The 115,129-nt window shown below is 32.9% G+C and overlaps 7 protein-coding genes and 3 pseudogenes across 13 annotated transcripts; 6 read left to right on the plus strand and 4 right to left on the minus strand.

Moving 5' to 3' along the window:
• Window positions 1–2,483, plus strand: part of LOC123206806 — a 2,570-nt pseudogene extending 87 nt beyond the window's left edge.
• Window positions 2,484–4,049: 1,566 nt separating this feature from the next.
• LOC123206819 (UPF0235 protein C15orf40 homolog) lies at window positions 4,050–8,059 on the minus strand. 2 transcript variants are annotated; one of them, XR_006500124.1, is made up of 4 exons: window positions 7,721–8,059; window positions 7,545–7,633; window positions 6,824–7,094; window positions 4,050–4,337 (listed from the first exon to the last, which is right to left on the minus strand). XR_006500124.1 is itself a non-coding variant. In XM_044624073.1 (3 exons), exons 1-3 carry the CDS (start codon window positions 7,899–7,901, stop codon window positions 6,966–6,968), a joined length of 399 nt encoding a protein of 132 aa, XP_044480008.1. In that variant the 5' UTR covers window positions 7,902–8,059; the 3' UTR covers window positions 6,580–6,965. The 2 variants fall into 2 exon arrangements, 1 of the variants encoding a protein (XP_044480008.1); XM_044624073.1 differs by lacking the exon at window positions 4,050–4,337 and having other exon boundaries at window positions 6,580–7,094.
• A 5,427-nt stretch (window positions 8,060–13,486) lies between these two features.
• LOC123206817 (G-type lectin S-receptor-like serine/threonine-protein kinase LECRK3) lies at window positions 13,487–16,090 on the plus strand. Its single transcript, XM_044624070.1, has one exon. The coding sequence runs from the start codon at window positions 13,491–13,493 to the stop codon at window positions 15,921–15,923; it is 2,433 nt and encodes an 810-aa protein (XP_044480005.1). The 5' UTR covers window positions 13,487–13,490; the 3' UTR covers window positions 15,924–16,090.
• Window positions 16,091–18,054: 1,964 nt separating this feature from the next.
• LOC123206818 (UPF0235 protein C15orf40 homolog) lies at window positions 18,055–21,994 on the minus strand. 6 transcript variants are annotated; one of them, XR_006500121.1, is made up of 5 exons: window positions 21,719–21,994; window positions 21,545–21,633; window positions 20,824–21,094; window positions 20,301–20,507; window positions 18,522–18,805 (listed from the first exon to the last, which is right to left on the minus strand). XR_006500121.1 is itself a non-coding variant. In XM_044624071.1 (3 exons), the coding sequence occupies exons 1-3, from the start codon at window positions 21,897–21,899 to the stop codon at window positions 20,966–20,968; spliced, it is 399 nt and encodes a 132-aa protein (XP_044480006.1). In that variant the 5' UTR covers window positions 21,900–21,994; the 3' UTR covers window positions 20,580–20,965. The 6 variants fall into 6 exon arrangements, 1 of the variants encoding a protein (XP_044480006.1); XR_006500123.1 differs by lacking the exons at window positions 18,522–18,805; window positions 20,301–20,507 and adding an exon at window positions 18,055–18,343; XR_006500122.1 differs by lacking the exons at window positions 18,522–18,805; window positions 20,301–20,507 and adding an exon at window positions 18,859–19,130.
• A 12,438-nt stretch (window positions 21,995–34,432) lies between these two features.
• Window positions 34,433–36,784, plus strand: LOC123206808 (G-type lectin S-receptor-like serine/threonine-protein kinase LECRK2). Its single transcript, XM_044624063.1, has one exon. It carries the CDS (start codon window positions 34,433–34,435, stop codon window positions 36,782–36,784), a length of 2,352 nt encoding a protein of 783 aa, XP_044479998.1.
• A 5,645-nt stretch (window positions 36,785–42,429) lies between these two features.
• Window positions 42,430–45,096, plus strand: LOC123206807 (G-type lectin S-receptor-like serine/threonine-protein kinase LECRK1). The gene has a single exon (XM_044624062.1). The coding sequence runs from the start codon at window positions 42,554–42,556 to the stop codon at window positions 44,960–44,962; it is 2,409 nt and encodes an 802-aa protein (XP_044479997.1). The 5' UTR covers window positions 42,430–42,553; the 3' UTR covers window positions 44,963–45,096.
• A 16,242-nt stretch (window positions 45,097–61,338) lies between these two features.
• Window positions 61,339–62,497, minus strand: LOC123206809. The gene is made up of 2 exons (XM_044624064.1): window positions 62,351–62,497; window positions 61,339–61,917 (listed from the first exon to the last, which is right to left on the minus strand). Exons 1-2 carry the CDS (start codon window positions 62,495–62,497, stop codon window positions 61,339–61,341), a joined length of 726 nt encoding a protein of 241 aa, XP_044479999.1.
• A 9,515-nt stretch (window positions 62,498–72,012) lies between these two features.
• On the minus strand, window positions 72,013–76,061 carry LOC123206811 (annotated as a pseudogene).
• An 8,699-nt stretch (window positions 76,062–84,760) lies between these two features.
• Window positions 84,761–87,037, plus strand: LOC123206812 (G-type lectin S-receptor-like serine/threonine-protein kinase LECRK3). Its single transcript, XM_044624065.1, has one exon. The coding sequence runs from the start codon at window positions 84,761–84,763 to the stop codon at window positions 87,035–87,037; it is 2,277 nt and encodes a 758-aa protein (XP_044480000.1).
• A 24,958-nt stretch (window positions 87,038–111,995) lies between these two features.
• Window positions 111,996–113,746, plus strand: LOC123206813 (annotated as a pseudogene).
• Window positions 113,747–115,129: the final 1,383 nt, after the last annotated feature.

Here is a 115,129-nt window from a genome sequence, read left to right on the forward strand (position 1 = left end):
AATGCAGAGATTACATTTTCTTTTAATCCATTCTATCTTCTTGTTCTTCTTGTTTGAATCTTCTGTTGTTACAGCTCAACGAAGACAGTCTAATATAAGCCTGGGATCTTCTCTAGGACCTACCACAAACTCCTTATGGCCATCAAGTTCTAAACTCTACGCCTTCGGATTTTATCCGCGAGGCAATGGCTATGCGGTTGGAATTTTTCTTGCCGGAATTCCTGAGAAAACTGTCGTTTGGACAGCAAACCGCGATGATCCGCCTGTTCCCAGCAACACACCTTGCTATTGAATTCTGAAGGCAGGCTTGTCTTGCAATTAGCACAAGGCCAAGGTACTGATATTGCCAATCAGATTTCTGGGTCTGCCTCTTCTGCTTCCATGCTGGACTCTGGAAACTTTGTGCTTTACAACTCTAGTGGAGGAATAATATGGCAGAGTTTTGATCACCCAACTGATACTATTTTGCCAACTCAACGCCTCCTGGCAGGAAATGAGTTGTTTCCACGTGTTTCAGAAACAGATCCTTCCACAGGGAAATTCCGGCTTAAGATGCAAAGAGATGGGAACCTTGTTCAGTATCCAACGAATACCGATGACACAGCTCCATATGCCTATTATGCGTCCGGTACAGATGGGCGAGGTGATAATGTGACACTAAACCTTGGTGTTGATGGCCATCTTTACCTGCTTAACTCCAGTGGCGTCAATATAAAGAATATTACACAAGGGTATCCAACAGGAGGAGTACTTTATTTAATGAGAGTTGATTGGGATGGGATATTCAGATTATATTCACACAATTTGAGACCAAATGGCACATGGTCCGCCGTGTGGGAATCGTCCCAAAATAAGTGTGACCCTAAGGGTCTGTGTGGCCTTAACAGCTATTGTGTTTTGAATGATCAAAAACCTGATTGTAAATGTCTTCCAGGATTTGCCTTTGTGAACCAAGGCAATTGGACTTCCGGGGTGAAAGAGATTTCATTGCAGAAAGTTGCAGAAATGGGCACGGACCTGTCAAATTCAAGGTTGAACCATTGGAGAATACTCTCTGGGAAGATGTCTCATACTTTGATCTGTCAGAAACAACCAAGAAGACTGTCAACAAGCATGTTTGGCAGACTGCAATTGCGAAGCTGCCCTCTTCCAGAGTGATGATAGTACCTGCAGAATGCAAAGGCTTCCTTTGAGATTTGGGAGAAGATATCTGGATAGTGGATCAAAGCATTTTGCTTTCATCAAGGTAGGAATTGCGTCCTCTGATATTAACAATGTGGCTGGAGGGAAGAAATACCTCAGAACCGGTTTGATAATTACACTAAGCTGTGTATTTGGCGCTTCTATATTTGTTGTTTTGGCAACTTGTGGGATTTTCATCCACAGATATCAAGCCTGGTCATACAAAAGAATTCCTGGAAATGGTAATTTCAAGTTTTGTGAGGATATTGCACCAATATCATTTACTTTTGCAGAGATCGAAAAAATAACTGATAGTTTCAAGGAAGAGATTGGAAAAGGATCTTCAGGTATAGTTTACAAAGGGATTATGATGCATTGCAATAAGTTTGTAGCTATCAAGAAATTAGAGAAGGTCTTAGCTGAAGGGGAGAGGGAATTTCTGACTGAGATAAAGGTAATTGGGAGAACCCATCACAAGAATTTAGTTCGTTTGCTTGGTTATTCCTTTGATGGACCCAACAAAGTGTTAGTATAGAGTACATGAGCAATGGTTCTCTCGCTGATCTACTTTTCACACCTGAAAAACAGCTTAATTGGATAGAAAGAATGGGCATTGCTCTAGATATAGGACGAGGAATTCTTTATCTACATGATGAGTGTGAAACGCAAATCATCCATTGTGACATAAAACCTCACAACGTACTCATGGATGAAATAGGTGCGCGAAAATTGCTGACTTTGGATTGGCAAAGCTATTGAAACCAGACCAAACTAACACTTTCACCGGCATAAGAGGAACGAGAGGATATGTTGCGCCAGAATGGCATCGAAATCTACCTATTACAGTGAAAGCAGATGTTTATAGTTTTGGAGTGGTGTTGTTAGAGATCATATGCTGTCGAAGATGTATGGACCAAAACTTTCCAGACGATCAAGTTGTTCTCGAAGATTGGGTTTATCAATGTTTTGATGGTGGTGAGTTGAGGCAACTGGTAGGAAATGAAGAGGTTGATCTAAAACAACTGGAGAGGATGGTCAAAGTTGCACTTTGGTGCATTCTTGATGAGCCATCACTACGCCCTTCAATGAAGAAAGTTTTACTTATGCTAGAAGGAACTGTTGAGATTCCAATTCCTCCAAGTCCTACTTCTTTTCTTACTTGCATTTGAGTCCTAGTAAAGAAAATATAACCCAATGGATTTGCCAGTTTCATTTCCTTCTTTCAAATGTATTTATGTAGTTTAAAGAGTGAATATATGTTCCACTTCCACTCATACAATAATAATCATTCTTTTTGTATATCTAAAATCATAATTTAGAATAAGGTAAGTTCATTGGCAACAGAGTAGGCTCCACAATTTAATTTTACTATGTTAACAAATTTTTAACTCATGCAATTTTTGTTGCTTGAATGCTCGCACTTTTATCAACTGCCTTTAGGGGTTTATTGCTTGATTAATTCAAATTTATCTAAAAATATTTAGTTTTGGATTGTTAAACCATTTTTCTTTTAACAGAAAGTGAAAATCCTAAACAAAATATTTTTCAGAGATTGAAGCCACCCTGATAATCCACTTGAGTATAACCACGGAATGCTAGTAAGGTTTGTTGCTAGAAGGCATACAAAATCTGACTGTTCTTCACTATTTTTGACTCACAACTACTGTATTAAATAAATCAAAATTTCACAAACATAATAGAGGTTTAAACCCAGACCTTCATCTTAGAACGTTTAATACTTTATCAGTTTTGCTAACATTTGAAGTCCTGTTCTTCACTACTTATACATACCATTAGAAAAATGCAAATGTCACATTCATAAAATACTATGTTCCCACTGGTGTAAGTTAGTTTATTACTTAGTTCTCAGGATTGTAACAAAAACGAAAACACAACAAAATTGGTTGCCATCTTTCTGTTATGCTAATATAAGTTCGGGTGCTTTCTTATCGACCACAGGAAACTCCTCATGGCTGTCGTCTTTTGGTTTATATGATTTTCGATTCTATGAAAGAGTGAATGGTTTTAAGGCGGGAATTTTTATTGCCAGAATAGATAGGAAAATTGTTGTTTGGACAGCGAATTATGACAACCTCCAGTTGCCGCCGATGTTACATTGATTCTTAAATGCGCTGGTAGATTCATTCAACAATCACTAAAAGGTCAGGAGACATGCATTGTGTGAATTTCTAAACCTTTTGCAAAAGCACCGATGCTTTACTCAGGGAATTTTATTTTCTATAATTCTGATGAGGTCATATGGCAGAATTTGTACTCCCTACCAGTTCAACGTCTCCTAGAGGGATAAAGATGGTTTCAAGAGTCTTGGAAACCAATCAATCAACCGGGATGTTTTTGCTTAAGATGTAGAAATATGAAAACCTTGTACAGTACCCAAAGGATACTACAGACAGAAGAACACATGCATATTGGCTATCTTGAAGAGCCAGAACGGGTAACAATGTGTCGTTAAACCTGGATGTTGATGGCCCTTTTTACCTGCTTAAAGAGGACCCTTAGGAACCCATAAGTGTTTACCTAAAGGTCTTTGTAGCCTTAATGTGTATTCTGTTCAAATGATTAGGAGATCAGGTGTCATTGTCTTCCAGGATATGCAAGAATTAAAGAGGGCAGCTGAGTTTCAGGCTGTCAAAAGAATTTCTCAGCAAAAAGTTGCAAAAGGTAGGCTGGAAATATCAAGTACACCATTGAGACAGTAATATTTCATTGGAAGATGGTTCATATTCCAATCCAAAATCACAATCCAAGGAAGAATGTGAAGCAGCAAGTTTAAAAGATTGTTTCTGTGAAGCTGCAATATTCAAAGATAAGGAAAATGCACAAAACACAAACTTCCCATGAGATATGGACCATGACAATAGGGAAATTCAAACTATATCATAATCAAAGCAGGTAATTCAACATCTGCATTTGCCACCAAAGGAGAAGCTGCCAATAAAGGAAGCAAAAAAGAGCATCAAGCAGATATTTTAATTGCCAGTGTTTCACTGACTTCTTTTACACTCACTATTTTGACAGTTGGAACCCTCATTTACAGGAATCAAGTTTGCACATATAATAGCATTTGCACCAACAGCAAAATTCTATTATATGATGGTTGAAAGAGACGTTTCAGATAGCTGCAGACGAAGCTTCTGCAATAATGACTGAAGGATAGTTAGATAATTAATTCAAAAATTTATTAGCAGATAATAAAATTAACAGATGTTACATCAACACTTAAATTTGCTGGTCGATTCATTCAACAATCACTAGAAGGTCAGGAGACATCCATTGTGTGAATTTCTAAACCTTTTGCAAAAGCATGAATGCTTAATTCAGTAAATTTTATTTTCTATAATTCTGATAAGGTCCTATGGCAGAATTTTGTACACCCCACCAACACATTGTTACCATGTCAACATCTCTTAGCAGGGAAACAAGTGGTTTCTCGAGCCTTGGAAACTAATCAATCAACCAGGATGTTTTGGCTTAAGATGCAGAAGGATGAAATCCTTGTGCAATACCCAAAGGATACTACAGACAGAAGCACACATGCCTATTGGCTATGGCAATGTGTCGTTAAACGTGGATGTTGATGGCCATTTTTACCTGCTCAATTAAACAGATTTCAATATAAATAATACTACATCAGGAGACAATTCTACAGAAGCAACAATCTATCTGATGAAAATTAATATGGATGTGATCTTTCAACTCTATTCAAATAAATTAAAACATAACAACAATAGGTCAATTCTCTGGGCTTCCTTAAGTGTTCACCCATGGGACTCTGTAGCCTTAAAGGGTATTGTGTTCAAAACAATCAAGAAATCAGGCGTCGATGTCTTCCAGGATATGCAAGAATCAAAGAGGGCAGCTGAGCCTCAGGCTGTCAAAAGAATTTCTCAGCAGAAAGTTGCAAAAGCTAGGTTGGAACATCAAGTACACCAATGAGACAGTAATATTTCATGAGAAGATGGTTCATATTCCGATCCGAAATCACAATCCAAGGAAGAATGTGAAGAAGCAAGTTTGAAAGATTGTTTCTGTCAAGCTGCAATATTCAAAGACATGGAAAATGCACAATACACAAACTTCCCATGACACATGGGCCATGAAAACAGGGAAATTGAAACTATATCATAATCAAAGCAGATAATTCAACATCTGCATTTGCCACCAAAGGAGGGGCTGCCAATAAAGGAAGCAAAAAAGAGCTTCAAACAGATATTTTAATTGCCAGTGTTTCACTGACTGCCTTTACACTCATTATTTTGACAGTTGGAATCCTCATTTACAGGAATCCAATTTGCACATATAATAGCATTTGCACCAATGGCAAAATTCTATTAGAAGAGGACGTTGGTCCAAAATGATTTACTAACTCGGAACTATTGGAAGTGACTAACCATTTCAATGAAGAGATTTGGTAGAGGAGCATTTGGGACAATTTTGCAGGGAAAATATTTAAGAGAGTTATTTGTTCCCAGGATGTTTGTGGTGTGTGTAACTTCATTTCTTCAAGAATGCTGTGAGTAGGTTCATTTGAACTAATATTAGAGACGCTTGCTTAACGATTTGCTTCTAAAGAGAATCAAATCCGACCTCCTACCCAAAAAAATTGAAGGAAAAACTAAAAAACTAACCAAATTAGAGTCACAACTCTCCTTGTCCAAACACAAGAACAATCTAAGACTAAAAGGAATCAACTTTGTCTTCTCTCATTTTCTGAATTTTGAATATGGAAAATATGAAATGATTTTCATGAAATTCATGTTGTCATGTAACTCTTACATTAAAATAATATCTACAAGATGTTCCTGGATTGAGTGAATTCATTTAACTTCACTTGAAAAACAAAAATATCAAATAGAAAGAAAATGAGAGGCAAAGTTTGCAACATAAGCCAAGAAAGTCGGACACTTTGTCGAATTCCTCTACACATCAATACTCTAAAGTTAACATTTTCTCCAATTCTGCTCAAACTGTCTAGAAATTTCAATTTGGACACAAAGCACTCAACAAAAGTTGAGAGGAAAATCAAGAATCTTAACGATAATCTTACAAAAAATAGTAAAGACAAAAATAAATAGAGTTCAAACACAGAAATAATACAGATTTACATAGTTCGGATTGGGTTTTCTGTAGGAGAGTTAGTACGTGCTGGTGCTTCACATGCTAGTGCTTCACAGAAAGGGAAATGTTCTTAAGGCAATTTTTGTGTGGCTTTCAATGCTAAATTCTAGTTTGAATGGCTGCTATTATACAATGGTTGAGAGAGACATTTCACATAGCTGCAGACCAAGCTTCTGCAGTAATTGACTGAAGGATAATTAGATTATTAATCCAGATATTTATTAGCAGATTACTTGATAAGAAACTACAAGCCAGCAATAAATAATTGGACCATAGCTACATTCATCGTGTGGTGACTGTATTTTATCCTTGATATAAATTCAAAAGAAAATCTCAACCAAAAATAAATTGAAGAGAAGAAGATAATAGATGGGAAAGGATTCATGATAAAAACGACCTAATTAGAAAACAATACATAGTAAAATTAAACTACAGTACTCTTGCAGTAACAACTCTAACTAATACAGATAACCTTTTGCAGGTGAAGTATGACAACCAATACCTGTTCTGAAGCATCCTAATCTTCATCATGCCAATATTTCAGAGTCAACTGCTGAATGAATCATCCCGATTATCCAGCTTTTGTTGGGATGAAGAAAGGAATTCAAGCAAACAGATGCACATCTATTATTTCACCTTTTAGTTTAGGACTTTGACGCTTTGTCCAAAGCATTAAAAACATTTTGTGGAGTAACCTCTTCGACAACCACAATTTTTACCCTTGATTTAAATCCAGAACCTATAGACACTTGCCTCCTTTTCACCCCTAAACCCTGAAACAAGGAAGAGCGAAATTATGAATTCCCATTCTATTAAACATGACTTCCCATCATGCATAAAACATAAATCAGGAATAAAAAATTGAATGAAAGGGGGAAAAGGGTCAAAGACTACAACAATGTTACCAAGTAAAAACTTTTACTCCACAATTATAAAAATTAATTTACACCATGTCAAGGTGCATCCAGTAGAACTTAAATCTACTATCACCTACAGAATGTTCTTATGAATGTGCTTAGTTTAGGTTAATTCTCTTGCCCACTTGTCCTTTTTTTTTTTTTTTGGGTAACTTGTCCATTCATGCTTTCAGGATATGTAAAGGGAAATTTTTGGATTGGACCAACAAGAAGGAAAGATAAACAGCATCCACACTCTTTCTTAGCATCCCCTTTCGTTTTCAAAAAAGAAAAAGGAAAAAAATTGAAAACCCAACTAAAACTCACCGAGCTGATGTACTCGAGAAGTGCCGCGTTCGCTTCGCCGTCCTTCGCCGGCGCGTCAATTTGCACTCCCACAGCCTCATCACTCACATCTTCGAATAACAAAACAACATCAACACACAAATGAAAATTTAAAAAAATAAAGAAAAAAAATCAGATAATCAAAATTTTATACGAACCTGTAATAGAGGAGACTTTGGAGCCCGGCTTGGCGTGGATGGTGATGGCCACCGAGGTGGAAGAAACGAAGCGAAAACATGAAGGGAAATTGTCGTTTTGAGTTTTGTTAGCGGAGGCTTGCAAGGACTGAGTTGACTCGTCCAATTTCGCCTTCGCTTTGCCTTTTTTCGCTGGCGCCATATCGGTCCGTCCAGTTTGGCAACGGGGAATGTTTAGCGCGATGAGTGCTCAACGTTGAGCAATAGAGGTGGGCCGTCACGGCCCCAAAAAAATACCAGCCCATGGCCGGTGCATGCTCAGCCTTGAGACGGTTTGCCTACACTTACTTGATTACTCTCCAGCATTGATGTAGTAGTTGTTGTCTATAGTTATTTGTTTATTTATTTATTTTCTATAAATATTACCCTAATTTTATTCCATTTTTTCGTAACTGTTCAACTTTCATTTCTCAAATCAAAGTAATATAATCTCTTTTAATTCTTAATTTTTTTCATTTTATTTTAATTTTTATAATTTTTTCAATTATATTTCTTTTCTCAAAATCATTTCAACAAGGGTTATAATTCAAAAAATTCAATTATTTTTAATTATTTTAACAGTAATTATTTTTTATTATTTTAGATGAAAAATCACAATCACAATTGCGAATACCAAAAAAATGAAAAAAAAGCCAAAAGTTTGGAAGCACTTTAGTTTTAATATACAACTATAAACATGTTAACTAAAATGTTAACTATTTCATAATTTATTTTTAATATACAACTATAAACATGTTAACTATTTCACAATTACGAAAATGTTATTACTCAATATTTTAATATACAACTATAAACATGTTAACTAAAAAGCTTTTATTTTTTAGTTAACATATTTGAGAAGTTGAATATGATGTAATGAATATTTTAGAACCTTTAAAAAAATTCCTCTATTCAATTTTTTTACAATTTATTATGAATAAACAATTTGTTAGAAATTATCGGGGAAATTTTGGAGACCCCTTTATTATTGACAATAGAATGTGTTAGAAAATTTTTACCTAAAATGTGTTTAAATTATGAAATAGATAGAAGTTTGGGTTTATTTAAAGGTAAATAATATCTTTGGTCTATCATCACGAAAGATATACAATAGGTAGTTTCAAACTTTTTTTTGGTGAATTTACAAATTACATAAATATTGATTATTTGTCTGAAATTTTGAGTGAAAATGATCAATTTGGTATTATTGCATAGTGGAGAGCATATAAAAAATATTTTTCAATACCAACTTTTAGTGTTAGTGATGTGTATTAGATGATATATGATTAAGTTTATATTCAAGTATTTTTTAAAATATTATATGCAGGAAAGATTGAGAGACTGTGGATTTCAAATTGCAAAATCGGGTTGTTAAAATTATATTTAAAAATTTTAAAAATTCAGATATAGTTCAAAGTAAAAATATATTATACTTGTAAATTATAATACATATCATTTTTTTTTTTCATGTATGATTTTCTTTATTTTATTGGTTTGATTATCTTTTATCGTATTACTGAGATTTTTTTCTTCCATAAACAAGAGTTTTTAAATAAAATTTTATAAATACTATCCTCATGTAACTTAAAAAATTATGAATTTTAATAATTTTACAAAAAATAAAAAGTTTAATTATTGACGAACTGGCTCATAAAACATGCAGGTTAGCTCATCAAAAAGCTCACAAAAGCACGCTTGTCATGCTATGGGCCATGTTTTGAGCCTTTCAAAAATGCAAGATGGCCTCAAGCACGGTATGACAAGGTTTGTAATATAATGAGTTATGCTAAATTTAAATTGGTCAAACCCATCGTAAATTTTACTGAATGAGATACTAAGATCCTCAACTATTAATTAGTAGTTGGAGATTTAAATTTAAAAGGTTAACTTATTTTTCGTTTCTTTTTGAAAATTAAAGAATAAATATAATTAGTTATTAAATAATATTTTCTTTAATTTGTTGTTGGAATTTTCTAACTTAAAATAATATAACCATTAACATTTATTGAATTCGTTTGGTTCAATTTCTTTCAATAAAAATTATTACTATACTTAAGTTTTTGTAAATGGTTACTTGCCTAGTGAAGATTTTTTTTTTTTCGTAAAAAATTTTCAACTCAAATTTTATTTTAACCAAAAATCCTAAAACGTTATTTAAAATTATAAAAAATAAAATAAAAATTATCAACGAGAAGCCCAATAAAATTATAAATATTTACTATTAGTATCCTCTATTGATATAGAAGTTTTTACCAACAAAAATTAAACCAAACTTTAGTGGATTTATAAGTAAGAATACGAAAAGACAAACAAAAGAAAATAAAGAGTGAGTTATTAATGTGGTTTATCTGATAATAGTAAGCGTTGACAATCACGGTGTTATTATTACTAAAACAATAGCATAGTTATATTATTGAAACAATTAATTAATAAGAATATCTTTTTGTGTGTTCACTCTTTCTATCATTTTTTTTATTATTAATAATGTATAGCATTGAAAGTTAAAGTTATATGTAGCATTATCTTCTAAAACATGGAAGTTGATGGTTTGATAGACGTTGTCGTGATCCTGGTATTATAGGAAAGTAATTGCACTTCAGTTGTGATTATTAAAGTTAGGGAAAGTGACTCCAAGATAATATGAAACAATTATTTAATGTTCAATATATTACAATAATCATGATAGATTTGGTTCTTATTTCCTATTTATGGATTCTTGATGAGGTCACATATGGTTTAAAACATTTTCTTCAAGTTATGAGCTAAAGTAATGTTTATTTGTCAGTTGTGGATCACATTAACAGGTCCTATTGTTATTTAAACAAACGTTAATCACCCTAGTTGCAAAATGATTGACATAACACTCACACTTGTAAAAATTCCATCAACTAGGGACAACTAACAACAAGTACTTTATATAGTTCGTAGATGATTTTTCAAGAATGACTTAAGTTTATTTAATGCAAAGAAGTAATGTTTTTAATCTGTCCAAGAAGTTTAAAGCTCCTTTTGAAACTCATAGTGGTTACAAGATAAAGGCTTTTAGATCTAGTAGAGGTAAAGAGTATAATTCTTCCAAATTTGACAAAATTTTGAAGATGAAGGTGTGAAACATCAACTTAAAATTAGTTACTCTCCTTGACAAAATGGAGTTTTAGAAAGAAAAACAAAACAATCGTGGAAACGGCAAAGTGCACATTAATAGAGAAGTATTTGCCCAAAAAATTATGGGATGAAACTATCTATACAATAGTTTATCTTTTGAACAAGTTGGCTTATGGTGCAGTTAAAAGGCAAGATTCTACTAGAAGCTTGGAGTGATATAAAACAATAAAATTATACAAATACACTTTTAAATACGCCATTAGATACATAGATGATGTGTTATCATATGATTAAGTGATTTTAAATTAAGGATAGAGTAATCTCTAATCACACGATAACATATTATATGTGCACCTAATTGTATTCTAAAAAGTATATACACATAGTATTATTCGATAGAAAACCAATTGTAAAACATCTAACAATTGCTGGATCATTGAATTATGCACAAATTCCTATTAAGAACCAACACAAGTTAGAAAAAAACGTTGAAAATGGAAAATTTCTTATCTATAGCCCTCAAGCCAAAGGTATCAAGTATTAAGTCTCAAAACACAAAAGATTATGACTAGTAGGTTTGTTGAGTTTGATGAGAATGCACAATGGAATTAGGAAGAATCGCAAGGTGGAGAAGAAGTCTACTTTAGCTACTCATCTTATTGAAGTTTTTTATTCAAACAAAGCACATGAGGTGGAGTTGTATGATAATTACAAAACCCATCTTTAGAATCTCTAGTTAGAAATATCAAATCATTGCAAAATGTTTATAAGAGATGCAACTTTGTTGCCATAGAGCTCACATACTCTGATATACGATACATATCATATTGTAAGATATAATACGATACAAATAGAAAATAATACATATCATAAGGTGTATCAAATTAATATGATACAGTAAACATATCATATAATACAATATGATACAATACATAGTTTTTATACAAATTGATACACTTTTTAAGAAAAAATGAATGCATTAAGGATGTATATGAAGAAATTTAAAATATTAAAGATGTTTGTGATGTTTTTCAAAATGAGGACGTCTCAATTATAATACTTTATTAATAATTTATTATTTTAATTTTTAAAATGTATCATACAATATGATACACAATATAGTAAATTGAGTTTTTGATATATTATATGATACACAATTCGACTATTATAGTTTGAATATTTTAAAATCATTTATATATATATATATATATATATATATATATATATATATATATATATATCATTTAATAAAATTAACTAAATTATAGTTTTTTGAAACATAATATATATACATATAAAATATATATAAAATATACATATACAAAAAATAACAAAATAAATATGAAAAAATAAGTTGTATACCTAATCTAATTGTTTATTGAAAAAATTTGTTAAACATAGTTTATATATATATAGATATATTAAACATGATTTACAGTTTGATTCGATTTGAAAATTGTTTAAACCACAATTCAAATGAAAAAAACAGTTTAAAAAATTTTAACCAAATCAAACTATTTTATAAACCAAACTAAACAAAACCATAATTTTTAAGCGATTTGATTCGATTTTACGATTTAAACTAAATTATGTACACTCTTACCCACGTCATATCTCTCATTCATTTTCTTTCTATACATATATATTCTAGTTAAACTTAGTTATTTGAAGTACAAGTTTAGCTTGACAATGGCATTAAACTTCTTCAATCAAATCGGGGTGAATAATTAAGTTTAGAGTAGAATACCTAAAGGAGTGTGCGATGGTACCACAATACTAGTACACCTTAGCCTAAATCTAGCAATTATTCATCTATTGTGAGGCATCCTAAAGAAACTAGAAAATACTATTTTGCTTAATGACTTGGAGAAATAATTCATCTATTTCAATTGGAGGAATTATTGTTCTGTAGATGGATTGAGAACCAGTCCAGAACAATATAAGTAGTTTAGAGTTCTGGGCTTTTAACCAGTCCAGAACTATAATTCCTCCAATTTGAATCCCGTGTTAATAGGGTGGGGAATATCAGCTTTCCTAGAAACCGTGTGATTGACTTGGAGAAAAGTGGGAAGACTTAGAAATGTTATGGTAGTGGCAACGAGATTGCAGGAAGTCGCTTTGACAAATAGCATTTCTAGCTGCATCATTCTTCCATTTACCGTATGATCAATTTTCAAATTCAAATGAAAGAGACAGCTCTACAAAGGTTAAGACCATTGACCACTTCACAGTCTTTTGAGCATTATATTATAATTCAAATTCAATAAAATTATGTATACTCAATTTGAAATATTAATTTGATGATTATATAATATATTATAATATAATTGAGTAATTTTAAATTAAATATAAAATAATACTCAATCATATAATAACACATAGTAAGTTAATTAAGTATTCAAAACCGTACCGCTCCATTGTTATATTTGAAATTTAAAGTAATCTTTTATTTTTAGGCTGACATGATAGTTGGGAAAAATTGTGAAAAAAAAAAAAAAAAAAAACTAGAAAAGGAGAAGAAGAAGAAGAAAAGTCAGCATACCGCAAGTGCATTATTGAATGGTAATGGGTGAGTATTGAAAAGTCCAAGTCTTTTGAGCAACTTGACTTGGGGGAGACTTGATAAATTTTCTTAGATCTTAAAAATATGCAGTCAGGATCCTCTTTTGTATTTAGTTCCAAATCCATTCACTACAACCGTATTTCATTTTTTAACATTAAAATGCAGAGATTACATTTTCTTTTAATCCATTCTATCTTCTTGTTCTTCTTATTTGCATCTTCTGTTGTTACAGCTCAACAAAGACAGTCTAATATAAGCCTGGGAACTTCTCTAAGACCTACCACAAACTCCTCATGGCCATCAATTTCTAAACTCTACGCCTTCGGATTTTATCCGCGAGGCAATGGCTATGCCGTTGGAATTTTTCTTGCCGGAATTCCTGAGAAAACTGTCGTCTGGACAGCAAACCGCGATGATCCGCCGCTCCCCAGCAACACCACTTTGCTGTTGAGTACTGAAGGCAAGCTTGTCTTGCAATCAGCACAAGGCCAAGGTACCGATATTGCCAATCAGAATTTTGTGTCTGCCTCTTCTGCTTCCATGCTGGACTCTGGAAACTTTGTGCTTTACAACTCTAGTGGAGGAATAATATGGCAGAGTTTCGACTACCCAACTGATACTATTTTGCCAACTCAACGCCTCCAGGCAGGAAATGAGTTGTTTCCAAGTGTTTCAGAAACAGATCCTTCCACAGGGAAATTCCGGCTTAAGATGCAAAGAGATGGGAACCTTGTTCAGTATCCAAAGAATACCGATGACACAGCTCCATATGCCTATTATGCGTCCGGTACAGATGGGCAAGGTGATAATGTGACACTAAACCTTGGTGTTGATGGCCATCTTTACCTGCTTAACACCAGTGGCGTCAATATAAAGAATATTACAAAAGGGTATCCAACAGGAGGAGTACTTTATTTAATGAGAGTTGATTGGGATGGGATATTCAGATTATATTCACACAATTTGAGACCAAATGGTAAATGGTCTGTTCTGTGGGAATCGTCCAAAAATAAGTGTGCTCCTCCGGGTCTGTGTGGCGTTAACAGCTATTGTGTTTTAAATGATCAAAAACCTGACTGTAAATGTCTTCCAGGATTTGCCTCTGTGAACCAGAGCAATCAGACTTCCGGGTGTGAAAGAGATTTCATTGCAGAAAGTTGCAGCAATGGGCATGGACCTGTCAAATTCAAGATCCAACCATTGGAGAATACTCTGTGGGAAGATGTCTCATACTTTGATTTGTCAGAAACAACCAAAGAAGACTGTCAACAAGCATGTTTGGCAGACTGCAATTGCGAAGCTGCCCTCTTCAAGAGTGATGATAGTACGTGCAGAATGCAAAGGCTTCCTTTGAGATTTGGAAGAAGAGATTTGGGTAGTGGATCAAAAACTTTTGCTTTCATCAAGGTAGGAAATGCGTCCTCTGATAGTAACAATGTGCCCGGAGAGGAGAAGAAATACCTCGGAACCAGTTTGATAATTACATTGAGCTGTGTATTTGGCGCTTCTACATTTGTTGTTTTGGCAACTTGTGGGATTTTCATCCACAGATATCAAGCCTGGTCATACAAAAGAATTCCTGGAAATGGTAATTTCAGGTTATGTGAGGACGTTGCACCGATATCATTTACTTTTGCAGAGATCGAAAAACTAACTGATGGTTTCAAGGAAGAGATTGGAAGAGGATCTTCAGGTATAGTTTATAAAGGGACTATGATGCGTTGCAATAAGTTTGTAGCTGTCAAAAAATTAGATAAGGCATTAGCTGAAGGGGAGAGGGAATTCCTGACTGAGATAAAGGTAATTGGGAGAACCCATCACAAGAATTTAGTTTGTTTGCTTGGTTATTCCTTTGATGGACCCAACAAGGTGTTAGTATACGAGTACATGAGCAATGGTTCTCTTGCTAATCTACTCTTCACACCTGAAAAACAATTTAATTGGATAGAAAGAATCGGTATTGCTCGGGATATAGCGCGAGGAATTCTTTATCTGCATGATGAATGTCAAACGCAAATCATCCATTGTGATATAAAACCTCACAACGTACTCATGGATGAGAGTGGGTGCACGAAAATTGCTGACTTTGGATTGGCGAAGCTGTTGAAACCAGACCAAACTAACACTTTTACCAGCATCAGAGGAACAAGAGGATATGTTGCACCAGAATGGCATCAAAATTTACCTATTACAGTGAAAGCAGATGTTTATAGTTTTGGAGTAGTGTTGTTAGAGATCATATGTTGTCGAAGATGTATGGACCAAAACTTTCCAGACGATCAAGTTGTTCTCGAAGATTGGGTTTACCAATGTTTTGATGGTGGTGAGTTGAGGCAACTGGTAGGAAATGAAGAGATTGATCTAAAACAACTAGAGAGAATGGTCAAAGTTGCACTTTGGTGCATTGTTGATGAGCCATCGTTGCGCCCTTCAATGAAGAAAGTTTTACTTATGCTAGAAGGAACTGTTGACATTCCAATTCCTCCAAGTCCTACTTCTTTTCTTACTTGCATCTGAGTCTTGGTATAGAAAATATAACCCAATGGATTTGCTAGTATCATTTCCTTCTTTCAAATGTATTTATGTAGTTTAAAGAGTGAATTTATGTTCCACTTCTGCTCATACAATAATAATCTTTTTGTATAGCTAAAAATCATAATTTAGAATAAGGAAACTTCATTGCCTATAGAGTAGGGTTTACAATTTAATCTTGATATGTTAACAAATTTTGAACTCATGCGATTTTTGTTGTCTTAATGCTCGCACTTTTGTCAATTGCCCTTTAGGGGTTTATCACCTGATTAATTCAAATTTATCTAAGAATATTTAGTTTTGGAATGTTAAACCATTCTTATTTTAACATAAAGTGAAAATCCTAAACAAAATATTTTTCAAAGAGACTGAAGCCACCCTGATAATCTACTTACGTATGACCATGGAATGCCAGTAAGGTTTGTTGCTAGAAGGCACAAAAAATCTTTAACTGTTCTTCACTATCTTTTGACCTACAACTATTATACTAGGTAAATCAAAGTTTCACAAATATAGTAGAGACTCAAACCCAAGTCTTCACTTTAGAAGTTCTAATGTTCTATCAATTTTGTTAACCCTTAGGGGGCGTTTGGTTTGGGTAATGTTTGATTACTAAAATAGAAAGATTACCTTGAAGATAGATTACTTAGAAGATTACTGGGTATAAATGATTACTATGTTTGATAAAATTTTATAGGTATAAATAATTATTGTGTTTGGTTAAAGGTAATAAAAGATTACTAGTAAATTATTTTACTTAAATGCCTTTTGAATATAATTATTTTTAAATATTTTTTATATTATTTGTCATATTAATTAAAAATAAATTTATTTTTATCTTAAAAAATTAATAAATAATAATTTTTCTATAATAAACTAAAGATTACCTCAGTAATCTTTAAATACCTAAGGTAAAGGTGGTAATCAGATTACCACCTATATTACCTGCCACGTCAGCATTGGTAATAGAAGATTACTGTAATCTTTTATTACTGATAAACCAAACAAAGGAATAAAAGATAGATTACCAAGGTAATCTTACATACCCGTAACCAAACGCACCCTTAGAGTCTTATTCTTCACTACTTATACATAACACTAGGAAAATGCAAATGTCACATTCATAAAATAGTATGTTCCTACTGGTACTAAATTAGTTTATTACTCTAGTTCTCAGGATTGTAACAAAAATGAAAACACAACAAAATTTTGGTTGCCATCTTACTTTCTGTAATGCTAATTTGGGTGCATTCTTATCGCCCACAGGAAACCCCTCATGGCTGTCGGCTTTTGGTTTATACGATTTTGGATTCTATGAAAGAGGGAATGGTTTTAGGGCGGGAATCCTTATTGCCCGAATAGAAAGGAAAATTGTTATTTGGACAGCGAATTATGACAACCTCCAGTTCCCGCTGATGTTACATTGATTCTTAAGTGCGCTGGTAGATTCATTCAACAATCACTAAAAGGTCAGGAGACATGCATTGTGTGAATTTCTAAACCTTTTGCAACAGCACCGATGCTTGATTCAGGGAATTTTATTTTCTATAATTCTGATAAGGTCATATGGCAGAATTTTGTACACCCTACCAGTTCAACGTCTCCTAGTGGGGAAACAGATGGTTTGAAAACCTTGTACAGTACCCAAAGGATACTACAGACAGAAGACCACAAGCATATTGGCTATCTGAAGAGCCAGAAGGGGTAACAATGTGTCGTTAAACCTGGATGTTGATGGCCCTTTTTACCTGCTTAAAGAAGACCCTTAGGAACCCATAAGTGTTTATCTAAAGGTCTTTGTAGCCTTAATGTGTATTCTGTTCAAATGATTAGGAAATCAGGTGTCATTGTCTTCCAGGATATGCAAGAAGTAAAGAGGGCAGCTGAGTTTCAGGCTGTCAAAAGAATTTCTCAGCAAAAAAGTTGCAAAAGGTAGGCTGGAAATATCAAGTACACCATTGAAACAGTAATATTTCATTGGAAGATGGTTCATATTCCAATCTGAAATCACAATCCAAGGAAGAATGTGAAGCAGCAAGTTTGAAACATTGTTTCTGTGAAGCTGCAATATTCAAAGATAAGGAAAATGCACAAAACACAAACTTCCTATGAGATATGGACCATGACAATAGGTATATTCAAACTATATCATAATCAAAGCAGGTAATTCAACATCTGCATTTGCCACCAAAGGAGAAGCTGCCAATAAAGGAAGCAAAAAAGAGCATCAAACAGATATTTTAATTGCCAGTGTTTCACTGACTTCTTTTACACTCACTATTTTGACAGTTGGAACCCTCATTTACAGGAATCGAGTTTGCACATATAATAGCATTTGCACCAATGGCAATATTCTATTATATGATGGTTGAAAGAGACGTTTCAGATAACTGCAGACGAAGCTTCTGCAATAATGACTGAAGGATAGTTAGATAATTAATTCAAAAATTTATTAGCAGATTACTTAATAAAATTCACGGATGTTACATCGACACTTAAATTTGCTGGTCGATTCATTCAACAATCACTAGAAGGTCAGGAGACATCCATTGTGTGAATTTCTAAACCTTTTGCAAAAGCATGAATGCTTAATTCAGTAAATTTTATTTTCTATAATTCTGATAAGGTCCTATGGCAGAATTTTGTACACCCCACCAATACATTGTTACCAGGTCAACATCTCTTAGCAGGGAAACAAGTGGTTTCTAGAGTCCTGGAAACTAATCAATCAACCAGGATGTTTTGGCTTAAGATGCAGAAGGATGAAATCCTTGTGCAGTACCCAAAGGATACTACAGACAGAAGCACACATGCCTATTGGCTATGGCAATGTGTCGTTAAACGTGGATGTTGATGGCCATTTTTACCTGCTCAATTCAACAGATTTCAATATAAATAATCTCACACCAGGAGACAATTCTACAGAAGAAACGATCTATCTGATGAAAACTAATATGGATGTGATCTTTCAACTCTATTCAAATAAATTAAAACATAACAACAATAGGTCAATTGTCTGGGCTTCTATATAAGTCCCTTAATTGTTCACCTATGGGTCTCTGTAGCCTTAAAGGGTATTGTGTTCAATATTATCAAGAAATCAGGCGTCAATGTCTTCCAGGATATGCAAGAATTAAAGAGGGCAGCTGAGCCTCAGGCTGTCAAAAGAATTTCTCAGCAGAAAGTTGCAAGCTGGAATATCAAGTACACCATTGAGCCAGTAAGATTTCATGAGAACATGGTTCATATTCCGATCCGAAATCACAATCCAAGGAAGAATGTGAAGAAGCAAGTTTGAAAGATTGTTTCTGTCAAGCTGCAATATTCAAAGACAAGGAAAATGCACAAAACACAAACTTCCCATGACACATGGGCCATGACAATAGGGAAATTGAAACTATATCATAATCAAAGCAGATAATTCAACATCTGCATTTGCCACCAAAGGAGGAGCTGCCAATAAAGGAAGCAAAAAAGAGCATCAAACAGATATTTTAATTGCCAGTGTTTCACTGACTGCTTTTACACTCATTATTTTGACAGTTGGAATCCTCATTTACAGGAATCCAGTTTGCACATAGAATAGTATTCGCACCAATGGCAAAATTCTATTAGAAGAGGACGTTGGTCCAAAATGATTTACTTACTCGGAACTATTGGAAGTGACTAACCATTTCAATGAAGAGATTGGTAGAGGAGCATTTGGGACAATTTTGCAGGGAAAATATTTAAGAGAGTTATTTGTTCCCAGGATGTTTTTGGTGTGTGTAACTTCATTTCTTCAAGAATGCTATGAGTGGGTTCGTTTGAACTAATATTAAAGACGCTTGCTTAAGGGAGAATCAAATCCGACCTCCTACCCAACAAAATTGAAGGAAAACTAAAAAACTAACCAAATTAGAGTCACAACTCTCTTTGTCCAAACACAAGAACAATCTAAGACTAAAAGGAATCAACTTTGTCTGCTCTCATTTTCTGAATTTTGAATATGGAGAATATGAAATGATTTTCATGAAGTTCATGTTGTCATGTAACTCTTACATTAAAATAATATCTACAAGATGTTCCTGGGTTAAGTGAATTCACTTAACTTCATTTGAGAAACAAAAATATCAAATAGAAAGAAAATGAGAGGCAAAGTTTGCAACATAAGCCAAGAAAGTCAGACACTTTGTCGAATTCCTCTACACATCAATACTCTAAAGTTAAAATTTTCTCCAATTCTGCTCAAACTGTCTAGAAATTTCAATTTGGACACAAAGCACTCACCAAAAGTTGAGAGGAAAATCAAGAATCTTAACGATAATCTTACAAAAAATAGTAAAGACAAAAATAAATAGAGTTCAAACACAGAAATAATACAGATTTACGTAGTTGGGATCTGGTTTTCTGTAGGAGAGTTAGTACGTGCTGGTGCTTCACATGCTGGTGCTTCACAGAAAGGGAAATGTTCTTAAGGCAATTTTTGTGTAGCTTTCAACGCTAAATTCTAGTTTGAATGGCTGCTATTATACAATGGTTGAGAGAGACATTTCACATAGCTGCAGACCAAGCTTCTGCAGTAATTGACTGAAGGATAATTAGATTATTAATCCAGAAATTTATTAGCAGATTACTTGATAGGAAACTACAAGCCAGCAATAAATAATTGGACCATAGCTACATTCATCGTGTGGTGACTGTATTTTATCCTTGATATAAATTCAAAAGAAAATCTCAACCAAAAATAAATTGAAGAGAAGAAATTAATAGATAGGAAAGGATTCATGATAAAACGACCTAATTAGAAAACAATACATAGTAAAATTAAACTCTAGTAACTCTTGCAGTAACAACTCTAACTAATACAGATAACCTTTGGCAGGTAAAGTATGGCAACCACTACCTGTTCTGAAGTATCCTAATCTTCATCACGCCAATATTTCAGAGTCAACTGCTGAATGAATCATCCCGATTATCCAGCTTTTGTTGGGATGAAGAAAGGAATTCAAGCAAACAGATGCACATCTATTATTTCACCTTTTAGTTTAGGACTTTGACCCTTTGTCCAAAGCATTAAAAACATTTTGTGGAGTAACCTCTTCAACAACCACAATTTTGTCCCTTGATTTAGATCCAGAACCTATAGACACTTGCCTCCTTTTCACCCCTAAAACCTGAAACAAGGAAGAGTGAAATTATGAATTCCCATTCTATTAAACATGACTTCCCATCATGCATAAAACATAAATCAGGAATAAAAAATTGAATGAAAGGGGGAAAAGGGTAAAAGACTACAACAATGTTACCAAGTAAAAACTTTTACTCCACAATTATAAAAATTAATTTAGACCATGTCAAGGTGCATCCAGTAGAGCTTAAATCTACTATCACCTACAGAATGTTCTTATGAATGTGCTTAGTTTAGGTTAATTCTCTTCCCTACTTGTCCTTTTTTTTTTTTTTTGGGTAACTTGTCCATTCATGCTTTCAGGATATGTAAAGGGAAATTTTTGGATTGGACCAACAAGAAGGAAAGATAAACAGCATCCACACTCTTTCTGAACATCCCCTTTCGTTTTCAAAAAAGAAAAAGGAAAAAAATTGAAAACCCAACTAAAACTCACCGAGCTGATGTACTCGAGAAGTGCCGCGTTCGCTTCGCCGTCCTTCGCCGGCGCGTCAATTTGCACTCCCACAGCGTCATCACTCACATCTTCGAATAACAAAACAACATGAACACACAAATGAAAATTTAAAAAAATAAAGAAAAAATCAAATAATCAAAATTTTATACGAACCTGTAATAGAGGAGACTTTGGAGCCGGGCTTGGCGTGGATGGTGATGGCCACAGAGGTGGAAGAAACAACGCGAATACATGAAGGGAAATTGTCGTTTTGAGTTTTGTTAGCGGAGGCTTGTGAGGACAGAGTTGACTCGTCCAATTTCGCCTTCGCTTTACCTTTTTTCGCTGGCGCCATATCGGTACCTCAGTTTGGCAAACGGGAATGTTTAGCGTGATGACTGCTCAACGTTGAGCAATAGAGGTGGGCCGTCACGGCCCCAAAACAATACCAGCCCATGGCCGGTGCATGCCGGGTTTACAGGAAAAAAAAAAAAAAGAAGGTTGTAAGTTTGGAAGCACTTTAGTAAGCAGAAGAAAATATTGGTAGCAAAATGATTTAACATATATTATACAAACATTGTCATTAAAGCTTAACATGTGCGAGTTCAAGTGGTACGGGATAACTCCGTAAGCATATTACGAGCATTAAAAAAAATGATACAACACGTAAAAGGCAACAACAAATTTCATTCATAATGTAGTGATATATAAATCTACCTTTTGGTGATAAATTATTTTATATTAAATGTATGTCATATAATAAATTTAATTGTATAAGATGAAATAAAATTAACAGAAGAGATGAAATAGGAACAAAGAAAAAATAAAATTGATGTTAGAACTTCTTAGACCTCATTATGTTTAATGTTAAAATCCTATAAAAATACACATTTATTATTTGATTTATCTAAAATTATTGTATAACAAATGTTTACCTTTATTGTATTTACCTTTATTGTATAACAAAAGTTTCCCCAATACCTTTATTATTTGAACTTCTTAGACCTCATTATGTTTATTGTATAACCCTAAACCCTAGACTAAAATTATTGTATAACAATTTGTTAGAAATTATTGGGGAAACTTTGGAGGTCCCTTTATCATTGACAATAGAATATATTAGAGAATTTTTACTTGAAATCTGTTTAAATTATGAAATAAATAGAAGTTTGGGTAAATAATATCTTTGATCTATCATCTCGAAAAATATACAATAGGTAGTTTCAAACTTTTTTCTAGTGAATTTATAAATTACATAAGTATTGATTATTTATCTGGAATTTTGAGTGAAAATGATTAATTTCGTATTATTGCATGGTGGAGAGCACATAAAAAATATTTTTCGATGTTAACTTTGAGTGTTAGTGGATGTGTATTAGATGATCCAAAATCAAGTTTACATTCAAGTATTTTATAAAATATTATATGCAGAAAAGATTGAAAGGTTGTAGATTTCAAATTGCAAAATCATGTTGTTAAAATTATATTTAAAAATTTTAAAAATTCAGATATAATATAAAGTAAAAATATATGATACTTTTAAATTATAATACATGTCATTTTATTTTTCCATGTATGATTTTCTTTATTTTATTGGTTTGATTATCTTTTATCATATTACTAAGATTTTTTTCTTTCATAAACAAGAAATTTTAAATAAATTTTAATAAATATTGTCCTCATTTAACTTAAAAAATTATGAGTTTTAATAATTTTACAAAAACTTTAAAAAAATAAAAAGTTTAATTATTGGTGAACTGGCCCACAAAACATATAGGCTAGCTTGTTAAAATGCTCACAAAGGCACGCATGTCATGTTATGGGTTATGCTTTGAGCCTTTCAAAAATGCAAGACGGGCTCTAACACAGTACGATAATGTTTGTGGTATAATGAGCTATACCAAATTTCAATTGGGCAGATCCATCGTTAATTCTATTGAGCAAGATATTGAGATCCTCAAATATTATTTAGTAATTGGAGATTTAAATTTAAAAGGTTAAATTATTTTTCATTTCTTTTTGAAATTTAATAAATAAATAAAATTAGTTATTAAATAATATTTTCTTTAATTTATTGTTGAAATTTTCTAACTTAAAATAGTATAAGCATTAATGTCTATTGAATTCGTTTGGTTCAATTTCTTTTAATAAAAATTATTACTATACTTAAATTTTTGTAAATAGTTAGTTGCTAAGAGGAAATTATTTTTTTTAAGTAAAAAATTTTCAACTCAAATTTTATTTTAACCAAAAATCCTAAAATGTTATTTAAAATTATAAAAAATAAAATAAAAATTATCAAGGAGAAGCCCAATAAAATTATAAATATTTATTATCAGTATCCTCTATTAGGGATGGCAACGAGGAGGGACAGGGAGGGGATATCAATCCCCGTCCCCGTGGGAAAAAATCCCTGCGAAGGAAAATCCCCTCTCCGTCCCCGTGGGAAAAAATCCCCTCCTTATCCCCGCGAGGAAAAATCTCCTCCTTATCCCTCCCCGCTCCCACCCCCACCCCTGCAGGGAAAAATCCCCTTCCCATACCTGCAAATATAAATTTTAATTTCTTTTTGTATTTCAATAAATAAAATAAATCGTTTTTTCCCAAAAATATCACTTGCTACAAAAGCTACACAATATTCATTATTATTTTAGTTCAAATACAAAGTTTTCACAAAATCTAACAATATGCAATAATCAATCTTTTCATTAGTAGCTTTTCATGTTGATATCATCATTAATTCTTCATTTTGATACAAAGCAACATTTTAAAAACTAACCTATAATAATCAATTTTAAAAGCAAAATTAATTTAAAAGTAGCTTACATAGAAAATACTAACGAATTTGTAATTAAAAATATTAAACTAATTAATATATACTGGAAAATCAAAATTCACTTACATGCCAAACATCAAGATTGGACAATGAAACTCAAGTCCATGTCATCAATTATCAACTACAACACATGCAAAAAAATAGGTAATAAATTCTTACAATATTTTAAAAACCAATGTTTCATATTTCACTTAAAAATAAAATTAATTATTTGATTCGATTAGAGAGATTAATGAAAAATACTTACTATCTTCTGAATCATTATCATCGTAGATTATCAAACAAGACTTTTCACCTTTCAAGAAAATAAAAAAAATTAAAGACAAAATTTAATAATTATCAACTTTTTACTAAAGTTGATAAAAATTCATTTTATTATCTTTTAGGTTAGCCCATAACCAATTTTGAGAACACATTAATGCCTCCAATGTACCTGAATGAAGTCATTGCGATGTGGACTTATTACCTTACCAGCAGTGCTAAAATCAGACTTAGAAGCAATAGAAGAGACTGAAATAGCAAGAATATCTCAAGCAATCCTCTGCAAGGTTGGATATTTAGGTCCATTTAAGTTTCACCAAGTCAATATATCAAAGTCTAGACTTCTAAGTAAAAATTGCTTCTCTAAATAACATTCCAGTTCTAACTTTCTCAAGATATTACTTAACTCTTGTTCAATAAATGTATCAAAATCTGTTAGATACTCATCATCACCACAAAAACTAGATTGAGAAGAAGATGAACCAAATAAAGTTTGACTTGTACTACTTCCATGCTCCGGTTGATATTCATAAAGCAAATCATGCCAATACTATTGAATTTTGATTATTTCGTCTTCGCCATCATCTCCATATATCAAAGGAAAGAAATAATCTAACAATTTCACTTTGAATCTATGGTCTAAAATAATGGCCACCCCCATAACACCATGAATCACACTCCAATACTTGTTAAATTTCTTAATCATTTGTGCAACCATCTTCTTTATCATAACATTCTCATACATGAGTCATTTTGTCAAATGAATTTTGATTTGACAAATTTTAGGAAAATATTCATTTGCAGTTGGAAATTTAGTGTCAGAGAATAGTAGAGTGACATTGTAAAATATTTCTAATTTTCCATAAATATCTTGTGTCAAGTCCCATTCTTCCTCCATTAGTAAACATTTATATTGTGTCTCACGAAGCTTTAACCGACAAAAAACTTCTTTGTAAATCAAAGTAGTATTAAACATAAGATAAACGAGTCTTACAATCAAGAGACAACTTCTTTGTATTTTGAATGCCTAACTGATTGGTTGCTTTATCAAAATTTTGCTCCCTTTTAGGTGATGCTCTCCAAAAGGCAACACTATCTTGAGTCTTTGCAATTTCATCACTAATTACAGATAAACCATCTTAAACAATTAAATTGAGAATGTGAGCACAACAACGCATATGAAACAATGAACCATAAAGCATAAGTGATGAACGTGATAATTTATTTAAGATATCATCAATAATTACATCATTAGTGAAACAATTATCCACAGTTAATGTGGATAACTTTCTATCAATATTCTACTCATAAAAACAATCGACCAATACCTCAGAAATCACATCTTTTGTATGTGGGGTAGAAACATAAACTAGTAAACAATTCAAATAGAAAATTGTTTACTAAATACATACACACACACACACACACACACACACACACACACACACACACACACACACATATATATATATATATATATATATATATATATATATATATATATATATATATATATGTATGTATATATTAAAAAAATATATTAAAAGACATTAAACATAAAAAAAAAAATTACCTGATAAGTCTATTTTGTAACTCTCATTTGTTATCGATGAGGTGGGCTGTAATAGTCATGTACCTTTTGTTTTGGTTACTTGCAGTCTACAAATTACAAGTGATTGCAATTTTCCCTAAATTTTTGTTTAACAATTTCATTGTCTTGCCTTTTTCAACATCATAAATATTCATTATATCATTTTTAATGGTGTTTCTAGAGACCATCTTAAACAAAGGTTGAATGGTGTTACAAAATCTCCTAAACCCACATTGATCTACTATGCTTAAAGGATATTCATGTAGTATAATCATATTTGCAAGGTCTTTTCTACCTACCTCTTGATCAAATTGATAAGTGGATAATATCAATTTATTATTCTCTCTATGAGATCTCACAAGCAACTTCTGTGCTACATCCTAATATTTTCTCTTTGGACAAATTTTATGATGATCATGTAAATGTTTAATGCCATTTTTTCCCCCGCTAACCAATTGTTTGTGGCAATAGTTACACTTCGCCTTGTCTTTTCCATCAACCTTTACTTTCTTTTAATGTTGTCATATAATTGATTTACACCTTCCAGCAGGACAAGTAATAAGAGAGTCACCAAGTGCATTTTGAATAGGGCTTGAACAAGGACTATCCAACTCCTGACTTGATTTATTACTTTTATCAACAGGCAATTGCATCTGATTACTTCCTACCAAAGTTGAAGTATGATGACCACTTTTAGAAGATGTTAGTTTTTTAAAGGATTGAGAATTTTGCATGTTAACATCTTCAATGTTTTTTCTTTTATTAACCAAGAAATTTTCAGCAGACATTCCTATCAAATAGTCCAAAATTTAGAATACAAGTTAATATAAAACATAAATATTATAACTCATAATCCGAATCACAATAAACAAACTTTACTTATACTAAAACTAAGTTCAAAAAATTTGGGTCAAATACAAGCACTTAAATAGGATGCAAATACAACTAGACAAAAATATAAGAAAACTTTCAATTTATCCATGCTCAAAACTAAGTTAAAAAAATCATCCATCTGTATATCTGCGCACAATTAAAAAATCATGTAGTCCAATTGCAGTAAGAACACCTATTTTTTCATCAAAATCAATGGTCAGGTTGATACTCATATGCAAATAATTGGTTTTATATTACAACCAAATATTTCGGAAAATAAAAAATTGAGCATGGAAAAGCATATCTACCTCACGATAAGGGTAATGGACTGGTCTGTTTAATAGATTGGAGTCCAATCAGTCTAGGCTTCCAGTTGGTGGTATCAGTTGAGCAATTGCATCTCCATATGTTTCACCATTTTTTCGTACAAAACCTATTGATTCAAGTGCAAAATTCCATTAGCCAACTGGTACTATTCAGTACTCAACTACTTCTTTTTGCATTCTAATTTTGTCATTCTTACCTATTGGTGTCAAAGTTCAACTACAAGATAAAGAAGCTTTGGTTGGGAGAGGGAGTGTGTGGCTGTGGAGTGAAAAATGGAAGGAAAAAGAGATTTAGATTTAGGGTTAAAAGATAGGTGGCAATTTGTAATAAATTTAACACTTTTCATTAACTTCAATTGATTTTATCAAGTTTATAATTTATTTTTTGTTTGTAAAACCTGATGGATTGGCTGACTAAGTTTTGAAATTGAGATAAAATTAATTTGGTGCATTTAAATTTTATGATAATGAGATTCTGGGGTTTTTTTAATATATTAGATTAATAGTTCAGAAATTAATAAAAACTGATAATTGATAATTCAGAAATTAGTAAAATTAAGGTTATAGTTTTAATAAATCATAATGTAAAAGTTTCTAGATCTTAATAGTTCAGAAATTATTATGTTAATATATTAAATTTATGGGGTGGGGAGGGGATGGGGTGGGGACATATGTATCCCTATCCTCGGCCTATCCCTGATTACAGAGATTTTTTTCGTCTCCATACCTGCCCTTTTCCTCGTTTTTATCAGAGAATCACCTCCTCTTTAAAGTCGAGGAGGGTCAAAGCTCCTAAATTTAGGTCAAAATTACCATCTCTATCCTTTATTGATGTGGAAGTTTTTACTAACAAAAATTAAACCAAACTTTGGTGGATTTATATGTAAGAATACAAAAAGACAAACAAAAGAAGATAAAGAGTGAGTTATTAATGTTGTTTATCCGATAACAGTAAGAGCTTACGTTCACGGTGTGATTATCACTAAAACAATAATATAGTCATATTATTGAAACAATTAATTGATAAGAATATCTTTTTGTGTGTTTACTCTTTCTATCATTTTTTAATTATTAATAATTTATAGTAGTGAAAGTTAAAGTTACTTGTAGCATTATTTTGTAAAGTATGGAAGTTGGTGGTTTGATAAACATTGTCATGATCCTGATATGTCAAGAGAGTAATTGCATTTCAATTATGATTATTAAAGTTAGGGAAAGTGACTCCAAGATAATATGAAACAAATATTTCATGTTCGATATATTACAATAATCTTGATAAATTTGGTCCATATTTCCTATCTGTGGCTTCCTAATGAGGTCACATCTAGTTTAAAATGTCTTCTTCAAGTTATGAGCTAAAGTAATGTTTATTTGCTAGTTGTGGATCACCTTAATAGGTCCTATTGTTATTTAAACAAATGTTAATCAACCTAGCTGCAGGATGATTGACATAACACTCACACTTGTAAGAACTCCACCAACTAATTACAGTTGACAACAAGTACTTTATATAGTTCATGAATGATTTTCCAAGAATGACTTGAGATTATTTAATGCAAAGAAGTGATGTTTTTAATTTGTCTAAGAAGTTTAAAGCTCCTTTTGAAACCCACAGTGGTTGCAAGATAAAAGCTTTTAGGTCTGGTAGAGGTAAAGAGTATAATTCTTCTAAATTTCACAAAATTTTTGGAGATGGAAGCGTGGAACATCAACTTACAATTAGTTACTCTCCTTGACAAAATGGAGTTTTAGAGAGAAAAACAAAACAATCATGGAAACAACAAAGTGCACGTTGCTAGAGAAGTATTTGCCCAAAAAATTATAGGATGAAACTATTGATACAACAGTTTATCTTTTGAACAAGTTGTCTTGTGGTGTAGTTAAAAGGCAAGATTCTAACTAAAGCTTGGAGTGATATAAAATAATAAAATTATACAAACACATTTTTTAATACACAACTGAATACACAGATGATATGTTATCATGTGATTAAGTGATTTTGAATTAAAGATAGAGTAATCCCTAATCACATGATGACACATCATATGTGCACCTAATTGTATGCTAAAAAGTATATACCATAGTATTGCTTGATAGAAAATCAATTGTAAAACATCTAACAATTGTTGGATCATTAAGTTATGCACAAATTCCTACTAAAAATCAACACAAATTAGAAGAAAATATTGAAAATGGAAAGTTTCTTATCTATAACCCTCAAGCCAAAAGTATCAAGTATTAAATCTCAAAACACAAAAGATTGTAACTAGTAGGTTTGTTGAGTTTGATGAGAGTGCACAATGGAATTGGGAAGAATTAAAAGGTGGAGAAGAAGTCTACTTTAGCTACTCATCCTATTGAAGTTTTTTATTCAAACAAAACACATGAGGTGGAGTTGTATGATAATTACAAAGCCCATCTTTAGAATCTCTAGTTAGAAATATCAAATCATTGCAAAATGTTTATAAGAGATGCAACTTTGTTGCCATAGAGCTCACATACTTTGATGAAATTTCCAAATATAGAGAATGAAATGTCACTATTCAAAAGGGTATGCTTATGATTGAGATATATAAAACTTGGAAGCTATTTCAAAGACCTTAAAACAAAAAAGTTATTAGGAGGAAATTGATATATCGAATTAAGTTGAATCTAAACAAGTCAATTCAGAAACATAATGTGAGATTAGTGGTTAAAGGTCACTTTCAACTAGAATTGATAATTTAAACCTGAATTTATGGTTTCTAGCCTACCTTAATAGAAATAAGTAAGGAAATGGGGATGAGTACGGTAACAGAGATAGGGACAAAAATTGTCCCCACAATCTATGATGGGGATATAGATATCCCATCTTTGGCGTGCTTTATCCCTTTCCCACCCCGCTCTGTCCCTGTACCTATTCATACTCCTTTATATTAATATCTCTACTTACTAACACATCCATTACAATTTTAGATTATTACAAATCTGTCACTATTATATAAACCCAAAATCCCAAAATCTCATTATCTTTTTCTCTCTACCGAGACCCACATCTCATCTTTACCTCTTCAACTCTCCTTTTTTCTCATCTTTTTCTTCGTAACAATGCAATCAATTCCTCTGCAGTAAGTGTAAGACTATTATTCAAGGTACACTTGAGTGAATTAGTTCTTTTGTAATGTTTTATTATATCTATTTCATTATGACTAAGTTTGCATCAAACTCAACTAACTTCATTCAATAATTGGTCTAGAAATATTATTATTATTATTTTCATAATTTGTCATTTATTCTACAACTTGTTGCAATCTTGGTCTGTTCTAGCACCATGCAACTAAGACAAGTTTCTTGTTACTGAAGGTTGTGGTTTGTTCTATTGTAAAGTAGTTGAAGTTAATGATGCATGTTTTGTATCATATATATATATGATCACCAAATGACTTGGGAACTTAAAATGCTGCAAAAAGTCTAATGCACAAACTTTGCTTTTGAATAATATTTAAAATTGACTGTACTCAAAGTTTTTGTTCAGATGTATATGTTATAATCTTATTTGATTTAAAACAATTGACATATTACTTCTATATATGGTGACATAAACATTTTTGTAAGTAGTTTGAGCCTCTGGTTTTTCAAATTTAATTATATTTTTTGTTGTACATATTAAGGTGGTTAGTATATTCTATTTATGATATTTAAAATAGTAGATTGATTTTAGTTTTGTCTAATTGTAATATTTAATATGTTTATTTTGCGTTTGGCTTTAATGGAACTGAATTTGATTTGTGTTTGATCTCTCACGGGTTGTTTTATTCTCATAAAATAAAGATTATTTTAGTAATACATCTTGTATTACTTATATTATCTTGTTTAGTTTGTTAGTAATGAAAGATTACAAAAATCTTCTATTATCAATGATGATGTGATAAGTAATGTGGGTGATAATTTAATTAATTAATACATTCACCTTAGGTATTAAAATATTATTAAGATACTATTGATTTTATTATTATTCTTTATTAATTTTTTAAAACAAAAATAACTTTATTTTCAATTGATATGACAAGTAATATAAAAAATATTTTAAAACAACTATACTTAAGGGTATTTAAATAAAATAATATCTTAGTATTATTTTATTATCTCTAACTAAACACAATAATTATTTATACTAACTAAATTTTATTAAATATAATAATTATTTATACCTAATAATTTTCTAAGTAATATATTTTCAAGATGATCTTTCAATTTTAATAATAAAATATTATTTAAATCAAACACCCTCTTATAAGTATTGAAAAACAATAAGAAAAAGGAATTTATGCCTACTGGTATCCCCTGCCCATTGTCATCTCTATGCTCAACAATCTATTAGGATTGATTTTAATAATACTTTTGTTCTAATTGCATAATATGACATCACTAGACATTTATTTTGTTCTCTCTGGTCTAATGGTCAGCCTCACTTTTAAGATATTATCTATTTTGAACAAATAATAAATCATGATTTTTTTAAAGCTTTGTAATCCAAAACACATATATCGTACTTTGTCAATGTAGGATTTTTTCTAAAGGTGCCTGAAGTTATATTTTCACCAAAGCTTGACCAAGAACAAGGTTTGAGTTCATGAGATTTCAGCTTGAATTATTAATAAAAGCATCAAGAAGGAGTTTTGAATTATGATCCTTCCACTAATAAGGATATAATTTATATGTTTAGGAACATGTGTTGTTTTAACATTTTGATAAGAATAATTATTTTAAATTTTTATGTTTTTATCAGTGTTTTTAAAACGAGATTGGTAATTGAATTGATTATCTTACTAGTTTATAGTTTGACCAGTTTAATTGATTCAATTAGAAAATCGACCGGTTCAGTTTATTATCAAATTATAATAAATAAATTTTGTTTAAAAATTTATAAAAAATAAAATCAATCAAGATACTCACACTTATGGAGATTAGAGCATATCCTTTTTAAGGAGTAACAATTATTCATTCAATTTTAATAGAACAATTAAAATAAAAAAAGTCTCAATCTCATGATAAAAAGAAACATAATTTTATAAATTATTATCTATAGAAGATATTTTAATGAATATGAGATACTTTTTTTTAATTTTTTCTTATAAACTTTTAAAAATTTATCAAATTTAATAAAAAATAATCAAATTATTTAAAAATAATTAAAATTTAAAAAAAATCAAAATTTTAATCAACCCTAATCAAATCTGATTTTAATCAGGTTTGACCGGATCAATTAAAAAATTATATTTTTATATTAATTAAACCGAATTTAAAGACAATTTCTAATTTAATCGATTAAATTAATTGATATGATCCAGTTTCAAAATCATTAGGTTTGACTAATAGAATTTGTGTGGGAAGTAACCCAATGCCTTGTTAATCGAAACTAAATACAAAAAGGCCGCAAGGTCAGGGCCTACGTCTGCTGCTAGTATTAGAAAAATCACAAGGGCAATGCCATGTGTTGGACGTAAATATGCGTGAGTATTATTTTATTAAGGCCAACAGACGGTTTTCCGCTTAAGGTATGTTTTTTCTGTAAATTTTCTCTTGTTAACTTTAAAAAGTCTATTCATCTATTTATGAATTGTTAAAAAAATATCAGATTAATAAATTTAAAAGTAAAATCATTATTTTATTTATAATATTAAAAATAAATTTAAATTTATTTATTTTTTTACCTTTAAACCGTAACAACTAACAAAATCATCATATTTCAGTATGAAAGTAAGTGTTTAGAGATCACTGATCGTCATTGAAAAAATTAGATTTAAAGGTTTGAACACTCTAGGGGAAAAAATATAGTTTTTAAAAATTTAGGTTGAGAGAAAAGTGTTAATTTTTAAGGTTTGGGGAGAAAAATGATATGAGCAACGGACTTAGTTAAGTTTAACGATTGATAGGTGGTTAAGCGGAATTTTCAAAGTTAACGAGAAAAATTTGAAAAAAAAGTATACCTTGAGTGGAACATAGTACTTTGGCCTTTTATTAATGAAATTGTTTATTTATATTTTTGTTATATAATATAAATTAACATATAAATATTTGATAATATATAATCTGTTTATTTAAATTAAATGTTAAAAAATATATCTATAAAATATTATTTAAAAATTATTTATTTTATATAATAATATATTATATTTACGGTCGTTTATATATTCAAAAGTTTGACCGATAAAGTTTGGGTTTCAGTTCGACTTCTAATGTACAGGGAAAATAGACAGTGATAAATACGTTGATTTTAGTCAATATTGGCTGTCACTGCAATTTTTCCAAGAAGACTTGACGTTGTTTTTACAATTTGTGAGGTTGTGGTGTTTCCCCAATTCACAAGCCATGAGTCAGTCAACACATCACTTTAGATGGAATTAATTGGTTTAATTAGTTGAATTATGAATCAGTTTTAAGTTTACTTTGATTAATATTAAAAAATTATTTATTTATTGACTTAATAAAATCGGATCAAAATTAATAAATTAAATAAATAAATCAAAATTGACAAAATTGGGAATATTTTTAAAAATTTTAAAAATTATAAATAATTTTTTAATATTAATCAAAGTAAACTTAAAACTGATTCATAATTCAACTAATTAAACCAATTAATTCCATCTGAAGTGATGTGTTGACTGACTCATGGCTTGTGAGTTGGGGAAACACCACAACCTCATTATTGTGAAAATAAAGTCAAGTCTTCTTGGACTCTTGAATTGTCTATGGAAAAAACTGCAGTGACGGACAATACAGACTAATATCCAAGTTGGCTTTTGGATGGAAGATGGCATTGAATCCATCCGTTACTTGAGTCCCTGGAAATTTTAATATCCTCTTAGTTTTCGGTGTCTTTTGCACGCTTAAATTAGTTTTCGGTGTCTTTTGCACGCTTAAATTAGTGCACCTCTTTTTGTTTGGAAGATTTTAAAGTATCCATTTGTAAAGAAGCAGACTTATTACAAGGGTATTTTCTGATGGCTTCTTTACAAGCAATGTGCTTGTTATTACTCTGTCTATTTTCTCTGCACATTCAAGCTCCATCAGAAAGCTCGAATTTTATAATCCCAGAATCTGTTCTTTACCCCAATACAAACAACAGATCATGGCCTTCACCATCCCGCCTTTTTGAATTTGGTTTCTATCAAGAAGGCAATGGATTTTCAGTTGGTATTTGGCTGAACAGTCAACCCAATATCACAGTTGTCTGGACAGCTGATCGGGATGACCCGCCGGTCTCCTTGAATTCTGGTATTCAATTCACCAAGGATGGCCAACTGCTTCTTCAAACTGGCCCAGGCGAAAAGAAACTTGTGGCTGAATTGAATTCTCCAGCTGTTTCAGCTTCTATGCTAGATTCTGTTAACTTTATAATCCGCGGCAACGAATCCAATGCTATCTGGGAAAGCTTCCGCCAACCGACTGACACCATATTAGGGGGCCAAAGCATGGACTACTCCTCCCAACTGATGTCAAGTAAATCAACATTTGATCACTCCGCAGGACAGTTTCGCCTCAGAATAACCAATGGAGAACTTGTTACCTATCCTGTAAACCATACCCATGGAGCTACGGAATTTTATTGGAAAATTACAGGACTTGACTACGTGTCAGAATTATTTCTTAGTACTGGTGGTGTTTTAAAGTTACGCAATGGTAAAAAAGCTCTGAAAATATTAGCCAACAGCTCTTGTTCCGACGATAACAAAACTGTAATTTACCGTGCAACACTTGATACTGATGGGATCTTAAGGCTATACTCACATCACTTTGGCACTAGTGGAAAATCTAATGTGAAGGTGGAGTGGCTTGCGTTAAAGAATCAATGTGAGTTGAAAGGCTCCTGCGGTTTTAATAGCTACTGTTATAGCAACAGTAGTGAAGCAGACTGTAAATGTTTCCCAGGGTTTGACTTCATCAACCCGAGGAAGAGATTCCTGGGCTGCTACAAAAATTTCACCGATGAAGAAGGCTGTAGAAGGAAGAAGCCAGAACCTTTTTACAATATTGCTGATATGGAGAATACAAAGTTGGGAGGTTTGCCTTATGCCAAGTTATCGATGAACAAGGAAGATTGCAACAAGTCTTGCTTGTACGATTGTCACTGTGGAGCCGCATTATATGTTAATGGAACTTGCAGTACATTCAAACTTCCACTGATGTACGGGATAAAGAATCAGTCTGATTCAGCTACTCTCTTTGTCAAGTGGAGTTCAGGCAACACTGGCCCCAACATCCCACATGATCAAATTATCTCACCGGACGCTCTTCATGATAGAGTTGAGACTGAAAGCAAAAAAAAACTTATTTCAGTTCTTGCTGCAAGTTTGAGTTCCATCACATTCTTGTGTTTCATCATAGCAATTTCCAGTTTCTTTATGTACAAGCTCCGAGTTAAGAGATATAGAAAGCTTCGGGGAAATTCGAATTTAGATTCAACCCAAGAGTTCTCATTACAATCGTTTTCTTATAATGAACTAGATAAGGCCACAGATGGGTTTAAGGACGAGTTGATAAGAGACTGGTTTGGAGCAGTCTACAGAGGGTATATGTTTAATGGAAAGAAGAAGATTTCAGTAAAGCGGTTGGAAAATCCTATGGAAGAAGGAGAAAAGAAGTTTCGGGAAGAGATGGCTATAGTTCGCCTAACGCATCACAGAAACTTGGTTCGTTTGCTTGGATTTTGTCTGGATGGCTCCAGGAAGGCTCTTGTTTACGAAGATATGGGGAAGGGTTCTCTTGCAGATTTCATATTTAATGAAGACAAACGCCCTCACTGGACACAAAGAGTGAAAATCGCTTTAGATGTGGCGAGAGGAATCCATTATCTCCATGAAGAGTGTGAGTTCCCAATAATTCACCGTGACATTAATTCCAAAACTATTCTCGTGGATGACTCTTGGACTGCTAAGATCTCTAATTTCAGCTTAGCTAGACGTTTAATACCGAATCAAGGGGAAATGCTTGCTGGGTTCAAAGGCACCCGAGGCTACACGGCACCTGAATGGCAATCGAATGGGCCAATAACAGTGAAATCAGATGTTTATAGCTTCGGAGTCGTGCTGTTGGAGATTATATGTTGTAGAAGCAATATTAAAGTGAATGTTTCTACACCAGATGAAGTTCTTCTTTCTACTTGGGTCTATAACTGCTTTGTTTCCAGAGAGTTAAAGAAGCTTGTAGCGGAGGAAGAAGTTGACATGAAAATGCTGGAAAGGATGGTGAAGGTTGGATTGTTGTGTACTAAAGATGACCTAAATCTGCGTCCTTCTATGAAAAATGTGATATTGATGTTAGAAGGAACTATGGACATTCCAGTCCATCCCTGTCCAACTCTTCTTATTTGAAGGAACTATAGCCTTTAGGCATGTTCATTTTTTAAGTTTCTAGTTTTCTGGATTTGGTTTCGTCTACAAAATATGTGAACATGTTCAAGTTATTGAGTATTTATGGCTAGAATGCTTTGTGTTACTATAACTATACCCGTTCAATATGAGCGAGATTCACTTCTTGTGTAAGCTTTTATGTCAAGCTCTACCTCGATTTTTTATTCTTGTGCCCCTTGGACATTATTATGTGATATTGTTCACATCAGCATGTCCTCCAACGACATTTTAAGATTAACTAAGACTAGACACAATTCATCTCCTTTGACTCTCTTTTTTATATGAAGTTTCATTTTCATAGGTTAAATTGCATAAAAAATGTACCTAATCTTGATCATTTTATTGGATGTTACTTTATGATTTTGGTCAAGAAGTATTAACTGTATAACAATTACCCCTTAGTTTTTAGAGTACGAGGAGGGCTTTAGAAACTCTTTACTTTCTTATATAGATAGATAACACATATAGAGTCAAGATCTTTATGATTTATCATAGTAGTGATATTTTAGTTAGTGCTATTAATGTTTCATATGTTTTGTGTTGTGTGCATTGAATTCTTATTGGACATGTTTTGTTTGCATAGTAAGATTGTGACACATGTTTTAGGGTTGATTTGGACAACTAAGATGGCTTCTCTTTCCATCTTAGTTTGGCTATAAGCGGAGATGATACACTTAAATTTCTTTCATCTTGGAAGTTCTTGGAACTAATCGAGTTTGTGAGTTCATTTTGATTCTTTGTAATTTGTTTTTTTTCCCCTTTAATTAGAGAGTTGTTTACACCGATTATCAAAATGGTGAGTTATCTAACTTTAATACATTTATGTCATATAACTCTTTAGATTGTGTTATCGATTGATCCTTTGTCTTTCATTTTATTTATGTAGATTTAAGCAGATTGACCACCTAATATGGTGAGTTAGGCTATCTAAGCTTTCTCAAATGTCCTAAGATTCGTTGTCATAGATGATAAAGTAATTAGAATGCTGAAGTAGGCTCAGATAATGGAGCAATGGTTTTCTCACCACTTTGGGGTGTTTGGAGAAGCAAACCAAGTTTGGTGGATTCAATTAAAGAATTAAAAGGGACTGGCAGGTCCATCTCGATTTGCAGTCCACACAACTGTGATATTAGGTTCATCAACCAACCAAATTCTCACTGCAAATTCATTGCCTTGTTGATAGAAACCAAATGCAAAATTACCTGATGCCAAGTGCCAATAATTGTTACTATTGTTGGGGATGAATGTTAAGTACATTTGTCTCACTGCTCAATACGATTTTTCACTAAATTTGAGACTATCAAAATCCTCTGCTGCGGCTGAGTTTTCCAGAGACGAAGGTCTCTTTTAAGGTTTCCACAACTAACTATATTTTTCTTCTCTGTTGTTTTTCTTCCTTTTCCTTTTTCATATATACTATTTCTCTTTCTTCACACATTTTTTGCCTTTTCCCTAAAGCTGGCCACATGTCCTTTCCTGCCTTGAATTGCTATACCTCATCACAATATACCAAAGTCCTAACATTGCCCTGTCTAACGAGAGCCACCTTGACCTCAAGGTGGAAAAGAGTGAGTTGCACATTAGTTGCATAAAAAGGATAACACTTTTTCATGCCTTCTATAATTTTGGTTGCATCATTATAGATTAACTCAAATGGCAAAGGCAAAGTGGTGAGATTTATTAGATACTTTGGTGTTATGGAAGAGGTGAAGGAAGTAAGTGTGTTACAGATGAACTCAAATAGGCATATGAGTGTTGAATGATTGGGGCTTGGGTTAAGTGTAATGGGATATTGTTAGGGTTTAATAAAACGAAGTTTGAGTTTTGATAGGTAATAGAGTGCGGTTTGTAATGGAAGATGATGGTTGTGCTTGGAAGTTGGTTTGGGTTGGTAGGGTTTTTGTTTTAAAGTGTATAATGGTTTGGGCTTGAGGGGTGAGTCTTTGATCTTATGTTGGGGTGAGTGTAATTTGGGTTAGAGTGGTATTAGAAGCGCAATAAAATATGTGGGTCAGGTTGAATTAAGGGAAAAAGACTGTTTCCCACCCAAATTTTAGCCCAATTTCAAAGTCACACCCATGAGAGATAAAAAGCCCAAACTCCCACCCATAACTAAATTGTCGTCGAAATTTTTAGTTAGAAACATGGGTAAAATCGTTATTTTACCTATAAACTTTAAAACTTCAAAATTTTATCATTCCCCCCTTCAAGTTTTAAAAACTAACACTTCAACCCATCCTCCAAGTTTGAAAAGTTTAGATTTTACCCCTAGGGTTTGCTTTCACTGATCTCCCTTCTTCGGCTACAAATGACGATGAATGATGAATTTTTGTCACCCAGATTTGGAAAATAAAGTGTCATCCAGATCTGGAAGAACAAACGAAGGACGATGCTTCATCGTCGACGACATGACAAGTGACAAAGGACAATGAAGCGTCGTCCTTCGTCATTTGGGTTGTACGACAAAGAGATTTCTGTCTCTTCATCACAAAGTACCATCGTCGTCTCACAAGAAGAAGGAGGAGGTCGAAAACAACACCGGAAAATGAAGTTGAAGAGTGGGAGTGAAATTGCTATTTTGGAAAGTTACGGAGGGCAGTTGAGTTTTGAAAATTATGAAAACCCTAGGTTTGGGGGTGAAAATGTTATTTTTAAAAATTTAAAAACTTTAGGTAAAGGTGAAATATTAGTTTCTAAAACTTTGAGAGAGCGAAAAGTAATAAAGTTTATAACTTTTATTATAAACAGTAAAATAATTATTTTATCCCTCCCTTTAACAGAAGTTTGGTCATGGGTGAGAGTTTAGACTTTCATTTTCCATGGGTGTGGGTTTAAGATTGAGCTAAAAATTGGGTGGAAAATAGTCCTTTTCCCATTGAATTAATTAAGTTTGGGTTTGGAGGATGGGAGGGTTGTCATTTAGGTTGGTTTGGTAAATGGGATATTGTTAGGGTTTAATAAAACGGAGTTTGAGTTTCGATAGGTAATAAAGTGTAGTCTGTAATGGAAGATGATGGTTGTGCTTGGAAGTTGATTTGGGTTGGCAGGGTTTTTGTTTTAAAGTGTCTTGAGAGTGAGCGTTTGATCTTATGTTGGGGTATTGTGATTTGGGTTAGAGTGGTTTTAGACGTGCAATAAGATACGTGGGTCAGGTTGAATTAATTTAAGTTTGGGTTTGGAGGATGGGAGGGTTGTCATTTAGGTTGGCTCAGTAAATGGTCGGGCTGGTCTTTAGATTAACCTAATTGGGTTTGGGTCTGAGTCTTGGGTTTGGGTTATTACTATGGGTAGTTGTTTGAGTATTAGGGTTTGGATTGTTTGGTGTTAAGGTCTTTAGGCTAGGACATGTGGCGTTTGGTTTGAAGGTAAAATTGTTTGGGCTAATGTGGTTTGAAATCGGGTTTGGAGAACAACAGGTTGTGGTTTGGCTAGTGGACTTATTAAACAAAATGGAGGTTAGGCTGGCTGTTGAGTAAGAAGTGGGTTGTCTTGATATTGGGCTCAAGTTTGGGGCCTTAAGATAGGAAGGTTATGTTTAAATGGGCTGATGTGAGAAAAATGAGTTGGGTTTAAGTGGATATAAAAGATTGAGTTAAGACAAACTTGATTTGGACTGGCTCGGATTCCTTGACTGGGTAGGGTTTCATTAATATCTCTTCTATCTTCCTTCTCTTCCTCCATGGTTTCTTCTACTATTTCTGCAAACACCTGAGTTCCATCTTCTTAATTCCCTTCTTCCATCTTCTTTTTTCCATTTTCATCTCCATTCACTTTATTCGGATCCATCCCCATCTGTTTCAACTCTGTCATCACAAAGCTCAAGCCATCGGACAAAGTACTGGATTTTTATGATAAATAAAAATATGAAGAGATATTGTGTTAGCATAGTATTAGAGTTCTATTTATGATTATTAGGACAATGTAAGAATACTTGCATTTTATTACGTGATTAAAGACATAATAAAAAATTGTTTGCTTTTAATATAAGTAAAACCTTACATAATATGTAATGAATTATACTATTTTATCTCATCCTATGTTGTTTAATGTTTTAACTTAAATGTTTTGAAAATTGCCTTCTAAGATTATTTCTTTTATAAACGAAACTTATATTATTTCATATAGTTGTCGAGACAAAAGTATTGGATAGATTTCTTGAATAAAGATTCTCCTATATTTTTCAAAATAAAGATTTTCTTGAAAGGAATGTTTTATAAGAATTGTTTTAGCTGAATATTTGTAATAACATAAAAAATTTATGGATTTATAAATTAATAGATATGATTGGATCATAAAACATATAGGGATGAAAGGTTTGCAGACCTATTACGAATATGAATACAAAAAAAGATTTACAAACCTATTATAAATATGAATAAGATGAAAGGTCTATAAATTTATACATATGTGAACATGAGAAAAGGTTTATAGACCCATACTAACATGAATACGGTGAAAGGGTTCCTAGGGACTAATACGAATATAAATATGAATGAGAAAAAGTCTGCATACTTACGATGAATATAGATATACGCAGCTGGGATCTGGTTTTCTTTTGGGCAGTTAGTAAATTTTGGTACTTCATAGAAAGGGAAATGTTCTTAGGCCAACTTTTGTGTGGCTTTCAACAATACACTCTAGTTTGAATGGCTGTTATTATGCAATGGTTGAGAGAGACGTTTCAAATAGCTGCAGAACAAGCTTCTGCAATAATGACTGAAGGAAAATTAGATTCTAAATCCAGAATTTTATTAATTTTAAAATTTTTACAGGGAGCTTGTATCAGATTCTCTGAAAAAAATATGAAAAGAGATTACTTCAACAGGATGAACGTGAAATTAACTTCAATGATAGAACGAAAGGGTAAAAGACTACAACAATGTTACCAAGGAAAAGCCTTTACTCCACAATTATAAACATTAATTTAGACAATGTTAAGGTGCATCCAGTAGAACTAAAATCTACTATCACCTACAGATTTTACATCAAATGTTCTTGTGAATGTGCTTAGTTTAGGTTAACTCTCCTTTCATGTATGTATGTATGTATGTATGTATGTATATGTATATGTATATGAGCACCAAGTGACTTGGGATGAATTTGTATGTTTTTACTAATAGAATTTGTGTGGGAAGTAACCCAATGCCTTGTTAATCGAAACTAAAAGCAAAAAGGCCGCGAGTTGAGGGCCTACATCTGCTGCTAATAATCTCATAAATCATACGAGCAATGCCAACTATTGGATATAAATACGAGTGAGTATTATTTTACTAATAAATTGTGTGCCTATATTTTTGTTATATAATATAAATTAATATAGAAATATTTGATATTATCTGTTGATTTAAATTAATTATTAAAAATAAATATATAATATTATTTTAAAATTCTTTATTCATCTAAAGGTATATTATACACCCGTTTACATATTCAAAAGTTTGACCGATGAAGTTTGGGTTTTCAGTTCGAGTTCCAGTGTCCCGGGAAAATTCACAGTAATAACAAGCACATTGACTTGAGTCAATATTTTCTGTCACCGCATTTTTTCCACAGGTAATCCAAGAAGACTTGACTTTATTTTCACAATTGTGAGGCTGTGGCGTTTCCCCATTTTACAAGCCATAAGTCAGTCAACTCATCACTTCTCTCTTCATAGTTTCAATAATCAGTTTTTCTTTTTTATTTTTTTATCGTGTTTTTTCGACGATCAAGCTCAAAGTTAAATTGAGCATGGATCTATTAACTAATCAGTTGATTTCTCCCATGGCCGCTGCGACATATATTATTTCATTCTTATTCTTGATGATGATGCTTGAAGTTGAAGCCAGTCCTATTCACATTCCATCAAAAAACATAACACTAGGCTCTTCACTCTCCCCTCTCACTGAACACACTTCATGGCCCTCGCCTTCTGGCCGTTTCGCATTTGGGTTCTACAAACAAGGCGATGGCTTCTCAGTGGGAACTTGGTTAACCACTAAACCAGATATCACACTGGTTTGGACTGCACATCGAGAAGATCCCCCAGTTTCACCAAATTCTACGCTGACTTTAACCAAGGATGGTCAGCTCATTCTGAGAACCAGCGATCATCAAACCAAGGATATTCTCATCGCTAACTCCTCAGAGCCTGCTTCTTTTGCTTTAATGTTTGATTCCGGCAATTTCGTGCTCTACAATGATAGCTTTCAAAAGATCTGGTCAAGCTTCGACTTCCCCACAGATACATTACTGGGAGGCCAGAGTTTATATACTAACAATCAATTGGTTTCCAGTGTATCTGAAGCAAATAGTTCAACTGGAAGATTTCGTGTGATCTTGCAAGGAGATGGGAATCTTGTCTCATATCCCACAAGCACAACAATGGACGAATCAGAGGCATACTGGGCCAGTGGCATCTTTTACGGATTTGCAGTTCACAGCTTATATCTAAATCATACTGGTGGACTTGTCTTGATCAACAACAAATCTAAACCTATCCAGATTTTGTATCCTGATTCTTCTTTATACAACAGCTCAATCATTTACAGGGCAACTCTAGGCCATGACGGAATTTTTCGTTTGTATTCTCATAATGGTGAGTACAACACATCCCTGAAATGGAAAAAACCGGAAGAGGCCTGTCTGGTGAAGACTTTTTGTGGCTTTAACAGCTATTGTTCACTGTATGATGACGAAGCCAGATGCCGTTGTCTTCCTGGTACTGATTTTGTTGACCCTGGTGACATGAATAGCGGGTGCGAGAGATATTATGTTGAAGAAATCTGCGCAGAAATGAATTTAACTACTACAAAATTATACAACCTGACTTCAATGGAGATGATCACATGGGATGATTATCCATATCTCCAAGAAGAAATGGACTCTAAAGAAGATTGCGGGAAATCCTGTTTAGAGGACTGCAATTGTGATGCGGCGTTGTACAAAGAACCGACTTGCAGGAAACAAAAGCTTCCGTTGACAACTGCTAGGAGAGACCAAAGTGGAGATTCCTCGGCCATAGCTTTCTTCAAATTGAGCAAGAAAAATATCACAAGAGATGCACGTGGCAATAGTTTACCAGAGCCACCAGTAGTGACAAGCAAGAAGGCAATTGTGCTAATTCTGGTAATGACTTTCAGCTTCGTTACTTGTTCATGTATTCTCCTTGGAATGTCCGGAATTTTTGTTTTCAAATACCGAGTTGCGAAATACAAATGGCTGTTGGAAACTGGAAACTTTGGCTTGTCCGATGAGCTTACTATGCGATCGTTTTCCTACAACGAGCTTAAGAAGGCAACCAATGGATTTAAAGAAGAGGTGGGCAGGGGCTCTTTTGGGGCAGTATATAAAGGAGCCTTTTACAAAGGTGAAAAACTTGTTGCAGTGAAGAGGCTGGAGAAAATGATAAATGAGAGTAGTGAAAGAGAATTCCACGCAGAAATGCAGGTAATAGGTAGAATTCATCACAAGAATTTGGTTCGATTGCTTGGTTACTGTGCTGTGGATTCGAAGAGGCTTTTGGTTTATGAATACATGAGTAATGGCTCTCTAGCTGATCTCCTCTTTCACTCTGAAACATCCCCAGATTGGAACGAGAGAGTGAGAATCGCATTGGATGTTGCTAAAGGAATTCTTTATCTTCATGATGAATGTGAAGCACCCATCATTCATTGTGATATAAAGCCTCAAAACATCCTACTAGATGATTTTTGGACAGCAAAGATCTCCGATTTCGGGCTAGCAAAATTGTTAATGCCAGACCAAACAAGGACTTTCACCTTGATGAGAGGAACAAGAGGTTACATGGCACCTGAATGGTCGAAGAATACTCCAATATCAGTCAAAGCAGACATTTACAGTTACGGAGTTGTGCTCCTTGAAATTATTGCTTGCAGAAGAAACATGGACACTAAAGCATCAAACCCGGATGAAATCATTCTTATTAACTGGGTTTACAAGTGCTTCGTTAATCGAGAGTTGAATAAACTTGTTCGCGATGAAGTAGATAAGAAGATTTTCGAGAACCTGGTAAAGGTGGGGCTCTGGTGTGTTCAAGATGAACCAGCTCTGCGTCCTTCAATGAAGAGTGTAGTGATGATGTTAGAAGGGATTACTGATGTCTCTATTCCTCCTTGTCCCACTTCTTCCTTGGGGTGAAGTCTCTTATACATGCTTAATAATTTATGAATAAAAATATGTATATAAATAAATTATACAAATTTATCTCTATATACTGATATAATAGTTTATGATTAAGTGATGTAAGTATTTATATTTTCTTTTACTTCAAAGTCAACCAATCACAAATTGAAATTAAGACATTTCTCCCAAGTCTGTCATCTCAAAGACTTGCATCATGTCTTTTTTGAACTGTTGAATAAGTCCAACATTATTGCCTGTGACCAGTAGATCATCCATATATAAAGAGATCACAATAAAGTTAGCCTGATCACTTTTAATAAATAAAGTAGATTCACGAAGACTTTTAACAAAGCCTAGTTTCAATAAGTAATCATCAATCCTGTTGTACCAAGCTCTTAGGGATTGTTTTAAACCATACAAAACCTTCTTTAGTAGATAGACCTTGTCCTCATGCCCTTTCACAACAAAGCCTTTAGGTTGCTTGACATAGATTTCTTCCTTCAGAAATCCATTTAAGAATGCTGACTTGACATCGAGCTGGTAGATTTTCCATCTTTTTTATGCTACAATAGCTAGAAGTATCTTGATAGTATCTAACCTTGCAACAGGAGCAAATGTATCAAAGAAATCTACTTTAAAAATTTGAACATGTCCTTTTACTACTAACCTTGCTTCATGCTTATTGATTGAGCCATTTGCATTTAGCTTTCTTCTAAACACCCACTTGACTCCAATCACTTTTCTATGTTTAGGTCTTTCAACTAGTTCCCAAGTTTTATTTTTTTCAATCATGGAGAGCTCCTCCTGCATTGCAGCCCTCAACTTGTGATCTTTTTTCAACTTCTTAATACCCTTCTGGTTTAAGAACAACAACATCGCATTTCTGATAAATATCAGAGAGCAATCTAGTAAAAGCAACAAACTTCCTAGCTACTAACAGTAACAACTACTAAATAACAAAAAATAAAAAAGACTTGGTCAAAAATAATCTGCAGAGTTTTTAGGAATTCAACAGCTACTGATGCATTCATTTAACATTCTTAAAGTTCTACCTTGACATGAAAGTATGCAATGGCCCAAGCAAGGCACCTTTTTCTAATGGATCTCTTACCTAAACTTGTTTGTAGAGCTCAACTAGTTGATTCAACACTGTTTGATATTTACTTTCATGAAGAATCTTCAACCCTAGCAAATGGTTCAATAATAATTAGAAAAACATTTATTAGCATCATATACGAAAGTTTCAACAAAAAAAAATCCCATATATGGACACTTATAGGAGTCCATGTTTTTTGTTGGCTCTACTACAAGCGATGTGGGAAAAATCCTATGAGTGTTCCCTTGTAACAACTCTCATAAAATATATGTAAAAACTATCATGAGAAAATATATTTTTGTGGAACTTTGAAAACTATGAAAGATGCCTTACACATGTACTACAAGTATCTTAGGTTGACATGTGTGCTATGGGATTGAGGCCTACACACGTACTACGACAATCTAGGCCTACGTATGCACTATAAGATCAAGTTTTTAAAATAGGCTCTACACCTTAAAATTGGGACAAAAAAATGCATATTGTAAATTTAGTCTTATGCATAAAAGAAAGATTCAAACATTGTTGGATATGATTCAATTGATAATGAGTTTTACTAATTTGCCTACAACATTCTAAAGTTATAACCTAAAGGATGTTGCTCACTCATTAAACTATGAACTATTCAAGTTTGTGGGCAAGACTCTATATGAGCTATGGACTGGTAAAAAACCCAACATAACTTATTTGACTGTTTGAGATTGTGATACTTATGTAAAAAGGTTGACTTCAAATAACTTGGGCTCTAAATCTAATAAGTGCGTCTTTATAGGGTTTCCTAAAGAAATTAAAGGATATTATTTCCATCATACAAACGAGGACAAATTCTTTGTTGCTTGTTTTGAAATCTTCTTAGAAGATGTATTCATTCTAAGAAGGACTAGTGGTGGAAGATAGAAATGATGTTTGATTACATAGGATAACATATATGTTGGACAAAGTGAAGTGCCACATAAGGTGATTTAACATCATGAGAAGGTTATTCCACACCTAATGGAACCACCATTAGCTACATTGGAGCCATGTAAGTCTAGTCTAGTACATTACAAGCTCGAGAGATTTGGATTTCTCATAATTGAGCACAACAATGTACTAGTCATTCGTGACAATAAACCCACAACTTTCAATAATGATATATTAGATCAAAAATTCGTTAAATCACTTGAAATCATGAAATCTAAGATTAACTCTTTATACCAAACCATGTATGAACTTTGGCGGATCCACATGAAAGGGTAAAACTCATAAAACGTAAATGAGTCTTCAAGAATAAAAACGACATAGATGGTAATGTGCATACCTATAAAACACGGTTGAATGCTAAAAACTTCAAACAAAAGCATGCCCTTAATTATGATAGAACCTTTTCACCCACTATGATACTAAAGTCCATCCTAAATTCCCTTATGATTGTTGCATATGAATTATAAAGTTTAATAGATGGAGATTGATGCGTTCCATACTAGGAGTGGTACCTCCTGTAGGAATGTTGTTATCCCCTAGAGCTGACTCAGGTGCTAACAAGTTAGAAATATGAGTGATTATGTGTTCTTGTGTGAATGTAATAAGGAAAGAAAGATGTATGTAATAAATAGAATGATAATGAATAAACACTACTTTTATTTAATTATGATGTGCAGATTACGCTGCTTATTTAATTGAACCAGAAAGACCAAATTCAATACATTGGACTGTCCAGAACAGTAACCAATACCTCGAGGCCTAAGCCCCCAAACCCCAATTAATTGTATTTCTTGTCATGTTCTTCTTCACTGCCTTATTTTCCTTTTATAGCCAAATAGCCTTGCAAATATGCATTAACTATTTTTTCTGATTTATCTTGATGAGCCTTGTCTGTTTCTTTGCTTTATCTTTATCAGTTTTCTTTGCTTTATCTTGATGATGGTTATCCTATATAATTGTTATCTCAACTATTAGAGAGGAATTTCCTTTCCTACCCTTCCTATGATAGGTCTTGATAATTTGAGACCTATCAATACTTCCCCCCAGGAGTTTCACCTTGTCCTCAAGGTGAAAGGAAGGGAAAGAAGTAGCGATGGTGGCATAAGGCTCCCATGAACTTTCACCTAACAAAAGACTGTGCCAACGAATAAGGACTTCCAAAGTATTATAGGAGTCGCCACGAACTACTAACACCTCGTGGGGATAAACATTCAATTCCACGCCTTCAGTTAGACATGGTGGCAACAATTGACATGGGTTATAAACCCTAATGACCTTTTTTAGTTGAGACACATAAAAGACGGGATGAATTTTAGTGTAAGGTGGAAGGGCCAACTTGTACGCAACTGAACCAATATTTTCCAAGATCTGATAAAGCCCATAATAACATGAGCTAAGTTTCTCGATAGGTCGCAAGGCTAGAGATCGAAGGTGGTAAGGTTGTAGCTTGAGAAAAACCTAATCACCTGGTTGATATTGAACTTCACGTCAGGAGGAATCAATATATTTCTTTATGCAGTTTTGAGCCTTGGTTAAATTTTCTTTGAGTTCATCTAGAATCAGATTCCTTTCTTTCATTTGGGCTTGCACATCTTCCATAAGAGAGTTATTATCACCGAATTGAAGAAGCTTGGTTGGATTGTAACCATATAATGCTTTGAATAGTGTTATCCTTATGAAGCTATGGTAGGTGGTGTTGTACCAAAATTCTACCTAAGCGAGCCATTTCACCCATTGAGATAGCTTAGAACTGGAGAAACAATAAAGTTATGTTTTGAGGCTTTAGTTGATCACCTTAGTTTGTCTATTAGTTTACGGGTGGTAGGTAGAGCTGTATTTTAGTGAGGTACCTGTAAGACGAAAAGTTCAATCCAAAAAGTACTTAAAAATATTTTATCTCGATCAGACATAATGGTGCGAGGGTAGCTATGAAGTTGAATAATTTCACGAACAAAGAGTGCAACAACTTAACGTGTGGTGTATGGATGCTTGTAGGGTAAGAAGTGATTGTATTTTGCAAAATGATCAACTACAACCATAATGGTGTCATAACCGTTAGATTTAGGTAATCCACCAATAAAATCCATGGTGATGTCTTCCCAGACTTAAGTAGGGATAAGAAGAGGTTATAACAGTCCTACTAGTTTCAAAGCCTCATATTTATTGTGTTGACAAGTTTCGCAGGAGGTGACATAGTTTCTCACATCAGACTCTTGTCCATCCCAATATAAGATGCTAGAAACCCTTTTATAGGTTCAGAAGAAACCTGAGTGATCACCACTTGGTAAAGAGTGCATTTCTTAGAGAAATTGGGGAATATGTTGAAAGTGACATGATATGACCAGACGACCTTGTAGAATAATACTTTTTTTCTTACTTGGTAACCTGGGTGGGACATAGGGTTTCGTATAAGATCCTGTACTATTTAGTGTAGGCGTGGGTCATTGGCAATTTCCTCCATCACCTTATCTGTATAATTAGCTTGTATTGAAGAAAAGGCTGAAATCTCCCGTTGTCTTGATAAAGCGCCGACAGCTTGATTATCTCACCTCGATCTATATTGTATCTCAAAATCATATCCTAATAATTTCATCACCCATTTTTGTTGATCGTCACCTAACACACTTTGCTTCATGAGGTACTTAAGATTGCATTAGTCCATTCGAATGATAAAGTGTCTACCCAGCAGATAATGTCTCTATTTCTGGATAACAAAGACTATGTCCATTAGTTCTCTTTCATAGGCAGATTTTAACCTATTACGTGGTGAAAGTGCTCGATTGAGGAAGGCTATAGGTCTCCCTTTTTGCATAAGTACCGTGCCTACTCTAACACCTAAAGTATTTGTTTCAATAACAAAAGGTTTAGTAAAATTAGACATAGTTAATACGGGTACTATTGTCATGGCTATTTTGAGTTTGTCGAAGGAATCTTAAGCTAATTTGTCTTAAACAAAGTTGTCTATTTTGAGTAATCTAGTTAAAGGTTCGACGATCTTTCCATATCCTTTCACGAATCTTCAGTAGTACCCTGTGAGTCCCAAAAAGCCACGTAATCCCTTGACATCTTTTGGTATTAGCCAGGCTATCATGTTTTCAACCTTTAATGGATCTGCTACTACTCTTTCAGTAGAAATGATATGCCTTAGATATTCAATTTGTGCACACCCAAAAGAGCATTTCTTTTTGTCAACTATCAACTCATTGTTGACTCAATGAGTCATTATTCTCTTATTTTGATGATAACAAACTAATATGTCCCTAAACATATTGACTAATGATTTTAATTGAGTGTGAGCTTAGATTGCAAGGATTTATCTAATGCACTTGAAGGAGTTTCAAGATAGAAATGAAATAGAAGAGTCAATTGAAGAATTATTGAAGATTTGAAGAAAAACTCAAGTGTTAGGTAGATATAGGCCAAACGACTATTTCCCACCTAAGGTATGCTATAATGACAAGTTTCCACCCTTTAACTATGAAAACACCAAACATCCACCCATGGCTAGTTAGATTTAACAAAACCCTAACGGTGGTAAATTTAATCTCATTTTCCCCCTTAAAAGTTTAAAAACTAACATTTTTTCCCTAAGCTAAGTTTGAAAAGATTGCATTTTCCCCCCTAGGGTTTATTTCCAAACCCTTCCAATTTCCAAACCCTTCTCCATCGCTTTCTTCGGCGCCATCATCGGCCGTTTTCCCTTCCCAATGGTTTCTCTTCCACCGACGACCCCTTTCAACTCGACCTCAACGCATCTGATGCAGAGAGAAGCCGTCTGGAAAGAGAAATCATCTTCCCAGACGATAAAGATGAGATCGATTGATCTCATCTTCGTTGTCTGGGAAGATGATTGTCTTCCCAGATGAAGATGACTCATCTTCCCAGAGGACGATGAGTCGTCTCGTCGTCTTGTCTTCGTCTGGGAAGACGTCGTCTTCCTAAACGACGACGACGACTGGAAAGACGAAGAACTTCGTCTTCCCTGATGAAGTTTTTCGTCTTCCACAGCTTCTCTGACTTCGATTGGAAGTCCAAATGGGAGGAAAGAGATCTCTGAAAGGTGAGGATGCTTCGGGAGGGAGAGACCGTCGACAATGGAGCCGGAGACCGTGGGCAATGCTTCGGGAGGGTGAAACTACGATTTTTTAAAACTTAGGCTGGAGGGAATTTTAGTTTTTAAAGTTTAGGTGGGCAAAATATATTCTATTTTAGTTTATTTTTAATATTCTAGAGAAAATGATGATTTTACCCTTATCACCGTTAGGGTTTTGTTAAATCTAATCGGTCATAGATGGGTGTTTGATGTTTCCATAGTTAAAGGGTGAAAACTTGTCATTACAGCATACCTTAGGTGGGAAATAGTCATTTGGTCGTAGATATATTTGTAATTTAGAGTATTCATTTTGATTAGAATATTTATTTGCATGGGATAGCTCACTTGAAAACTCATTTTCATATTTTTCACATTTTGGGTTAAAATGTCATTTTTCAAACTTATTGGTTTAACCCAATTCTTTCACCAAAGTTTATTAATTCTTTTAAAATGATGAAGTTTTGTGAACTACATTTTCATATCTTAAAGTTGGTTTTGAAAGAATTTTCAAAAATGGGTTAAATTGTCACTTTTCAAAGTTTTAGGGGTCAAAACGATTTTTGAAAATTTAGGGGGTAAAATGTAATAAAATTCGGTCGACCGAATTTGACCGATCGAATCAGCTTCTGAATTATCTAGAAGCCATGAATTTTGACTTCAGAAATTTGGTCAACCGAATTAAATTCGGTCGACCGAATTTTGGTTTGAATTTTTCCAATGGCTAATTCCACGTAAGCTCCACGGAAGTGCCACGTCACATCCAGTTGACCGAATTCCATCCAATCGATCAAATTGTGCGTTTTTTGGAAAACTAAAACGGCTATCTTTGTGCACAACGGTAACTTTCCTTATTTTCCCCTATATAAACCCAATCAATTTCGTTCGAAAAGAACTTTTGCCACTAAGAACTTTCACATATTTGAGAGCAAATTAATTTTGAGCTATTTACTTGCAAATTCTTCTATTTAATCAAAACCCTTGCTCATACACTTTCTAATTTCATTTGTATTGGGTTGTAGTAAGCTTTAATTTTCATATACACTCTTGAGAGAGATCATATTTCAATTTCATACTAAAATTCGTGTTATAAAAGAGTGAGGTTCACTCTTGGAGAGATTAGAAAATTTCTTGTGAGAGAAATTGAGTTTCAACATTTGTAAAGGTTAATAGCACCTTGGAAGCTATTTTGGTTGTGAAGAAAAGCTTGGTTAAGGTTTTAGTCAACCAAGGATTAGTGGAATACTCCAAGGGAGAAAGCTTGGAGGAGTGGACGTAGGCCGGGTTGAGCCGAACCACTATACATCGCGTGTTTGATTTTCTCTTCCCTTAAACTTGTATTTTATGTTATGTTATTTTGATTGTATTGATTATTTGAAATATTTTAGTTATTTTCATACATTGGATTAAAGATAGGCAACATAATTTGATTTGAATAAATTGCTTTAATTATCAAATTTGGTAAAGATAGTTTTAAAGTTGCCTAATTCACCTCCCCTCTTAGGCCATTCTATCCTACAACTGGTATTCGAGCTTGGTTGCTCATTCTCATAAACTTAACCGTTTAGAGCAATGGCCATGAACCTAGGAAAATCTCATACCGTTAGTAAAGGGCTTGCCCCTAATAGACCGCCATTGTTTGATGACACCGGATATGCCCATTGGAAAAATCGCATTTCGATTTTCCTTCAAAGTGATTATGAATTGTGGGATGTAGTGCAAGATGGACCTTTTGTTCCTATGAAAGAAGTAGATGGAAAACAAGTGCCCAAAACTAGGGAAGAAATGACCCCTCAAGATAAGAAGAATATTGCCATTAATGCTAGAGCTATGAATGTGTTATATTGTGCATTAAATGAATATAACTTTAACAAGGTATAAGCTTATACCTCGGCTAAAGAAATTTGGGAATTATTGATGGTGTCAAATGAGGGGACTTCACAAGTCAAAGAGACTAAAATTAGCATGCTCACACACTCATACGAGTTGTTTAAGATGAATGAAAATGAAACTATTAGTGACATGTTTGATAGATTTATTACTATTGTGAATGAATTGAAAAATCTTGGTAAAGTTTATACTAACCAAGAAAATGTCAAGAAACTTCTTAGATGTTTGCCTCCCTCTTGGGATCCCAAAGTGACGGCAATCGAATAAGCAAAAGATGTTAAGACTCTACCTCTTGAAGAGCTTTTAGGTTCACTTCTCATTCATGAGCTTACTATGAAGCAACGACAAATTGAAGAAGTGGAGAAGAAGAAAAAGAGTATCGCCTTCAAATCATCCATCAAAGAGAATGAAAAGTTTCTAGAAGAGGAAGAGGAGACATCAAATGATGAAGATGAAGACATTGCACTCTTGAGTAGAAAGATTAGAAAGCTTCTAAGGAATAGAAAGCTAAGAAGAAATGAAAACTTCATAAAAAGGGATGATTCTAAAAGTGAAAGGGGAGAAAGACAAAGGAGAGAACAAATTGTGTGTTATGAATGCAAGAAGCCGGGACCATCAAATATGATTGCCCTCTCCTCAAAATTGGTAGATTGAAAAAAAAAGCAATGAAGGCTACGTGGGATGATAGCGATGAAAGTGAATCCGAAAAGGAGGATAATGAAGTGGCCAACATGTGTTTCATGGCAATTACAAATAATGAGATAACTAACTCTAACTCATCTAATACTTGTGATGATTTAGATGACATAGATGATGAGATAGATGAAAACCCCTCATATGAAGAGTTATATGATACACTTGAAGAGATGAATGAAAAACTTGCTCTTTGCATGTTTAAAAATGCAACCCTTAAAAAGAAAAATTTTAATTTGGAAAAGGAAAATGAGTCCTTAAAGAAAGAAAATGAAAATCTTAACTAAAAAATCCTTAAGCTTAAAGGAAAAGAAAATGAAGAAAATAAGTGTTCCATTTTTGAAAAAGAAAAACAAAAGTTTGAAAATGATCTTTGCATAGCTAAAAGGGAAAAAGAAATTATAGAAAATGAAATTGAAGTTTTAAAAAGGGGAGCAAAGGATTTAAGTGAAATAGTTTTAAAATTTAAAAATGGAAAAGATATTCTTGATAAAATGCTTGGTGTAGAAAGGGGAGTCTTAAACAAAAGAGGACTTGGTTATAAACCTTTTATCAAGGCAAAATACTTAAAAAATTATTTTGTTAAAGCCTCAACTTCAAGTGAATCAAATATAACTTGAAATTATTGTGGAAATAAAGGTCATATCTCATCATCTTGCCCAATTCAAAAAAAAAATCATATGGGCACTAAGAAAGTGTGGGTTCCTAAGGGAACAAAAACTAACCACCAAGGACCCAACATGATTTGGGTACCTAAGACAAATTCTTGAATCTTCCATTGTGTTTAGGAACCGAAAAATAAAAGGAAGAAAAGCAAATGGTTCCTCAATAGTGCTTGCTCAAGACACATGACCGGAGATATTTCACTTTTCTCGACAATAAGCAAGAAAGATGGAGGACATGTCACCTTTGGAGACAATGCGAAGGGTAAAATTATTGGCATTGGAGATATTGGTAACAATTCTCATATTATCATTGAAAATGTTCTTTTGGTAGATAGTCTTAAACATAATCTCCTTAGCATTAGTCAACTATGTGATAAAAGATTTAAAGTCATTTTTTAGCCAAATAGTTGCACTATAGAAAATATGAATGATGGAAAAACAAGTTGTGTAGGAAATAGAGATGGAAATGTTTACACTATAAATGTAGAAAATGCATCTCATGAAAATCTATGTTTCTCCGCATTGCATGAAAATAGTTGGTTGTGGCATAGAAGATTAGGTCATGCTAGCATGGACTTGATTTCAAAAATCTCCAAGAAGGAGCTTGTAAAAGGTCTTCCGAAAATAGATTTTATCAAAGATAAAATTTGTGATGCATGTCAATTTGGTAAACAAACAAAAAATTCTTTTAAAAGTAAAACTCATATTTCTACATCTAGATCTTTACAACTTCTTCATATTGATCTTTTTGGTCATTCAAGAACTGCAAGCCTAAGTGGAAAACATTATGCTTTTGTTATTGTTGATGATTTTTCAAGATTCACTTGGGTACTTTTTCTTGCATCAAAAGATGAAGCCCTCCATGCATTTTCAAAATTTGTCAAGAAAATACAAAAAGAAAAAGAAATGTATATTTCTTGCATTAGAAGTGATCATGGGGGAGAATTTGAAAATCATTTATTCGAAAACTTTTGTGATGAGCATGGTATTGAACATGAATTCTCTTGTCCTAGAACTCCCTAACAAAATGGTGTTGTTGAAAGAAAGAAATAGGACAATTCAAGAGATGGCTAGAACCATGTTAAATGAAAAAGCTTTACCTCAATATTTTTGGGCGGAAGTCGTAAACACCGCATGCTATGTTTTAAATCGTGTTTTAATAAGACCATCTTTAGATTTAACTCCATATGAACTTTGGAAAAACAAAAAACCAAATATTGGTTATTTTAAAGTTTTTGAATGCAAATGCTTTATTTTGAACACAAAAGAAAACTTAGGAAAATTTGATTCAAAATTGGACATTGGCATTTTTCTTGGATATTCATCATCTAGCAAAACATATAGAGTGTTTAACAAAAGGACACTAGTAGTTGAGGAATCCATGCATGTTATTTTTGATAAATCTAATCCTTTAACTAGTGTGCAAGTTGATATTGATGATGATCAAGTTAAAAATGGAGACCAAACGGAAATTCATGATTCACCAAATGATGATAAGGATGAAGCAAACCAAGAGCTAAAACATGAAGAAGATAAAGATAAAGATCTTCCTAAGGCTTGGAGGTATGCAAATGCTCATCCTAAAGAATTAATTATTGGTGAGAAAAATCAAGGTGTTAAAACTAGATCATCATTTAATCTTTGTAATAATTTAGCATTTCTTTCACAATTTGAACCAAAAACATTTCATGATGCATTAAATGATGATTTTGGATGTTAGCCATGCAAGAGGAACTAAATCAATTTGAAAGAAATAATGTTTGGGAACTAGTCCCTCGTTCGGATCATCAATCCGTTATTGGCACAAAATGGGTTTTTAGAAATAAAATGGATGAATCCGGAGTGGTTGTTAGAAATAAAGCTAGATTAGTGGCTCAAGGCTACAACCAAGAGGAGGGAATAGATTTTGAAGAAACTTTTGCACCGGTAGCTAGGATAGAATCCATTAGGATGCTTTTGGCATTTGCAAGTTCTAAAAATTTTATTTTATATCAAATGGATGTCAAAAGTGCTTTCTTAAATGGATTTATCATGGAGGAAGTTTATGTTGAACAACCTCCCGGGTTTGAAAGTCATGATTTTCCAAACCATGTTTTGAAACTTCAAAAACTCTTTATGGTTTAAAACAAGCACCTCGAGCATGGTATGAACGTTTGAGTAAATTCTTGCTTGAAAAAGACTTTTGCATTGGAAAAGTAGATACTACGTTGTTTATTAAGAGAAAAGAAAATGACATACTTTTAGTTCAAATTTATGTTGATGATATCATTTTTGGATCTACTAATGTCTCTTTGTGTGAAGAATTTTCTAACCTCATCAGCAAAGAATTTGAAATGAGCATGATGGGAGAATTCAAGTATTTTCTCGGACTTAATATCAAGCAAAGCAAAGAAGGTATCTTCATCAACCAATCTTCATACATCAAGGACTTATTAAAGAGGTTTGGCATGGAAGGACTAAAAGCTGCAAGCACACCAATGAGTTCAACTATCAAGGTCACCAAAGATGAGAGTGGGCCAAATGTTGATGTTAAAATGTATAGAGGTATGATTGGCTCTCTTTTATATTTAACTGCTAGTAAACCCGATATTATATTTAGTGTGTGCTTGTGTGCTCGATTCCAATCATGTCCTAAGGAATCTCATTTAAAAGCCCTTAAAAGAATCTTCAAATATTTACATGGAACTAGATTTTTAGGGTTGTGGTATCCTAGAGAAACGTCTTTTGACCTAGTGAGCTATTCGGATGCCGACTTTACCGGAAGCCAAGTCGATAGAAAAAGTACTAGTGGTACTTGTCATTTTCTAGGTCATGCATTAGTTTCATGGTTTTCAAGGAAACAAAACTCCGTAGCTTTATCAACCGCGGAAGCGGAATATATTGCCGCCGATAGTTGTTGTGCTCAAGCCTTGTGGATGCAACAAACCCTTAGGGATTATGGAGTTAGCCTATCTAAAACTCCAATCTTGTGTGACAACACAAGTGCTACTAGCTTATCCAAAAATCTCATTCAACACTCTCGAACCAAGCATATAGAAATTAGATATCATTTTATTCGAGATCATGTTCAAAAGGGTGATATTTGTCTTGACTTTGTATCCACCGAAAATCAACTTGCGGATATTTTTACAAAACCTCTTGGGGAAGAACGTTTTTGCAAAATTAGAGGTGAACTTGGGATCATGGAATCACCATATTAGCATTTACATTTACATATCATTGTGGTTATGGTGCTTTGGTTTAATTGAGAATGTCAATATATGTTTTATGCATCATTTCATGTTTGACCATCCTTGATAGTTTCCTTGTACCAATTATTCTTGTATTGATTTTTGATGTGTTTGATTTATTTTTTCCTCATATTTAGCATCCAATTTCATTGTACTTTATGTTATTGAGTCAAAATTGCATAGTTGGATCATTTTGGCTTGTTTATACTCAATATGGGATAACAAAGTGCATAAAATATACACCAGAATTTTACAGAATTCGGCTGATAAATTGGAAAATTCGGTCGACCGTTTGCTACAGTGATTCTACAATGTATAAGGGGAAATGTTTCTCCACCTTTTTACATCATGTTTCTTCAACTTTTTTTTATCAAATTGGTTCCCAACATTTTTTTTACACTTTCTAACCAAAATTATCTTTCAAAAACATCATAGTTCACCTAAATTTTCAACAAAATCTCTAAAGATTTTAGACCCCAAAAATTTGAATTTTTCTCCAATTCATCCAAAATTTGGTTTTTGTCTTTAAATACCTTTTTTGGTTATCCTTTTTGGATTTCAACTATACCATTGGATTTCTCTCACCATTTTTAACTTGGGTGTGTATTCAAATTTCAAATGTGTGAATGTTCATTTACATCTTTGCCCTTGTACATACATTTGAAGCCATGGTGCATTTCATCTTATTTTATTGCACTCAATATGACATTTATACTTCTTCTCTATTTTCCATTTGAAAACTTACTTTTGTGCTTCATTTTATTTAAGTTGATACTTATGTGATTAGTTTGTGTATGTTAAGCACTTGTTAGTTTATGTGATATATTCGTGTATTTTACATGAACTTACACTTTACATTGTCTAAACATTAGTACTCTTACTTGGATGATTATGATTGTTTGGATTTTTTTTTTTTATTGGTTTAGCGTTGATAATCATATCTTCTATGTATGTGTTAAGGTATTTTAGTCTTTCTTTGCCTTGTGGATATATATCTTGCTTATTTTCCTTTTTATAATGACAAAGGGGGAGAAGTAAACATGTTATATTCTATTTTTGATTACGGATACATTTGATTATGATTATGGATGTGATATTTAATGTCCATGGATTTTCCACATGCTTTGATGTTTTATCTTGTTTGAATTGTTAATGCTCTTATTTTGATGCTCATACTTATTTAGACATTATATTCATGCACTATGTCTTGATGAGAAGTTATACATGTTATATTCTATATTTTTGGGCCATTTGGGTGGTCATTTGCTTTCACATTCTTTTGTCTCCTTGATTATGTCATTTTATCCATTGCCTTATTCTTTTTGATAATGACAAAGGGGGAAAAAGGTTTGATTGGTGATTGTTACTTTCATTTCATTGATGATGTGGATATTTTAATGAAGATATATGTTGTGGATATTGTGGATATTTTGATAAGGATATTGATGTTGAACATATTATTATTTGCATATATTTAGGGAGAGGAAACTTAATTTTTTAAGGCAAATTCTTGCAAAATTTTTTAAAAATCAAGTGTTTCTTAACTTCAAGGAAATATATTCATTGATATATTTTATAAAATTCCTTGAAGTGCATATGTGTTTGTCATCATCAAAAAGGGGGAGATTGTTGACTCAATGAGTCATTATGCTCTTATTTTGATTATAACAAACTAATATGTCCCTAAACATATTGACTAATGATTTTAATTGAGTGTGAGCTTAGATTACAAAGATTTATCTAATGCACTTGAAGGAGTTTTAAGATGGAAATGAAATAGAAGAGTCAATTGAAGAATTATTGAAGATTTGAAGAAAAACTCAAGTGTTAGGTAGATATATTTGTAATTTAGAGTATTCGTTTTGATTAGAATATTTATTTGTATGGGATAGCTCACTTGAAAACTCATTTTCATATCTTTCACATTTTGGGTTAAAATGTCATTTTTCAAACTTATTGGTTTAAGCCAATTCTTTCACCAAAGTTTATTAATTCTTTTAAAATGATGAAGTTTTGTGAACTACATTTTCATATCTTAAAGTTGGTTTTGAAAGAATTTTCAAAAAAATGGGTTAAATTGTCACTTTTCAAAGTTTTAGGGGTCAAAAAATTTTTGAAACTTTAGGGGGTAAAATGTAATAAAATTTGATCGACCGAATTTAACCGACCGAATCAGCTTCCGAATTGTCCAGAAGCCATGAATTTTGGCTTCAGAAATTCGGTTGACCGAATTTTGGTTTGAATTTTTCCAACGGCTAGTGCCACGTAAGCTCCACGGAAGTGCCACGTCACATCCGGTTGACCGAATTCCATCCGGTCGACCGAATTGTGTATTTTTTAGAAAACTAAAACTGCTATCTTTGTACACAACGGTAACTTTCCTTATTTTCCCCTATATAAACCCAATCAATTTCATTCGAAAAGAACTTTTGCCACCAAGAACTTTCACATATTTGAGAGCAAATTAATTTTGAGCTATTTACTTGCAAATTCTTCTCTTTAATCAAAACCCTTGCTCATACACTTTGTAATTTCATTTGCATTGGGTTGTACTAAGCTTTAACTTTCATATACACTCTTGAGAGAGATCATATTTCAATTTCATACTAAAATTTGTGTTATAAAAGAGTGAGGTTCACTCTTAGAGAGATTAGAAAATTTCTTATGAGAGAAATTGAGTTTCAACATTTGTAAAGGTTAATAACACCTTGGAAGCTATTTTGGTTGTGAAGAAAAGCTTGGTTGAGGTTTTAGTCAACCAAGGATTAGTAGAATACTCCAAGGGAGAAAGCTTGGAGGAGTTGAGCTGAACCACTATATATCGCGTGTTTGATTTTCTCTTCCCTTAAACTTGTATTTTATGTTATGTTATTTTGATTGTATTGATTATTTGAAATATTTTAGTTATTTTCATACATTGGATTAAAGATAGGCAACATAATTTGATTTGAATAAATTGCTTTAATTATCAAATTTGGTAAAGATAGTTTTAAAGTTGTCTAATTCACCCCCCCTCTTAGGCCATTCGATCCTACACTCATGTTGTTTTAATATTTGGAAAGTTGTACGGAGGTGGGTCAAGTGAGTTTTCTTGCCAGGGTTATAGATGAGGATGTCATCAAAGAAAACCAAGATAAATCTTCGTAAATGGGGATGAAAGATGTCATTCGTCAAAGCTTGAAAGGTAACTGGTGCATTAAACAAGCCGAATGGCATAACCAGGAATTTGTAGTGCCCATTATGAGTTCTGAAAGTTGTTTTCTCAATATCATTCTCAACTACCCTAATTTGGTGATATCCAGATTTCAGATCCAATTTAGAAAAGATGGTAGCTCCCCCTAGTTCATTTAAGAATTTATTAATGGTGGGATTGGAAACTTGTCTAGAATGGTAATTTTGTTAAGGGCCTTACAGTAAACACAGAAGTGCCATCCTCTATCCTTTTTCTTGACCAACAAAACTGGACTGGAATATCGACTGGTACTTGGTCTAATGATCCCAGAATCTAATAGTTCTTGAACTATTTTTTCCATCTTGGTCTTTTGGCAATAATGATAACGGTATAGACAAATGTTTGGTGGTAGTGCTTCTTCAATCAAATTGATGGCATGGTCGCTAGTGAGTTGGAGTGGCAAACTGTTGGAAGCTTCAAATATTTGATGGAATTCTTATAAAAGGTTGAGGATGTCTTTAGGTAGGTCAATTAAAGTGTGTTTTTCTTCTCCAGTTTTAGACCATTCAAGCCAATAGCCAATTCCCTCATCTTAAACTGTTTTGAGGAGAGTTTTTAAAGAAGTTTCCAACCTGGTGAGTGTAGGGTCCCCTTGTAGTTCTAACCACTTGTTGTTTTGTCTAAACTTGAGAGTTAATAATTTCCAATTGGTTTTCACATCCTGTAGCCTAGAGAGCCATTCTATTCCTAAGATAACATCAATATTCCCAAGTTTAATAGGTAGGAAATCTTGGATGACTTCGATCCCTTGCATTTTTAGTTTTATGTTTTTGCAGATACCGGTCCCCTTCAATTGATAGCCATCCCCCACTGTAACCCCAAAATTTTTTGTAGCCATTATAGGTAGATTAATTTTTCGAGCCAATGCCTCTGAAATGAAATTATGATTGGCTTCATTGTTAATAAGAATGCATACACCATGGCCTAAAATTTCTCCAACAATTTTGAATGTTCGATAGGGGTTGATTTCGGCTACCAAAAGGGCTGCGAGTTCAATGGTTTCCTCAGAAATGTTTGTTGCCTCCTCTTCCCTTGCTACTACTTCTGCTACTGTCACTTCGCCTGAGTCTAACATTTCTCTGCCCTCTCTTGCATCACTGATGAGTAGTACCTAGAGTGTTTTTTGTCGACATCGATGATTGGGGCCAAATGGCTCACACAACGATAACACAACCCTTTCATATACTTTTCCTATTGCTCGATCTCAAAAAGTCATTGAAAAGGGAGTCACACATGTTACCGTTATTGTTTGAAACTTTGATCAGTGGTTGTCTGAACGAATTGGCGACAAAGCTACTAGGGTTTGTTAGAACCCAATTATTTGATTGGTTGAAGGGGATATGGGTCGGGGTTATCGGATTGGGTCGGGTGGCTGTGGCAGCCTGTGTTGATGGACTTCTACTATGCAAAGGCTGGGTGGAGTTGTTGGATTGGGCCATGGAAGGCTGCCGCTGGAATGGCCTTAGGTTAGGCCCGTTGGTCATCTAGTGTTGAGATGAACTAAAGACATTTGGGTTGTGCTTTACAGGTCGGTTGTGCAGCACCTGAACCAATAAGACATTTTGATCTTCAACACGTTGAGCAGCACCCATAGCTTGGCACAGATTTGCTGGTGCTATGACCCTGATCTCAGCTTGGATTTCATCCTTCAGTCCATTTACAAATACCCGTTTTAGTGCGTCGTCCGACATATCTAATAGAGATGCCAAAAGTTTTTCAAAATAATAACGGTAGTCAGCAACCGTTCCCCATTGTCGTAGAGAGAGAAGTTCCTCATATGTCGTGCCATCTTGGGTTGCACGAAATCTTTCGATCAGTGCTTCTTTAAATTCTTCCCAACTACCAAATGTTCCTCAGGCCTCCTCCTATTGAATCCATGTTAGTGTCACTCCTTCCATACATACACTATCCGCTTGAACCTTTTCTTCCTCTCTGACGCGATTGACTCTGAAATATTTTTCAGTCCTGAAAATCCAGCCTACTGGATCATCTCTTCCGAACATGGGTATTTCTATGCGCCTTGGGTAGATCTCTCCTCCCCCTATTCCTCTGTTGCTAACAGCTTCTCCTGCTTCCAGGTGGGTTACTTTTGGCTCCTTATGGGTTATTTTCTCTATGTTCCTCTTCTGCCCTTTTACTGCTTCCCAATACTTCAATGTTTTCTTGAACTTGTGAGTGGTCAGTGATTGATTTGCCTTTGAGTTCTTTTTGGCAAACCACAGCTATGATATCTTTGATTTCTGACAATTCCTTCCTCATTGAACGAACTTCTCTTAACTCCGTTTAAATCCCCTTCAATTCTTCTTTGAGTATTCCGACCTCTAATTCCAGGCCATTAAATCTTTTAGTTGTCGTTTTTCTGAATTGTTCTACCTTGGATTCCATCCTTGTGCTGACCATACCCTGACTTCTCCCTCGCTCGGATACCACTTGTGATGCATTTCTGGACTGGGAGTGGTGCCTCCTGCAGGAATGTTGCTGTCCCCTGGAGCTGACTCAAGTGCCAACAAGCTGGAAATAGGAGTGATTATGTGTTCTTGTGTGAATGTAATAAGGAAAGAAAGTTGTATGTAATAGACAAAATGATAATGAATAAACAACGCTACTTTTATTTAATTATGACGTGTAGATTACACTGCTTATTTAATTGAATCAGAAATACTGGATTCAATACATTGGACTGCCGAGAACAGTAACCAATGGCCCTAGGCCGAAGCCCCCAAACCCCAATTAATTGTGTTTCTCGTCATGCTCTCCTTCACTGCCTTCTTTTCCTTTTATAGCCAAGCAGCCTTGCAGATGTGCATTAACCTTTTTTTTCTTATTTATCTTGATGAGCCTTGTCTGGTTTCTTTGCTTTATCTTCATCAGGTTTCTTTGCTTTATCTTGATGATGTTTATCCTGGATCATTGCTATCTCAGCTACTGGAGAGGAATTTCCTTTCCTGCCCTTCCTGTGATAGGTCTTGTTAATTGGAGGCCTATCAGAGATCAAGACCGTTTTCCAAAAATAAAACCTTGTAGAGGATGTGTTTTATACACAACCCGAATGGTTTCATTCTCAATTAGTAAGTTGGTAAATGTAAGTTGCAAAAATCCATTTATAAATTTAAATAAGTTTTGAAAAACTTAAACATTCGTATTGATAGATTTGTTAGAAAGTTTGGCTTCATATCAACAAATGGTAGCAAAAGGTGCACGAGGGTAATAACCAATAGTTCGGATTTTAAAAACAATGCTAAATTATAAAAATGACTCCTCATAAACGTATGAACAAAATCTAATTAAAACACATTAGCACACCAACAAAGTTTAGTAATAGAACTGTCTGATGTAATTATCTCTCTCTCTTTCAATGAAAAGGAAAAATATTGGGCAGCCCAAGTTTCAATCCCGTGTCAGTAGAGTGAGGGATGTCAGCTTTCCTGGAAGCCGTGTAATTAGAGAAAAATAAGATGACTTAGAAATGGTATGTTAGTGGCATAGTAATTTTCAGGAAGTAGCTTTTGACAATAAGCATCTCTAGCTGCATTATTCTTCCAATTACTGCATAATCAATTTTCAAATTCAAATAAAAGAGACAGTTCTACAAAGGTTAAGAAAACTGATCACTTCACAGATTTTTGAGCATAATATTACAATTCAAATTCAAAAATCTATTTTAATAAAATTATATACATCTAATTTCAGTATCCAATTGGATACTTAAATAATACGTCTTTATGTGATGGAGTGATTTTGAATTAAAATAAAAGTTATTCATATAATAACATATATTTTAGTACCTAATTCAATATTCAAAACTGGGTGTAAATAGTATTGCTCATTTGTTATAGTTAAAATTTAGAATAATCTTTGTTTTTGAAAGCTGATATGAAAATTGGAAAAAATGTGAAAAGAACTAGAAAAGGAGAAGAAGAAGAGAAGTCAGCATGCCACTAATTGGTATAATACTGAATGGTAATGGTCCTAATGGATGACTACTTGACTTAGGAGACTTTTGATTAATTTTCATAGGTCTTAGAAATATGCATTCCAGGATCCTGTTTATTAGTTAGCCCCAAATCGATTCACTACAATCAAAATTCATTTTTTTAACTTTAGAATGCAGAGATTTCAATTTCTTTCAATCCATTCTATCTTCTTGTTCTTCTTATTTGCATCTTCTTTTGTTACAGTTCAACAAAGACAGTCTAATATAAGCCTGGGATCTTCTCTAAGACCAACCACAAACTCCTCATGGCTGTCAAGTTCTAAACTCTATGCCTTTGGATTTTACCCGCGAGGCAATGGCTATGCTGTTTGGAATTTTCCTTGCCAGAATTCCTGAGAGAACTGTAGTGTGGACACTGTACCGCGATGATCCACCAGTCACCAGCAACGCTACCTTGCTGTTGAATACTGAAGGCGGGCTTGTCTTGCAACAGCACAAGGCCAAGGAATTGATATTGCCATCGGGCTAGACTTAGGACTTTAATATTAGACCTATGGACTGACCCGGCCCGGTCAGATACTGTTTAAAAATAATTTTTTTAAAAAAGATTTTTGCTAGCAGAAGCGAGGCTTCTGCCTTGTCTATCCTTCTGCGTTACAGCAGAAGGCTTTCTACCTTCTGTCGCAAGGTAGAAGCCTTATTAGGTGGAGGGAAACAAAAGCCTTGGCCTTCATTTTTTTTTTTAAAGTTTTTTAATTAATTAATTTTTTTCTTATATAAACCTATTCAATTTTTCTTCATTTTCACTTTCATTTACAAATCTCTTAATCTCAATTATTTCATTATATTTTGAATCTCATTTTCTCTCATCAATTATCTTTCAGAAAATATCTGAATTCATAAATAATAATTATTTGTGTTTATAATTTTATTTTTATTTTAATTTTATCATTACAAAATATTATAAATGAATCAAGTATCAAATGAATTCAATCCATTTGAATATTATCATAGTATATATTTATTTATGTTTTATAATTTGAAAAATAATTTGTGTTTAAAAATTTTAAATAATTTTTTTTAAATATTTAAAGCCGGCCCCTCTCGGCCCATTTAAGGCCCATTTTTATATGGGTAGGGTCTTGGGCCTTTATATATTAATGGTCCGGTCCGACCCATCGACACCTTTACATTAAGTTATGTTTTTGGTGCTTCTATACTTGTTTTTGGAACTTGCGCGATTTTCATTCACGAATACCAAGCCTAGTCAAACAGAATAATTCCTGGAAATGGTAATTTCAGGTTTTGTGAGAACATTGCTCTAGTATCTTTTACTTTTGCAGAGATCGAGAAACTACCCAATGATTTCAAGGAAGAGATTGACAGAGGATCTTCAAGTACAGTTTATAAAGGGATTATGATGCATTGTAATAAGTTTGTAGCTGTCAAGAAATTAGAGAAGGTGTTAGCAGAAGAGGAGAGGGAATTTCTGACTGAGATAAAGGTAATTAGGAGAACCTATCACAAGAATTTAGTTCATTTGTTTGGTTATTCCTTTGATGGACCCAACAAGGTGTTAGTATCCAAGTACATGAGCAATGGTTCTCCTGCTGATCTACTCTTGACACTTGAAAAACAGCTTAATTGGATAGAAAGAATGGACATTGCTCAGGATATAGTTCGAGGAATTTTTTATTTGCATGATGAGTGCCAAACGCAAATCATCTATTGTGACATAAAACGTCACAACGTACTCATGGAAAAGAATAGATGCGCGAAAATTGTTGACTTTGGATTGGCGAAGTTGTTGAAGTCGGATCAAACTAACACTTTTATCAGCATAAGAGGAACAAGAGGATATATTGCCCCAGAATGCCATCGAAATCTAGCCGTGACAGTAAAACAGATGTTTATAGTTTTGGAGTGGGGTTGTTAGAGATCATATATTGTCGAAAATGTAAGGACCAAAACTTTCTAGACAATCAAATTGTTCTCCAAGATTAGGTTTACCAGTGTTTTGATGCTGGTGAGTTGAAGCAATTGGTAAGAAATGAAGAGGTTGATCTAAAACAACTGAAGAGGATGATCAAAGTTGCACTCTAGTGTATTCTTGATGAGCCATCACTACGCCCTTCAATGAAGAAAGTTTTACTCAAGCTAGAAGGAACGGTTGAGATTCCAATTCCTCCAAGCTCTACCTCTTTTCTTACTTCTATATGAGTCCTGAAAAAGAGAATGAAGCTTAACCAATTTTCCATTTTCTTTTATTTATTTCAAATGTATTTATGTAATTTAAAGAGTGGATTTATGTTCTACTTCCTCTAATTTAATAATAACCATTCTTTTGTGAATCTAAAAATCATAATTTAGAATAAGGTAACTCTTGTTGCAGATAGAGTAGCTAACATTAGTTTAGCCAAATAATAATAATAATAATAATGAGTAGCTAATATTAATCTTGAATGTAATCCTTCAACTTGTGGGATTATTTATGCCAACGAGAAACTCCTAACTCTACTGACCAATCCCACAATCACGACACTTAATGAATCAAGTTTAATTTTAATATACCGTCAGTAAGTTTCAAACTCATGCTTTCTTTATTGTTTGGATATCCTGACTTTTGTCAACTACCCTTAAGGGCTACAATAAAACTACATACACATACTTCTGAATATATAAATTATGTGTTATCATATGATTTGAGTATTTTAAATTAAGAATAAAATAACATCTAATCATATTATATTTCATCATTTGTAAGTCTATTTTGTGTATTCAAAATATGTACACCTAACATCGATAAGGGGTTATCACTTGATTAATTCAAATTTATGTAGGTACATTTAGTTCTGGATTGTTAAACCTTTTTTCTTTTAGCACAAAGTGAAAAATCCTGAAAGCTCCACTCCATTTTTATAGTGCTTTGAAGAACAAAATATTTTCCAAATAGACAAAAGCCACCCCGATAATCTACTTAAATATACCGTGGAATGCCAATAAGGTTTATTGCAAGAAGGCACAAAAATCTTTGACTGTTCTTCACAACTTACGCCTAGCACTCGGAAAATGCGAATGCCACATTCGTAGAATACTATGTTCCCACTAAATACTAAATTAGTTTATTACTCCAGTTCTCGGGATTGTAACAAAAACGAGAACACTACAAAAATGGTTGCCATCTCATTTTCTGTCATGTTAATACAAGTCTGGGTGCTTTGTAATCGCCTGCAGGAAACTCTTCATGGCTGTCGTCTTCTAGTTTTTATGGTTTTGGATTCTAAAACGAGGGAATGGTTTTACAGTGGGAATCTTTATTGCCAGAATAGATGGGAAAATTGTTGTTTGGACAGCGAATCATGACAACCCTCCAGTTCCCGCTGATGTTACATTGATTCTTAAATGTGCTGGTAGATTCATTCAACAATCACTATAAGGTCAGAAGACATCCATTGTGTGAATTTCCAAACCTTTTGTACACCCAACCAATAAACTGTTCCCAGTTCAACATCTCCTAGCAGGGAAACAGATGGTTTCAAGAGTCTCAGAAACCAATCAATCACTGGGACGTTTTTGCTTAAGATGCAGAAGGATGAAAACCTTGTGCAGTGCCCAAAGGATACTGCAGACAGAAAACACATGCTTACTGGGTATCCTGTAGAGCAAGATGGGATGACAATGTGTCATGAAACCTGGATGTTGATGGCCATTTTTACCTGCTCAATTCAACAGGTTTCAATATAAAAAATCTTACAGAAGAAACGATCTATCTGATGAAAATTGATCTTTCAACTCTATTCATATAAATTAAAAACATAACAGCAACAGTTGAATTGTCTGGGCTTCTACAGAAGACCCCTAGGGAACTTTGGCCTTGAGTGTTTGCCTAAAGGTCTTTGTAGCCTTAATGGGTATTTGTTCAAATGATCAAGAAATCAGGCGTCATTGTTTTCCAGGATATGCAAGAATTAAAGAGGGCAGCTAAGCTTCAGGCTGTCAAAAGAATTTCTCAGCAGAAAGTTGCAAAAGCAAGGCTGGAAATATCAAGTACAGCATTGAGACTCTAATATTTCGTGGGAAGATGGTTCATATTCTAATCTGAGATCGCAATCCAAGGAAGAATGCGAACAAGCAAGTTTGAAAGATTGTTTCTGTGAAGCTGCAATATTCAAAGATTGGAAAATGCACAAGACATAAACTTCCCATGAGATATGGGCCACGACATCAGGGAAATTCAAACTTCATTATAATCAAAGCAGGTAATTCAACATCTGCATTTGCCACCTGTTGGAGACTAAAAGTTTCATATTTAATAAATAGAACATAAAAAAGTAGTGTATAGATATTACAGATTGGACTTTATTATAAACTAATTGGTTTTGTGTAATATGAGTTTCAATTTTTATACTTATAAACCTAATATATATTCTGTTATGGTATCAGAGCACAAGCCAATATTCTGTTATGGTTCCATTATAGTATCAGAACACGAGCCAAACGGCAAACCTAACAGTCTAAAGTATTCTTAGATACAAATGATAACGCATCTAACAAAAAACCGACTGAGCCCAATGGTGGGTCTAATAACCTATGATACGGCCAATCTAATAACCTATGGTAATTGCACTTGAGCGGGGGTGTCAGTCTAATAACTTATGGTACGACGGGTCTTATAACCTATGAGAGTTGCACTTGAGTAGAGGTGTGGGTTTAATAGCCTATGGTACAATAGGTCTAATAACCTATGGTAATAAATATAACCTAAGAGAGTGATATATAAGTGTTGGATATTGGACTTTAACATAAGCCAATTGGTTTTGTGTAATATAAGTTTCAATCTTCACACTTGTAAGCCCAATATATATTCTCTTACTGTTTCAAAGGAGGAGTCACCAATAAAGGAAGCCAAAAAGAGCATCAACAGCTATTTTAATTGCTAGTGTTTCAATGACTACTTTTACACTCACTATTTTCACAGTTGGAGTCCTTGTTTACAGGAATCGAGTTTGCACATATATTAGCAGTTGCACCAACACTGGTACAAAATGATTTACTAACTGGGAACTATTGGAAGTGACTAACAATTTCAATGAGGAGATTGGTAGAGGAGCATTTGAGACAATTTTGCGGGGAAAACATCTCTGGATCGGTAGGTTGTAGCTGTTAAAGAGATTAGACAGTGTCTCAACAGATGGAGTCAGACTGAGATGAAAGTGATTGGAAGACCAGATCACCAGAACTTAGTTCAACTATATGACTACCACCACGAGGGTCTAACATGCTCTCAGTATACATGTACATGAGAAATGGTTCACTTGCTGATCTGCTATTCACACCTGAAAAGTAACATTTTTGGGATAAGCAGATGGATATTGCCTGCAACATAGCCAAAAGTCTCATCTATCTTTATGAAGATAGTGAAACACAGAATTATCCATCGTGATATAAAGCCTTAGAACATACTCATGGATGAGTATAACTGCACAAAAATATCAGACTTTGGATTGGCATAACTTTTGAAGCATGACCAGACTAGATCATTGCCAAGAATTAAAGGGACAAGAGGGTTTGTTGCCCCAGAATAGCAGAGGAAGCCACCTGTGACAGCCAAAGTAGATGTTTAAAACTTCGGAATTGTATTATTAAATATAATATGTTGTCAATGGAGTGAGTAAGGCTGGATTCGAGCCGAGCCGAGCTCGGCTCGGTTCATATAGGGCTGGCTCGAGTTCAGCTCGAGCTCGGCTAAGGCCGGCTCGTTTCAGGCTCGTGTTCGGCTCGGCTCGGCTCGGCTCGGCTCGTTTTTCATTATCAAAACAACGTCGTTTTTAATATATATTAATCAAAACGGCGTCGTTTTGTATAAAAAATTTTAAAAAAAATTCTACCGAGCCAACTCGAACTCAAGCCGAGGATCCAGCCCTAGGAGTGAGGAGTGGACCCTTTCTGAGGAGGAAGGTATTCTTGAAGAATGGGCTTACCATTGTTTTCAGACTAGCGAGCTGGAAATAGTTTTAGGTGATGAAGATGTTGACAAGTTACAATTGGAGAGACGATTAAAGTAGGAATTTCGTGTATCCAGTATGAGCCATCACTTTGACTTCAATGAAGAAGATTCTACTGATATTAGAAGACATGGTAGATATCCCACCACCTCCTAATCCAAACTTCTTCTCTTAGTGACTTTAAAATGTGTGTGCTTCTAATAATTGAAAATTGTGGTGAATAGTTGGGTTTGCCCTATCTTATTCCTGGGATGTTTGTGGTGTGTGTAACTTCCTTTCTTCAAGAATGCTGTGAGTGGGTTCGCGTAAACTAATATTAAAGATGCTTGCTTAAGGTTTTGCTTCTAAAGAGAATCTAACCCAACCTCCCATCCAACAAAGCTGAAGGAAAAACTGAAAAACTAACCAAATCAGAGTCACAACTCTATTTGTCCAAATACAAGAACAATCTAAGACTAAAAGGAATCAACCCTGTCTTCTTTCATTTTCTGAATTTTGAATATGAAGCATATGAAATGATGTTCATGAAATTCATGCTGTCATGTAACTCTTGCATTAAAATAATATTTACAAGATGTTCCTGGATTAAGTGAATTCATTTAACTTCATTTGAGAAACAGAAATATTGGATAGAAAGAAAAAATGAGGCAAAGTTATCAACCTAGGCTAAGAAATTTCTCCAATTCTGCTCAGACTGTCTAGGAATTTCAATTCGGACACAATGCACTCAAGTCGAGAGGAAGATTAAGAATCTTTACAAAATTCTTACGAAAAATAGTAAAAACAAAAATAGATAGAGATCAAACAGAGAAATAATACAGATTTACACAGTTGGGATCTGGTTTTCCTTAGGGGAGTTAGTAAATTCTAGTGCTTCACAGAAAGGGAAATGTTCTTAGACCAACTTTTGAGTGGCTTTCAACGATAAACTCTAGTTTGAATGGCTGCTATTATTTCAGATAGCTGCAGACCAGGCTTCGGCAATAATGACCGAAGGAAAATTAGATTCTTAATCCAGAATTTTATTAATTTTAAAAATTTTACAGGAAGCTTGAACCAGATTCTCTTAAAAATTATATATATATATGAGAAGAGATTACTCCAACAGGATGAACGTGAGATTAACTTCAATGATAGAACAAAAATGCTTATTCATGACTTCACCTAAGTTTCATCCATGATAGTTTTAAAATAAGTAAAAAAGTTGTGGTTCAAATGTGAAACTATTAGCAGATTACTTGATAAGAAACTACAAGCCAACCATAAATAAATTCAACAGAAAATTTCAACTAAAAATAAATTGAAGAGAAAAACAATAGATGGGAATCCATGATAATAACAATCTAATTACAGAATAATACATTGTAAAATTAAACTCTAGTAACTCTTGAAGTAACAACTCTAACTAATACAGATAACCTTTTGCAGGTAAAATATGATAACCAATACCTGTTCTGAAGCATCGTAATCATCGTCACACCAATATTTTTGAGTCAACTGCTGAATGAATCATCCCAATTATCCAGCTTTTGTTGGAATGATAAAAGGAATTGAAGCAAACAGATGCACATCTATCATTTCACCTCTTAAATTAGGACTTTGACGCTTTGTCCAAAGCGTTAAAAACATTTTCTGGAGTAACCTCCTCCACAATCACAATTTTGTCCCTTGATTTCGATCCAGAACCTATAAGCACTTGCCTTCTTTTCACCCCTAAAACCTGAAACAAGGGAGCGTGAAATTATAAATTCCCTTTAAATTAAACATGACTTCCCATCATGCAAAAAACATAACATAAATAAGAAATGAAAAATTGAATGGAAGGCATCAAAAGGGTAAAAACCTACAACAAAATTACCAAGTAAAAACTTTTACTCCACAATTATAAAAATTAATTTAGACCATGTCAAGGTGCATCCAGTAGAACTTAAATCTTCTATGACCTACAGATTTTACATCAAATGTTCTTAAGAATGTGCTTAGTTTACGTTAATTCTCTTGCCCGTTTGTCCCTTTTTTTTTTTTGGGTAACTTGTCCAGTCATGCTTTCAGGATATGTAAAGTGAAATTTTTGGATTGGGCCAACAAGAAGGAAAGATAAACAGTATCCAAACTCTTTCTTAACATCCCCCTTTCGTTTTCAAAATTCTCTTCTCAAAAAAGAAAAAGAAAAAAAAATCGAAAGCCCAACTAAAACTCACCGAGCTGATGTACTCGAGAAGCGCTGCGTTCGCTTCGCCGGCGCGTCAATTTGCACTCCCACAGCCTCATCACTCACATCTACGAATCACAAAATAACGTCAACACGAAGGAAAATAAAAAAAACAAAGAAATAATCATATATTTATACGAACCTGTAATAGATGACATTTTGGAGCCGGGCTTGGCGTGGAAGGTTATGGCCACAGAGGTGGAAGAAACGACGCGAATACATGATGGGAGATTGTAGTTTTGAGTTATGTTAGTTGAGGCTTGCGAGAACTGAGTTGACTAGTCCCATGTCGCCTTGGCTTTGGCTTTTTTCAGTGACGCCATCTCTGTGTCTTGACTTGGACATCGATAAGGGTGTGTACGGTCTGCTTTAATGTAATTTTGAAAGATTTTTTAAGTTAAATTGAGAAGATAATTTAAAAGCTTTTCAAATTAAATCTAATCAACTAACAAAATATAGTGTATTCTAATTTAGATTATGGTTTGATCCATAGTTAACAATATCTTATAAAATATGATATTTATCGTATCTTATGATATAATATAATATAGATAGAAAATTATATACATCATAAATTGTATCAAATTAATATGATACAGTAAATATATTATATGTCTTACGTTATAATATATATTACTTGTATAAAATGATACATTTTTTTAGAGAACATGATAATCTGTCAAGGGTATATATAAACATTTTTAAAATGCTAAAAGTATTTGCAATATTTTTTAAAATAATGATATTTTAATTATAATATTTCATTAGTAATTTATTATTTTAATTTTTAAAAAGTATATCATATAATGTAATACACGATATAGTAAATTAGGGTGTTGATATATGATATAATACACAATTTGACTATTATAATTGGAATATTTTAAATTCATATATATATATATATATATATATATATATATATATATATATATATATATATATATATATAAATTAACTGAGTTATAAGTTTTTAAAATATAATATACACATATAAAATATATATACACAATATATATTTATATAAAATAATAAAATAAATATAAAAAGCAAATTACACACTTAATTGTTTATTGAAATATTTTGTCATATATATATATATATTATAAAAATACAATTTTCGGTTTGATTCAATTTAAAAATCGTTCGAACTATAATTTAAATTGAAAAAAATAGTTTAAAAAATTTCAACACAAATCAAACTATTTTATAAATCAAATTATAATTTTTAAGTTATTTAATTTAGTTTTACAATTTATTGAATTATGTATACCCCTAAGTAGCGGAGAAATGTTTAAAGCGATGAGTGTACAATGTTGAGGCAGTCAACAGTTTAAGAGCACTTTAGACAAACAAAAGAAAATATATAAATAATAAAATAATTTGGTATTCATTATGCCCACATTATGGTTCAAGGTTAACATGGGCCAATTTAAGTGATACTGAACTCCTTCATGGGCATATCACAAGTATTAAAAAAATATTACAACACTTAAAAAGGTAACAATAAATTTTATTCACAATATATTGATGTATAAATGCATTTTTTGATAGTAAAATTATTTTATATTAAATATGTGTCATATAATAAATTTAATTATACAAGATGAAATAAAATGAAATGGGAACAAAGAAAAACTAAAATTAATGTTAAAACTTGTTAGACCGCCACATATTTAATGTTAAAATCATGTGATATACTAAGACTTTTAATATCTACTATAACATAATAATCAATTTTTAGTATGAGTGGATATGTATTAGATAATACAAGATCAAGTTTACATTCTAGTGTTTTTTAAAATATTATATGCATGAAAGATTGGGTGATTGCAGATTTCGAATTGTAAAATCATGTTGTTAAAATTATCTGTAACATTTGCAGTTATGCTTAAAGTTATTTTGGTTTTTTAGTATTTTTCCTATATGAGTTTGTGCTTGAGAAGCTTTTATGTGATTTGTAACATGCACGACCATGTATGCGAAGTTATACACCTATGTATGATATGGCAAAGATGGCAAAATGTTCTTTTTGCATATAGTATGTTTTGGTTAATTTTTGGCTAGGATACACGTTTGTGTCTAGTCAGCAAATTTTGAATTTTGGGATAACGTTATGTTCTACAGGAATCTCTCGACATGGTTTAATATTTTGATAACTGATGTATACGTTTGTGTACGTCTATTTAATCTGAAAATAAAAACAATTGCAGAAGAGGCAGCACTGATTTTTTTCCTCAAAAACCATTCAACCAAACAAGAGAGAAGGGAGGATGAAAGGGTGGTAAAGTCACTTTTTTCACTAGGAGAAAAGTTTTTAAGAGTCGTTCAAGCAATGGGAAGGCTACTGTCATCGCTTTATCAAGGTAAGTAGCATGATTCCTTGTGATGGTATGTATTGGCTTAGGTTGGTTATATGCATACATACATACATACATACATACATACATACATACATATATATACATATATATATGTATATATATATATATATATATATATATATATATATATATATATATATATATATATATATATATATATATATATATATATATATAATATATATATATATATATATATGTGTATGTATGTATGTATATAGAGTAGAAGTAAGGGTTGATTGAGTTTTTACATGAATATGGTCTTATTTGTAGTTAGAATTGTTTTTAGTTAGGTTTAGTAATGATTCCTTTTATGTATGGTTGTTTAATTTAATGTTAATGAATTGTTTGGGTTGGTAGAATGATAGAAAACTCATTGAAATTGATATGTGGAAGAATAAGCTTTTGATGTGTAGGGTAGAATAGGATAGGCATATTAGGTGTATGTTGTGCCATGTTGATATTGCTTAAATCATTAAACCATATGTGTAGTGTAGAATAGGGTGGTATGGTAAGGTATTGGTTATGAAGTATGTACTTTTAAAAGGGTTTTGGTTGTGTTTGAATGTGTAGACAAGGCAAGTGACTTCAGATCTAAATTTTGGAATTTTAGCGACACATACCTATATGTTTGAGACATACCAGTGTGCATCTAGGAATATCTGCCCATGTAAGATTGGGTAGATAGGGATATAGAGTTGGGCATGAACACATGACCATGTGGTATAGGACAAACGACCATGTGCCTATCACTAAAGATGCATTCCTGTGTGTTTTTGTTGCAGGTCATGTAAATCGGGTAATACACACTCATGTATAAAGGGTACACACCCATGTACTTTTAGGAAACCTAAAAATGTAATCTCTAGAAATGGATTTAGAATGTATGAGGCTTTGTCATGAATATATAGAGTAGAGAAATGATAGATTTACCCTTATGGATGGTATTGAGAGAGGAAGGCTAATGCCCATACCATAATGAGAGTTATTGGTAATGGGAATTAATAAAGGCATGCCTGACTAGGTGGATGACAACACATACCTGTTAAGATATTGTTCGGATTGAAAAGTTCAAGATGATGTGCAATAATGTTACAAGCCACCAAACTGTGTGTAAAATGGCAGTGAAAGCAACAAGCTAATATATCGATGTGATTTCACACTGACGACGAGTTTCATAGCATTTGGGATGCATGTGTGAAGATGAGAAAGGTCCAGAGACCCACCGTATGAGTTATATTTCTCAATATCTCAAGTCTAATTGGCATGTATATGATTTGCACATAAGGATGACATTCGAGATGTCATAAGCTTTCACCTGATGTTTGAGATGTCAATGTACATCACAAGGGTTAGTCATTCGAGATGACACCTTGTTATTGGAACGTGGGCATCTAGGATGCTGGAGAATACATCCATGAACTTTCTTAGGAAAAAAGTAACATTACTTCTTGTATTACTTTTGTTATTTACTGAGTGTAAATTCACTCACGTGTTTTTTGTGTGATTTTGTAAGTAGGGTTCTAGAGTAGCGAGATAGTGATAGAGAGACTAGTGGTACGACTCATTTTGATACACAAGGATAAAAGGACTTAGATGTTCTTCATTGTTATTCATAAACCATTCATTACACTTTTATGGATTATTTATATATATTACTGTATTTGGATTTAACTGTTATTGGTTTGGATTGATTTGTATAAACTTCGACTTACATTTAGATGCTTTCATTCATTTTATCTAGAAAATATTTGAATTATGGTGTTTCATTCTAGTATACTTTTGGGACAATGGGTTTGATTTGAATGTTTTGCATTTAATGATTATGATCACATATTATAAAAGTCTGTCAAGTTATGTATCTTAAGGTATATATTCTGGATAGCTGTGAGTGCTTTGAGAAAGGTGTTACATTTATAATATTAGAGCATGATTTTGGGGAATCCCAAAAATGATTTTATGCATGCATAATCATTTGAAACCTTTCATGCAACGTCAACCACTCCCATTTGCCAACCGTTATAAGTAGAATTATGACGTGTCTTTAAATAACATTATGTAAAATTGAGGCTATGTGATTGATTTCAAGAGAGAAGATCAAAGAGATTCATAGGTAATGATAAGAATGATGAGATTCTAATTCCAGAAGAGAGCCAAAAGGTGGCTCAAAGACCCATTCCAAGTATAGCTATAGCACCGCACATAAATGATAAGTAAATCTGAAGGATTGTACATGTGGTTATTCGAACTAAACCCTAAGAGTGTGAGTTACCTTATGCTAGCACCACCATTAACTAAGTAATAACTCCCTACATATGACACACCACCTAGACTAGAGTCAGTGGGTGAGGGCTTATAGAGACAGGGGGTAATAAGAGAATATAGGGGCTAGATTTACCCTATTTACAATCTAATAGGTAAAGACCAAACCCTAGAGTTTCATGGAACAGACAGGGATGTTGTGTCAACAAAGGATTGGCTAAAGGTCATGAAAGATGCAATGGAGCTATTTGAGATGACGGATAAGGAAAAGATTCGATATGCCAATTCTTTGATAAGAGGCGATGTCAAGGTGTAATAGAGAGCTTTTAAGGATGCTCAATAAACTGATGTTATGACATGGGCTAATTTCATATAGGCTTTCAAAAAAGAGTTTTTATGAGCTGATGTGCAATATGTCAAGGCACAAGAGTACCTCAAATTGAGACAAGAAGATATGGCAGTCAAGAAGTTCTCTACTAAGTTGAACTCCTAGTCAGACATGCCCTGAGTATTGCTAATACCAATAAAGGGAAGACAATGATCTTAATCAATGGGCTTAGAGCTGACATCTCCAAGGACATGTTGATAGGAGATAACCCTTCCAGATCCTACACTGAGGCAGTAGGTAAAGATTAGTGATCAAAGGCCATGAGATTAAAAATGGCTAGAGAAAAAGGAGAAAGATACAGATTTATTCCAGCAACTCAGAGTCATGACCCTACAACCCTAAAAATAGTTATGTGGAAAACAGTTGTGATAGTCATGACACTAGGGCCAATAAAGACAATCGAGGTAAGAGGAGTTTATAATCCCGAGGTTCCAAGAAAGGTTAAAAGAGAAAAAGGTCAAGGCATGAAGAGCAACCTAGGCGAGAAGAGCTATTGAGGAGAAAATAGACCCTTACATGTTGGAGATATGGTCATAGACATACTAGTGATTGTATAATTTCTCAAAGGATTTGTTTCAGATGTAAACAACTAGGACAATTTGCCCAAGAGTCTTTGTAGCAACCTAGATTCAGGTTGAGCCCAATTGGTCAGTTAATTTTTCATTCTTGTCTTTTATATACATTGATAGATTTTGGTGTTACTCATAGCTTTATTGCTCGAGGGATTATGGAAATGCAAAGGTTAAAATCTGCCACAATATCTAACATTAGTGTAAAGATGCTAGATAGAGATAAAATTCAAAGTAACTAGATGATGTTGGGTAAGACCATGTTCCTACGAGGTCGAGAGATGATGGTGGACTTGACAATGGTTGACATGTTAGACTTTGATATAATATTGGGTATGGATTTCTTAAGCCACTATAGAGTTAAGATAAACTGTAAGAAGAAGAAAGTTTGATTCCAATTGAAAAACAGTGAATAGTTCTTATTCAGTGAAGGTTGAATGTTGATCATGATGATCAGCAACTTGAAAGCCAAAAAAATGTTAATGAAAATGTGTTCTAGGTACCTATCTCATATGGTAAGCAAGTTAGTGGAGACTACCCAGTGGTGTGTGAATTTTTTGATATATTCCCAAATGAATTATGTAGATAGGCTCTAGGGACAACACCTATTTCTAGGGCCCTATATAGAATGGCACCAACGAAGCTCCAAGAGTTGAAGAAATAGTTATAAGAATTACTTGACAGTAAATTTATATGACCAAGTCATTTACCATGGGATGCATTGATCCTTTTTGTGAAAAAGAAGGATGAGTCGATACGTATCTGTATTGATTATCGAGAGTTGAACAAAGTTATCATCAAAAACAAGTATCCACTGTCATGGATTAATAATTTATTTGATCAACTAAAGGGTGCTTCGATATTTTTAAAGATTAATTTGAGGTCAGGGTAGCCAAAAAAGATGTTCCAAAGACAGTCTTCTGAATATGATATAGGCACTATGAATTTGTGGTGATAGCCTTTGGTCTGACAAATACACCATTGTATAAAGTACCTAAGACCACTATATTAGATATAGATGCAAGATTTGTCTCAGCTTTTTGACAGAGTTTGCAAAGATCAATAGGTACTAGATTGGCGTTTAACATTGCTTATCACCCTCAGACTAACGGGCAAACTAAGAAAGTGAATCAAATGATAGAGGATATGTTGAAAGCTTGCTACTTAGACTAGAAAGTGAGTTAAGTTGAAGTGTTGCCACTAATGGAATTCACTTATAATAATAGTTATTAGACAACCATCAAGATGTCTTCTTATAAGGTATTTTATGGGAGAAAGTGTTTATCACTATTGTATTGGGAGGAGACTGGTGAAAATGATGCATTAATAAAATCCTTGGGGCCAGAATGATTGAAAAGACAATTGAAAATGTAAGGTTGATTTAAGAAAGGATGAAACAGGTCCAAGATTGTTAGAAAAGCTATATAGACCAAAAGAGGCCATATTTGGAGTTTGTTGTGGATGACAAGGTCTTTATGAAAATTGTCTCCTATTATCATGTGATGAGATTTAGGTAAAAAAGTAAACTAGCACCAAGGTTTGTGGGACCTTATGAGATCTTAGAGTGTTATATTGTTAGCGAGTATGGATATGATACATAATGTATTTCATGTGCCATTGTTGTGTAAGTATCTTCGTGACCTAACTCGTGTTAAGAGTTGAGGATGTAGAGCTTAGAGATGATTTGGTCTAGAAAGAAAGGTCGGTTTAGGTTTTTGACAGACAAGTGAAATAACTCAGGAACAAACATACTCTTTTGGTTAAAGTCCTTTGGCAAAATCATCGAGTAGAAGAGGCCACTTGGGAGGTGGAGCAAGATATGAGACAAAGGTTCCCACAACTGTTTGAGTGAATTTTAAGGACAAAATTCATTTAACGAGGGAGAAATGTAATATCCGTAGGTATGCTTAAGGTTGTTTTGGTCTTTTAGTATTTTTCCTGTTTGAGTTTGTGCTTAAGAGGCTTTTATGTGATTTGTGGCATGCACAGTCATGTATGAGAAACTACATGCTTGTGTATGATATGGCGAAGATGACAAAATGGTCTTTTCACATATAGTATGTTTTGGTCATAAGTGGAATACATAGTCGTGTCTAGTTAACAAATTTTGAATCTGGGATAAGGTTATGTTTCGCATAAATCTCGAGATGTGGTTTAATGTTTTGATAATTGGCGTACATGCTAGTGTGTTTAGCATACATGCTCGTGTACATTTATTTAATTTGAAAATAAAAACGGCCACAAAAGAGGCATCACTCATTCTTTTTCTTAAAAACCTTTAAGCCAAACAGGAGAGAAGACAAGATTAAAGGGTACCAACATCACTTTTTCTCTAAAAGAAAAGTTTTTGGGAGTCGTTCAAGTTACAGGAAGACTAGTGCCATCACTTTATTAAGGTAAATAACATGATTCCTTGTGATGGTATGTATTAGGTGTTACCGATGATTTTGAATTGAATGAAAACATGATACTTGATGACTTAGGTTAGTTTTAAATATATATATATATATATATATACACATACTAGAAGTAGAGGTTGATTGAGTTTTTACATGAATGTGGTTCTATTTATAGTTAGAATTGTTTGAGTTAGGTTTAGTAATGATTTCCTTTATGTATAGTTATTTAATTTAATATTAATGGATTGTTTGGATTGGTAGAATGATGGAAAACTTATTGAAATTGGTATGTGGAAGAATAAGCTTTTGATGTGTAATGTAGAATGGAATATGCATATTAGTTGTGTGTTGTGCCATGTTGATATTGTTTAAATCATTGAACTATGTGTGTAGTGTAGAACATGGTGGTATGGTAAGGTATTGGTTATGAAGTATATACTTTTAGAAGGGTTTTGGTTATGTTCAGATGTGTGAAAAATGTAGGAGACTTCAGATCTAAATTTTGGAATTTCAGCGACACACACTCGTGTGCATTTAGGAATATCTACTCATGTAAGATTGGGTGTACAAGGGTGTAGAATTGGGCATGAGCACACGATCATGTGCCCTGCACCAAGGATACATTCCTGTGTGTTTTTTTGGCAGGTCATGTTTATGAAGTAATACATGTCATGTATAAAGGATACACACCATTGTACTTTTGGGAAAACCTAAAAGTGTAATCTTTGGAAATGGATTTAGAATGTATGAGGCGTTGTCATGAATATACAAATTAGAAAAATGACAAATTTACCAATAAGAGGGGTATTAAGGGAGGAAGGCTAATGTCAGGACTCTAATGAGAGTTATTGGTAATGAGAATTAATAAAGGCGTGCTTGACTAAGTGAATGATGACATGTACCTACCAGGATCCTGTTCAGATCAAAAAGTTTGATATGATGTGCAATAATGTTACAAGCCACCAAACTATATGTAAAGTGATAATGAAAACATCGGGGTTAATAAATCGATATGATTTCTCACTAACGATGGATGTGGTAGCATTTGAGATGTGTGTGCGAACCCACTGTATGAGTAATATTTTCTCAATAGCCCAGTTCGGTCAGTATGTGTATGATTTACATATAAGGATGACATTCAGGATGTTATAAGCTTTCACTTAATGTTTGGGACATCGATGAACATCATAGGGGTTTGTCATTCGGGATGACACCTTGTTATTAGAACATAGGCATCTAAGATGTTGGAGAATACATATGTGAACTTCCTTAGGAAGGAAGTAATATTACTTCATGCATTACTTTTGCTATTTATTGAATGCAAACCCACTCATGTATTTTCTGTGCGATTTGAAAAATTGGGTTCCAGGATAGTAGGGTGGCGATAAGGAGACTAGTGGTACGACTCATTTTGGTGCATGAGGGTAGGGACTTGGATGTTCTTTATTGTTATTCATAAACCATTCATTACACTTTTATGAATTCCTTATATGTATAACTACAAGTGGATTTGACTTTTATTGGTTTGGATTGACTTGTATGAACTCTGACTTATATTTAGATGCTTTCATTCGTATTATCCAGATAATAGTTGAATTATGGTATTTCATTTTAGTATACTTTTAGGATAGTGTGTTAGATTAGAATGTTTTGTATTTAATGATTGTGATTACATATTATAAAAGTCTATTAGGTCACGTCTCTTGAGGTGCATATTCCATATAGAGATAATTGTCTTGAAAAGGGTGTTACATTATACGTGAAAATTTTAAAATTTCAAGAATTTAGACTTAGAAGAAAGTGACAATGTACAATACTTGTAAATTGTAATACATGTGATTTTATTTTTCTATGTATGATTTTGTATATTTTATTGGTTTAATTTTATTTATCATATAACTATGATTTTTTTTTTCCATAAAAGAGAGTGTTGTTAATAAATTTTTATAGGTACTGTCCTAATTTAATTTAAAAAAGTTATAAATTTTAATAATTTTACCAAAAAATTAAAAAAAATTAAAAAAATAAAAAGTTTAATTATTGATGGGCTGGCCCATAAAACATGCAGGCTAGTGTAGAGAAGCACGTTGCTCATGCAATGGGTCTTGTACCAAGTGACCTGGGAACTTACAATGCAACAAAAAGTCTAATGCACAAACTTTGCATTTGAATAATATTTAAAATTGACTAATGCTTTCAAAGTTTTTGTTAAGATGCATGTATTATCATCTTATTTGATTTAAAATAGTTGATCTATTGTTTCTACATATGTTGACATAAATATTCTTGTCAAAGTAGTTTTTGAGTTTCAAGTTTTTCAAATTTAATTATGTTTTTCGTTGTGTTTACTAATATAGTAAACATGTTGTATTTGTGATATTTGAAATAATAGATTAATTTTAATTTTGTTTAATTGTGATACTTACTTTAATGGAACCGAGTTTGATTTGGGTTTGGGCTCTTATGAGTATTGAAAAATAGGAAAATAAAAGAATTCCTACTTGTGGGTATCCCCATTGCCATCCTTATGCTCAATAACCTACTAGGATTGATTTCAATGATACTTTTGCTCTAATTGCTCAATATGACACCATTAGACTTTTATTTTATATGACCTCTAGTTTAATAGTTTTATCTATTTTTAAGATGTTGTCTACTTTAAATATATAATAAATTACAGTTTTTTATGTGTTTTACAAATTTAAATATATTTTAACAGTTTAAAAAACTCACAAATTATTTAATCAGTCTTATCTTAATATTCTAAATGATATAAAATGAACATATAAATACAAATATCTTTACTGTACTTTATTGATGTGAGACTTTGCTTAGAGGCATTTGAAGTTATATTTTCACCGAAACTTTACCAAGAACAAGATTTGAGTTCATGAGATTTCAGTTTGGATTTATGAATAAAAGTATCAAAAAGAGGAGTGTTGAATTATGTTCCTTTTAACTAATAAGGATAAAATTAATATGTTTAGGAAATTGTATTGTTTTAACATTTTGATAAGAATAACTACTAAGAATTGGTATGTTCGTACTGAGGCCAAAAAACTTATTTTCACTTAAAGTTTAACTCACTTTCAAACATGTATACGTAGAGTTTATAAAATTTGAACATTTACCTATAAATCTTTAAACTTAACTAAAATCATTACTTAAAAAAAATAAAGCGACTATTTTACCGTGAAAATCTAAAATTCTAAAAATTTAAATATTTTATTCCTCAGGTTTGGCTGGTAAAGTTTGAGCGTTCAGTTCGAGTTCCGATGTTCATTGAAAAGAGACGGTAATATTGTTTGTCACTGCATTTTTTCCACGGATAATCGAAGATTCCAAGAAGACTTGACTTTATTATCACAATTGTGAGGTTGCGGTGTTTTCCCATTTCGCAAGCCATAAGTCAGTCAACACACCACAACCTCGCTATTGTGAAGCTGATTGTGAAAACAAAGTTAAAGTCTTCATTGATTTTTGAGTTGTCCATGGAAAAAATTACAGTGACAGACAATATAGACTAATATCCAAGTTGGCGTTTGGGTGGAAGATGACATTGAATCCATCCAGTTTCCTTAAGTCCTCGGAAATTTGAATATTCTCTTGGTTTTCAGTGTCTTTTGCACGCTTAAATCAGTGCACCTCTTTTTGTTTGGAAGATCTTAAAGCAAACATTTGTAAAGAAGGAGACTTATTTCAAGGCTCTTTCTGATGGCTTCTTTACAAGCAATGTGCTTGTTATTACTCTGTCTATTTTCTCTGCACATTCAAGCTCCACCAGAAAGCTCGAATTTTATAATGCCAGGATCTGTTCTTTACCCCAATACTAAGAACAGATCATGGTCTTCACCATCCCGCCTTTTTGAATTTGGTTTCTATCAAGAAGGCAATGGATTTTCAGTTGGTATTTGGCTGAACAGTCAACCCAATATTACAGTTGTCTGGACAGCTGATCGGGATGAACCACCGGTCTCCTTGAATTCTAGTATTCACTTCACCAAGGATGGCCTACTGCTTCAAACTGGCCCAGGCGAAAAGAAACTTGCGGCTGAATTGGATTCTCCAGCTGTTTCAGCTTCTATGCTAGATTCTGGTAAATTTATAATCCGCGGCAACAAATCCAATGTCATCTGGGAAAGCTTCGACCAACCGACTGACACCATATTAGGGGGCCAAAGCATGTACTCCCAACTGACGTCAAGTAAATCAACATTTGATCACTCCTCAGGACAGTTTGGCCTCAGAATAACCCAGAATGGAGAACTTGTTTCCTATCCTGTAAACCATACCGATGGAGCTACGGAATTTTATTGGAAAATTACTGGACTTGACTACGACGCAGAATTATTTCTCAGTACTCGTGGTGTTTTAAAGTTAATCAATGGTAACAAGACTCTGAAAATATTAGCCGGCAGCTCTTATTCCGACGATAACAAAACTGTAATTTACCGTGCAACACTTGATGCTGACGGGATCTTAAGGCTATACTCACATCACTTTGACATTAGTGGAGAACCTAATGTGAAGGTGGAGTGGTTTGCGTTAAAGAATCAATGTGAGGTGAAAGGCTCCTGCGGTTTTAATAGCTACTGTTATAGCAACAGTAGTGAAGCAGACTGTAAATGTTTCCCAGGGTTTGACTTCATCAACCCGAGGAAGAGATTCCTGGGCTGCTACAGAAATTTCACCGACGAAGAAGGCTGTAGAAGGAAGGAGCCAGAACTTTTTTACAATATTGCCGATATGGAGAATACAAAGTTGGGAGGTTTGCCTTATGCCAAGCAATCAATGAACAAGGAAGATTGCAACAAGTCTTGCTTGTACGATTGTCACTGTGGAGCTGCATTATATGTTAATGGAACTTGCAGTACATTCAAACTTCCACTGATGTATGGGATGAAGAGTCAGTCTGATTCAGCTACTGTCTTTGTCAAGTGGAGTTCAGGCAACACCGGCCTCAGCATCCCACCTGATCAAATTATCTTGCAGGACGCTCTTCATGATAGAGTTAAGACTGAAAGCAAAAGAAAACTTATTTCAATTCTTGCTGCAAGTTTGAGTTCCATCACATTCTTGTGTTTCATCATAGCAATTTCCAGTTTCTTTATGTACAAGCTCCGAGTTAAGAGATATAGAAAGCTTCAAGGAAATTCGAATTTAGATTCAACCCAAGAGTTCTCATTACAATCATTTTCTTATAATGAACTAGATAAGGCCACAGATGGGTTTAAGGACGAGTTGCTGAGAGATTGGTTTGGAGCAGTCTACAGAGGGTATATGTTTAATGGAAAGAAGAAGATTTCAGTAAAGCGGTTGGAAGATCCTACGGAAGAAGGAGAAAAGAAGTTCCGAGAAGAGATGGCTACAATTCGCCAAACGCATCACAGAAACTTGGTTCGTTTGCTTGGATTTTGTTTGGATGGCTCCAGGAAGGCTCTTGTTTACGAAGATATGGGGAAGGGTTCTCTTGCAGATTTCATATTTAATGAAGAAAAACGCCCTCACTGGAGAGAAAGAGTGAAAATTGCTTTAGATGTGGCGAGAGGAATCCATTATCTCCATGAAGAGTGTGAGTTCCCAATAATTCACCGTGACATTAATTCCAAAACTATTCTCGTGGATGAGTCTTGGACTGCTAAGATTTCTAATTTCAGCTTAGCTAGACGTTTAATGCCGAATCAAAGGGAAATGCTTGCCGGGTTCAAAGGCACCCAAGGCTACACGGCACCTGAATGGCAAAAGAATGGGCCAATAACAGTGAAATCAGATGTTTATAGCTTCGGAGTCGTGCTGTTGGAGATTATATGTTGTAGAAGCAATATTAAAGTGAATGTTTCTACACCAGATGAAGTTCTTCTTTCTACTTGGGTCTATAACTGCTTTGTTTCCAGAGAGTTAAAGAAGCTTGTAACGGAGGAAGAAGTTGACATGAAAATGCTGGAAAGGATGGTGAAGGTTGGATTGTTGTGTACTAAAGATGACCCAAATCTGCGTCCTTCTATGAAAAATGTGATATTGATGTTAGAAGGAACTATGGACATTCCAGTCCATCCATGTCCAACTCTTCTTGTTTGAAGGAACTATAGCCTTTAGGTATGTTCATTTTTTAAGTTTCTAGTTTTCTGGATTTGGTTTCGTCTACAGAATATGTGAAACATGTTATTATTCAAGTTATTGAGTATTTGTGGCTAGAATGCTTTGTGTTACTATAACTATACCCGTTATATATGAGCAAGATCCATTTCTTGTGTAAGCTTTTATGTCAAGCTCTACCTCGATTTTTTGTACTTGTGCCCCTTGGACATTGTTATGTGATATTGTTCACATTAACATGTTTTCTGACAATATTTTAAGATTAACTTGGACTAGACACAATTCATTCACTTTGACTTTTCTTTTTATATGAAGTTTCATTTTCATAAGTTAAGCTATGTCAAAGATGTATCTAGTTATTGTTCATGTAACTTATCACTTTATTGGGTGTTACTTCATGATTTTGATAAAAAAGTATTAACTGTATAACAATTACCCCTTAGTTTCTAGAGTGTGAGCAGAGCTTCAGAAACTCTTCACCTTCTTGCATGGATAGATAACACATAGAGAGTCAAGATCTTTGTGATTTATCATAATAGTGATATTTTAGCTAGTGCTATTAATGTTTCAAATGTTCTGTGTTGTGTGCTCAAAATTCTTGTTGGACATGTTTTGTTTGCATAGTAAGATTGTTGACACATGTTTTAGGGTTGATTTGGACAACTAAGATGTCTTCTCCTTCTATCTTAGTTTGGCTATAAGAGGAGATGATACACTTAAATTTCTTTTATCTTGGAAGTTCTTAAAACTTGTAGAGTTTTTTAGTTCATTTTGATTCGTTGTAGTTTGTTTTTACCCTTTAATAGGAGAGTTGTCTACACCAATTATCATAACGGTGAGTTATCTTACCCTAATACATTTATGTCGTATAGCCTTCTAGATTGTGTTATTAATTTATCCTTTGTCTTTCATTTTATTCATGCATATATAAAATAGACTGACCACCTAATATGGTATTGGTTGGACTATCTAAGCTTTCCCAAATGACCTGAGATTCATTGTCATAGATGATAAAGTTACCAAAATGCTGAAGCAGGCTCAGATAATGGAGCAGTGGTTTTCTCACCACTTTGAGGTGTTTGGAGAAGCATACCAAGTTTGGTGGGTTCAATAAAAGGATTAAAGGGGATTGGCAGGTCCATCTTGATTTGTGGTCCACACAACCGCCAAATTCCCATTGTAAATTCATTACCTTGTTGGTAGAAACCAAATACAAAATAACCCGATGCCAAGTGCCAAGAATTGTTAATATTGTTGGGGATGAATGTTAGGTAGCTCTGTCTCACTACTAAATACGATCTTCCACCAAATTCGAGTGTCAAAATCCTCTTTTGGGGCTTAGTTTTCCAGTGACAAGGGTCTCTCCACAACTAACTATATTTTTCTTCTTTGTTGCCCTTCTTTCCTTTCCTTTTTCATACAAATTTTTGCCTCTCTTCACACATTTTCTGCCTTTTCCCTAAAGCTAGCCACGTGTTCTTTCCTCCCTTGGATTGCTACATCTTTTCACAATATACCAAAGTTGTAACATTGCCCTGCATAACGAGAGCCACCTTGACCTCAAAGCGGAAAAGAGTGAGTTACGCATTAATTACATCAAAAGGATAACACTTTTTCACGCTCTTTACAATTTTGGTTACATCATTACAGATTAACTCAAATGGTGGTGAGATTAACCCAAATGGCAGTGGCAAAGTGGTGAGATTTATTAGATATTTTGGTGGTATGAAAGAGGTAAAGGACGTAAATGTGTTACAGATTAACTCGAATGGGCATGTGAGTGTCAAACGGATTGGGGCTTGGGTTAAGTGCAATTGGATATTGTTAGGGTTTAATAAAATTAAGTTGGAGTTTGCGTAGGTAATAGAGTGTGGGTTGTAATGGAAGATGGTGGTTGGGCTTAGAAGTGGGTTTTGGTTGGTAGGGCTTGGAAGTGTGGGTTGTATAATGGTTTGGGCTCGAGAGGTGAGTGTAATTTGGGTCGGGTTGAATTAATTAAGTTTGGTTTGGTAAATGCTCGGGCTGGTCTTTAGATTAACTTAATTGGGTTTTGGGTCAGATCTTGGGTTTGGGTAATTAGTCTGCATACTCATGAGAAAAAGTTTGCTTTTGAGATATAACTAGAACACGGAAAAAGGTTTACAGACCTATACAAACATGAATACGGTGAAAGGGTCTGTAGACTAATATGAATATAAATAAAAAAAAGTCTGCATACTTATGATGAATACAGATATACGTTGCTGGAATCCGGTTTTCTTTTTGGGAGTTAGTAAATTTTGGTACTTCATAGAAAGGGAAATGTTCTTAGGCCAACTTTTGTGTGGCTTTCAACAATACACTCTAGTTTGAATGGCTGTTACTATGCAATGGTTGAGAGAGACGTTTCAAATAGCTGCAGACCAAGCTTCTGCAATAATGACGGAAGGAAAATTAGATTCTTAATCCAGAATTTTATTAAGTTTAAAAATTTTACATGGAGCTTGCATCAGATTCTCTAAACAAAATATGAAAAGAGATTACTCCCAACAGGATGAACGTGAAATTAACTTCAATGATAGAACGAAAGGGTAAAAGACTACAACGATGTTAACAAGGAAAAGCTTTTACAACACAATTATAAACATTAATTTAGACAATGTTAAGGTGCATACAGTAGAACTAAAATCTACTATCACCTACAGATTTTACATCAAATGTTCTTATGAATGTGGTTAGTTTAGGTTAATTCTCTTGCCTACTTGTCCTTATTTTTTTTTGGGTAAGTGCCAACTTGTCCAATCATGCTTTCAGGATATGTAAACTGAAATTTTTGGATTGGACCAACAAGAAGGGAAATTGTCGTTTTGAGTTTTGTTAGTGGAAGCTTGTGCGGATAGAGTTGACTCGTCCAATTTCGCCTTGGCTTTGCCTGTTTTCGCTGGCGCCATATCTGTATCTCGAGTTTGGCAACAGGGAATGTTTAGCGCGATGAGTGTTCAACGTTGAGCAATTGAGGTAGCCGTGATGAGTGTTACTTGATTACTCCCCAACAGTCATGAAGTTGTTTATAGTTATTTTAGTATTTATTAAATATTACCCTAATTTTATTCTATTCTTTCCGTAACTATTCAACTTTCAATTCGCAAATCAAAGTAATATAATCTCTCTTAATTCTTAATTTTTTTCCTTTTATTTTAATTTTTTAATTTATTCAATTATGTTTCTTTTCTCAAATTCATTTCAAAATGGATTATAATTCAAAAGAATTTAATTATTTTTAATGATTTTGACAATGAAGAAAATCAATATTTAGATGAAAAATCACATCCATAGCTTAATATGTGCAAGTTCAAGTGGCATTAGGTATCTTCGTAAACATATCATGAGCATTAAAAAAAATGTTACAACATTTAAAAGGCAACAACGAATTTCATTCATATTGTAGTGACATATAAATCTACCTTTCGATGATAAATTATTTTATATTAAATGTGTGTTATATAATAAATTTAATTGCATAAGATAAAATAAAATTAATAGAAGATGAAATAGGAGCAAAGAAAATTAAAAATTGATGTTAAAACTTCTTAGACTCATTATATTTAATGTTAAAATCCTTTAAAGGTTATGAAAATGTTGTTACTCAATATTTTAATATACAACTAAAAATCCTGAGATGCTTTTATTTTTTACTTAATATGTTTGAAAAGTTGAATTTGATGTAAGGAATATTTTAAAACCTTTAGGGGTATTTGGTTTGGAGAATATTTTATTACCAAAATTAGAAAACTACCTTAAAGATAAATTACTTTAGTGATTATTGGGTATAAATTATTACTGTATTTGATAAAATTTGATAAAAATAGGTAGGTATAAATAATTATTATGTTTGGTTAGAGATAATAAAAGAATACTGATATATTATTTTATTTAAATACCTTTAAGTATAATTATTCTAAAATATTTTTTATATTATTTGTTAGATTAATTAAAAATAAAATTATTTTTGCTCTAAAAAATTTAATAAATAATGATAGTTATAATAAAATTAAGATTACTTTAACAATCTTTTAATACCTAAGATAAAAATGATGATCAAATTATCTTATATATTACTTGTCACATCACCATTAGTAATAAAAAGTTATCAGAATATTTTATTACTTATAAATTAAACAAAGTAATGTAAGTAATGTAAGTGAGTGTGTATTAGATGATACAACATCAAATTTACATTCAAGTATTTTTTAAAATATTATATACATGAAAGATTAAAGCACTGTAGATTTCAAGCTACAAAATCGTGTTGTTAAAATTATATTTGAAGATTTTAAAAATTTAGATATAGTTTAAAGTAAAAATATATGATACTTGTAAATTATATTACATATAATTTTATTTTTTCATCTATGATTTTCTTTATTTTATTGTTTTAATTTTCTTTTATTATATAACTATGATTTTTTTTTTCTTCCATGAGTAAGAGATTTAACTAAAAAAATTATGAATTGTAATAATTTTACAAAAAATTAAAAAAATAAAAAGTTTATTTATTGATGAACGAGCCCACAAAACATGAAGGCTAGCTTGCCAAAAAGTTCACAAAAGCACGCTTGTCATGTTATAAGTCATGCTTTGTGCCTTCCAAAAATGTAAGACAGACTTTAGCATAGGATGACGAGGTTTGTGGCACGATGAACTATACCAAATTTGAAACGGCCACACCTATCATTAGTTCTACTAAGTGAGATACTGAGATCCTCAAATATTAATTAGTAGTTGGAGATTTAAATTTAAAAGTTAAATTATTTTTTATTTTTATAAATTTAATGAATAAATATAATTAGTTATTAAATAATATTTTCTTTAATTTGTTTGAATTTTTTAACTTAAAATAAAAATTATTATTATAAAAATTATATCCAATTCATTCAGTTCAATTTCTTTAAATAAAAATTATTGTTATACTTAAGTTTTTGTAACTGGTTAGTTGCTTAGTGAAAATTATTTTTTTTAAGTAAAAAATTTTAAACTCAAATTTTATTTTAACCAAAAATCCTAAAAGGTTATTTAAAATTATAAAAAAATAAAATAAAAATTATCAAGGAGAAGACCAATAAAATTGTAAATATTGACTATCAATATCCTCTGTTGATGTGAAAGTTTTTACTAGCTAAAATTAAACCAAACTTTGACAGATTTAGATATCAGAATAGGAAAAAACAAACACAAGAAAATAAAAAGTGAGTTATTAACATGGTTTATTCAATAATAGTAAGAGCTTACGTTCATGGTGTTATTATTATTAAAACAATAACATAATTATATTATTGAAACATTTAATTGATAAGAATATCTTTTTGTGTGTTTACTCTCTTTATCATTGTTAATAATTTATAGTATTGAAAGTTGGGGGTTTGATAGATGTTGTCATAATCCCACTATGGTAGGAGAGTAATTGCACAGAAAGTGATTCCAAGACAATATAAAACAATTATTTAATGTTAACTATATTACAATAGTCATGATAGATTTAGTCCCTATTCCTATTTGTGGTTTCTTGAGGAGGTCACATCTAGTTTAAAACGTCTTCATCAAGTTGTGGATTAAAATAATGTTTATTTGCTAGCTGTAGATCACCTTAACAGTTCCTATTGTTATTTGCCCTAGTTGCAAGATGACTGACATAACACTCACACTTGTGAAACAATAAGTATGAATGTGTGTGGACTTATAAGAACTCCATCAACTAGGGACAATTGACAACAAGCAATTTATATAGTTTGTGGATGAATTTACAAGAATGATTTGAGTTTACTTAATGCAAAGAAGTGAAGTTTTTAATCTGTCCAAGAAGTTCAAAACTCTTTTTGAAACCCATGGTGGTTGCAAGATAAAGGTTTTTAGGTTCGGTAGAGGTGAGGAGTATAATTCTTCTAAATTTGACAAAATTTTTGAAGATAGAGGTGTGGAACATCAACTTACAATTAGTTACTCTTCATGACAAAATGGAGTTTTAGAAAGAAAAAAAAAACAATCATGGAAATGGCAAAGTGCACGTTGATAGAGAAGTATTAAAATTATAGGGTGAATTGTTTATATAATAGTTTATCTTTTGAATAGGTTGGCTAGTGGTGTAGTTATAAGGAAAGATTCTAACTAAAGCTTGGAGTGATATAAAATAATAAAATTATAAAAACACACTTTTGAACATATAATTGGATATACAGAAGATGTATTATCATGTGATTAAGTGATTTAAAATTAAAAATAAAATAATATATAATCACATAATGACACATCATATGTGTCCCTGATTTTGTATTAAAAAAGTGTATACACATAGCATTACTTGATAGAAAACCAGTTGGAAAACATCTAACAATTGTTGGATCCTTGAGTAATGTGCAAATTCCTACTAAAAATCAACACAAGTTCGAAGAAAATGTCGAAAAAAAATTTCTTAGCCATATCCCTTAAACCAAACACATCAAGTATTAAATCTCAAAACACAAAAAATTGTGACTAATAGAGTTGTTAAGTTTGATGAGAATGCACAATGGAATTGGGAAGAATTAAAAGATGGAGAAAAAGTCTACTTTAGCTATTCATCTTATTGAAGTTTTTGATTCAAATGAAGCACAGGAGGTGGAGTTGTATGATAATTACGAAACCCATCTTTAGAATCTCTAGTTAGAATTATCAAATCATCGCAAGATGTTAATAAGAGATGCAACTTTGTTGCCATGGGGCTTATTATCAAATCATTCCAAATATAAAGAATGAAATGTCACTATTCAAGAGGGGATGCTTATTATCAAGATATATAAAACTTGGGAGCTATTTAAAAGACTTTAAGATATGAAAGTTATTGGGAGGAAATGGATATATCGAATTTGAAAAATCCTAAATGGCTAATAATCCTAGAAGAGAGGTGAATAAAATTATTTAAAACTTTTCAACTAAATAAAAATTCTTGAACAATTTTTTTCCAATCAATCATAATTTCATAAACAATTAAGAACAAACTATATTTAGGAACTCATCAAAACATGCAACACATATCTAAGCATAAAATAAAAAGAGTAAGGATAAGAAGTGTTTAATAATTTATAATGGTTCAAAGTTTTCTCTTCCAAGCCTCTTACTTCTATTTCTTTAAGTAATCTACTTGAAGTTTCACTAATAAAGAATCTCCTCTATATAATAGTTCTTTGGGATTTTGCCCACGTTCACTATTTAATTCAGGATTATGTCCAACTCAATAGTTATACGAGATTTTGCCTAAGTGTTTGAATATGAAAAATAATGTTTATGAATGTCTCTACAAGATTGATACAAGAAAATGAGCATAAACGTATCCCTTAGGAATTTTGAGTTATGAGCTTGTGTGAGAGGCATTGGAGAAGAAAAAAGTATAAGCTTTTTACATTCCCTATTAAAGAGTCTTCAATTTATAGTCTTGGATGACTTGAATAGCTTAAGTGAACATTGGTTGGGATAATGTATCCGTTGAGCTTCAATAATGATGTTTTGGCCTTAAAAACATGATGAGACGGGCATCCTATTTTAAGGGACGGGTGTCCTCTTACACATTATGACTTTGTTAGTTTCAAAATAATTATCCAACGGTTAAATTCTTGAGATATACCACTATAGGGATGGGCGTCCTTTTTTGCACCTTTAGAATTCAATTATAGAATGCTTTAGACATACTTCTATTTCTTTAAGTAATCTACTTGAAGTTTCACTAATAAAGAATCTCCTCTATATAATAGTTCTTTGGGATTTTGCCCACGTTCACTATTTAATTCAGGATTATGTCCAACTCAATAGTTATACGAGATTTTGCCTAAGTGTTTGAATATGAAAAATAATGTTTATGAATGTCTCTACAAGATTGATACAAGAAAATGAGCATAAACGTATCCCTTAGGAATTTTGAGTTATGAGCTTGTGTGAGAGGCATTGGAGAAGAAAAAAGTATAAGCTTTTTACATTCCCTATTAAAGAGTCTTCAATTTATAGTCTTGGATGACTTGAATAGCTCAAGTGAACATTGGTTGGGATAATGTATCCGTTGAGCTTCAATAATGATGTTTTGGCCTTAAAAACATGATGAGACGGGCATCCTATTTTAAGGGACGGGTGTCCTCTTACACATTATGACTTTGTTAGTTTCAAAATAATTATCCAACGGTTAAATTCTTGAGATATACCACTATAGGGATGGGCGTCCTTTTTTGCACCTTTAGAATTCAATTATAGAATGCTTTAGACATAAAGGGATCGATAATAGGCATCCTAGATTGAGGAATAGGCTTCCCAAGCAAGAGGATGAGTGTCCTTGTTCGTTTGACAAAAATTCTTGAAAGTCCCAAACTTGTAAGGACAAGTATGAGACTAGTAAAGGAATGGTTGTCCTACATTTGGGGATAGAAGTCCCATGTCTGAAAAGTTAAAAACATAAATTTCGTCCATCTTTCGATCATAAAAATTTTATGTCATAAACTTAATTAACTTAATAAAAATATAAATTAACAACTTTAAATTTAGTTTTGGCATAATCAAAATACATAGGGATCCAATAATCTTTGATTGATGACAAAACTTAAGTTTAGGTATTAAAAAAGCAATTTAAAGAGTTTGAAAAACTTTAAAAAGAATTTAGAACTCCTCTTCACTTGAAAAGCTCCCAATTACTTCAATAGAGGAAAGATAAATCAAAGCACAATTACTTTAATAGACATCTCCTTTTTTTTTTCATTTTCATTTTATAAACCTATTTAAATTTTTTAAACTTAACCAATTTCTCCCCCTTTTGGTCATAAATCAAAAACAATAATAGAGGAAAGATAAATTAGAGCACAAATTTCTTTTGATTTCCAATTAAAGGCTAAAACAGTACCAATTTAAAAATTTTCTCCCCCTTAGTCAATGTCTATATGCTCCCCCTTACTTTAACAAAAATATTTACCAAACTTTGGTGTTAAAACAAGTTTATATGATAAGATTTTGAAAAAATTTTGGTTCCCCTATATTTTTTTATAAAACCCTTTTTCAACAAAAAAATACACTTCAATATATGCATTTATATCATCCATACTTCTTTCCAACCCCAAGCTACAATTCACCTGAAGAAATGACCTCAATACCAATATTAATAAGGCATTAAACCAATCTTCATCTTCATTCAACCTTAGAACTATTTATCAAACATTCAATCTAAAAGAATATCATATATCCAAAAACTATTTAGTCAATCATCATCAATAAATATATCTTCTCAAGTCAATAAAATTCAAAGTATATAATTTAAACTCAAAACATCATTAACATAATCAATAAAAATATTCAAGGAAAATATCAAAAGCATTTTCAATATGTTAGAAGCTATGTTAACTAGGTATCTGTACAAATTTTCAAAATTGATACCTAGATATTGATATTATCCACAACTATGAACAATGATAATTAACTACATAAGATGAGAATAAGTTTGAGTAACAAAAAGAACATGTCCCTTATAGAGTCATGATATGCAAAAACTTAAATTTGAGAAATCATTAGTATTTTGTATAAAATGATTGGCTAAAAAATTATGAATAAACATTTATGTAAAGAGACACATGAGTTTTCAAGAATTTTGAAGTTAAAACCATGCAATGAGACAAATGAATTTTGTATCAAATCAAAACACCTCAATATACAAATCTTGGATATCTTAATCCACTTTGAGGAGAATTTATGTAAATCAAGTCATGATCAATTTTGAATACAAGTTCACATTGATTTGACTTGATTTTGTAACTAGCATTAAAACATTTAGATGTTCAAACTTATATCAAATGTTACAAAGATACCCTTTAAAAAATATATTTATATCATCACATATTTACCAAAATACACATGAAATCATTTAATTAATTCAAATGCATTATTTAAATGTTATCATCATCACATTAATGAGGATTTAACCAAAAATATATTAAGGAATATATATTCAAACAACCAACCAATAATCAAATTCAAATTATATGGTTATTGAATTTAAAGGAGAGTTTAGATACTTGATATCCCAAGCTTTTAATTTGAAGAAATTTAAACTTTCAATGTACCCTGGTGCTCTCATCTTCATTATTCGAATATGTGTCTTGCATAGCCATTCATTTTGCACCATTTGATTCAAATGCTATAAGACACTCCTACAAAGGAATTCAAGACATCTTTGGTACTCAAATGGTTTTGGGTCCATCAAGGTTAGTCTTCAATGTCCCTTTAGGAATTCAAACCTTCTTTACTTTAAATGTTTTGTCATTCCTCATTGGACACTTTCCAACATTATAACTAATAAAAGCACAAAATTTACATTTTAAATGCAATAAATTATCATTCTTTAATAGCCTATATGATTTAACAAAAAGATTATTTCCATTATTCCCTAGGCCTTCTTTGTTTAATACACATATTTTAGATGCAAACATCTCATCTAATATTTTTATAGCTATCTTGAATTTTTTTTAAATCTCATTTGAGTTACTCACTTTTTAAGCAATGCATCATTTTCACTTCTAAGCTTTTCTAACTCATTTGATGCTAAAATCTTTTTATTTTTAACTAATTCAAGTTCTTCCTTAATTTTAGCATGTTCACTAATGAGATTTTCATGATAATTCTTAATGCATGTCAATTGTTTTCTCAAAGATTTATTTTTAGCACACATTCATTTATATTCATCCATTAAACAATCAAATATTTCTTGCGATTCATTAAAAGAGTAAGAGTTAGAGTTATTACCCTCTTCCTTCGATTCGCTCATTGTCATAAAGCATAGATTGACTCTTTCATGCTTTGACTTAATTTCATCACTTGAATTGTCACTCCTGCTCCAAGTGGCTGCAAACACTTTCTTTTTGAGTTTCTTCTCCTTTCTTCTCTTCATGAGTTGAGGGCATTTTTGTTGGATGTGACTAGGCTTCTTACATTTATAACATATCACTTCATTGTCACTATCCTCCTTGTATTTTGATTTGGAGAAGTTCTTGCATTTACTTCTTGACAGAAACTTGTTGAATTTCCTTGCAAGAACATTTACACCTTCCTAATCTGTTGAATAATCATGACCATCATTTTCTACCTTTAAAGTAATATTCTTCTTTGGTTTGATCTCTTCCTCCTTGGGCTTGTTTTTCATCTCAAATGTTTATAAGCTTCCAATAAGCTCATCCATACCCATTTTACTTAGGTATTTTGATTATTCGATGACAATCACCTTCATATGCCATGATTCCAACAATGATTGAAACATCTTCTTCACAAGCTCAATGGTCTCAAACTTCTTTTCAAGTCTACTAAGATCATTTATCAAGTTTGAGAACCTCTTCTACCTATTGGTTATAGTTTCTTCTAACTTCATTTCAAATAATTCATACTCTTAGAAGAGAAGCTTGATTTTGGACTCTTTCACTTGATTTGTACCTCATGAGTGGTTTGAAGGATAGTCTATACCTCTTGAGTTGAGTCTAATGCATAAACTAACATATTTATAGCCCTTGCATAAGAAAACACGATTAAATTCGGTTGAGTCTTATGCAAAAAATAACATATTTATAGCCCTTGCATTTAGACTCATCAATTTTTTATCTTCCTAATTAAAATCTTCTTTATTCTTAGGCAAATTTGTTCTAGGATCCCTAGACACAAAATCACCATTTTCAATGATTTTCCATAACTTATAATTTATCGATTGAATATAAAGTTTTATCCTAATTTTGTATTGAGTAAAGTTTGACCCATAAAAAAAATGGTGGTCTCGTAATACTATATCTTTCACCAAAAATAGGGGTAGATGTACTAGTCATTTTAAATTCAATTTTAAACTCTAAAATTTGTTAGAATTTATAAACCTAGAGTCTAAGTTTTGATATTAATTGAAAAACCTTAAATGACTAATAATCCTATAGGGAAGGTGAATAGGATTATTTAAAACTTTTAAATCAAAATAAAAAATCTTGGGCAAATTTCCAATCAATCATAATTTTACAAACAATTAAGAACAAACTATATCCAGGAACTAATCAAAACATGCAACACATATGTAAGCATAAAGAGTGTAAGGAAAAGAAGTGCTTAATAATTTATAGTGGTTCAAAGCTTTCTCTTCCGAGCCTCTTACATCCATTTCTTCAAACAATCCACTTGAAATTCCACTAGAAAAGAATCTTCTCTTTATAATAATTCTCTGAGATTTCATCCACGTTCACTAATTGATCTGGGATCGGACCCGACTTAATAGTTATTTGAGATTTACCCAATTGTTTGAATATAGAAAATCATGTTTGTGAAATTATCTACAAGACTAATGCAACAAAATGAGCATAAATGTATCTCTTAAGAATTTTGAGTTATAAGCTTATGTGAGAGGAATTGGAGAAGAAAAAGTATAAGCTTTTTACATTATGTTTTCTAACCTATTCCCTATCCAAGAGTCTCCAATTTATGGTCTTGGGTGGTTGTAATAGCTCAAATAACTATTGATTGAGATAATGTATCTATTGAACTTCAATAATGATATTTTGGCCTTAAAAACACGATAGGATGGATATCCTATTTTGAGGGATAGGCATCCTCTTAGACATTCCAACTTTGGTGGCTTCGAAATAGTTGTTCAATAGTCAAATTCTTGAAATGCACCATTCTAGGGACGAACATCCCTTTTTCTAAGATAGGGATCTTTTTTTGCACTTTTAGGATTCAATTCTATAATGCTTCAGACATGAATGAACTAACAGAGGAATAGGTGTCCTAGCCAAGGGAATGGGTGTCCTTGTTCATTTGGCAAAAAATCTTGAGAGTTTCAAATTTGCAAGGATAGGCATGTGATTAGCAAAGGAATAGGCGTCTCACATTTAGAGACAGGAGTCTCATGTCTAAAAGGTTGAAAACATAAATTTTACTCGTCTTTCAGTTATAAGAATTTTATACCATGGACTTAATTAGCTTAATAAATATAAATTAACAACTTTAAACTTAGTTTTGATATAATCAAAACAGCTAGGGGTCTAACAAAATTAAGTTGAATCCAGACAACTCAATTTATAAGCACAATGCAAGATTGGTGGTTAAAGGCTATGCTAAACTAGAATTGACAATTTAAGCTTGAATTTAAGGTCTCTGGCATACCTTAATAAAAATAGTGAAAGATGGGAATGAAGATGAGAAGTATCCCCACAATCTATGATGGGGATATAGATGTCTCTTCCCTAGCTTGCTTCATCCCTATCTCACCTTGTTTTGTCTCTGTCCTTGTCCCCATCCCCATCCCCATCCCCGTCCTCGTCCCTACTCTTTTATGTTAATATCTTTACTTATTGACACATCCATTATAGTTTTAGATTATTATAAATTTGTCACTATTATATAAACTCAAAATCCCATAATCTCATTATCTTGTTCTTTCTACCAACACCCCTATCTCATCTTTACCTCTTCAGCTTTCGTTTCTTCTCATCTTTTTCTTCGTAACAATGCAATCACTCCTATTACATTAAGCATAGGACCATTATTTCTATTTCAATATTACTAAGTTTGCATCAAATTCAACTAACTTTGTTCAATACTTGGTCTAGAATTATTATTCTCATTATTATTTTCTTAATAAGTCATTTATTCCATAAATTGTTGCAGTCCTGCTCTGTTCTACCAATGTGCAACTAAGACAAGTTTCTTGTTGGTGAAAGTTATGGTTTATTCTATTTTAAAGTAGTTGAAGCTAATGATAAATGTCTTTTATTTGAATAATATTTAAAATTGACTATACTCACAGTTTTTGTTTAGATGCATATGTTATTGATTTGAAACAGTTGACCTATTGTTTCTACATATGATGACATAATATTCTTGTAAGTAGTTTCTGAGCCTTTAGATTTTCAAATTTAATTATGTTTTTTGTTGTACATATTAACTTAGTTAGTATATTCTATTTATGACATTTAAAATAGTTGGTTGATTTTAGTTTTTTTTAATATGTTTATTTAGCATTTAGCTTTAATGGAATTAAATTTGATTCATGTTTGATCTCCTAGGGGTCGTTTAGTTCTCAGTAAACAAAAATTATATTGATAGTCTATCTTTGATTACTTGTATTAACTTGTTTGATTTATCAGTAATAAAATATTATGGTATTTTTTATTACCAATGGTGATATGATAGATAATATAGGTGGTAATTTAATTGCTACCTTCACCTTAGGTGTTAAAAGATTTTGGAGATTATATTGATTTTATTATTATTTATTAATTTTTAAGACAAAAATAACCTCATTTTCAATTAATATAACAAGTAATATAAAAAATATTTTATATCCAAAAACATTCAAGTAAAATAATACACTGTTATTATTTTGTTACCTTTAACTAAACATAATAATTATTTTTACCTATTAAATTTTATTAAATATAGTAATAATTTATTTATACTTAGTAATCTTTTAATTAATACCAAAGGTCTATTTCCCATCTAAGTTTAGCTGTGTTCTAAAAAAGAAGTATAAAATCCCACCCATCCGTTTAAAATTTTAGTTATGATCAGGGGTAAAATTGTTATTTAATAAAAATTTTAAAAAACTAAAGTTTTATTATGTTTGCCCCTCTCAGTTTGAAAATCTCACAATTTCCCTCACCTAAAGTTTGAAAAATCAAAATTTTTTTTCTAGGGTTGCAAACTGTCACTGAAGACAACCATCTTTAGTCGTGTTGGCTCTCCCTCTTGGTTTAAATTTCCCTGTCGATCACATGTCAACCACTGACGAAGCTTATTTCATCTTCGTTAGAGTGTTTTCATCTTGGACAAGGACAATCACCTAATTACTTTCCTTCATTAGGTGTGTCAGTGTCTTATATGGCATCATCAACTTCTTCATCCTCTTTAAGCTAGTGGTATATTAGGCAGAGTTGTATACATACAGTTTCTAATCATTGATATCCAAAACGCCATACACTTAATGTTAGTTATCGATGTTCAGTGGAATGAATACCTGCCAATCAATAAAGAGAAATAAATATAGTTACCATTAACTGTATACCGCAAACGACTTATAGTTGTAAATGAACTTATCAACACTGCTCCATGGTCGAAAGTATTCAACGGATTGTAGACATGAGACGCCATTAATTTGATCTAGGAAAAATGATGGCCACTCTATATTTTCACCCAATCGTTTTAACTCATCATAACATTGTAGGAGAAGTGCTACAAAATGGGTTGAAACAGTCATCCAGTTAATATCTGGAAAAGATGTGTGAAGTATTCCCATAAAGGCTTCAATATGCTATACATACAAATAAGTAAGATCGTAAGTTGACAGTGATACCCAATACGAACGAATACAAATGAATGATGCATACTGTGTTTTCTAACCATTGACCCTGATTAATAATTTGGGCCCATTAGGGTTTGCTCACATACACGGTCATTCCAATTAGTCCCTCGAGGAAGACATATCGGCTGTCAGTATCTGATGCATAACAGTACCACAGTAAGAACTCATTATAGTCCCTAGCCAATCGTAAGTCAGGTATGGGCTGTTTACTCTTTTTGGCCTTTGTTGGATCTGTGAATGGACTGACAAATTGTTTTCCTTTCTATAGCATATGATCGAATGCTGACATTTTTTTGGTTATTATTGCCTTTTGAGTAGTTGTATTTCGAGCTTGCTCTTCTTGTTGAACATCATCGTTTGATGAGTCATCTAACTGAAAAAAAAAAATTATGGTTATTATTATATCATAATACAACTAATTGTAAAAAAAAAAAAGTATAGTTGAGAATAACTTCTACTGATCCAAATGTTTGAACATAGAAATCCTCAAGTCTCATCATTTGATTATTTAATCAGGATTGGAGTTCCTACATTTTCCCTCGAAGCATCAATGTTTGTTGTTGTCATTACTCATGTATCTCCCTACAAAACGTTGATATTTGTTGTTGCCATATCTTGCATCTCTCCACGAAACATCGATTGCTGCTACTGTCGTTGCTCTTACATATCCCCATGAAACATTGATACCTATTTTTGCCACTGCTCTTGTAGGTCCCCATGAAACATCGATGCTTATTTTTCCCACTCTTTGCACATCATGATAGCGTGTTGGTCTAACTGTTGCTGCATTTAAAAACAGAAGCCTCTTCCATGTTCTATTAAAATCTACTGAAGACAGTTATATAAGACACTACTGTAGCATGAACTGAGTGCCTTGTAGGCTCATCCTTTTGGTACTCTCGAGGATAAGAAGTATGAGAGATAGACCTCTATGGAGATGATACACGTATATTAGTAGAGGACCTATATAACTCTCGTGAATGTGTAGTACGAGGGAATGACCCCTATAGAGGAGATGCTTGTTTAGCATGAGATGTCCCTGACACATGAGAAGGGAAATCTCATACTAGTAGGGATGCCATAAGGACAAATGAGACTTATGACCTAGCAGCTGATGACTTGAGTGACTGCTTGAAAGGGAATATGATGAATCGACTGGGCATTATCATTATCGTTAGAATCTGTAGACTCATCATCTGATGATGCCAACAGAGCCTATTCTCCCATAAACTCCAAAGCTCAGAGGTACCACTTAGAGTTACGTTTAGTCTCAGTCAGACGCAATGCCATTGTAATCCCTTCCTGAAACATGATAAAGGAAATTTATGAAAATGAATGAAATAATGGAGTAAAGAGTGAATAATAAAATGTAAATCAACTAATGAACAACTTATTGGAGGAGTGTTCCAAGTTTCGATATGTCATCCTAAGTCGATAATACATTTGTCTTCCACTTCAAGTTACAAGATATTTGATCATGTGCTTCCAGACAGACATAAGGTGATAGATTATGAATCGTCTCATAAATCCAATACTGTAGAATGTACAATATGAATGGTAGACACATCAATTGGGCTGGGTCGAATAGAGGCCCGACCTGAAGCATGAAAAAAAACTTATACACGATAAAACCTGGCCTGGTATTGTAGAGTGTCGGGCCAAGCCCATAGGCCTATGGGGCCGGGCCTTGGGCCTTTATATTATACCCATGGGCTAGCCCAACCCGACTCGATGCTGTTTATACAAAAATAAAAATTTTTACTTTTTTTTTCCTCGCTTCTGCTGCAAGGCAGCAGAAGGTGCAGAAGCAGAATCTGCCTTGCGACAGAAGGTAGAAGAGAAGCAAAAGGAGAAGTAGATCTGCTTAATTTTTTTTAAAAAAATTTTTAATTAATTTATTTTTTTCCCTATAAAAACCTACTAAATTTTTCATTTTTACTTTCAATTACAATTATAAAATTCTCAAACTTTCAATCTCTCAAACTCTCAATCTTTCAATCTCTCAAACTCTCAATCTCAATTATTTTATTATATTTTTAATCTCATTTTATTTTAATTTTATCATCACAAAATATTACAAATAGATCTAATATCAAATAAATTCAATAACGACAACTGCTTCCCTTCTTGAGGATCCTTCAAGGCTTCAAGCGGGAGGAGAAAATCGTAAAATCTGATTCTAATTTCTTATAAAGTGTTACATGGGCCATCTTTTCAAGTTTATATGGCCTATTACAAGCCCATATTCACATGGTAAAATTTATTTTAATAAAATGTGCATATCTCTTATGTTTAGTGTCTAATTAAAAATTTCAATTAATTTTTTTTTAAAAGATTGATTAATTGGGCCGACCCGACCTAATTAAAGCCCATTATTAAATGGGTCGGGCCTTTATATTTCAATAGGTTGGCCTGGCCAAAAGGCTCGTTACTGTTTGGGCCTTAGGCCTGGCCCAGCCCATTAACCCAATAGGCCGAGCTAGAACAGGCCCGGCCTGACCCATTGACATCTCTAATGAACGGGTTAGTATTAATAATTGTAAAGATGAATGTTGACTTTATTCATTATACAATAATTACCTGGAAAGCAATCGAATATCCCAAAATATTTTAACTAACATATGGGAGCGGACTTCTGTAAGGCGGGTAGTATTCAACACAATATTGATATTTGTTATGAATACTCTTCTGCATCGATTTAGTTATTTTATTCCATGTAACCATCTTCTATAGGTACCGACTAAATGCATCTAGATTGTCTGCTAAATGCAAAAAATTATCAAGTATTCTTGTTCTGTTGTTTGCCCTTAATAATCCCGTAAACGTAAAGTACAGTACTACGAACTTCACTTCATCGTTATCATTGTCTTCCCATATTTGATTGTCAACTGTTTGCTCGATCTCCTCATGGGGTAACAACCTGTGAATACAAGGGAAGTATTCCTCTCTCAGTCAAGGCGTCCCTGTACAATCAACATAGTTGGACACATCGATGTCCTCCCAGAAAATTAGACCACTAATTAGCGCAAACTCTACAGGGCTAAATCGAAACTTAACACCATTTATGCTAAACAACATTTCTTTTTCTGGGTTCCCGTGGTTAATTATCCAAAGTAACATCGATTGTATGAAAACAACACTAAACCATAGCTCTGCCAAATCTAAGAAGTGTACAAAATAGGTTGTTTGAAAAATATCTCTCTGAGTAAATGTTACTTTATTCCTCAGTATAGTCACAATGTCCATCTTCGTCTGAAGTGATATGTGCACTTGAAATCTATATGCATCATAGAATCTGTACGCCCCTTCTTGGTAGTTAATTGCAAATTCCTGAAAAATATATTAATCCATTAATGTAATTAATGAAAGATTAATTAAAGACAATCATTATCAATCAAAGATCAATCAAATAAACTGAATTATCATTATTAAAATATCATGGTTGACATTAACTAATATAACATTCAAATAAAACTACTGTCTGTATTTCTTAACTTGTTGGATACTTAAATAAATTTATTATTTAACGAAATATTATTTTTTCTAACAAAATAATATTTACTCTAACCAAATAAATATGTTTTTAAATATATATTTATTTATATATCACAGTTCATATACCAAGTAGATGTTAAATAACTAACAAGAAATATTTATTATTTAACAAAATAATATTTATTTTAAGAAAAAATATTTCTAACAAAATATATATATTTATTTAAATAAAAATTAAATAAAGCCAAAATAAAAATATATGATTAAATAAAAAAGTGAATAAGGAAAATAAAGGGGTCGGCGCTAACCCCATTAAGCCAAAATAAAGGGCTGGCGTCGCCAACCCCTTAAAGCAAATTTAAAGGGAAATTTGCACAGCCAACCCCCCCTCCTCCCAAACTAACCTTCTCACCCAAAATCAATTTTCTGACCGTTTTTTCATTTTTAAAATTGAACCAATTGGTTAATTAACAATATTGTTAAAATTGCAATATTTAACAATATTTTGATTTATTGTTAAAATTGAAATGATTTAGGCTGAATTCAAATTGAATTAATTTTGGTACAACACAATGCATTTATGCTTTTGTTTTATAAGAAACCTCACTTGTTCTCCTGCCATTATTCTGTCTCTACAAATCCAATAAGTTTCGTCAGTCGATTGCTCATTGAATTTTTTTCGTGCAAAGTATAGATCTCCCTTTTATGGTATGTTTAAGATAGATGTGCTAAAGATGAATATATATATATATATATATATATATATATATATATATATATATATATATATATATATATATATATATGCTAAAGATGAATATATCTTCACATGAATACTATTGCACAAATTATTGCATTATCTCTTTTCTGCAAGTCAAGTTATTCCCTGCAAGATTTTGCAATTTTTAAAATTATTCCCTCCATGCTTCTGCACATTATTCCTTGCAAACTCTCGTGAATATCCAATTATTTTTTTGTTTTGATTCTTCAGATATATGTAATAATGTATTCTTTGCATATTAACACCAAGTACTTCTTCCATGCGTGCTCTTCATGAGTGGTTTCTTGGATTATCTTTCTGTGTGCTACTTTTGAAAATTTCGGCTGATAAGATCAATTGAGTTTACAATTTTTATACATTTAATTTAAAAAATTTAAACTCAACAATTTTAAATTCACTTGATCTTATCTAACACATAAATATAAATCTTGTTACAAATATTGATACTAAATATCTATATATTTCCTCTCTCCATAGTGCATTAAAAGTAAGTAATACTATAAACTTAGTTTTGGTTTCTCAATATTGAAGATAAAAACAATTTAGACATCCTATCTTATAAAGTGATAAAAATGTTTAAAATATAAAAAGTGTGGTATAAATGTATACGTGGGCTCAAATAAGGGTAAAAATTTCAATTTCCTGTGTTTTTTCTACGATCAAGCTCAAAGTTAAATTGAGCATGGAGCTATTAACTAATCAGTTGATTTCTCCCATGGCCACTGCAACATATATTATTTCATTCTTATTCTTGATTATGATGCTTGAAGTTGAAGCCAATTTTATTCACATTCCATCAAAAAACATAGCGGAGGCTCTTCACTCTCCCCTCTCACTAAACACACTTCATGGCCCTCGACTTCTGGCCGTTTCACATTTGGGTTCTACAAAATAGGCGATGGCTTCTCAGTGGGAACTTGGTTAACCACTAAACCAGATATCACACTAGTTTGGACCTAGGTAGCACGGAAACGGAAACGTGGAAACGTGGAAACGGAAACGTGAAAACGTATTTTCTTAAAAAAGTAGAAAATGAAAATGTGGGGAAACGTGTAAATATAAAAAATATAGGGTTTTTTTTATAAATATGAAATTTTTATAAAAAATACAATAACCTATATTTTAATTAAAAAAATACAACAATTGATTTTTTCCAACCAATTTAAAATAACATATAACAAAATAATTTTGTACCAAAAATAAATTACAAATTCAAGTTCTTGAAACATGTATGTATAAATTAAATCAACACTTATATATTCATCTTTTAAAATGGAAAATAAACATGTATATAAATCAATATATTTTATCACAATGTAAATAAATCAACCTACAAACTCAATATTATTTCATCAAAATAATAATTTCCAAGGGTCAATATCAAAGTCATCAAATAAAATATAATAAAAAATTTAAAAAAAAGTAAAATATTTATTGTATTTTCTCTATTTGATCATTCTCCTTATCCATTGTGTCATTTGCATCTTCATCGAAAAAAACAGACTCCAATTCTGGTTCATCTAATGACAGGTTGGCTAATTGAAGAACTCCCACATCTTCCATACTCCCAAAGTCATCTCCACCTACATCCCACATCTTCTCCTTACCATCATAATACTTAGAGTTAACCCTTGACAATAAACGAAGATTGTTATGAACAAAAACCAAATCTTCTGCACGTTTTGGAATTAATTTATTCCTTCTAATTGAATGAATGAAAGAATAAGTACTCCAATTTCTTTCATAACAAGAGGAGGAACTAGGTTGTCCAAGTACTCTGAATGCTAACTTTTGAAGAAATGGAGCATTTGAACCAAAACACGCCCACCACTTCATCGGTTCTGTATTAAATCTAGCACCAATTGAATCAGGATCTTCAAACGGTCCACTTTTGAGAGAGAAGTTAGCATACCCATCCAATGCTTTAAAACGCTCATCTTTAGAAAAGATCCTTCTAAAACATTTGTTCCTCTCAATAGATACTTCCCCATCCATATGAGGAGGCACTCTACCTTCACCTCCTTCAAGCCATTGTTCACTATAAAACCTTCACAAATAATAAATATATCAAATAGTTAACAAATTAATACCCAATTTAATAAATAAATATATCAAATAAGTATGAAAGAAATATATAATTCAATTAAATATTTACCTTGGATTCAATGAATGAGCTAGACAATGGAGTGGAGTATTACTTTTTGCCCAACGATCATAAAGAATACTATAGATCACTGAATAGAAAGGAGAATCTTGGGTAGAAAACTTTCCTTCATGTTCATAAATAACTGATTTAACTTTTTCAATCATAGAATCCCAATTCTCATAAATCAAATGAAGTCATGACTTATTTGTATCACACATTCGAATCATATCATAAATCGGTGCAGTAAAAGCAAGAATGTAATTGACCTTCGCCCACCAATTCTTATCCAACACCTTATCACGAACAAATCTTGCTTTGCCTTGATCATCTTCTCTATATTGTCCCCATTGTTCACTTACAATCATTGATTCTAGAGCACCCTTAATTAATTTAAATCTTTTGAGCATAACAACAACAGAAGCAAAACGAGTGTCTGCAACTGAAAGTAATTTCAAAGGACTAAATCGATTAAACATAGCCAATCGCATTGAATGGTTCATTATGAAGTTTTTAATTACCAGAACATCACCATAAACATCAGTTATCCAATGACATTCATCATATGTCTCTTGATTAGATTCCACATTTTTAGCTGCACATATATTTTTCAAAGCTAGATTCAAAGTATGCACAACACATGGAGTCCCATAAATATGTGGAAACATACCTTCAATGATTTCCCCAGCACCTTTACAATTTTTAGCATTATCAGTTATTACTTGAACTACTTTTTGATGACCAACCTCATCAATTATCTCCTTCAATAAATTAGCAATGAAATATTTATCTTTAACTTCACCTGCACAATTAACAGCTTTAATAAACATTGGGCCTGATTCACAAACTACCATGAAGTTAATTAAAGGTCTCATTTGTGGGTCACTCCATCCATCACTAACAATACTAACCCCTTTTTCCATCCAAGTGCTTTTAATAGGTTCCAATAACCTTTCCACATTTGTTTTCTCTTGCTGAAGTAGTGTAGTTCTTAATTTATTGTACCCAGGAGGCACATAACCACCCAATGAATGATTAGCTGCAAATGAAAAGGCACTAATATAGTTTGGATTCCTAGCAAAATTAAAAGGGAGATCACCAGTGTAAAACATTCTAGCAATTTTCTCATCTAATTGAGTTCTAGTTTGTATGTCAAAAGATTTAACAATAGGAGAATCATCAACTTTTCTCTTCTTTAAAAAAAGATTTGACCCACTCGATAACGGTAAGGATAAAGACAATGATTGATTTACATTAGTAGTACTACTAGGCAATGACACTTCCTTAGGTTGAGAATTATAAACCTTATTGGTAGCTTCATCATCTAATTTTCTCATTTCTACTAAATCTTCAAATTTTACTTTAGAACAAGCACCGATTCCTTTCCCCGTAATTTTTAATAGGTGAGCTTTAACTCTAGTATAAGTCCCTTGCCTTTCTTTCTGACAAAAATTACAAACCCATTTGCATGTACCCCCTGATTCTCCAAGTTTCTCAATTTTTGTGACATATTTCCACAATGGATTTTGGTCTTCATCATTATTCTTTTTTGCAGAACCCACACTACTACTACTACTTTTAGAATTTGAATTTTCCTTACCAGTAGCAGAATCCATGAATGATTAACTCAAATTCAGTATCACCAACAATTTGCTAGAATTTATCAAAAAAATCAACCAAATCACATAAATCACCGACTATTCTTCTTGGCAGCTTACTACACAACTGAAATAAAAGCACAAATTGGAAACATAAATAAATCAATTTAATTATAGGAAAACTTTTATCTATAAATAATATTCAAATTAAACAAAAATAACTAAATTACAAACTATAAAATTATTCGATTAAATTATATAAAATCAAATATTCAATAATTATTAATAAAATAAATTATGAATTATAATTACAAATTATATTCATGATATATATATATATATATATATATATATATATATATATTGCAAAAATTAATCAAATTGCATTGATATATATATATATATATATATATATATATATATATATATATATATATATATATATATATATATATATATTAGGGGGAATAGAGCAAATAATTTAATGTTTTAAAATATATTTTATAATAAATTAGAATTCCAAGGTTGAGGTTGACACATCTGGAAGAAAGCATGCATTGACGGCAAAGGCTAATGGAGTCTAATTTACTTTGAGCAAAAGGCAGGCTAGTATATATAATAATTTAATATATGTTTTATAATAAAATAAAAGTGCTGGGAAACTAACAAATCTTGGAAAGCTAACAAAATCTGGAAGACGCAGTAGAATTATAATCTTGGCCCAGAGATGCATTAAATTCAAATTTATATAAATTAATTTATATCATAGAAGGGCAAAAAAACTCTTACTTTTTTCAGAGAGATTTGTTTCTTCCAGCCAGTGTTTCAGAGAAGAAGAAGACGCCTGGACAGCAAAGAAGAGAAAAAGACCCCCAGCAGAAGAAGAAGACGTCAGCAGATTGATGGCCAAGGAGATTCACAGCAAAGAAGAGAAGACGCCCAGAAGAGTATTATATACAGAAAACCATTTTTGTTATTTATTTTGAAAATCTTTTTAGAATCCATTTAGGATGCACTTTCAGAATCCTGGTATGTATAGGAAACTCTTTAGGTTAAGAAACGCGTTTCCCTTTTATTTAAAATTACCGAAACGGCCCCGAAACGTTTCGTACCAGTTTCGGGCCGTTTCGGAAACCGAAATGTTTCGGATTCGTGGAAACGCACACTGCTGTGCGTTTCCGTGCTTCTTAGGTTTGGACTGCACATCGAGACGATCCCCCAGTTTCACCAAATTCTACGCTGACTTTAACCAAGGATGGTCAGCTCATTCTGAGAACCAGTGATCCTCAAACCAAGGATATTCTCATCGCTAACTCCTCAGAGCCTGCTTCTTTTGCTTTAATGTTTGATGCCGGCAATTTCGTGCTCTACAATAATAGCTTTCAAAAGATCTGGTCAAGCTTCGACTTCCCCACAAATACATTACTGGGAGGCCAGAGTTTATATACTAACAATCAATTGGTTTCCAGTGTATCTGAAGCAAATAGTTCAACTGGAAGATTTCGTGTGATCTTGCAAGGAGATGGGAATCTTGTCTCATATCATATCCCACAAGCACAACAATGGACGAATCAGAGGCATACAGGGCCAGTGGCAACTCTTACGGATTTGCAGTTCACAGCTTATATCTAAATCATACTGGTGAACTTGTCTTGATCAATAACAAATCTAAACCTATCCAGGTTTTGTATCCTGATTCTTCTTTATACAACAGCTCAATCATTTACAGGGCAACTCTAGGCCATGACGGAATTTTTCGTTTGTATTCTCAAAATGGTGAGTACAACACATCCCTGAAATGGAAAAAGCTGGAAGAGGCCTGTCTGGTGAAGACTTTTTGTGGCTTGAACAGCTATTGTTCACTGTATGATGACGAAGCCAGATGCCTTTGTCTTCCTGGTACTGATTTTGTTGACCCTGGTGACATGAATAGCGGGTGCGAGAGATATTATGTTGAAGAAATCTGCGCAGAAATGAATTTAACTTCTACAAAATTATACAGCCTGACTTCAATGGAGATGATCACAAGGGATGATTATCCATATCTCCAAGAAGAACTGGACTGTAAAGAAGATTGCGGGAAATCCTGTTTAGAGAACTGCAATTGTGATGCGGCGTTGTAGAAAGAACAGACTTGCAAGAAACAAAAGCTTCCGTTGACAACTGCTAGGAGAGACCAAAGTGGAGATTCCTCGGCCATAGCTTACTTCAAATTGAGCAAGAAAAATATCACAAGAGATGCACGTGGCAATAGTTTACCAGAGCCACCAGTAGTGACAAGCAAGAAGGCAATTGTGCTAATTCTGGTAATGACTTTCAGCTTCGTTGCTTGTTCATGTATTCTCCTTGGAATGTCCGGATTTTTTGTTTTCAAATACCGAGTTGCGAAATACAAATCGCTATTGGAAACTGGAAGCTTTGGCTTGTCCGATGAGCTTACTATGCGATCGTTTTCTTACAATGAGCTTAAGAAGTCAACCAATGGATTTAAAGAAGAGGTGGGCAGGGGCTCTTTTGGGGCAGTATATAAGGGAGCCTTTTACAAAGGCTGGAGAAAATGATAAATGAGAGTAGTGAAAGAGAATTCCACGCAGAAATGCAGGTAATAGGTAGAATTCATCACAAGAATTTGGTTCGGTTGCTTGGTTACTGTGCTGTGGATTCGAAGAGGCTGTTGGTGTATGAATACATGAGTAATGGCTCTCTAGCTGATCTCCTCTTTCACTCTGAAACATTCCCAGATTGGAACGAGAGAGTAAGAATCGCATTGGATGTTGCTAAAGGAATTCTCTATCTTCATGATGAATGTGAAGCACCCATCATTCATTGTGATATAAAGCCTCAGAACATCCTACTGGATGATTTCTGGACAGCGAAAATCTCAGATTTCGGGCTAGCAAAATTGTTAATGCCAGACCAAACAAGGACTTTCACCTTGATGAGAGGAACAAGAGATTACATGGCACCGGAATGGTCGAGGAATACTCCAATATCAGTCAAAGTAGACATTTACAGTTACAGAGTTGTGCTCCTTGAAATTATTGCTTGCAGAAGAAACATGGATGCTAAAGTATCAAACCCGGACGAAATCATTCTTATTAACTGGGTTTACAAGTGCTTCATTAACCAAGAGTTGAATAAACTTGTTCGTGATGACGTAGGTAAGAAGATTTTCGAGAACTTGATAAAGGTGGAGCTCTGATGTGTCCAAGATGAACCAGCTCTACGTCCTTCAATGAAGAGTGTAGTGATGATGTTAGAAGGGATTACTGATGTCTCTATCCCTCCTTGTCCTACTTCTTCCATGGGGTGAAGTCTCTTGTATATGCTTAGTTAATTTGTGAATAAAAATATGTATAAAAATAAATTGTACAAATTTATCGCTAAATACTGATATAATAGTTTATGATTAGATGATGTGAGTATTTATATTTTCTTTTACTTCAAAGTCAACTAATCACAAATTGTCAATTCAGTTTATACGATCAGTTTACATAACCTATTTGTACATTATAGTATTGCTTGTAATTTTTGTGTACTTGAGTGTGTTTGAGCTTTCATATAAAATAACTAAATTTTCTTGGAAAATACAAGGTTGAAAGGTTTCATTCTATTAATTTGGTAGATTTATCTTCAGAAAGCTCTGTAGTGGAAGTTGAAATTAAAATTATTGAAATGTTAACATTGAAACACAACAACAACCAAATGAAATAAAGAAAACAAAGTTGAAATGTGGGACTAAAATTTTTCACATGATCCATGAGACGTTGTACTGTAAAATAAAATCCACAATGAAATCAAACCAACGTCTGTTAAAAGCATAAATTTAACATAAAAAAAAAATTCACACAATTTGCACAATTAATTTCTCATAATCACTCAGAAAATAGTTACAAATTACAATTTTCAATCCCCCTTGAACTTTTTGGTTTCTAAAGAGTCTTAGAAACAAGAATCTTACACAATTTGGTTTCAAAGATTCTTACCTCCAATCTTCGGTCTCAAAATTCTTTTAAGAACCAAAAAGAAAATGAATCCCATGATTTGTTAAGATAAGCTAATCTTCAAGATTTAATGAGATGAAATATTTAAGAATATAAAGAAAATAAAATAGAACCCAACTCAATTAAATATCAACAAAAATCAAAATATCTAAGTTGAGCGAATCAAGCACGAACAAGAAAGAGACATGCGTCTAAATCAAAACAATCCTTTGGAGAGTTTTAGCAAATTCGCAAAAAGACAAATGAAATCGCTTATTGTAAAGTAAGATGAGTCATTAGAGAATGTGATCACAAATGAACAAAGTGTGCACACAATGTTTATAATTTGCCCGTGCGAAGTATTTACAATCTCTTCTTTGGCAAATTTATGGACAACAACTTTGATAACATAAAGAAGAATAAGAATTTTGTTTTCAGTTAACACCCTGCAATGTCCATCAAACTTTAGTAGGTAGAACATCATAAATCAGGCACATTCAATCCTACAATTAGTCTACTAAAAAGAAAAAAATATAGCAAGTTTAAAATAAACTCGACATCAGATTCTACATTTAAATTCTCAAATTCTAAACAAATGTCCATCACAAGTCACAAACACAAACACAAACAATCTAGTGAGCTATTTATTATAGGACATAACGAAGGCAAATAATACCAAAAAAATTAATGGGGTATCCAACATTGAACACAAA

The sequence above is a fragment of the Mangifera indica genome, unplaced genomic scaffold, assembly GCF_011075055.1.
Source record: "Mangifera indica cultivar Alphonso unplaced genomic scaffold, CATAS_Mindica_2.1 Un_0050, whole genome shotgun sequence".
In the NCBI taxonomy this organism is placed as follows: Eukaryota; Viridiplantae; Streptophyta; class Magnoliopsida; order Sapindales; family Anacardiaceae; genus Mangifera; species Mangifera indica.

Excerpts from the sequence above, each read along its gene's own strand:
- LOC123206817 (XM_044624070.1), top strand. The coding sequence starts at position 13,491 with ATGCAGTCAGGATCCTCTTTTGTATTTAGTTCCAAATCCATTCACTAC.
- LOC123206818 (XM_044624071.1), bottom strand. The coding sequence starts at position 21,899 with ATGGCGCCAGCGAAAAAAGGTAAAGCGAAGGCGAAATTGGACGAGTCA. Across the intron at positions 21,634-21,718 it reads CAAAGTCTCCTCTATTACAG|ATGTGAGTGATGACGCTGTG; the intron begins GTTCGTATAAAA and ends TGTTATTCGAAG. Across the intron at positions 21,095-21,544 it reads TTCTCGAGTACATCAGCTCG|GTTTTAGGGGTGAAAAGGAG; the intron begins GTGAGTTTTAGT and ends TCCTTGTTTCAG.
- LOC123206807 (XM_044624062.1), top strand. The coding sequence starts at position 42,554 with ATGGATCTATTAACTAATCAGTTGATTTCTCCCATGGCCGCTGCGACA.
- LOC123206819 (XM_044624073.1), bottom strand. The coding sequence starts at position 7,901 with ATGGCGCCAGCGAAAAAAGGCAAAGCGAAGGCGAAATTGGACGAGTCA. Across the intron at positions 7,634-7,720 it reads CAAAGTCTCCTCTATTACAG|ATGTGAGTGATGAGGCTGTG; the intron begins GTTCGTATAAAA and ends TGTTATTCGAAG. Across the intron at positions 7,095-7,544 it reads TTCTCGAGTACATCAGCTCG|GGTTTAGGGGTGAAAAGGAG; the intron begins GTGAGTTTTAGT and ends TCCTTGTTTCAG.
- LOC123206809 (XM_044624064.1), bottom strand. The coding sequence starts at position 62,497 with ATGTCGGACGACGCACTAAAACGGGTATTTGTAAATGGACTGAAGGAT. Across the intron at positions 61,918-62,350 it reads AAAATGTCTTATTGGTTCAG|GTACTACTCATCAGTGATGC; the intron begins GTGCTGCACAAC and ends AAAACACTCTAG.
- LOC123206808 (XM_044624063.1), top strand. The coding sequence starts at position 34,433 with ATGTGCTTGTTATTACTCTGTCTATTTTCTCTGCACATTCAAGCTCCA.
- LOC123206812 (XM_044624065.1), top strand. The coding sequence starts at position 84,761 with ATGCCAGGATCTGTTCTTTACCCCAATACTAAGAACAGATCATGGTCT.